Raw genomic sequence first — 144179 nt, 5'->3', positions numbered from 1 at the left:
CCACCCCCCTACAGCAACCTGGAATTCAAGTCACTCGGGGAAGGTAGCATCTTTGCCAAGCATAGCCAGCCTTTCCAGTACATCCTGCCCATCCATTACTTTCTCCCATCTCCACTTCCACCAGTATTTAGTCAGTATCCTCTTCCAGAGTGAACACCGATGAAAGTACTCATTAAATATTCTGGAAGTATGATAGGCCCCACCCCACCCTTCATTCTCCAGGGAATGTAGAGCCATTTTACCCGATCTCTCCTCATTGGCCAATACTCTCATTCCAGAAATCAAACTAGCACACTCCCTCTAAGGTAGGTATATCCTTCTACAAGAGAAAGTCTACTGGGATGCTGGAAAATAAAAACATAAAATGCTCAATGTACTCTGCAGGGCGAGAAACTGTGGTCATGTTTCAGGTTCATGACCTTGGGTGGATTTAACGAGTTAGAGGACTGGCTGGAACCTAGGGTTGCTTCTCTTTAGGGAGCCTGGTGTAATAACCAAGTGATCACTTACTTGAGCAGCACAGATTGGCCATGGATTCCCCAGACAGGTCATGGTGGACAGGATTGGGAGAGTGGGGGGGGGGGGGTAAAGTCAGTGGGGGTCGGGCAGGAGATTGATTTGGGTCCATCAGTTGGGCACAGAGTGTCAGAGAGCTGGTAAACCTAAACAGGTTTGCTGGGCATGCACACAAGGTGGTGATTCCCATGTCCACTGCTAGTTGAATACCAGCGGTGGTGGGTGAGGCCTTTCAGCTGTCACCTAATTAAACTCAGGGGTGGGAAGGCTGCCACCGACCACTCCTGGTACTTGATTGAGGAGTCGGGGAAAGTGGCAGAGTCCCAATCTCACATCCCTTACGCCTGATCAAGAGGCACCCGCACGTTGGCACAGTGGTTAGCACTGTTGCTTCACAGCGCCAGGGTCCCAGGTTCAATTTCCGGCTTGGGTGAATGTCGGAGTCTGCACGTTTTCCCCGTGTCTGCATGCATTTCCTCCGGGTGCTCCGGTTTCCTTCCACAAGTCCCGAAAGACGTGCTGTTAGGTGAATTGGACATTCTGAATTCTCCCTCAGTATACCCGAACAGGCACCGGAGTGTGGCGACTCGGGGCTTTTCACAGTAACTTCATTGCAGTGTTAATGTAAGCCTACTTGTGACAATAAAGATTATTATTAAATGCACCTCGGGTTTGCATTAAATTCTGCTCCTCCTCTCAGGGGTCTGATGGAAGGGCACTGTTGTGGGAAAAATCAACCACTTCAGGAGTCAGACTTGCTGTGTTCAAATCAGTGCAGTTTTATTGTTACATGAAGCTTCGGGAGAAAGCGTACATACCCCGCGGTATGGTAGCCAGCCTTTCTCGTGGTTTGAATGGCAGTCATTCATTTTATACTTTGGGTTCACAATGAGCCCAGATACAAAACAATTATCACCTTGTTATCTTTGAACAGCCACTTCGGGTTCACAATGAGCCCAGATACAAAACAATTATCACCTTGTTATATTTAAACATTTTATAGATTGAACATCGCTATTTGTAAGCATTTTGCCATTTACACATGGTTATAGTTAAATAGGTTTTACAGGTTACAGGTAGCAGCAGGAAAGCAGTTTCGATTGTCCCTTTGTTTTAGGAAATGGCCCAAGACATTCGTATTAGCATATCATTGTGTACACCTTGGCTGAAGTCAGCTTTATTGAAGTGGTGTCCCGTATTTATGTATTTCTTAATCTTCCTGTCTGGTTCCCTTTGTCCTGGATCTGTTCCTATCTGTCCTACTGGTGCTTCGCTGGGTTCCAGGCATCAGTTATGTCTGCTTTATTCTCTGTATCTCCATCTTGTGTGTCAGGCAGCCATCTTCTGTCCCAAGTGCCCTTCTGAACCATTTCCCACTTCAACCCCGCCTTTTGGTCCGGGCTGTTGTCACCCCAACAGCCCCGTAGACCAACACCACAGTATCTCTCATAGGTACAGGTCCGCAACTTCCCGTCTTTCTCCGCATCTCCTAGAGTCTTCGGGGAATATCGTGGTTTCGTTAAGGGTGACACTGGCTCCTGACACAACCTTTGTTACGGTACTACAGCAGATTTTTAGACACCCAAAGTTAAGGCAGCACACCAGTGTGACCGATATGAGCATGACCAGTCCGTGTATTAAATAGGGTCCCCAGATATTTCCCACTAGCCACTCTAGCCAGCTACTTCCTTTTGTGGGTCCCTGTCTGAAGTTATCCAGTTGTTCCCTGATATTGTGAATGGCCTCTGTAATATTATAGGATTTGTCTATGACATGAGTTATACATTTATCTCCTATGATTGTACACACTCCCCCTTGTTGGGCTAACTGGTAGTCTACTGCATACCGTGTCTGTTGTGGATATAATCTGAGTTCAGCCATTTCTTGGTTGACAGCCTCTAGCGTTTTTGAGGTACTGTTTCCCAAGGTTGTTAATCCACAAACAATTAAATTTCTGTTCTTAGCACTAATCACTCCTGCTGCTCCCCCCAGAGATAGAGTCCCGAGGAACCCGTACCCCAGGGATGATCCTAATGTGCCCGGGGTTTCCCAATCAGCGCAGAATTCCTTGCTGATAGCCCGGGTCACTATTCTTCTCCGAACATGTCCCTTCTGAGGGCATGGTACGGTGAGTGGTCCTACGGTTCCCACTGCAAAAAGGCCTGGGAGATCTAGTGCTTCTGTTGCGTTCCATTGAAGAGGAAGACGTATCCCTCCTTTGACCGGTAGCATGTAGTGTCCTGATTATGAGTCTGCCTGTATTCCCAATTTCTCAGTTCCCCTGACTCCCTGTTTGATTCCACCACCTGGTAAGTTTCAAACGGGTATGTCCATGTGGCTGAGCTTACGTGAGTCCCATTGCACTGCCCACACATGAGCTGTCTTCCTGCGGTTATGTTCATGCATTTCAGTTCATTGCAGGTGCAAGTAAACTGTCCTTTATCAACCTGACAATGCTGGCGGATGCACTGCGTCTGAATGCAGGAATTATTTGTGGGGACCAGAGCATAGGCACATCCCCATCCCTGCCCTGTGAAACAAAGCGGATAGCTTGCTGTGTCTTGACCAGCTTTCCCTCCCTCCTTCTGGAGCTCCCAGCCCCCAGAGTCGGTGGGATTTACAAGTTTCACACATCTCCCCTGTATCCCCTTTTTATACTTTCCAATTTCGCCCTTACAGGGTGCACCTGATGTATCAACTATATATAAATTTCTCGGGATCCACCCAGGGGTGGCTACAAATAGGGCTTCTACCTACTGTGCTAATGGGTAGCATACAGTTCGATTCCCGTGTAAGTTTATGTGGGCTTTGTAAATTAGTTTCTCTTCTAGCCCAGTCAAATTTACAGCCACGACAACGCAAAGTATCATAATCACACCCATGTATCAATTCTAACACTATAGTTTATAATCTGTCTGTATGCTTGGTTGCAGAACTGTTCTACACTTTCCGAGTACACTGGTCCTTCGCTCGCGGTCTCCTCCTGTGTTTGGGGGAAAGCAATCGGATTAGGTCATTCATGTTCAGGTTTATACAATTTTATCTGGGTCCAGTGTTTCCAGGTTCCCTTCCCTCTTATGTCAATACAGGCACAGGTGTCTCCACTAATTATGACTTCATATGGTCCATTACATTTTGGGGCAAATCCTGGCTTAACAGGTAGTGTTTTTATTAGGACGCGACTTCCCGCTGCTGGGACATCAGGGAATATTTCAAGCTCCCTTTGTGCGTCTTTTTGTTCCTGAATGTCTTTTACGAATTTGCGCATCCCTTTTAGCTGGGTGCTCAGTTCCGAAACATATCTCCTGATTCTGTCTTTTAGCGGACCTACATCGGTCCCACCTGTTATGATGCTTTGTGGTAACTGCATTGCCCGTCCTGTCATTAGCTCATAAGGGATTAATCCGGTTGTCCGGTTTGTTGTAGCTCTTAGCCTCATTAGTATAGTGGGCAACACCTCTGTCCACATTTTTCCCGATGTTTGCATGGCTTTAGCTAATGTATTCTTAAGTGTTCTATTCATACATTCCACCATCCCAGAACTCTGTGGATGATAGGGGATATGGAATTTTTGTTTTATCCCCATCAGTTTACATTCTGTTTTCATCACTTTCCCAGTGAAGTGTGTCCCCTGGTCCGAATGAATTTGTAGGGACATTCCCCATCCAGGGATTACTTTCTCTGCCGATATTCTGGCTACCGTGGTAGCAGTACAATTTCTGGTAGGGAATGCTTCTACCCACCGGGTGAATTGGTCTATGATGACCAGACAATAGGTTTTTCCATGGGATTGTGGTAGTGGCCCAGTGAAATCCATTTGCAGGTGTTCCCAGGGTCCCTTGGGTTTGGGTTGGTGTCCCATTTTAATTTTTATGGGTTTACCAGGGTTGTGTTGTGCACATATCACACATCGGTGACAGCGTCGGGCTACGTCTCTTCCCATCCCTTTCCACCATTCTCTTCCTAAGCTGGTTATCGTGGCCTCTCTACCCACATGCGAGAGCCCATGGTGTAATTCCAATAGGGTGTTCTGTACGCATTCCGGTGCTATCACCTTATCCTCTCGTCTCCAAACATTATCAGCCCCTTTGGCTGCACCCTGCACTTCCCATCTCTCTCTCTCCTCACTTGGGGTGTTCTCCTGTAATTCCCTAATATCTATATCTTCTTCTACTGGCTCTGTCGCTGCTATTGGTAGCTCGCTAATTGTTTTTTGTTCCAGAGCCAGTTGTGCTGCTGCATCAGCTGCTTGGTTTCCTTTGAAACTCAACCAATCCAGGTTGTCTCTTCCTGGCTCCTTCTGGTGCGCTTTAATTTTGATTACTGCGGCTTCTTGGGGTTTCTCACTGGCTTTTAATAGCGCCTTAATTCTTTGCTGATGTTTGATAGGGGTTCTGCCAGTGGTTATGAACCCTCTCCTTCCCCATGTTGTCATGTAATCATGTATAATTCCAAATGCATATCGGCTACCCGTGTATATGTTCATGGTTTTTCCCTCAGATAACTCTAGTGCCTGTGTGAGCGCCACTAGTTCAGCTACTTGGGCGGATTGACCTCCGTCAATCCTTCCTGACCGTATGGTTTCCAAGTGATTTGTAAGTTTCCCTATTTTAGTTTTCCGACCGTCCTGTCTTGGCCAAATCAATTCTCCCTTTCCACAATCTAGTAAAACTTTATATTCCTTCATTAAATCATTTCCCATAATTGTACGTTCGTTATTTTGGCATACATTGAATCTCATGGGTATATACAAATTATTTATTTCTATTAACGTGGTTTTGCTCAGGTAGGCGGGTGTTTTGTTCCCTCCTATCCGGTTAGGAGAATCATTTTGTTTGTATGGGGTAAGGGTAGGTTGGTAACAGATAGGGACGCTCCTGTGTCCACTAGCAACTCACATTGTCTGCCCCCTACTAGTGCAGACACATAAATTCTTCCCTCCCTTTTACCCTTGTGAGTGGGGGCTGCAGACAGACATGTAATCCTGGGACATAATCACTCCCATTTTTAGGATAGCCTGGTGGGCACTAGAGAGTCCATCTTTAAAAGCTTGGATGAACGCCCGATCCCCACGGCATGGGTTCCCTTGCCCTGAGCACTCTTGGTTATGTGGAACAATCGTTCCCCATATTCAGAAGCTCCTTCCCCTTTCTGCTGTCTTGTGGTAGTGGTCTTGCTCCAGTTAGTGGGAGCGTTCCCTAACACTCTCTCGATTTCCGTTTTAAATTGGGCGAAGGGGTCCTGCTGAGCATCTATCTCTGCTGTTAAAGCGACGACATGTGCCCACCGTCCTCTATTATAATCCTGGGCTGCAGGAGTGGCGGGTCCGCCAGCTACCTGCCTCCACTTATCTGCTGGACAGGCTGCCCTGACCAGCTGATGTACGTCTCTTGGGTGTAACTGGTGTCCTACCCAGATTGTGTCTAATTCTTCCCAGAATTTGGTGTTTGCGCTTCTAGGTTGTAATTTGCCCAGGGAAGCCATGATCTGTTCTCTCACCTGGGGTAAAGGGTTCATAATTTGTTTTTGGCTGCGCATCTGTTGGCGCTAAATTGTATTCTAACGCACCCCACCCTGCCGGAGGGGCGGTTGGCCCCTGCTGCGTGGGCTCGTAAGGGAGTAGGGGATCGGTTTCCCCCCTCCCTTGTTGTTCTCTCAACACGTGGTTGTGTTTCTCCCGTTCCCTTACTCTAGATTCTAATTCCCTGATCTTCTTTTTGTCTTCCTTCCACTTTTCAGTCGAGATGCCTATTTGTTCAATTAGTCCTGCTAACTGATGTACTAACATTATCCCTATCTTTTTAGTCTTGTTTCTCTTCTCTTTGTCTATCCAACCCCTCTGTTGTTCTAAGGTCTGGGAAGTGTCCCAGCCATCCTTCTTTCTCTTTTTTTATCAACGCTTGTCTGTCTGTCATATATGTCTCGATAAGAGAACCTGCAGATCCCCTTTTTATATCATTGCCTGCCATCTCGCAGACTTCAATACCCCCAGTTACTACAAGTAAAGTGTGCTCTCTACTGGAGGGACTTCACTACCCCCCAGCCACTATTACTACCCTAGCACCGTCTGTACGGCCGCAGCTGCCTCCTAGCAAAGTGTGCTCTCTACTGAAGGGACTTCACTACCCCCCAGCCACTATTACTATTCCAGCGCCGCGCTATCGCTACCGTCTCTCAGGGTTTTACTTATACTCACGGTGTCCACTATTACCACCTCGGCAACGCTCTAGGTCAGAATGAAATGAAATGAAAATCGCTTATTGTCACAAGTAGGCTTCAAATGAAGTTACTGTGAAAAGCCCCTAGTCGCCACATTCCGGCGTCTGTTCGGGGAGGCTGTTGCGGGAGAGTTGATCAGCTCCTTTTCCGCACCGCTAATAAGACATTGGACAGCCCAGTACCCAACTTATGCTCTACTTTCATACAAGAACTCTGCGTTTGTTCGCCACTACAGAGTTCGGGGTTAGCCGATTTCTGCCACTTGTGCTTCACAATCCTTAGTGCCTTTGGTGCCTCAATACCCACTTCAAATCCTGACCTTCGCTTGGGTGATTCCTCCTCTTGACAGCCAGTCTAAGGCTGGCCGTTTGCGGCAGCGCTACCTTGTCCGTTTGTTGATCAGCACAAGCCACAAATCCTTAATACTATCAGCAGTTAGTACCAAACCTGATCTATTATCATGTCACTATACAGTCAAGACTTATATCACTTTGCTTATCACTATAGGTGCCTTATTTTAAACTGCACCTTTTGACCTGTCTGACTCCTGCAGATTCAAAATGATCTTTAACCCGGCTTTCCGATCGAGGCCTTTGATCGGAACTCACCAGAAGTAAGACCCTGCCAGACTACGCCAATATGTTGTGGAAAAAATCAACCACTTCAGGAGTCAGACTTGCTGTATTCAAATCAGTGCAGTTTTATTGTTACACAAAGCTTCGGGAGAAAGTGTACGTACCCCGCGGTACGGTAGCCAGCCTTTCTCGTGGTTTGAATGGCAGTCATTCCTTTTATACTTTGGGTTCACAATGAGCCCAGATACAAAACAATTATCACCTTGTTATCTTTGAACAGCCACTTCGGGTTCACAATGAGCCCAGATACAAAACAATTATCACCTTGTTATCTTTAAACATTTTATAGATTGTACATCGCTATTTGTAAGCATTTTGCCATTTACACATGGTTATAGTTAAAGAGGTTTTACAGGTTACAGGTAGCAGCAGGAAAGCAGTATCAATTGTCCCTTTGTTTTAGGAAATGGCCCAAGACATTCGTATCAGCATATCATTGTGTACACCTTGGCTGAAGTCAGCTTTATTCAAGTGGTGTCCCGCATTTATGTATTTCTTAATCTTCCTGTCTGGCTCCCTTTGTCCTGGATCTGTTCCTATCTGTCCTACTGGCATCCCGCTGGGCTCCAGGCATCAGTTATGTCTGCTTTATTCTCTGTGTCTCCATCTTGTGTGTCAGGCAGCCATCTTCTGTGCCAAGTGCCCTTCTGAACCATTTCCCACTTCAGCACCTAATATGACATCAGGTTAAGGGAAGGAGTTGGACATTTTTAATTGTCTAGATTTGGGACAAGTCTTAAATTTATTCCTGTCAGTTTAGATAGTGGGCACTTCAGTCCTGTCGGATGCACATCATATACCCTGTGTGAACTCCTATTATGTGCTGGACAGCATGTGCATAAAGTGCCACCAGCTGGAGCTCAGGTTCCAGATCTTGGGAGTTCAAGCAATTTCTGGCATCACTGCGTGCATGCATGAGGCCAACAGCAGCTAGCAGGATTCGAGATGGTCATTTGGAAACTTAAGCGTACAAGCTGAAAGAGAATGTGTGACACCAGCAGCGCATTCTGCAGGCAGTGCAGGAATCCAGAGTGCATCTTGTTCTCTAATCTGTATGTAGTTCTGAATTGCAGTCAATGTGTATTTGTCATGAGCTAAGAGAGAGCACTCTGTCATGAACTATGTAGTTTCAACAGTTAAGGTGGACTGCAAGTTATGGGTTAGAAAAAGATGCATTAGAGTTGAAGTCTTGATGTTGCAAAGGAATGTTCAAGTTAACTTGGCGAAGCTAAAATCTCAAAGGACATCATAGGTCAAGAAACCAGGTTCAAGGAATGGAGAGAAGACTCCAGAAGTACTGAAATCCATGGGACAGACTGACCGAGATTGAACTTGTGTATCGTGCCGTGCCTCAACTAATGAAATGTTAAGCATTAATCTTTATTGTCCAACGTTTTTCTGGCATTCTAAATTCATGACTGTCCCTTTTACCAATATGGTTATTCCTCAACAAGAATTTTCTTACTTTGGGACTGATAGACTCCAAATTGGGGGACAGACATGCGCTTCTGTGGCAACAGATGAGATTCTGGGATGGCATGTTGCATCCGTGGTGCCAGGATTAAGGATATCACTGAGCAGCTGCAGAACATTCTGAGGGGAAGGGTGGATAGCCAAAGTTGTGAATCGTATAGGTAGATAAGAATCTGCAGGCAGATTTAGGGGGATAGAAAAGAAAATAAGCAGAATCCTAAATCAGCAATTTGCAAATTGCTCCCAGTATCACATTCCGGAGTTTGGAAATAGGAGGATAGTACAAATCAGGTGAGATGGTGTAAAGGGGGGGGGGGGGGGGGGGGGCGGGGGGCTTTAGTTCCCTAGGGCATTGGGACTGGTTCTGGGGGAGATGGGATCTATACCAGCTGGATAGTTTGCACCGTAACAGACCAGGACCAGAATATTGGCGGGTAGGTTTGCCAATGCTGCTAGGGACAGTTGACAGGGGGTTGTAAAACACTGTAGACGTAGTAGTGAGAGGTAAAGATGGAGATAGAAATCAGAATATTCTCAATCAGAGTGGGTGGAAACAAAGGTTAGAAAGTAGACAAAGGAGTTTGGTAGTACTTGGTATATGTCATGTGTTATGGGCGAGGCGCTTTCAGAACCCCAAAATGTATCATGGAGTTCAACCAACCTCTCCCTTTAATGTATTTGTTGCTTTTCCTAGCACACGGCTTGTTCCCTAGGTATGGGATTACAATTATGGACACGTGGGTTTTTAAACACAAATCACTGTTTATGCCATGAACTCAACTTAACATCTTAAATAAACATTGGATCTCTTAACACCCCTTACTTCAAAGATAACTCAGAAAATATTGCAACAGTAAATAATTCCTCAAAATGTTCCTTCAAACTTCCAAGAGACTTAACACCTTTAAACAGTATCACATCAGGTTAAAGGATATATATATTTTCTGTAGAATGGCAGAGATATATTAGCTTGGTTGATTTCAACTCCAGCACCTTGCTTTACTTCATGCAGCTCTCTGAAAACCCACAGACACATCCAAACTGCTTTCTCAAACCTGGCTTTCTACTTTTTAATCAGCTCACAGCAAAACAGCCAGGCACTTTTAAACTGCTCTCAGCAAAACCAGCCAGGTTCTTTTTTTAGCTGCTCTCAGCAAAATCAGCCAGGTTCTTTTCTTAGCTGCTCTCAGCAAAACCAGCCAGGTTCTTTTCAAAACTGAAACTAAAAACGTGCAAAACACCGACTGCAAAATGGCTGAACTGAGCTGAGCTCCACCCACTATATGACATCACTGTTTTCTTAAAGGTACATTGCTTAAACAGCCAGTTCTTAAAGGCACTCTCGCATGACACATGATATGCAGACATGCAGATAATGATATAAGAGAAGCACAGACAGGCAGCTAACGAACACAGAGAACAGGACATAACCAATGAGCAGGCAGGACACTCAGGGGTGGTATCTCACTATAAAAGGCACGAGGCACTCACACTCTGCCTCTTTCCACTGATGAACATCTACAGAGTGAGTCAGGGTGTATGTACAGTATCACACCTCCAGCATGTGGCTAAGTGCTAGTCTGGTTCAGTCAGACAGAGTAACCACACTTAGGTTCGCAGAAAGTCGAACTCATAGAGAACTGTGCTAACTGTGCTACTGGTTCAATAAATCAGACTGAACTAACTTCGAGGTCTGGAGTATCTTTTGGTTAAAGCTGCATCCAGTTGCAGCCTGTGTTATTCCAGAGTACATAACACGACATGCTACCAGGAGACTGCTTAATCTAGGTGGTTTACCTCAGTCCGTTCCGTGACAACCAGCAAATGTATCCCGGCACCATGGAGAAGATTCAGGCTCTTCACCAGCTCAGGACCTCCGGCAATCTCAGTGCTAACTGGCGGACATTCAAGCAAACGTTTCTGCTGTATATCGAAGCTTCAGATCTCGTGGGTGTGTCTGATGCAAGGAAGATCGCGCTTCTCCTCTCAACAGTGGGTGATCAACCATCAAACTCTTCAACTCTTTTCACTTCATCGAAGGCCAGGACAAGACAAAGTTTCAGACCATCCTGGACAAGTTTGACAGTCACTGTGAAGAAACACTGCCCTGCAAGAGGCAGGCAATGTTTAAACTGCAGGAAGCCTGGACACTATGCAGCCTTGTGCAGGTCTGCACCACCCGTCAGGGGCCAGCGCTCCCAATTCCGATGACGACGTGTTCAGAGTGTGCAACAACGATTACAGGATACTGATCAGCACAACGGATCCAGAGGAAGAATGCCTGGGCTCCGCCTACTGTGTGGGCATCATTACCAAATGTGAATATGCCACATCCAACTCATCACAAACTCAATCCACCCTTGCTGTGGATTCTGCGGATGAATGGCATGCGGTGATGCAGGTCAACCATTGCTCCATCCAGTTTAAGCTGGACACAGGTGCTTCTGCCAACCTCCTCTCACAGGCAGATTTCAAACACATCAAGAAGCCCCCCAAGGTCCTTCCAGCAGCCTGCAGGCTCCTGGACTACAACAGAAATGCCACCACGGCACTGGGATCCTGCCGGAGCACCCATGCACGGTTACCTTTTGAAATTGTCAAGCCAGACAGGGCATCCCTACTTGGCGCGCATGCCTGCAGCAGCTGAACCTCGTCCAGCGGGTTTACACAACGATATCCTCCAATGTGGATCTTCAGGCCGGCATTGACGACATCCTCGCTCAGTATCCGAATGTGTTTGACGTGATGGGTACGCTGCCATACCGATACAAGATTCTGCTATGATCTGATGCCAAGCCAGTGGTCCACGCACCACGCCGGGTCCCGGCTCTGCCGAGGGAACGCCTGAAGGCACAGCTCAAGGATCTTCAGCAACAGGACATCATTTCCAAGGTAACCGAACCGACTGACTGGGTCAGCTCGGTGGTATGTGTTAGAAAGCCTTCGGGAGACCTGCGCATCTGCATTGATCCCAAGAATCTCAATACGAATATAATGCGTGAACACTACCCCATCCCGAAGCGGGAGGAACTCACCAGTGAGATGGCACACGCACGTTTTTTCACCAAGTTAGATGCATCACATGGATTTTGGCAAATCCAGCTGGATGAGTCCAGCAGAAGGCTCTGCACCTTCAACACACCGTTTGGCAGATACTGCTACAATCGCATGCCGTTTGGCATTGTCTCGGCATCGGAGATCGTCCATCGCATCATGGAGCAGATGATGGGAGGGCATTGAACGGGTTCGTGTGTACGTGGATGACATCATCATATGGTCCACGACCCCTGAAGAGCATGTTTCCCGCCTCCAGCAGGTATTCCGCCATGTCCATGCCAATGGCCTGAAGCTTAACAGGTCCAAATGTTGCTTTGGCATGTCGACACTCAAGTTCCTCGGTGACCAGATCTCTCAGCAGGGCATGCACCCGGACACTGACGGGGTCAAGGCCATCAAAGCCATGCAGGTCCCTGAAGACAAGAAGGCGGTGTTGCGCTTCCTGGGCATGGTCAATTTTCTGGGCAAGTTCATCCCAAACCTGGCCTCACACACCACGGCCCTACGAAACCTGGTGAAAAAGTCCGCTGCCTTTGAGTGGAAGGCAGCACATTAGGCAGAGTGGTTGGAGCTGAAAGCCAAGCTCACCACTGCACCCGTCTTGGCATTTATCGACCCAGACAGGGAGATGAAGATCTCGACAGATGCGAGCCAGGATGGCATCGGTGCGGTGCTGCTTCAACGCGATGACACTTCATCCTGGGCACCGGTAGCCTTCGCATCGAGGGCCATGACGCCCACCGAAACAAGGTATGCGCAAATAGAGAAGGAATCCCTGGGTCTTTTCACTGGCATTCTCAAGTTTCACGACAAGTCTACGGCCTGCCGACATTCACTGCCGAGATGGATCATAGGTCTCTGGTCCACATTATCCGCAAGGTGCTGAACGACATGACACCTCGGTTGCAGCGCAGCCTCCTCAAACTCAGAAGGTATGACTTTGACTTAGTGTACACGTTTGGCAAGGAGATCATCATCGCTGATGCATTGTTCCGCTCCATCACATTGCCTAGTGAACCGCTGGAAATCATCCGGCAGATTGAATCACAGGTGCAGCTGTGTGCTAGCACCCACCCGGTGTCTGATGAGAAGGTGGTTCGTATCCGCGAGGAGACAGCCAAAGACCTCCTCTTGCAGCGTATCATGCGCCACCTCGCCAATGGCAGTGCCCTCAATTTTACAGTGTAACGAACGACCTGACGGTGATTGATGGTATCCTCCACAAGCTGGACCGGATTGTCATGCCAGTCTCCAGAGCTTGGTGCTCCGCCAAATCCATGAGGGACACCTGGGCGTCGATAAGTGCAGACGCAGTGCCAGGCAGGCTATTAGCCAGGACATCTTGAACATGGTCCTCAACTGTGCGACCTGTCACTGCTTCCAGCCAGCGCAGAGCAAGGAGACGCTCCAGCAGCATGAAATCAAAACCTCCCCGTGATTCAAGGTTGGCATCGACTTCTTTTGTGCGAATGGTCATGACTACGTGTTGATTATTGACTATTTCTACAATTACCCTGAAGTCGTGAAGCTCTCAGACCTCACATCTCGGACCATCATCAAGGCCTGTAAGGCGACGTTCTCCAGGCATGGTATCCCACTCACTGTCATGAGTGACAATAACCCGTGCTTCAACAGCCATGAGTGGTCTATGTTTGCCAAGTCATACCATTTCAAACATGTCACTTCCAGTCCACACTATCCGCAGTCCAATGGGAAGGTTGAAAAAGGGGTGCACATTGCGAAACAGCTCATCTGCAAGGCTGTGGATTCTGCTTCTGACATCTACTTTGCGCTGCTTGCGCACAGGGCGACCCCACTATCCACTGGCATGTCGCCGGCTCAACTCCTGATGAACAGGGAGCTACAGACGACACTTCTAGCCATACACTTGCCCAACCTGGATCACCTCCTGGTGTTGCAGAAGGTGCAGCAGCTCCAAAACCAGCAAAAGCAGGGCTATGATGCTTATGCCACCGATTTGCCCATGTTATCCCCGGCAGACACTGTCAGGATCAAGATACAGGATGGTGGCTGGTCTGCTCCAGCTGTCATTGTTTGACAGACTGCGCCACGCTCGTATGTTGTACGTATGGCTGATGGTTCTGTTGTGCGACGAAACAGACGGGCACTGCACAAAGTTGCCTGCCCGCAACCGCTTTCTTCTCCAATTCCGTCTGTTGTTTTGCCACCTCTTGATACCTCGAACTACGAGGCCACCAGTCAGGATTCCATCCCACCTGTCAAGGTGCCGTCCCCCCCACCACCACCTCTCCTGCGGTCGACAAGGATCAGTGGCATGCCCCAGGGACTGGACTTATGAACATTTGTTTTGTTTGCTATGTTCTGTTTTCTCACATTAGACAGCTGTCTTCACATGAAATATGTGCCACCACATGTAAGTATGTTCCGATGTGCCAACAAAACATTAAAAAAAGTTGAGATGTCATGATATGCAGACAATGATATACAGACAGACAGCTAACGAACACAGAGAACAGGACATGACCAATGAGCAGGCATGACACTCAGGGGTGGTATCTCACTATAACAGGCACGAGGCACTCACACTCTGCCTCTTTCCACTGATGAACATCTACAGAGTGAGTCAGGGTGTATGTACAGTATCACACCTCCAGCACGTGGCTAAGAGCTAGTCTGGTTCAGTCAGAGTAACACTCTTAGGTTAGCAGAGAGTCAAACTCAGAGAGAACTGTGCTAACTGTGCAACTGGTTCAATAAATCAGATTGAACTAACTTCAAGGTCTGGAGTATCTTTTGGTTAAAGCTGCATCCAGTTGTAGCCTGTGTTATCCCAGAGTACATAACACGGCAGTATATACTTAAGTGCAAGGAGTCTAGTGAACCAACAAGGCAGATGAACACAATACACAGGTAGACACTGGCATAACTATTACTGAAACATGGCTTAAAATAATTATAATCTTTCATTAGTGTCACAAGAATGCTTACATTGACATTGCAGTGAAGTTACTGTGAAAATCCCCACACGACGGCACTTGTTCGGATACACTGAGGGAGAATTCAGAATGTCCAATTCATCTAACATGTCTTTTGGGAGGAACCCGGAGGAAACGCATGCAGACAGAAGAGCGTGCAGACTCTGCACAGTTACCCAAGTCGGCAATCAAACCCGTGTCCCTGGTGCTGTGAGCAACAGTTCTAACCACTGTGCTACCAAAGATGGCAGGAACAGCAGTTCCTGCAGGGATTTTAGACAAGATGGAGAGAAAGATTTAAAAAAGGATGAGTGCAGGGTAGCAGTGTTGGTTAAAGAAACAATCATGGCTGTGAGAAGATATGTGTTGAAAAGATCATCAAAATGAGGCCTTATACGGGTTGTACTGAAGAACATAAAATGGCAATCGCATTGCTAGGAGTAAATGATGGAACCCTAAACATAGAAGGGACTAGAAGAGCAAATATGTGAGCACGTGTCATTTGAAATTTAAAAACGAATTGGTGGTTGCAACTAGTTTAAAGTTAATCAGGATAGAAGCAGTGTAAAAGTTACAATGGATAATTCTTAAATTGCAATCAGAAGAATATTTTTCACCAGTATGTAGCATGTCCAACAAAAGAGGCAGTACACTGCTAAGTTCTACTTTGGGCAGGTGGAAGGGTTTCAGGAGACCACTGGTAGAAGTGATCATAATTCAATTCGATTTCGTACAGTTATAGAGAAGGACAGAGAGAAAAAGATCTAATTTGAGGAATAGCCAATTTTACCAAGATTATGATTTAGCAAAAACAAACACTTGAAGGTAAGTCAGAGGCAGAACAGTGACAGGCGGCTTCAGAATATATTCACGCAAAGGAAAAGGGCTGGACTCCCAAATCTAGAGCACAATGGAAGTCAGAGTATACAGAGTAGGATTAGACAAAAAGAAGTTTACATCAAATACGGAACTCAAAATTACAAAAACCGATAGGAGAGTAGAAAGTGTAGTTTGAAATCAGATTAGGAAAGCATGAACAAGTATTGACATGTAAAATAAAGGAAAATCCAAAGATACCTTATAAATATCCTAAAAAAAAGTAAGAACCAAGGAAAGAGCAGGGCTTATTAAAGAGGCAGCAGTGGCAAGAACTGCATCGTCACAGCGCAAGGGACCCAGGTTTGATTCTGGCCTTGGGCGACTGACTGTGTGGAGTTTACATGTCCCCGTGTCTTTTGAGGGTTTCCTTTGGGTGCTCCAGTTTCTTTCTACAGTCTAAAGATGTGGTTAGGTGGATTTGCCATAATCAATGCGTGGTTACAGTGTTAGGACACGGGAGTGGGCCTAGATGGAATGCTCTCGGAGGGTCGGTGCAGATTCGATGGGCTGAATGGCATCCTTCTGCGCTGTAGGGACTCTTATGGGAAAGGCTAAAAGGGAATCTGCACGCGGAAGCAGAAAATTCATTCAAGGCCTCAACTGATGATACTTACAGCATATTATGCTGTCTCACAGCTGAGATTGTTTATTTAACAAATACTACTATCCTGCCTCCATTCTTTTTTTAAAAATTTCCCATTCCATGGTTCTTTGCATCTGTCTAATATTAAAGGGGATGATGCAGACGGTGTAACTAAGGTGGTGTGTGAAATATTAGATGGGATAATCAGTGAGTGGGGCAATAAACATTTAGCACCTTTGAAAGTAGATAAATTACCACGGTAGCACTGTTGCTTCACAGCGCCAGAGACCCGGGCTCGATTCTTGGCTTGGGTCACTGTGCGGAGTCTGCACATTCTCCCCGTGTCTGCGTGGGCTTCCTCCCCATAAGTCCCGAAAGACATGCTGTTAAGTGAATTGGACATTCTGAATTCTCCCCCCGTGTACCCGAATAGGAGCTGGAGTGTGGCGACTAGGGGATTTTCACAGTAATTTCATTGCAGTGTTAATGTAAGCCTACTAGTGACACTAAGATTATTAACATTCTTATAAATTATCAGACTTGGACAAAAGATACCCAAGGGTATCAAGGAAAGCATGGGAGGAAATAGTGGAGCTCCAATCGTCATTTTCCAATTCTCTCTGGTTATATGCATGGAACCAGAGGGCTGCTAATATTGTACCCAAGAAAGAAATTGAATAGTTACAGGTCAGTCAACCTCATCTCAGTGGTGAGTGAACTATTGGAAAAAATTCTGAGCAACAAGATTTTTTTGTCATTTAGAAAATAGTGGATTTACCAAGGACAGTTAGCATGCAATTGTTAAGGGAAGGCAGTGTCTGACCAACAGGATTCATTTTTTTTAGGCAATATCAAGGAAGATTAATAAAGATAGAACCTTTGATGTAGCAAAGCCTTTGAGAAAGTCCCACCCGTCAGGCTGGTCAGAAAATTAAGAGTCCATTGGATCCACAGATGACACAAAGTTGGGTTGGAGGGTGAGCTGTGTGGAGGTTGCAGAGATCTTTGTGTGATTTGGACAATACGAGGTTATTCACTTTGGTAGCAAAGAATTTTTTAAAATTAAATTTAGAGTACCCAATTATCTTTTTTCCAATTAAGGTGCAATTTAGCATGGCCAATCCAACTAACCTGCACATCTTTGGGTTGTGGGGGTGAAACCCACGCAAACACATGGAGAATGTGAAAACTCCACATGGGCAGTGACCCGGGTCCTCAGTGCCGTAGTCCCAGTGCTAACCACTACACCATGTGCTGCCCCTTGGTAGCAAAGAATAGCTTTACATTGAGAGGAAACGTGCAATGAAACGCGTGTCCTCACACACCAGTCAGTGAAAGTAAGCATGTAGCTGCAGTCGGCAGCAAAGGCAAATGGTATCTTGGCCTTCATAGCGAAATTTGAGTACAGGAGCGGGGCTGTCTTGCTGCAATAATAGAGCCATGGTGAAGCCACACCTGGAATATTGTGTGCAGTTTGACCTCCTTATCTGAAGAGGGATGTTCTTGCTGCAGAGGGAGTGCAGCAAAGGAATATCAGGTTGATTCCTGGGATGGCGGTACAGACGTATGAAGAGAGATTGAATCAGGATTGTACGCATTGAAGTTCACAAGAATGAGGGAGGGGATCTCATAGAAACCTATAAAATTCTAACAGGACTAGAAAAGGAAGATGCAAGAAGGTGGATGTGTGCAGAACCATAGGTCACAGTCTGAGGATACGGGGTAGACCATTTAGGATAGAAATGAGAATAGGGGCGGCACGATGGTGGTTAGCACTGCCGCATCATGGCTCGAAGGACCTGGATTCAATTCCGACCCAGGGTCACTGTCCGTGTCGTCTGCAGTGTGGGTGAATTGGCTATGCTAAATTGCCCCTTAATTGGGGGAAAAAATTGGATACTCTAAATTTATAAATAAGAAATGTATTTACCCAGAGTAGTGAGCCTGTCGAATTCATTACCACAAAGTAGTTGAGGCCAAAAATTGTAGGTTTTCAAGAAGCAGTTAGATAAAGCATTGGGGCGATGGATATCAAAGGATATCAGATGGGGGAGGGGGAGGGGAGAAGAAGCTGGATTAGGTAATTGAGTTTGATGATCAACCAGGTCATGAATGGCAGAGCAGGCTCGATGGGCCGAATGGCCTGCTCCTATTTTCTATGATTCCATTAAGGGCAAGTGACACGATTGATTCACAATTGGTTCAGCCAAGGATAACAGTAGACAGGTATTTTTCTTTGGTGGGGTCCCTCAGGACTCGGTATGAAACGAACTGATTTTCATGATTATGTACATCAATAATTTAGACTTAAATATAGAGGGCATGATCATTAAATTTGCAGATAATACCAAAATTGGTTGAGTAGTTGAAAACGAGGAAGAAAGCTGCAGACTGCAGAAAGATATCAATAGATTGGTCAAGTGGGCAGAAAAGAAGCAAATGGAATTAGAGTACCCAATTCATTTTTTTTCCAAGGGGCAATTTAGCGTGGCCAATCCACCTACCCTGCACATCTTTGGGTTGTGGGGGTGAAACCCATACAGACACGAGGAGAATGTGCAAATTCCACACAGTTTCCCAGGGCTGGGATCGAACCTGGGACCTCAGCACCGTAGGCAGCAGTGCTAACCACTGCACTACCATGCCATCCAGCAAATGGAATTCTGTCCAGAGAAGTGTGAGGTAATGTACTTGGGGAGGGCAAGCAAGGCCAGGGCATACATAAAACTTAGGCATGATAGTGAGAACCGTAGAGGAACAGAGAACTTGGAGTGCATGGCCACAGATCCCAGAAAGTAACCAGATAGGTAGACAAGGAGATGAAGGTGTCATACAGGATATTTTCCTTTATTAGCCAAAGCATTTAATAATAAGAGCAGGGAGATTGTTAGAACTGTATAACACACGAGTATAGCTAAAATATTACATAGTTATGATTACATCACAGGAAGATTGCAATTGCACCAGGGGTAGGTACGGATTGACCAGGATGTTACCAGTATTGAGAAAGGTTTGCTATCAGGAATGACTGGATAGGCTGGAAATGTTTTCTTAGGACCAGGGAAGACCAGACAAAATTTAAATGAGTAACATTACGAGGGGCCTAAATGGTGGATAAGGACGTATTTCAATTAGTGGAGGGGTCAATAATCTGGGGGTGTACAATTTAAGGTAATCAGCAGGATTAGAGAGAAGTTGATTTGAAACTCTTTCACCCAGAGTGAAAAGTGCCTGGAACTCATTGTCTATAAAGCTAGTTGAGGCAGAGACAGTTGAAAAACACTTGGCGATGAACCTGCAGTGCTGTAATCTACAAAGCAATGGACCAAGAGCTGGAAAGTGGGATTAGGGTATTGTTGGCCAAACACAATTGGCAAAATGGCCTCTTTTTTTGTAAATTTCTATGGTTCTCGCGTTCTATTTTCTCCTTCTATCAATTTATTGATTATCCATTGTCGATTTATAAATCACTTCCAAATCCTCAGGTTTACGAGACTTTTGAGAATATTTTAGGCTTCTTCCTTTAATCTAATACCATCCTCAATTTCTCTAATAAGCCTTGGTTTACCATTTTTCCAGAGTTCTTATTCTTCAAGAAAACGCATTCATTGAGAATTATTTCTTTAAATGTTTGCCATTATTCATCTATTGTCACATCTTTTAATCTAATTTCCAAATCTAATTCAGCAACTTTGTTCCTTATACCTCTGCAATTGTTTTCATTTGAAAATTTAATATGAAAATCTAACATGTTACGATCATTCTTCAACAGAGAATTTTTCACTCTAGGATTGCTAATTAATTCCATCTCATTACACAATAATCAAGGAATGAGTCTTTCAAAGAACAAAACATTTTACACTGCACATAAGTGTCTGAATGTTGGTGCATGTCAGTTTTGATCATTATTTAATCAAAACACCAGTTTTCAATGTTAGTCAACCAATCAAAGCTAACTCTTCTCGAGCAGACAAGAGTAGGGCGGGGGGGGGGGGGTAGCGGAAGTAAAAGTCATGGCAAAACACACACAAAATATAATTGATTTGCAGGATTTGTGTGGCATAGGAACAGATCATGTCCCATCTCTGTTATTGGTTGAGGAATAACAGGTGGTAATCCTTTTGGAATCTTAGACATAAATTGAACCAATCCCATCCAACAGGACAAGGGTAGCCACACAGTTGAAATTGCATTACTTCAGTTTGATTCTTGCCCTGCCCTCTGCAATGGAGGGCATCACTTACCAGTGCTGCCCCATTTAGTGAAACCTGGTGCATAAGGCAAAGGGCTGTGAGGAGGCAAGCATTAAATTTACTCTTTTGGAATGCCCCTGGAACTCCACAATGAAAGTCTGGGCTATTGTCCAGGTTCTATTCTTTTCCCATCCATGAAATCCTCCTGAAACTCCCCACCTGGAACTTGTGCACCAGCTGACCTGTAGCTACTGGCAGTCGATCAGGTATTTGTTTCAACCTGATAAATACTCAAGGATTAAAATAGCTTGGGCCTCAATTAGGCGAGGAAATTTGACATTTACCCTGACCTCCATCAAATTTACTCTCAGTAAAACCTTTTTATGCAGTTATGGTTGCCCAGATTAAGTTCATATGCTGCTAGTTCTGATGTTAAGGAGAACAAAGTTTACTTGGCAAACAGGAAAACAATTCTACTTTTGTTGGTAGCCAGTTCTCAATTAGCAATTAGATAGATTTACTTTGAGACAATGAGAAAGCGGTAGTGTAACATAATTAAGGAAGGCTCTGAATAATATTTGCTTCGAAATATAAAATTAGATATTTTCGGAATTGTGAGCGCTTTGAATGATATAAAATAAACTCAACACTAGGGCATTAACATTTTTCAGATTATCAGGGTCTTCCATTATACAAGTCTGGTTCGGACAACATCAGGGGCGGCATGCTCTGTAGCCCTACGCCAAAATCAGGCAGAGAATGGCTTCCGACGCCAGATCCGGGGCAGGCGCCAGTTTGCGATTCGCTGCCCCTCCAAATTGGCATGTTTGGGACGTGCGCTGCGCCATTTGCAAAGCTGTTGATGCTCCGCCCCTGATGGGCTGGGATCCCGACGGCGTGGGTCACATGTAATTACAGGAAACCTGATGTGCCGGCTGCGGACAGTGTCCAATGCCGCCACACTCGTCCGGGATCCGTGCTGCTGGCCAGGGGGCTGCTGCTAGGGCTGTGGGGTCGGGATTGGGGTGGGCGGGTTTCCAGCATGGTGCACGGTGCAGCTAGTCAGCCCTGTGCATGCATGATCTGGCGATTCTCCGGCTGTTTTACACATGATCCGCAGGTATTCCATGTGACGCCAGTGTTAGCTCCTCACCGGCACCAAAATCGGAGAGAGGTTCGTGCTGATTCTCCCTCGGCGGCGGCACTTAGCCTCAGGAACGGCTGGTGTTAAAAGCTGATGTATTTCAATTCATTATTAAAATGAAATGGAACTCAAGAAATCATTAGTGCATAACTAAACAGTTGGGCTGAAATGTATTTTTTGAATTTCAGTATTCCAAATCAGGATCAAAAGCCACAGAAGCAAATAAAGAAAATCCTGAAAATTAAGATCAATTGAATAGAAAACAGGAGCCGAAAGGGAGCATCTGTAAGTCAGAGCACCCACGTTCCATACACCATTTCTTCCAAAAAGGTTTTCGGATATTAAAAACAAAACCAAATACATATTTTCTGCAGCAGAGATTCTAATTATTTCCACTCTTAAGCTTGAGGTTTGGACTTTCATTTTCTGCTCGGTTTCCTCTGGTTTCATTGAGATTCAAAATAGCTCCAGGCAGACAACGGCTCTCAGGAGAATCATTTTAGAACTTGGGTGATCTTCAGCTGGTATAGACAATGAAAGTATTCAGCTCCAGCAAGTCTGGTTTTGGCTTACTGAAGTATTAATATAATTTATGTATGTAAAAAATTACACAGAGGAAAGTTAACTTAGATTGAGTCTCAGTATAAACATACTGGTGTTGATTATTCCAATTCCAATGCAATGAAAACAATCCTATAATTGCATAATGTGCATTTGAAATATTAAGTTACTAAGCATGATTTCATACCTTCTTAATCATAAACATCATCTATCTGGTAACTGTTTATATCTTGAAGGATCAAATCTCATGGTCCTAATACAGTTTATTTACATTTCTGTAAATATAAACAGCATACATCTCATGCTTACATTTGTTTATTTCTTTCTATGGAAGGATAAAGTGATGGTTGGAAGCATGAATTTGTGAATGAATCTCCAAAGAATTTTATTAACTTTTTGTTGTTGCTGGACATGGTTCCAACTGTGTCAGCAGCTAGTAGTACCTCATAAATGTTAACAGTACCACAGCTGAACCCAATTCTGATCATGTCTGCAGACATGCACTTTCTAGCAGGGATTACAAGATAGCAAGCAGGTGCCGGACCCTGGCCAATTTTCCTCGTGATTGCCTCAGGAGGTACTGAGGCCTCCTGTCACTCTCTCCCACTGATATCAGCCACCTTAGCATCAGTTCAAATTGAGCTTGTAATCGTCTGATTTGTATGGCATAATGCTATACCAGTTGCTGCATGTATACATTAAGGCTAGGCTGTTGGAGCAGCAGGGACGAGAAAACATCCAATTCAACACTGACAGGCAATTTTTAAAGTCAGGGAGAGAATTGGGGAGAAGGTGGGGATACCGATTTGTTGGTCAGTTAGCTGCCATCTTCATCGTTATATCTAGATGTAATAGCTCTCAGTGCTCATTATTTGCAAATGTGAATCCATAAACTCTTAATCTGCTTTGAGATATGCGCATTAATATTTAAGTGTGGAAAGTTATTTTGAACCAATACAGAAAACGCACCAATCCTTTACTTGTGCAACTAAAAGTCGCAGAAGCTCAATTGTTTACTGTTTTGATTAGGTCTTTGTCAACTTAATGCACACAGTCATACAAAACCATCTTGTGGCAGCAGGAGCCCAACACTGCTTTGTACAAAAGCTGAACATACTCGCCATTGCCACAAACAGCTGGACAAAAACTAAGTAAAAACTATTGTGATTTTTCAACTATTGCTCATTAAATAAAGTTTCATGATCAGTGTTTTTAATTACAATGTGTGGTTTCCGATAAACTGACATTCTAAATTTAATTTTCCAAAGAAAAAGGTAGCAATTACAGTGGTTACAGACCAGTGGCTGTACAACTTTGGTAGAGATCAACATTCTTTGAATATGTAATATGAATGGGGCCAATGAAGTCTCAACAATAACGGATAGAACTTAAAAACCATTTTGAACAGCTCATCCTCAAGTCCTAATATTGTCTAAAGTCTTAACAAAACATCAAAATTAAGATGCAGCCTTTTCTTTTTGAGAATTCTCTGCATCAATAAAGCAGCCATAGATATTTTAATACAATACTCTTATTTGACTAAAGCATGACCACTGACACAACTGTGTTTTGAAACAGGCAATTGTAGAATTTGAAACAATCAGAGGCTTAAAGCCCTCAATCAATTTGTTTTAAGGTTACATGTTTGATCATTTTGTAAATTTTAAGCAGGTCCTAATGCTGTATAATATTAAAGTAAAAAAAAAACTGCCCTATTACATAACCCACAACAAAATACACTGAACTGAGACTCAAATAGAGAAATTCAAATAAGGCAAAACAGTTACTTAAAAAGGATTTGGGGTTTCACTCCCACACTTGCTGCAAAATAAAACCTGTTCCCTGTAATTACAAATATTCTGCCAATTCATTCCTTATTCCCTGAATAAAGACAATTCTATTGCATCAGGTCATCATTCTACTCGGGTTTTAAAGTCTCTAGCATGGTTTCCCTTACATTTTTCAACAGTTTCAACCCTTGCACATTGGCTGGCATTACAAGCATTTTCAAACTTTGACCGTACACAGTGAACACAGACAACTAAAACTTAAACCAGCAAAGAGGTATTACTTATTATTTCGGTAACAAATATGGGTCGTGCATGACCCATCATGTCATAATCTTCAATTTTTTCAATGTGAATTTCCTATCTACTGTCAGATATCAATAGTTTATTGTTTACGCTACAATAACAAAGCTCATCAAGAGTTCTGACTAGACTTATGCAAATAAAAGACTGTTGCATTTAAAACCTGTTATAGGAATGCTTGTTTCATTCCCTTCCCCTTCACCCCAACCCATTCCCCTTTTCAATTCAACGAGAAGCAGCTCATTTCCATCGGAGACAAAAGTCGGTAGGACTGGTAACCATCCAGTTTATGTGGCATATTTCTTGGTCCACTGTCTTGCTATTCTGTCATGTTCAGCCCTGTTAGTCATATACTGCGTGGCTATGCTCCCAACCAAAGGGTCCGCTGCAATGAAACAGAAAATATTGATTATCAGTTTACTGTAAGATAAGATACAAGTTATAACAGCCAATTTATTTTTCCTAGTTCCCATTTGTCTTGCCACAATCCAGCCTTGAAGTAGCAGCTTGTAGCTGTGCAACTCACATAGGTGGCAATGAATGTGATCATACCTCATTTACTGGCCTCGCATTTGATTGTTAATGGCCTATTTAACTGCGTGACAAATCATAAAGTTCAATTATGTCCTCATTAAATGTCCACAGCAACACATCCACAGATACCAATGGATAGTAACCCAGGGCAGAAATCTCAAGTGATGGTATCCTTTGGCAAAGCAGAGCAAGTCCACTACAGTGCTTTCACAGCTATCTCAATAGAGATGGCAAATTTAGAGCAGCTAAATGTTATTGTGCAAATTAAACAAATGGCATAATATTCCACAATAACACTATAAATCTTATCAGCAGATATGACAATGTGATAAAATATTTTTATAACATGCTAATCAGATATTTAGATGAACACAATCCTTAATTTTGTTGCAAGGTGGTTTTTTGACCATTTTCTTTTCCTTTCAAGTCTCCCTCTAGTACAAGTCTCACATCAAGATTCAAAAAATATGTATTTCTTATACATCTGGCAATACCATGCCTTGAATAACCCAGGACTTCTCAATTATCCTTTTTATCCTTCATCCATGCCTGTTTTTTTTTTCAAGCAAAGAATGAGAATTCACTGGACAGGTAATCAGTTATGAACCTGCATAACAGCACCCCACACCACTCCCACAGACACACACAAAGCTGAGTGGGGCACACTGCCCTATTCAGCTGCTCTCAGATAGTTTATTGTTCAATATTCATAAAAGCAGAATTATGCAATACAATATGCTTGCATTTTTCTTAATTAATTTTGGACATGAAGAAGAAATTACAAACTTCCTCTGAAACAATCAAATAAGTGCGATAGATTTGGGTAGAATTGATGTGGGCGGCACGGTAGCACAGTGGTTTACACTTCTACTTCACAGTGCCTGGGTCGCTGGTTCGATTCCCGGCTTGGGTCACTGCCTGCACGTTCTCCCCGTGTCTACGTGGGCTTCCTCCGGGTGATCCGGTTTCCTCCCACACGTCCCGAAAGATGTGCTGTTAGGTAATTTGGACATTCTGAATTCTCCTTGTGTACCCGAACAGGCGTCGGAATGTGGCGACTGGGGGCTTTTCACAGTAATTTCATTTCAGTGTTAATGTAAGCCTACTTGTGACAATAAAGATTGTTAAAAACTATGTATGCTACGTGGAGGCCAAATGGTGAAAGGCCAAACGGCCTTTCCTCCCGGCGCCTGGCATCTATTGTCCTCCCCCTGCCCCACCCCATCCCTATTATTGAACAACCCACAACCACTCATAACCAGGAGGAATTGATCAAATCAGATAAGATTATAGACTATAATTCCTCTTACCAGGATTGCAATCTGTGAGAAGAGAACAAATTGACAGAAGAACCTTCGAGATGGTCAGTGCTGGGCTCCAGTTATCCTTCAGGATATCCAGACAGATCACTCCTTGACTGTTGATATTGCAATGATAGATCCTTGTTCGGAAAGTCACCTGTCAAATTGAGGTAAAAATTAACATGCATAGTCGAGAAATGAGAAAACCTGATCCATTCAACATATTCCAGTAATATAGTCCGGAAGCATTCTCAAACAAAACAGTAAAACAATAATTTTATGTGCCTTACATTATAAATAGCTGAATGACAGACAGGAATTCACAAATGATAATTCTTTCATTCGTGTGAACTACGGTTAGTGGACATATCAATATTTCCTATTGTACAGTTTAATGATCACAGTCACAGGTCAAAAGCAACTCTATTAACACAGCTAATGATCATTTATGATTTGATTATGCATTGAGCTATCCCGACAGCCCGTGAACTGACATAGTAAATCACACTACAAAGTGTATGCATAACAACCCACTAACCAAATAAAGCAGCACTCCTAAACACTGGGAATTGCAATGTCACTGCAGTTTCTGTTTTGGGGAATGTCATCCTACTTTCCTGTCATGATCACGATATCCGCTAAGCCTTTCTTTTTTAATGTTGCAATACATACATTTTTTAAAAAGTCAGTTAATTTATTACTGACAGTTTATAATGCTTTCAAGTGGTGTAATGAGGTTTTGGAATCCCCCTCACTATTTATTCATCATAGAAATCAAACATTAACGGTAGAAAATTGATATGGAACAAGGTAATTGTGGGAGGAAACCAGAGTACCCGGAGGAAACCCACGCGGAGAGAACATGCGGATTCCACACAGACAGTGACCCATGCCGGGAATCGAACCTGGGATCCTGGAGCTGTGAAGCAATAGCGCTGCCCACTGTGCTACCATGCCGGCCAACCTTCGTTTTTTCAGACATTCAGAACACCAAGGGGATTTTCCGGCTGTTTTTGTCAGCAGGATCTTCCCGTCCCGCTGATGTCAAACACCACTGCGGGTTTCCTGGCGGTTGGGGGTGGAATCAATGGGAAATCTATTGACAGCGACGGAATCAGAAGATCTTGCCGCTGGGCTAACGGCGGACTACCTCCCGCTGCCGAGGAACAGCTTTTGGGGGGGGGTTGCTGAATCTCTCCCTTGCCTCCCCGGGCGGTTTGATATACAGCATCTCAAATGAACCTTAATTTTGTAGCTATTAAAATCGGGAAATACCCCAGGCAACTTACAAGGCCACACTCCAAATTCTACCAATGCCGCACAAAGATGCTCCACAGCCTTATTATAACAGCACTTGAGAATCAGGTCAGTTCTAGGTGGCATTATATTGAAGATCTCATTTATTGAGACTGACATTATCATATACTGCTCCCTGAAGAGCAGTGCTTAAATTTAATGCCTTGCTTCAAATTGCAAGTTTGATGCTGGGCGATTTCAATTATTCTGATCTTACTGTACTTTAAAAAACTTGGCTGTATCCATAATCGGCAGAGTATGTTCAAATCATCAGAGTAAGTAACTTCATAAAAAATAAAAATGGGCTTGATAGTAGTGATAAACTTTAAACCAATTTAAGCATCACAACCAGGTTTCAAATTGTTTGATTATTTGATTTTAGTGATGGGGAAGTTGGGGGGGGGTGGGGGGGAGAACATCAATGAAACTTCAGAACACAAGCATCAATACAACAATCGTAATCACATTGCTTTATTTTTATTACTTCCATATTGGACAGTATCTAGTCACTTAAATTCCTATGTTCACTCAATTTTAGGTTGTGATATTAGGTGTGATACTAAAGTCCTTCAATGTTTGACAAAATTTGCAAACTGGAAAATAAAGTTCTCAAGTTTTTGACTTAAAATGTGAATTTTATGAGTTATTTTTTTCTGCAAGGTTGAATATAGTTTCATGGCCCAACAACCTATTCTCATCTGCACCAAGTTTTCACAACTGCCAGAGAAATCAATGAAACTACTAAATGCCTATTGACAAGTGTCCATTTTCAAAACATGTATCTTTACACTCACACTGCTTTCCCTTTTGGGGGGGGGATCATGGTGGAAGTGATGTAATGGAAGGATTCTATGCTGATTATCAGTCCGATGATCCGCACTATCGACGCTCCTTCCATGGCCAGGTCCGAGGGTTGGACTCTAACCCGGAACTTCTGGTCCAGCGATGGGTGCACTCCCACTGAGCCACATGACCTCCCCATAAACCTGCATAACCCAACCACAGCTTCCAGGCCAAATAATGGTGAACAGGGTAGCTCGGTGGCACAGTGCGTAGCACTGCTGCCTCAGTGCCAGGGACCCGAGTTTGATTCCGATCTCGGGTGACTGTCTATGTGGTGTTTGCGCATTCTCCCAGTGTTTGCATGGGTTTCTTCCGGGTGCTGCAGTTTCCTGCCAGTCTAAAGATGTGCAGGTTAGGTAGATTGGCCACTCTAAATTGCCCCTAAGTGTCCAAAAGGTTAGGTGGGGTTATGGGGAAAGGGTAGGGGATTGGGCTTAGGTAGGGTGGTCTTTCGCAGGGTCAGTGCAGACTCGATGGGCTGAATGGCCTCCTTCTGCACTGGAAGGATTTTATTCTATTTACAACCTCCAGCTGCTCAGCAACAGAGTTGCAAGACCAGGTCGATTTGAACGAATGGTAAGTTACTACCTACCAATGATACAGCAGGAGGTGTCAGAAACTAAATAGGCACTTTATATACCAGTATCCCTGCACTTTTATTAGCTGCAGTTTTTCACTTTCAGAGTCAAAACTCTTCCTCGTACAACGTAAATCCAATTTACACCCAAAGGCATTTCAGTCTTTATTGATGCTTTTTCAAAGTGCAAAGTAAATGTGAAACATTTTATTGCTTTTATCCTCATACAGACTTTAGTACAATCCTTCATGGCAACAATTCAGAACCATATCCATACGTCAGTCAGAAAGAGCATAAAAACAAATGCAATCAAAACACAACACTGTCTCTAATCAGTTTCATGTGTCAACATTTATACTGATTACAAAGGCAGTGCAACGTCAACTACCAAAGTAGAGCCTGGGATATTTGTCAATTACATTATATCCTCTCATTATTCAAATACAGTCCCATTAAATGGAGTAGAAATCAATTAGAACACCTGGGGAGACTATGGAGGGTAGAATAATCTCAAACAGTAATTGTGCATATAAACCCAACTTTTGTTAAAAAGTGAAATTTTACCGAATCACTAAATAAGCTCACTCAATGGCCTTGTGGGTGAAGTGACCATCTGATATAGCACCATCTCATAGAAATTGCGAACATTGTAAACTCCACCTACAATCTATGCCATATCAAAATGATGTTAGTTCGCCGAGGACCGGTGTTCGATCCCGGTCCCGGGACACTGACCGTGTGGAGTTTGCACATTCTCCCAATGTCTGTGTGGGCCTCACCCCCACAACCCAAAGATGTGCAGGATAGGTGGATTGGCCATGCTAAATTGCCCCTTAATTGGAAAAATAAAATAAATAATTGGGTACTTTAAATTTATAAAACAAAAATGTTAGTTAGTCTGTACATTAGTACAAATAATAAAATTGATCTTGTGCCTTAGGATGGATGGGCAGGGGGGGGGGGGGACACGACAACGACAAATATGAACGGGTAAAAATATAGTCAGAGTTTCCATTTCTCCAACTTGTTGAAAAGAGTGTGACAGAAAAATGTATCCGGCTTGACTATCATGTCCTCCCAGAATCAAACAGCTTCTGGGCATCCACGACTCGCATGGTCAATGACCACTTGGTCATAGCAGAGAAGAAAGCCCAGTATATGCTGAGTCATACTCTTGTGAGCGAGTATCTTCATGACAGGAGAGGAAGCAACAAAGAAACATCAAAACATCTTACTGAACAGTGGAAATTTCATTCTACGGCCCGTTACTTACTCAGTTAGTTATAGGTACAGGAATTCATTCAAAGGTTTACAGGCATTGGTGTTTACAAATGAAATGGTGAACTAGACCTGGACCTGAAATGTGGCTAAACAAATGTTAACTGGCGAGTCTTAAAGGTTTAAACCCATCCCAACTTAATAATACTTGGATATTGGAATACAGAGGAATATTGAAAAATTTGTCTATGATACCAAATTTTGCAAAGTTTAGGATAGTACCTATTCACTTGCAATAGGACACAAGAAGCTAGCAGAATGAGCAGACGGCAAGTGAAATTTAATGCAGAGAAGTGTGAGGTGATGCATTTTGGCAGAAGGGATAGCGAGGAAATAGGGACTTACAGCACGGTTCTAAAAAGTATGCAGGGACCTGCGTGCTCAGGTGCATATATCTTTGAAGACAGCAGGATATATTGAGAGATTTATTAGAAAGGCATATCGGATCCTGGGCTTCACAAGTAATCGAGTAGAAAAGCAGGGAATTTATTCTGAACCTTTATAAAGCTCTGCTTCAGCCACAACTGCACCCAGTTCTCGTCACCACGTCACCACAATTTAGGAAGCATGCGAGGGGTCCATGAGATTTCCCTGAATCGTTCCAGGGATGACGGACTCTAGCTCGAAGTTAAGTTGAAGAATTTATTTTTGCAGCAACTGGTAATGACCTACAACTCGCTGGTCACGGGGGTGGTGGAAGGGCAGCCTATGATTTCAAAAGGAAACCGGATGGGCACTTGAGGGCTACAGGGATAGTGTGGGGGAATGGAACTCAGTGATGAGTCAGTACATGGCTGGCATGGACTCAATGGGCAAATGGCCCCTGTGCCACAATGGCTCTATGATTTTAAATCTAAATTGACTTTAATCTAAATTTTGATTTGAAGAAGGCAGGATTGGTATTCAGACCTGTAATAAATGCTATAAATGTAGAGTAATTGTGGGTGTGCGGGAGTGGGATAAGTTAGACACAGCCCTCGAATATCAAGGGTGAACACTACATACTTTTCTAATATTACTAAGTACTCTGAAGCAAAGCTCTGAAAAACCCTGGAATGCTGGTGCTGCAACAATAGCACACTAAAATTCAACTTTACCACAAACATTTCATTATTTCTCTACTAGACTCCTTGCAGTGGAGCAGCATCCTCTCATGGTAAGAGAAACCGATGTAATCAGCAACACTGCTACTGCTGCCTTCTATATATACTCTTAAAATCCACCTGTATGACCCAGTGTCAGCAGTGGCATCCACAGCCAAACTGGCACGAGCATAATCTCAACACTTCTTAATCACATCTCAAACACTCAAATGAGAAGTGGTTCTTATAACACAGCTTTCAGAAACGAGCACAGAAAAATTTTAAACTATTATGGCAACAAGTTATAAATAAACTCATCATATTGTCAAATTATAAACACACTCTCACATGTGAAAACATTGTGAAAAAAGTCCTCTTACCTTGGGTGGTTTGAAAGGATATTCTGCTGAAAATACAATGTCAAGGAAGAACACACCACCTTCATAAACTGACCCAGGGGGCCCCAGAATCGTTGACCTCCATTCATAAATATTATCGCCTTTTGGTCCAGCACTGAAAAGCAAAAAGGAAATTGTAATACATTTTTAAAAAGATTGAAGAGAAATCACAAACTGTATTAAGAAATAATTGGTTATTTTGCATAAGCAGGTGTCCCTCAATTTTTTATGACCTAAGCATTCAAGGAACTGGTGGAAAGAAACTTCTGTTTAGAATTGAAGAGAGGGGGGATGCGGACTGGGGAGGGGGGGACCGGGCAGGGGTGGGAGGTGGACCGAGGGGGACAGAGGCAGGTGGCAGTCAGACAAGGTTGCAGACAGGATTTATTTAAGCTACAAGATGTAGGCGAGTTACCTCTTCCAAATATAAAGATCCAAAATTTCTCCCCCTTAAGGCAATTCAGTAAAATTCTAGATAAAATCTACTCATTACATTTTTACATTCCTTTGTGCTTTCAAATACACGGACAGGATGGGAATAGAGGGATACGGACCCTGGAAGTGTAGAAGGTTTTAGGTTAGTCAGGCAGCATGGTCAGCGCAGGCTTGGAGTGCCGAAGGGCCTGTTCCTGTGCTATACCTTTCTTTGTTCTTTAGAATAAAAGGGCAGCGTCACTCACAAAGAAGTTGATCATCTAAAAGTTTATATTTGTCCCATTAATCTTCAATGATGCTCTTAACCAGATGGTCTTGCAAATTTCTCTTTAAAAGTTGTGAATGAGATGCAGTTATCAGCATGGAGGGAATGATCTATTAATTGTATTTTGCATTACATCTTCTAGTTTTGTAATCATATAACTTAAGCAACCTACATTATCTGCACTAATGAGTATTCTAACCCTTAGATTAAAACTGATGAGTCAGGACATGGCTGGGATCTTGGAACCACCAAAGCATCAAGCAGTTATGCTTCCTCTGGTGCAGGAGGGTCAGAGCAAAGTCTTGACGTGATGGTATGCATCATTAGACCACAAAGACCTAGAATTGTTCAAAATCTGCTTTTGGACAGTGGACCCCTACTCCAAAACAGATGGTGGGACTTTAAAGCATAGAAGAAAAACTGGTATGTAAAAACAAAAGCAGATCTAAAGTTGTTAGAATAGTGATAACGAACAAAAAATTGAAACTAGAGAACATGCACTGTAATTTATACGTAATTGCTTGTTGTACAGGTAATTACAATAACGAAGCTATTCTTGACATCGGAGGATCTCCATTGTTAGAATCAAACCGGTTTAGCGCCCCAGCTGAAATTTGACGACTGGCTTCAGGAGACCAAAATTATTTTGTAATCTTTTCTTCAAAGATAGGATGCTGAATTCTTAAAGCTCTTCACAATTTAAAAGAACCAATCTAGCCATTCTTCTCTGAACACTTCTCCAATACACCCTTGCCCTATTCATAAGATCGCTATGGATGAAGATGATCATCCAGCCCATCTTAATTTACGCTTCCAGAAAGATCCTGAACTCTTCTTCCGTAGCATCCAATTACTGAAGTTATTCTGGGTTTCTGCACAGGGGCTTTATTCAGAAAGTCAATGGCTGAACACTTTTGGAAAATGTAGAGGTAGTCTGACTTCTGTTGCTTGGCTGGTGATTCAAGATAATAACATTAAATATCTAGGAGTTTCATATATAAAAAACAAAAAGCTGGACATAAACAGGAGGCTAGTTATCTCCAGGGGAAAAATGGTTTTCCTGTTAGCAGATGCCGATTGGTTATGTAGCTGTAATTCAAATTTCCAGTATTCACGGGTTTTTCTTAATCAATGACCTCCACATTTTCCATTGACGACCAGACACTGACTTGATTTCAGATTCACCATGCTGGACTTTGACCGTATGACTTCATGACAACCATCAATTTCTTTTTTTTAAAAAAAACTCAGCATGGATTTTTCTCTCTCTCCAGAATGCATAAGTTTGTTTTGGAACCCTGCAGTTTACATTTGCCCAAAGTATGCAGGAGAAGCATGAAAATAATTTCCATTTTAACCTGCATTCCTGACATTTCGATTTTCTGCTGTATACATTCCTGAGAAGTATCTATTTAAAACTGCATTAACGATGGCTTGCAGCTGGTTCAGAATTTTAAAATCTGCCCGAGGATCTAAAAAAAAAAATGACAAAAAAAAATGACAGGCTAAGTTCTGATTACATTCTGTACTACGTTCACTTTAAAATGCATTGTGAACTTTCCAAAACAGTCCCAGAGATCTCCTGACCTTTCTTACTATTACCCAAAGAAAAAAAGTGTTATTTTATTGGTTCACTGATCAGTCTCTTATGAGATCAGTCTCTACACACAGGTAGTGGAGTCTTTTTAATTTATTCTGGGCAAGCAGGGTTAAGAGGGTGGAGAATAACGGGGGCAAAATGCGAGGGCAGAGGCAGTGAAAAGGGAAAATGAGCAGACAGCAATGCTGAAAGAAGAATTCAAATCAGCAAGGGTAGAAGAACTGAGGCATGAAACAGCCAACCTGCTTGAATTGGGGGTGGTTGGGGTATAGTGTGGTGGGTGGTGTGGAACTGTAGTTAGGGGAAGGGCTTGAGAAAAGGAAAAAATTAAGCAGGATAGGGGATAACGTGTGAGGGGCAATGAAGATTGGCCAGGGAAGACATTTTGCTCAAGGGATGGGGGCTGGCCTTATGTTGGCTCAGTGGCTACGGTACCTCTCACTTTAAAAAAAAAAACTTTTCTGTTTTCCATCAGTCTCGGTTTCTTGCTCAAGGAGCGTTTCAAGGCCAAACCTTCCTCAGGTCAAGGAGTGGATGTGATGACTGGAAGACTCTAGGAATATTGGATTCTAAGTATTGGGAAATTTAAGGGTTGAAAGCCCGGGATTAGAGTGTGTTTGACTGCAGTGGCCATGCTTTTTAGAAAAATAAAGTTCTGTTTTGCAGGGTCTGGGGCTTTTAACAGGCAGAAGGTGAAATTGATAAAGTAATACGTGTTTCAGTCTGGACTAATGGACTGTGGTTTGAATGGGAAAGTCAATGTGCTTTGCAGGCTGCAGAGATAATTTGTTTTTTTAGCTTGGGGAAATGAAGTAATTGCTGGGTGGAGCCAAGGAATGCAGAGAGATATTTTGAAAAGCAGGTTTTTTGAAGAAAGTTTTGGAGAGGAGTTGAATTTTGATCTGCTTGATACTGAGTCCACAATTCTCCCACAGTAAGATAGATTGAGGGCTGTATGTTTCTTGTTGTTCAATGGGAAATTGAGTTGTAGTGGTTAAGGGATAAGCTGTTCTTTTTGGGTGTGAAATTAAAAAGTTAATATTGTACTCATAATAAAGTTTTGTTTTTAATAATACCAAAACCCTATTTCTTCATGCAATCACTCCTGGGCTGAATCATTCTTTCCGCAGTCTTAAAAATAAACTAAAATATTTGGCCCAGTATCCTAGCCACTGTTGAGGTCTGGTCTCGGATCGTAATAATAGTTAGTACTTCAATCTTGAGTAATTCACGACTTATCTTCCCATTGTTACAATTTTAACAAAATCCAGGAATGATTGACACCCCTTTCTTTAAAAAAATTCATCATGGGATAAGGGCATTGCTGGCTGGGCCAGCATCTAACTGTCCTTGAACTGAGTGCATTTCAGAGGGCATTTAAGAGTCAACCACATGTAGGAGTCATGTGTAGGCCAGGCTAGGTGAGGGCAGCTGATTTCCTTCCTTCAAAAGGACATTAATGAACCAGATGGGCTTTTACAACAACCGACAATGGTTTCATGGTCGTCATCAGACTTTTAATTACAGATTTTTTTTGGATTGAATTCAAATTGCAGCATCTGGTGGGATTCCATACCAGATCCCCAAAGCATTACCCTGGGTGTCTGGATTACTAGTCTAGTGACAATACCACCACCTCCCCATGTGTTCAGTTATGGACTGTCACTTTATTTTGACTTGAGCCTCATAAGCAGTTGGCTATATTTATAATGCCTTTAGACAGTGCTACTTTTAACATTTAATAAATACAACAATGTTACTAAGTAAACAATTACAGAAAAGTTAAAGAGACATGGAGCATAGAATTATTGAGCAAGGGCTTTTGATATGTGACGCTGCCTGTCCCAGATGGACAGAAACCCTGTGACCCCTTCAGTCCTAAACTACTCACAATGGGCTTTTTCTAGGACCCTTAACCCCAATTTGATCAAACAAAACAGTGGGCGACAGCCACTTAATGCACACACATCCATCTTTCACCTTCATAACCTGCTTGTGAGCTTGTCAGTTTTCAAGTTTGGACTGAAACAGTACGACATATTTTCCACAAATATAACTTTTTCCTCTATGCTTAGAATCTCAAAGAGTGAAGAGGGAAATCAAATATTTGGGGTGAATATCATTACACTGTTGACACGGAACAAAAATGATTAATTGCAACAAATCCTAATTAGCTGAAATTCAGATTAGCAATTTGCGCTGGGAATGACATGAGATGCAAGTCCAATCAAAAATGATGTACAAATTCCATTCTGCATGTTCCCTATCCCGTTTCCTTCTCTCACTGAATCACACATCCACCTCTCAATCTTCCATCAATACTAGTGCAAATTAGTCTCCAGGGAGCACACATATGAAGCCCTGTCCAAGACCCTGCCACCTCAAAATAGAATTTAGTCAAATCACCAGCAGTGATCAAACGGAGAGGATAAAATCTAATTAGACAATTACTGTATCATTAGCAAGTGTATTTTCTGATGTCAGGTCAGCAAACCAGCAGTGCAGCAAAAATCGCAGATGCCAAAATAAATCCCACTACTTTGTGGAAATTGAAGTTAATGCTCCACCTTTCCACCAAGATACACATTTGTTTAGAAATAATCATAACTTCTTTTGGTGTGCATTAATCTTCTGACTTGTTGCAATTTGAAAGTTAAGTAAAAAACACTTCTATAATGAGACTCATTACCAAAAAATACAGAAATCAAAACCACAGTAATTCAATGGATATGATTAAAGCTAATTAGACATTGGGGGAGCTTAAACGGGACAAAAACAGAGTGCGTTTACTGGGGTGCTTCTCGGCACTGTAAACACCTCTATTTAACGGCACCGTTTATTTTGGCCTAGGCCCACTGCACCCAACTTAGCTCTTACGGGGTCCTCGAGCCCCTCCTCACCTCACCTCTTAAGGGCAAGGCACCACTGGGCCTGACCCCTGGCACTGCCGGGCAGTGCCAAGGTGTCCAGGTGGCAGTGGGAGTGCCAGGATACCAGCCTGCCCACACCAGAGCACGGTAACCCCGGCATCTCCAATGGCCTGGGAGACGCCGCAGGTGCCATTACGCCTGATCCATGTTTGTGGAAACCAATGCTAAACAGCATCCTGGCAAGGTCTCCCAGGCGTGCCCATTAGTTCCGGTACTCCAGTAGAATATGGCGTAGACGTATTTAAATGAGCCTAACTGTTAGCTTAAATACGCTAATCTGGATCTCGCCCAGCAAGGGAGAGATGCAGCTTGCGATGTCTCGCGAGATTCAATGGCCTCATCCTGTCACCAGGTCTGGTGTGACAAGGCCATTAAATCGCACACAGTTACTCTATCACACTTGGAGACTTCAAATATTTACAGAAGCTGAACCGCTGTATGCAATCTTAATCTTGTGCTCAACTTCGAGATGAGCTTCTGCTCACCGAGTCGCCCCATCAGCAAGACTGTGTACTTCCACCTTGATAACATTGCTCATCCCCGACTCTGCCTCAGCTCATCTGTTCCTGCCTTTGTTACACCTCGGTGAGAATATACCAATGCTTCCTGGCCGGTCCCCCATTTACATCCCACATAAATTTGAACGCATCTAAAATTCTGCTGCCTTTACCTTAACTCACAAAGTCCTGTTCTCTTATCATCCCCCAGTCCTTGGTGGTCTACACTGGCTCATGGTTTGACTCACAGCTACCAGACTCCTCAACGACTCTCCCTTGGACTGATCTGTTCCCCGTAAGAACACTATTGACGACACCCTGTGCTGCTCTTGTTTGGCCCTTGTTTCGCACTGTGACCAATCACGATTTGTTGACGTACCAATGTACGTACTCTGTACGTTCCCTTGGCCGCAGAAAAATACTTTTCACAGTACTTCAGTACCTGTGACAATAAATATCAATCAATCAATCTAGTGAAGAGTCTGCAGCATTTACACAACAAAATGGCATCTGGCATATTCGAACCACCCGGTATCATCCCTCCTCCAAAGGTCTGGCTGGAAGGGGGGGTCCAAACTTTCAATATGGGTATTTAAAAAAACAAACCATGTTCATGGACATGCAGCTGGCATGGTTCCATTTTAACTACCGTACAACACCACAAGTGACAACAGGAATCGCCCCTGCAAAACTGTTGATGGGCCGATGACTTAGAAACCGGTTTGAGTCTCACATTTCTAAACCTCGGCAGGAAAGCAGAGGTGAAGCAGGAGACTAAAGCGGCACCACGACTGGAGGACACCAGGGCAGTAATTGCACTTCGGGGATGAGGTCCATGCCTGCAACTTTGGAGATGTGGCACTTTGGCTCCCAGGTGTAATGTTGGAGAGAGCGGGTTCCGTCTTGTACAATGTTCAGATCCGGGGGGAGTTCAGCAGAAGCATTTGGACCACCTGAAGAAGCGAGAGCACGTGCTTCACGATGTCCAACTGACAGCACCGACGTCTGCTCCATACCAAGACCGGTCCCCGAGTCTAGCGACCTAACCATCTAGATCCCAGAGTCCGGGCCAGCAGGAAGAGGATGACTCCGGTTTGGAGATGGACATGGAAGTGTCAGTGCTTATGGACAACTTGTGTCTGTGACCAAGGTCCCGGCAATAACACTCCGGTGGCCGGCCAGAAAACAATGGTCAATGAACCGACACACCCCGCCCGACCAGAGCCGCAGCATTGATCCTGACCCCCACGAGAACCAAGGGGAAACCTTTGTTGAACTCCCCGTAGGTCTCGTAGAGTGCGAGCCGCCCAGCTGAAGCTTTTTACAAACTTAAATAAAAGCAGGCCTAAAGCAAGGCTTGGTGTGGTTAGTTCCCCAAACAAGGACTGGACTGGGAGCGAGTTACTGCTTGGAGCAGGATTTTGTCTATAGTTAAATAAACCTCTGTTCTATTACTGCTAACTTCCTCAAGTTATTACAGAAAACATTATTCGGAATCAATGCTTTTGTTGCGTATATTCAAGTTGAAAGAAATCTTCTGAACTATTCTTGAGGCATAATTAAAGTTTAAAAATTATATAAACAAATCAGAAACTGCAGAAACAATAAATTTGGAGCAAGTTATGGGATAATTTATTTGCTTATGAAAATTTATTTTTATTAAGGTTGTGCAAGTTGAGAATTTCACTCAATGCCGTTAGGAACGCACGCCCAGCCCGTGTATTGATTTTAACAAGCAGAAAATTTACATTTAATAGTTTAAATTAAGAACCAAAGACAGGAATTGGCCGGCGATGAGGAAAGTGAAGGACAGAAATAAAGCAGGAGTAAACATTTTGAACTGGGGGCATTGCCAAATCAAGATTCCCTGGTTATCTGGAAAATATAGGGGAAGCTCAAACAGAAAAAGAAAGTCTCCGATAGATACAAAGAACTAAGCACTACAGATAGCCTAGACAAGTATAGGAAGTGCAGGGACAAAGTCAAAAAGGAAAAGAGAGGCCACGAAAAAAGATTAACAAGTAAAGTTAAAGCAAACCCAAAGATGTTTTACCAATATATTATTGGTAAAAGCTAGTTAAGGAAAAAGTGAGACCTATCAAAGATGAAGAAGGGAACTTGTGTGCAGATGCAGAGGCGGTGCGAAGAGTTTTAAATTAATATTTTGTCTCCGTGTTTGCAAAGGAAATGGATGATGCAGATATAGTAGTCCAGGAGGAACACTGAGATACTGGATGGGATAATCATAAAGAGAGGAAGTACTCGAAGGGTTGGAATCCTTGAAAATTGATCAGTTGCCAGCGCCAGGTGGATTGTTTCAGAGGGTATTGAAGGAGGTCAGGGAGGAGATAGCAGATGCTCTGAGGATGATTTTACAATCCTCACTCGATACAGGGGAAGTACCGGAGGACTGGAGAAATTCATTGTTTAAAAAGGGATTGAAGGAAATGCCAAACAATTATAAGCCAGTTAGTCTTACGTCTGGTGGGCAAGTTAGTAGAATCAATCCTGAGATATAGGATTAATGGTCACATAGAACGGCATGGACGAGTCAGAGACAGTCAGCATGGATTTGTTAAAGGATTTTGGATTTGTCACGTGTACCGAGGTATATTGAAAAGTATTGTTGGGCGTACAGTCAAGACAAATCATTCCATACATGAAAAACATAGGACATACGATAAGTACACAAAGTAATACACAGACATCAACGTTGGATTAAACATAGGGAGTGTAGTGCTACTCAGTAGAGAAGATCTGTGGAGTGATTAGTTTAATCCATAAGAGGGTCATTCAGGAGTCTGGTAACAGCGGGGTAGAAGCTGTTTTTGAAATTTGTTAGTGCATCTCAGATGATCATGCCTCACAAATTTGATTGAATTCTTTGAGGAGCTGACAAGAACATAGAACATTACAGCGCAGTACAGGCCCTTTGGCCCTTGATGTTGAAGGGTTGATGAAGGTAGTGCCGTGGATGTTGTGTACATGGATTTTAGCAAGGCGTTTGACAAAGTTCAAATAAAAGCCCATGGGATAAAGGGCAATGTTGCAAACTGGGGGGAGGGGGGGGGAAAGAGTCCCCCGACCAGGCTGATTACATGGAACATCAGAGGGTTGAATGGGCCAGTCAAGAGGGCTCGCATGTTTGCGCATTTGAGGGGGCTGAAGGTGGACGTGGCAATGCTACAAGAGACACACATAAAGGTTATAGACCAGACGAAATTGAGAAAGGGGTGGGTTGGCCAAGTATTCCACTCAGGGCTGGACTCAAAGACCAGGGGGTAGCGATCTTGATCAATAAACGAGTGGCATTTGAGGCAGGGAGAATCGTGTCAGACAAGGGGGGTAGGTACATAATGGTGAGTGGGAAGCTGGAGGGGGTGCGGGTGGTACTCGTGAACATATATGCTCCGAATTGGGACGATGTGGAATTTATGAGGCGGGTGTTAAGTAAGATCCCAGACAGAGTCACATAACCTGAATATGGGAGGAGATTTTAACACCGTCATTGATCCGGAATTGGACTGGTCAAAATCCAGGATCGGGAGGAGGCTGGCCATGGCAAAGGAATTGAAGGGGTTTATGGAGTTTTCTTTTTTCTCACATGTCCACAAGGTATACTCTCGCATCGACTTTTTTGTTCTGAGTAGGGCGCTAATACCGAGGGTGGTGGACACTGAGTACTCGGCAATAGCAGTGTCGGATCATGCCCCACATTGGGTGGACCTACGGGTTAGTGTGGAGAGAGGGCAACGCCTGCTGTGGAGAGTGGATGTGGGGTGCTAGCAGACGAAGCAATCTGTGGGCGGGTTAACAAGTCCATCCAGAACTACCAGGAAACAAATGATATGGGGAGGTCTCTGCAGCGACGGTTTGGGAAGCTTTGAAGGCAGTGGTCAGAGGGGAATTAATCTTGATACGGGCCCACAGAGAAAAGGCGGAATAGGCTGAGAGGGATAGGTTAGTGGAGGAGATACTCCAGGTGGACAGGAGATACTCGGAGGCCCTGGACGCGGGCTACTGAGGGAGCGGCGGAGGTTACAGACGGAGTTTGGGCTGTTGACTACAGGGAAAGCAGTGGAACAGTTGAGGAAGGCAAGGGGGTGGCCAGTGAGATAGGGAAAGTGACAAGTAGAGGCGGGAATACCGTCCTGGACCCAGTGGGGGTGAATGATGGGTTTAAGGACTTTTATAGTAAATTATATGAGTTGGAACCCCCGGCTGGGGTGGAGGGGATGAGGCAGTTTTTGGATCAGTTGAGGTTTCCAAGGGTAGATGAGGATCTGGTGGCAGGACTAGGAGCCCCAATTGAGATTGTGGAAATAATCGAGGGGCTGGAGGGCATGCATTCTGGCAAGGCCCCGGGGCCTGATGGCTATCCGGTGGAATTCTGTAAGAAGTTTTCAGAGATATTGAGCCCACTACTGGTGAGGACAATTAATAAAGCACGAGAGAAGGAAGTCCTCCCCCCCCCCCCAACAGTGTGCCAGGCCTCGATTTCATTGATCTAGAAACGGGAAAAGGATCCAGAGCAATGCGGGTCAAACAGGCCAATTTCTGTACCGAACGTGGACGCCAACTGCTGGCTAAGATACTGGCCACAAGAATAGAGGACTGTGTCCCGGGGGTGATAGGGAAAGACCAGACGGGATTTGTAAAGGGCAGACAACTCAAGGCCAATCCCCAGATTTCGGTTTGTCTTTCAGTGCCTCCCCATCTTCATCCCAAAGGCCTTTTTAAGCGGGTGAATAAGGTTATTTCGGGCTTTGTGTGGGCGGGTAAAACCCCGTTGAGTGAAGAAAGTGTTGCTCGAGTACAGTCGGGGGGAGGGTGGGTTGGCGCTGCCGAACTTCTGCAATTACTACTGGGAGACTAATATAGCCATGATTAGGAAGTGGGTAGTGGTGGGGGGGGGGATTGGTGTGGGAGCGGATGGAGGCGGCGTCATACAAAGACATAAGTTTGGGAGCACTAATAACGGCACCTCTTCTGTTCTCACCGGCCCGATACTCCACAAGTCCTGTGGTGGTGGCGGCTCTGAGAACCTAGGGGCAATGGAGGAGATATAAGAGAGTGGAGGGAGCATTGGTTTGGACCCCGATTTATCATAATCATCAGTTTGTACCGGGTAGGCTGGATGGCGGGTTCCGGAGTTGGCAAAGGGCAGGAATTAGAAGGATGGGGGATCTATTTATAGACGGGAGCTTCCCCAGCTTGAAAGCCTTGGAGGATAAATTTGAATTGCCAGCAGGGAATGGGTTCAGGTACTTGCAGGTGCGAGACTTCCTGAGAAAGCAGGTTCCGGCCTTTCCGCTGCTGCCACCATGGGGGATACAGGACAGAGTAGTCTCCAGTACCTGGGTGGGAGAGGGGAAGGTACTGGATATTTACCAGGAGCTTTCGGAGGTGGAGGAAACTCCAGTGGAGGAGCTTAAGGGCAAGTGGGAGGACGAACTCGGAGGAGAGATAGAGGCGGGTATGTTGGCGGATGCCCTAAGCAGGGTTAATACCTCCTCATCGTGCGCCAGGTGTAGCCTGATACAATTTAAGGTAGTCCACCGGGCACACATGACAATGGCTAGGATGAGCCAAGTTTTTCAGGGTAGAAGACAGGTGTGCAAGGTGTAAATCATATCCACTGGCAATGTCCACGGTACTAAAAACACGGGTGGTGCCGAGTCCGGAGGTGGCGATCTTTGGTGTCGGAAGAGCCGGGCGTTCAGGGGGCGAAATAGGCTGACGTCTTGGCCTTTGCCTCCCTGGTAGCCCGGAGACGGATCTTGTTAACGTGGAGGGACTCGAAGCCCCCCCCCCCCCCCCCCGCCCCCACCACACGGCGTAGAGACCTGGATTAGTGACATGGCTGGATTTCTCAGTCTCGAGAAGATAAAGTTTGCCTTAAGAGGGTCAATGGTTGGGTTCCCCCGGAGGTGGAAGCCGTTCGTCAACTTTCTCGGGGAAAATTAAAATGTCAGCAGATGCAGTATTCCGGGGGGGGAGGGGGGGGGGGGGGGGGGGGGGTTGTTGTTTTATGGTTGGGGTGTGTGAAGATTGGGATGTGGGTGAAATGTTTATTATAACATGTTTATGTCATTGTTATAGAATCATAGAATTTACAGTGCAGGAGGCCATTCGGCCCATCAAATCTACACCGGCTTTTGGAACGAGCACCCTACCCAGCCCACATCTCCACCCTATCCCCATAACCCAATAAACCCACCTAACACTAAGGGCAATTTTGGACACTAAGGGCAACTTAGCATGGCCAATCCACCTAACCTGCACGTCTGTTGACTGTGGGAGGAAACCGGAGCACCCAGAGGAAACCCATGGACATGCGGGGAGAACATGCAGACTCCGCACAGGCAGTGACACAAGCCGGGAATTGAACCTGGGACCCTGGAACTGTGAAGCAATTGTGCTAACCAATATGATACCTTGCTGCCCACGGTTATTAGAAAAATTTTCAAATACCTTAATAAAAAAATAATTGAATCAAGGAAAGTTTAGGTTCAACTTTCCTGAATCTCCTCCCCCCCCCCACCGTCCCCAAATAGATCCCAGCAATGCAACTGTTTCAAGACCCATACAGTCCTGCTGGATTTCAGGAACACCATCCTCAAATTCAGTTCCTGTGACAACCCCCAGCCTCCACGACCAACACACCCCAACCCAGCCACCTGCTCAATACCCATGACTCCCTCCAATATTCTAAGAACTCATTCCCAAGGTTCATGTCAGGAAGTACTTCCTCATGTAAAATGTGATCAACAAATACTTGGAATGGTCTTCTAGGTAGTGGATCAGACAAGCCATTGCAGAGGCTAGAGAACTATATTTTCCTGAATGATGAACTAGCCTGGTTCAAGTCCCTCATCTGTATATTAATGATCCAGTACTGCAGGTGACACAAACAGAGGAGCGCTCATTCTAAACGTTGAAGTTGGGGAATTTCTCGGAGTCTCAAATTGCAGCACAATATTTCCATGACAAATCAGTGTGTCGTCAGTCAGTGAAATATCTGCAAATATTACACTGATTTAATAAGCAGCAAACAAAATCCTTTTTGTCTTGTAAAAGATGTCCTTTGCTGTACCCATTTATCCTCTTTATTTCCCTACATTAGCTCAAATCCTGCCTCCCGGGTAAATCCTGCTTCCCGGGGCTCAAATTACACCAATACATAAACTATCAGTTCTAAATGCAGCGGCTCAAGCAAATTTACATGTGCCTTGAATACCAAGAGCCAAATGTTGGCTTGGGAAATATTTATACTCTAAACATGAAAGCATACATGCACAGATCTTTCTTGGAACATTATATAGTGCAAAGTCAAATTCTCTAAACCAACTTCACACAATTATTGTGCAAACAGCTTGAAAGTGAATTTATCAATAAATATAACGTACTATAAAACAGGGATTCTTAACTGGGTCCCACAACAAGATTTTAAGGGACCCACCCAAAAGAAATGTCTGCAGCTATTTAAACTGGTGCTTAATGATCCGACCCAGAATATTGCTGCCGCCAAGTGGCTCCCTCCGGAACCACAGCTATTAAAGATCTAACATTCAGGCTAGTTTATTCACTTTATCAGAAGCCATGAAGAAGTGTGTAAGTGGGTAGGATTTGTGGGGCAGAGGATGAAGAAAGAGTCCTGGTGGAACTCATATTTTTGAATGGTTCACAGTGCCCAAATAATTGCCCAATCCTTACCTGGGAACCTCCGTGGGGTTGGGGTGTTCCCTACAGCATCTTTGGGGGTACCCACCAGATACACTGCCATGGAGCTAAGAAGTCACAGCCCGATATTAAATGTAATGTGATACTCAGGGTAGCTTCATTCAAGAAAGGGGACATGTTGAGGGAGAGCGAAACAAGAATTCAAACTCCTCGGTTCTGTATAGGAATGGACAAAATTAAAGATTTGGAACTTGTGCTGGAGCAGAACGGGGCAGGGGAAAATGAGAGATCAATGAGATCTTTTGGCTGTTAATGCCGGCGGGATATTCCGGTCGCAGGTTTCCCAGCGGCGTGAGGTGGATTCAATGGGAAATCCCATTGATAGTGGCAGGACCAGAAGATCCCGTCGCTGGCCAACGCTGTCTTCTGCTGCTGTGAAACATGTCATAATCTCATCCAATGTTTCCAATGAATCACTTTCAAGAGACAAAGACAGGATACAGATGTATTCCAAACAGTAGCCCTTGTAGCCCGGCTGTCCTGATCTGACTGCAGAGGGTTTAGGGACGTATTTACAGAATTGAGCCAAATGTCTCCAATGGAGAGCATTTACTGGGGACCTGACAATGGAGGGAAACGCATGACAGCAACACGCACGGCCAACCTGCATGACTTTCCCCCTTGATTTTATGGGCAGCAAACCTGAATAAGATGCCGCCGGTGATGTTGTCTCATCAGGACTGCTCGTGCCCCTAGAGTTGCTGGCCCAGTCAGAAGGCCAGAAGCTCAGCAGCGCGACTACATATGCTAGTCTCCTCTTTGAACACAAAAATACTTACCCGTTTCCCACCCAGACTACTGTGCGAAGGTTACCTGCATTCAGCTGGTAATTCGCTGTTGACAAAATGTTGATAGCCTCTAAACGGCCCTTGATTGGGCATTTGAATATTTAACTTTGCTTCCAGCCGCTTTGGGGTAGGTTGGTGGCCCCACAGTCAGTAACATTCCCGACGGGGCATGGTGGGGAGCTGATTTGCTATAGCACTAATCCTGTCCCCTATTTTACACACCCCCCCCCCGTATCTGATCGACGAGTTCACCCAACAAACTGGACCATTTCCCAGCACAGAGTGCTGGGATGGTTCCCGGCTGGTTCAGTCTCCAGCAACCATCTGCCCAAGTCTCTCAATTTCTCCTTTAGCTACAAGGGGAGTGTAGTAACTTCAGCCAAATAGGCCACATCGCTCGTTTGGAAAAAACATTTCTCCCTTTTGAGATGTAGCCCTGCTTTCAAAAATCACCACAAGACCTCATCCTAGTTTGCCCAGTGCTCTGTTCAAATGTCCCTCTGATCAGAATGTCACCCAACTACATCACCGCTTTGCGTAATCCTTGATGTGTGTTCTTCATGACCCATTGTGCACACTGACAAGACCATAAGACATAGGAGCAGAATTAGGCCACTCAGCCCATCGAGTCTGCTCCACCATTCAATCATGGCTATTTTTCTCATCCCATTCTCCTGCCTTCTCCCCATAACCCCTGATCCCCTTATTAATCAAGAACCTATCTATCTCTATCTTAAAGACAGTCAGTGATTTGGCCTCCACAGCTTTCTGGGGCAATGAGTTCCACAGATTCACCGCCGTCTGGCTGAAGAAATTCCTCCTTATCTCGGTTTTAAAGGATCGTCCCTTTAGTCTGAGATGGTGTCCACTGGTTCTAGTTTTTCCTACAAGTGGAAACATCCTCTCCATGTCCACTCTATCCAGGCCTCGTAGTATCCTGTAAGTTTCAATAAGATTCCCCCCTCATCCTTCTAAACTCCAACGAGTACAGATCCAGAGTCCTCAACCATTTCTCATACGACAAGCTGTTCATTCCAGGGATCATTCTTGTGAATCTCCTCTGGACCCTTTCCAAAGCCAGCACATCGTTCCTTAGATACAGGGCCCAAAACTGCTCACAATACTCCAAATGGGATCTGACCAGAGCCTTATACAGCCTCAGAAGTACATCCCTGCTCTTGTATTATAGCCCTCTCGACATGAATGCTAACATTGCATTTGCCTTCTTAACTGCCAACTGAACCTGCACGTTAACCTTAAGAGAATCATGATCAAACTTAGCTATAGTGCTTTCAGTTCCTTCTTTCAGATCATTTATGTATATTGTGAGAAGTTGTGGTTCCAGCACAGACCCGTGAGGCACACCACTAGTCACCGGCTGCCATCCTGAAAAAGACCCCTTTATCCCCACTCTCTGCCTTCTGCCAGTCAGCCAATCCTCTATCCATGCCAGGATCTTACCCTTAACACCATGGGCTCATAACTTATTTAACAATCTCCTATGCGGCACCTTGTCAAAGGCCTTCTGGAAATCTAAATAAATTATGTACACTGGTTCTCCTTTGTCTAACTTCCTTGTTTACTCCTCAAAGAACTCTAACAGATTTGGCAGACATGACCTCTCTTTGACAAAGCCAAATAGGACTTAGTCCTATTTTACCATGCACTTTCAAGTACCCACGATCTCATCTTTAATAACGGACTCTAAAATCTTACCGATGACTGAAGTCAAGCTAACTGGCCTATAATTTCCAGTCTTCTGCCTCCCTCCCTTCTTAAACAGTGGTGTTACATTAGCCACTTTCCAATCCTCTGGGCCCCTTCCTGCCTCCAGTGATTCCTGAAAAATCACAACCAATGCCTCCACAATCTCCTCAGCTTCCCTTTTAGGACCTTGGGATGTAGTCCATCTGGTCCAGGTAATGTATCCACCTTCAGATCTTTCAGTTTCCCCAGAACCTTCTCCTTAGTGATGGGCACTGCACTCACCTCTGCCCCCTGATTCTCCTGGAGCTCTGGCATCCCACTGGTATATTCCACCGTGAAGACTGATGCAAAGTAACTTTTCAGTTTGTCTGCCATTTCTTTGTTTCCTATTATTGCTTCTCCAGCCACGTTTTCCAGTGATCCAATGTCTATTTTTGCCTCGCTCTTACCTTTTATATATTGAAAGAAACTCTTCCTATCTTCTTTTATATTACTAGACCCTGAAAGGCAAGAGAGGATACTCATAAAGGCCTTTATGCGAGTTGACTGTGAGGTTTTTGTGCGAAGACTCACCTAATTAGAACTTACTGAACATCTGCCCACCTGCGTGTTTGGTATATTAGGTCTTCTATTCGCAGCATTCAAAAACCTGATTGACCGTAGGCTTATAACCCCCGCAAAGTCGGAAAAATTTGTCCGGTTTAAGGATGGAGACGACAGGCACTGTGTGAATTGTACAGGTCTTATTATACCGAGACATTCCAGGCATCCAAGTTCGGTCTTTACGTTCACCAACAATACAGAACTGGTCTTGCTCCGGTCACGACTGACATGTTTTGGCTCCAGCTCCTCTTTCCCCCTCAAGGCCCTTGATAACTTTGTACAGTCCTCCAACACCAATGTGTGAAAGTCTCTAGCCAGTTCAGCCTAATCCGCTGGAGCCAATCTCTCTCCATAAGACTTGGTCCCTGTCCTCGCACAACAATGAGTGAAATTGGGGCTGATTGCTGTCTGTAGGCACTGGGATCATTGTCATGCCCTTAATCTGCAACGGTTCTCCCGTGTAGATGGTTAATCTGGCTCTAGCATCTTTCAAACTCAAGGGCTGGATACCAGTTTGGAGTGAATCAAATGTCTGTTCCCCAATGGCGGAGACAGTATTCCCCGTGTCCACCATCTCTAATGGATGACCATTTACTAGTATCAGGGCAACCTTGGTCATGGCGATGCTGATTAATTGCACTGTCTCTTTGGCTGGGAGTGGGTTGACCTGCATGGTATGAGCCTGTGCTGGCCTTGGCTTCTTCCCTGAGTAGCACGTATATTGCCAATTCCTATAGCCTTGCCTTGGTTGTGCTCTATTACAGTGTTTGTAGTAGCCCATCATCTGGCATCTGCATTCTTCTGGAGCGAGTTCCCTAGCATCCTTAGGCAGGTCAGTGCACACTTGATGGGCCAAATGGCCTCCTTCTGCACTGTAGGGATTCCATTGATTTTCATGAAATTTTCTTGACTGCTGGGGGATACTGGCTCTGCTAGTAATTTCTTTTGAGTTGTGACATTGTTTACTCCACACACCAATCTGCCTTACAACATCTCGATCAGGGATGGGCTGAATTCAATGTTCTGCCAGTTTCGCAACCTGGTTAAAAATTCAGTGACGGGTTCCAGCAGAGCTCTCCCCACCGTATTAAAGCGGTATCACTGGAGAATGATAGAGGACTTCGGGTCATAGTGATTTCATACTCGGCCTTCAAGCTCATCAAAAGTTTGAGTCATGGGGCATCTGGGTAAGTCAGTCTTTTTATTACGCCGAATGCGGGATTCCACATGCTGCCAGCAGAATCACTTTCTGCATCTCATCTCCCCTTATGTTATTATCCAAGAAGTAATATATGTGCTCTGCATATTGAGCCCAGTCTTCTCGGTTAACTTTATATGGTTCAAGTATACCGGAAAGAGGTATTTTGTTTCTTACCGGAGAAGCTACTGGTATTCAACTCTGAAGTCTGTTCAGAAAAACTTCTCGTCGCCAGTGTAATAATTTAATCAAGGCCAGTCTTCTGTCAATCACTCCCTACTATGGCTTACAACACTTACGCGCTAGCCCAGGGACCCACAGGTTGGAACTGCGGGTTTTAAACTCCCACTTTGCATCTCCTATTGGGCGAGCCTTCGACCGCTCAATAGGGGAAGTTGTATTCTATGAAGTCCATGGAGGGATCTATTACCGCACCCCTCCCCCGTGCTCTTCGTGGCCACCATAACAGTGGGGCAACAGCTGTCAGTATAATGGGTGGCGTTCCACAGGGCCGGTGGCACCTTGATGTTCCCAATGTTCAAATCTATTAAACTCACTCACCACCAACTACAATTTGGGAAATACGCAGCCTCATGTCAGGGGTTCTGTTAACATGCAGTTCGGTAAATAGAGTCAGTCTGCTTGTCAGGAGCAGAGTTTGGAATCACTATCTGGTTGTTCAATCAATGCTTTCTTTTACCCAGCATCTCCACTCTGTCAAACAAATTCCTTTTTTGCGTGATTTCTACTTGTAATTTGGTTGTGAATTAAATAAGTATAAGCCGAGGGAGTCCTTCTGCTGCATAGCTAGAAGTTGGGGCGGCACAGCCGGACAGTGGTTAGCACTGCTGCCTCACAGCTTCAGGGACCCCGGTTCAATTCTGGCCTCGGTTGACTGTCTGTGTGGAGTTTGCACTTTCTCCCCGTGTCTGCGTGGGTTTCCTCCGGGTGCTCTGGTTTCCTCCCACAGTCCAAAGATGTGCAGGTTAGATGTATTGGCCATGCTAAATTGCCCTTTAGTGTCCAAAGGGTTATGTGGGGTTACTGGGTTACAGGAGTTGGGTGGAGGCATGAGCTTAAGTAGGGTGCTCTTTCCAAGGGCCTGTGCAGATTCTAAGATATCGCTGCCTTGACAAAAAGTTGTTGCTTACCACCAGCAAGTAATCATATATTTAACATGTTTAATTTATAACTAATTACTCAAAAGTAGATGTGATAATAATAATCTTTATTGTCACAAGGCGGCTTACATTGCTTCACAGCTCCAGGGTCCCAGGTTCGATTCCTGGCTTGGGTCACTGTCTGTGTGGAGTCTGCACGTTCTCCCAGTGTCTGCGTGGGTTTCCTCCGGGTGCTCCGGTTTCCTCCCACAAGTCCCAAAAGACGGGTTTGTTAGGTAAATTGGACGTTCTGAATTCTCCCTCTGTGTACCTGAACAGGCACTGGAGTGTGGCGACTAGGGGATTCTCACAGAATCATCATTGCAGTGTTAATGTAAGCCTATTTGTGACACTAATAAAGATTATTTTATCAAGGTGATGTTATTCTGGGGCAAAGGAGGTTGGTCGTAGATCAATAAGAAAAACTTAAATCCAGACATTTATGGGATACCAATAGATTCTAAATTCATCCATTTGACATTCAATCTTCAATCTTAATGAATCATTATGATATCTTTAGCATTGCACAGATATTTTACTTTATAACACCTACTCGCATAATTAAAATGCTTTTGTAAAAGAAAACAAAAAATTACACCACGCCCACAATAACCCAAGATGACTGACACTTCGTGCTCACTATATTTACTGACTGTAACTCTTATCGATTGACCACCTCAAAGGCTGTGAAACTTGTGAAAACGACTCCAATGGAGTGGTTAGAGGCTGCGATGCAAAAACCATATGGCAAGTAAAAAGAAATGGAAGTCTTCTACATTATCTGTCACATTTTGCAACATGTTCTTGGTTCTGCTTCTAACCTAATTTCTGGGATTTTCCCCATTGATTTGGTGGGTAGCAAAATTGGCCTCAATCATCCTGGAGAAAAGGAGGAGAAAATAAAAGCCAAGTCAGAATTTCAACTGCTCCGTCATCTAGTGATGTCTGGTTGTGGAATTGTAAAGAAGTTAGATACGGATTTGATTGAATGCTTACTACAGGAACACACAGATGATGTTTACTAGCTAGGATCACAGAAAGATAGAAGAACATATTTCACGGACTCGAGACACCACAAAGTGCTTCACAGCCAAATGGCATGCGGTAATGTCTCACGAACAACAATGGAATAATTGACCAGAAATAAATTAAATACATGTATTGATTGAATATGTATTGACCAGGACACCAGTTGCTTCTTTTTTCCACTTGAAAGGACAGATACTTCTCATCTGAAGAGTGCACTTGACAGTACTGGGGAGTGTCAGTCTTGGTTTTGTGCTCAACGCATGGGTATGATGGAGCTGGAACCCATGACTTTCTAACCAGAAGTGAGCACATCACTAACTGAGCTGATGCACAAGAGGATTGGTTACTTGGGCAACATGCAAGACCTCAGTACCCATGGAATCACATCATTAGTAGGAGTCTCTCAACAGAGCAAGGTTGATTTAATTTATGTTTCTAATTTTAAAAAATTCCAAGAGAAACTCAAAATTTTGTTTCTTTTTAATTTAAATCTTGTCCAAGGGCACCATCTGAAAGATACAAACACTACCTACGATAAAGTATTCGATAACACACATTTTTTTGCCAGTTTTCAAACAGCTTGCATTTGTATTTTAATGTAAGGCAATTCCTATCGGAAAAGAATGATTTAAGGGTATTGACCAAGATTATATTCTCAAACTGCATAAAGAATTGACTTCCACGGAATTTTAAGGTAGCATTCAGGTGCAAAACCATCCGCGATTCACACCGAACTCTTCCCAATTAGTCTCGGAGTAAATTGTGAAGCAAACAACTAGAAAAACAGTTCTCCAACAAGCCCTCATTTGTTATTTTTATTTAATCATTTCGGGGATGTGGGCATTGATGGCAAGTTATTGCCCATCCCCAACTGCACTCAAAAACTTGGTGAGACATCTTCTCTTAAAAGGAACTTTTCATGGCGTGCAGATGTCGCTGACTGGGCCAGAATTTATTGCCCGTCTCTAATTGCCTTTAAGGGGGCAGTTAAGAGTCAACCATATGGCTGTGGATCTGGAGTCACGTGAAGGCCGGATCAGGTGCGAATGTCAGATTTCCCTCCGCAAAGGGCATTAGTGAACTAGATCAGTTTTTATGACAATTGTTTCATTGTTGTTTGATTGAATTTAAATTCCACCATCTCCATGGTGGGATTCGAACCCGAGCGTTACTCCTGGGTCACTGGATTACTAGTCCAGTGACAATACCACAACCCCACTGCTTCTCAGAGTTTTTGGTAGAGCTTTTGGCACAACTGAGCAGTCTGTTGGGGGAGTGTAGAGGGTAAGTTAAGAAAGAGTTAAGCTCATTGATGTGCATCAGACTAGGAAAGGACAGCAAGTAATAATAATATAATAATCTTTATTAGTGTCACAAGTAGGCTTATATTAACATTGGAATAAAGTTACTGTGAAAATCTCCATGCTGCCACACTACGATGTCTGTTCGGGTACACAGAGGAAGAATTCAGAATGTCCAATTCATCTCACAAACATGTCTTCCAGGACTTGTGGGAGGAAACCAGAGCACCCGGAGAAAACCCACGCAGACACGGGGTGAACGTGCAGACTCCGCACAGACAGTGACCCAAGCAAAGGCCAGAACGCCTGCCTCTTTCTCCTCCTGGATTCCCAGGTCTTCCGACACCCCGAAAATCGCCACCTCTGGACTCAGTGCCACCCTTATTTTTAACACCGTGGACATGACATCTGCAAACCCCTGCCAAAATCCCCTAAGCTTCGGACATGCCCAAAACATGTGGACATGGTTCACTGGTCCTCCCTCACATTTTGCACACCTATCTTCCACCCCAAAGAATCTGCTCATCTAGGCCGCTGTATGAACCCGGTGAACGACCTTGAATTGTACCAGGCTGAGCCTGGCACATGTTGCGGATGCGTTGACTCTACTCAACGCGTCTGCCCATACACCATCCTCCATCTCTCCTCCCACTTGCACTTCAGCTCCTCGGTCTGCATCTCCTCTGACCCCACAAGCTCTTGTAAACGTCAGAGACACTCCCTTCTCCTACCCACCCTCTGGAAACTGCCCTCGTACTCGGAAGGCTCCCCTCTATAAACATATCCTCCATCCTCTCAATCCCTGCTCTCCGCCATATCCGGAACCCCCCATCCATACTTCCCGGGGCAAACAGGTGATTATTACAGATTGGGGACCAGACCACCTCGGTGGGTTTTTAACCACAATCCAAATAGTGCCATGGCCACTTTTATTGATACTATGGTGTGATTCTCCCAAGGATTTCGAAGTATGGTAGCGAGCAGGAATGGCTGCGAACTTCCCGGCGCAGCCAGGAATGCTATTCAACATTAATTGGTCCAATTAACGAGGCCCCACGGGCTTTTCGCTGCAAATGAAGGCTCGCCAGCCGATTCGTCGGGACCGTGCTTGCCAGCCCTCCTGCTAACAAGGTCAAGCAGCACTTAAACAGTACTTGCACAGCCAACCCCACTCAGCTTGCAGCCATGGTGCCGAGATGACCAGCCCCACGATTAGGGGATGCCGAACTGGGGCGGCTCCGCGATGCAGTGGAGGACAGGAGGGATGTCCTGTTCCCCGAGGATCCCAGAGGGTGAGCCGCAGGGTAGCCAGTGTCGCATGGGATGAAGTGGCGGTGTCCGTGAGCTCGGGGAGTGTGACCAGGAGGACTGGCCTCCAGTGTCGCAAAAGGTCAACGGCCTACACCGGGCAGCACGGGTGAGTTGACAACAATGCGCCCCTGCAACCCACCCCCCACATGAGCTCCACAACCCCCCAAACCTCCCTTCACCTCCCCAACCCTTCCTTCACACCTCTCTCTCTCCCCCCACCCCCACCCCCCCACTGTGAACCACGCATGCGGCTAACGATGCCTCTCTGTGTCTTCGCAGGAGAAGCTCGCCCACAATCGCCGGGAGAACACCCAGACTGGCGGAGGGGTGCCGGACTTAGGAATCCTCACCACCTTCGAGGAACGGGCCCTGGAGGTGACGGGGGTAGCCGAGGCCAGAGTGGTCACCAATGCGGAGGTCGACGCACACCGTTGAGGTGAAGATCCACTGGGCTGCAGCCAGAGGGCCCCAGAGAATGCCCGCCAGGGGCATCGAAGGCCACAGGACGTTGTACGCCGCTGGCTGCCTCCACCTCAGATGTGCATCCTGGGGACATGCCTAGACGTAATGGTAGAGCAAGGCAGGTTAAGCACGATGAGGATCGTTGAGGGGGGAGAGGAGGTAGGGGGTGAGGTGTTGGTGAGAAAAGTGGGGCGGCACCATCGGGAGAGTGGAGAATTGTTGGGACACCGGTGACACATTAAAAACACTTGAACAAAGCAGTTATGACCCCTGTCAATTTCTTCCGCAATGCAGCCCGGTCTTCGAACTTTTGGCCTATCTCCCCTTCCCAGGGCACACTGTGTGCAGGTGATGGGAGTGAGCGAGCACTCAGCAGACAGGCAGGGGTCAGACTGGCATAGATTGAGGAGCACTGGCACTCAGATCTCTGCAGGTTATCACCACCCTTCTGCCCTCGGCTGACCCACTGACAACACAGTCCCAGCACCCTGGCGTGCTGGGAGGGTAGAAAATTAGGGGTGTGGGGAGTGTGGGTAAGATATCGATGACGAACCAAGCAACATCCTATTTGATGCGGGCGAGTAGGAGGGAGTCTCTGGCCCTCCGGCCGGATCCTCGCCACTGCGACTGGTCCTTCGGTTCCTCGCCAGGATCATCCTCCAGCCCCTGCTGGTCCGGCACCTCCTCATCATCCTCGTCCTCCTCCTCGGAGGTGGGCACATGTTCCTCATCCCCAAATTCCAGCACAGGTTGTGAAGGACACAGCGGACAACCGCAATGCGGGCAACCCTCCGGGCAGTGTAGTGCAGGGCACCACCGGAGGGGTCGGGGCATCGGAACCGCATTTTGAGCAGTCCGATGCAATGCTCAACGACAGCCCACGTGGCCACATGGACTTGTTGTGCCAGGTCTCCGCTTCGGTCTCCGGCCTCCGGACTGGCGTCATTAACCAAGTCCCCAGCGGGTACCCCTTATCCCCCAAGAGCCAGCTGCCCATCCTCAGATGGTCCTCGAAGAGGCCGGGGATGTCTGACTGCCCCAGGATGTGGTTGTTATGCACACTCCCTCAGAAGCATGCCCATACGTGCATGATCTTCATGTGGTGGTCACACACAAGCTGAAATGTTTAGGGAGTGGAAGCCTTCCTGTTAACATAGGGGTACTCCCAGATGGCCTTGAGCATGCAAGGCGACATGCGTGCAGTCGCGACATGCGTGTAGTCTATCAGTCCCTGGACCTGGGCATCCTGGCGATGGCGGAGAATCCTGCTGCCCAGACATCATGGGGTCTGGACATTCAGCCCATGTCAAAGTTGATATAGTTTTCCGGGCAAACAGGGTATCCGTGACCTGTCAGATGTACCCGTGGGCTGCAGCCTGCAAGATGCCCCACAGGTTCCCCCACGAGCCCTGGAATGATCCCGAGGCGTTAAAGTTCAGGGCTGCAGTGACCTTGACGGCCACCGGGAGCAAGTGTCCTCCTCCTCCACGTAGTGCCCAAGTCCGCGAGGACATGGGTGTCGCACAGTCTCCTTGTTGAGGCGGAGCCTCCTGCAGCATGCGCTGTCCATCATTTGTTCAAACGACCAGCAATGCCTGTGCACCCTGGGCCGTCGTGAGCCTCCCCCCCCCTCTGGGTCCCGCCTGATGGACGGCTGGGTCCTCAGAGTGTGTGGTTGGTCCTTGCACGTGGGCTGCCACCTTGAGCATCTGCAGATGGTGCTTCTGCCGCCAGCTCAGAGATCCGGCTGCCCGGTTTACCAGCAGCATGATTATGGCCTGTTAGGTCCAAAATACCATCAATAAACCTGTTCAATATCTGCAAGGAATTGGGAGAGGGTGTTAGACTGACAAACAAAGGTGGCTCCCACCTCGGGACCCTCAATCTCCCCATTGATCCCGCCTCCCCACACCCAGACCTCCCTGCCCACCCACCCACTCAGACCCTGCACCTTAGACACCTGCACATAACGTCCCCTGGACCGGGCGCTGGTCCCCACCCCGTTGCACTCACCCACCCATCAGCCGTGGACATGTCCCCAGAACTGTGTCCCATCAGATGGGTGTTCAGATATTGGCTGCTGCATGTGTGGTGTTGCCTCCCAGAGTGTCCAGGCATCGCGGTCTAATTGGGCTGCTAGATAATGATTCTCACATGCTACATGGCCCACCCACCCATGGGAATCCACTTGGGTTCCGTGAAGTGCTTATTAAACTACGATTGGCAATTCATATAAGTAATAGCCTTCAGCCGCATGACCAGAGGCCTCGACAGTTGGTGGGGCTTATGGGTAGACGGGCAGAGACAAAAGTTGCCCCCAGAGCGAGTACACATGATCCAATGGTTGGCATGGTGGTGCCATACATTTTCAGCTTCTCCTGCTATTCACCGGCCTAGTTTTGCAACGAGGCTAGAGAATCACACCCTCGACCTTTATTCCACGTTTACGTAATTCACTGAATTTATATTCCCCAGGGGTATCGTAGGATTTGAACTCAAATTAGTCTAGTAATATAACCACTGTACTACTGCATGTGCAAAGTGATAACAGAAATTAAGCTGGTTTCATATACCCACTATTGAGCTTTGCTGAAATTCTAAAGAAGGGGCAACTTACTTGTATAAATATATTTCATTGATCCATGATCCATACAAATCTTGAGCTGAATTATTGCATCTCATGCACACCTGTCAGATTCTAGACACCACACACTTAGTTTGGATGCAAATAGACTTTTAGAAAAAGCAAGTAATTGACCTGGCGCTGAAATTAACAAGCACTTCCCAATATGCAATTAAACACTGTGGTGAAGGACAGAACTGCACTATATCACATGCTTGCTTTTAAAGTAATAGATCATTAACTTACTGTGAACATCACTACAGAAAGCCCTCTCATTCTTCAGGTAACTATTTGCAATAACCCCCAAGGTGGTTAAAATGTCACCATAGACAAAAGGACCCCATTATCAAGACTTTTTAAAAGGCTAAAATTGGTTCCAACCTTTCAAATCTTGCATGTTTGCTTTTTAATTTGAGAATTTAGCATAAGCACAATACTTAGGTTTTTAGTATGGTACACATTTAGGTGTAGCTTAAATAAAACTAAATCAGTCTCCGTTGAGAGAAAGTGACTACTGAGCTTCCTTTTATTCCAATTAGTATTTACAGGCACTTCAATTTACATGGGGAAGAATTGTTCATCTGTCAACAGGAGACAAGAGCCTGATGAAAAGTTACAGGCTTTAACATTGCTCTGGCCCATTGAGTGGTCAGCGCTGGCAAGCTTGTTTTTCAGAAAGACTCAACATTTCTGTTCACTTGTGGATTTTCAAAGTTGTATCTGTGTCAAAAAGCTACAGTGGACATGGGATGTTTATCTCCAAGATGAACTCAGTGAAGTTCTCCCTTAAATTTAGAACCAGCCGGATTATCATTCAGTTGAGAAAATTGGCAGGTTCTACAAAGGGCAGATGACCCACTCTGCCAGGTTACCATCAGTGAAGTCAAAAGCTACTCACTTTGTGTTTAAGGAGTGAGAAATTAATTAAGATTAAAATATAGCAATGTGTTTTTAGATTACCACAGACGACTGCATGAAGATTGGCAGCCTCAAAAGCAAATTTGAGGCTGCCCCACAATTTCAGTAGTGTTCCAGAATATTCTAGTCTGCCAACACCAATAAGATTAATTGCAACATTTTAATAGGTTACATTTTTTCGAATCCAAGATGAGCTACATGTAGATCCCATAAACAATAGATATGCTGCACCATTAGGTTATTCATTTAAAAATCACTGAATAATTATGCTAAGACCTTGCAAACTCAATTTCACCTGAAGCAACCACAGTTACACCTGAAGCATGCAGTCAGGTTATAGTCAGAGTTCAAACTCTCGGAAGGATCCAAAATTCTGCAGGTAACTTTTGCAATATCAGTTACAAGAGGGCGGGAATGAGTTTCTGCATTTGTATCTGTACACACATGGCGGCACAGTAGGTAGCACTGTTGCTTCACAGCGCCAGGGTCCCAGGTTCGATTCCTGGCTTGGGTCACTTTGAGTCTCCACATTTTTCCCGTGTCAGGATGGGTTGCTACGGATGCTCCGGTTTCCTCCCTCAAGTCCCGAAAGATGTGCGGTTAGGTTTCTGAATTCTCCCTCAGTGTACCCAAACAAGCGCGTGTGGCGACTAGGGGATTTTCACAGTAACTTCATTGCGGTATCAATGTAAGCCTACTTGTGACAATAATAAAGATGATTATTATAGTCTGCTTGTTTACTGCTGTTTTGAAAATACACTTGATCTCATAGAATCGTAGAATTTGCAGGGCAGGCGGCCATTCGGCCCATCGAGCCTTCACTGGCCCTTGGAAAGAGCACCTTACTTAAGCCCACGTCTTCAACCTCTCCCTGTAACCCCATCTAATCTTTTGGACACCAAGGGCAATTTAACGTGGCCAATTCACCTAACCTGCACATCTTTGGACTGTGGGAGGAAACTGGAGCACCCGAAACCCAAGCAAACATGGGGAGAACGTGCAAACTCCAGGCAGACAGACACCAGAGGCCGGAATTGAACCCCGGTCCCTGGAGCTGTGAGGCAACAGTGCTAACCACTGTGCCACCCATGATATATAGATGATCAGTTTCACCAGTTTGCAATACAGCTACAAATATTCACATTTTTGTAATTTCAGGATGGAATGTTTTTCAATGCCAGTATGTGTCTGTAAACAATCATGTTCTCCCACTGGAAGTGAACTGCTTCTGGTTTGCACTGGTAAGGCGTGGTACCAGAAGCGATTCCATCACCATTGTCATGCAAATTTCTGCATCAAAGGGTTCCGTTCCGAATCCCACTATTGGGCCGCCATTTTAAGCGGGTGAACCGATACAGAGGTCCAGTGCTGCCCCCCACCCCAAACTGGGAAGCTAGCCACAATGTTTTAAACATCTAGCTATGATTGACAGCTCATGACCACATCAAAAGCAGTTAAATGCTTTCTGCTGAGAAAAAGAGGAAATTAAAGCACGTAACTCCTAGATCTTTAGAAACATTGTGTTAGGTTCATAGCAGGGTACTTGAGAGACATTTAAGTGTGAAGGGAAATTGAAAGAAACAATCCAGACACTTGCTTTCTACAAACTATTAACCTGTCAATTACAGCCTACTGAAAGTTTTTTCTCTTTGAAAGTGATCTGAAAGGGTTTAAAGTCTTGTGATGTGTTTTGGCTTGCTATGAAGTAATAACTGCTACTTTCTACACATTTGTCTGTGGCAGCAGGTGTAAGGGACAGGTAAGTGAAAACGCAGCGATTTTTCACTGTTGCCTGGACTGCTATTTAGCTTCAAGGCAGAGGTGATTCATGGGGAGAGAGGGGGTTCTGACGGGGTCTCAGGTGGAAGGGGTTTGGGTATGATTTAAGTCCTGGGGGTGGAGGGAGGAAAAGAGGAAAGGCCCCCCCCCCCATGGGACTTTAGGGGGCACCCATGTTAAATACCTACCTTCTTGGCCCACCTCTTCAGGGCCACACTGGCAAATGCTTGCACCAATCCATGCTCGTGTGAATCCCGGCTGAGAGGGCGTGGAGAATCCGGTGCTCAGCCCGTTAACAGGAAGCAAATGGGTTCCAGTGATCCATTCGCATCCTCCTGCTGGCGTGGGCTGTGAACCTCAATGCCACCATCAGTGGGGGACAAGAGCATTGCAACAATGCGAAATTCTCCACTGCCTCCGGAACGCTGCTACAGGCGGCAGAGAATCCCGGCCCATACCTCTTTGATGTAACTTAGATTTCAAATAACACTGCTTGATGCTGTAAGCTTTAGACTTCATCTATGTGACTGTTTAAATCGTCAACAATACAACACAGCGGAATTTGGTTACGATGAATGATTTGGGGAATTCTGTGTTTACTGTTATAGCCAAGGCTAGTGACCTAGGGTGACTGCATAAGTTAAATACCATTTTATATATATGGGGTCCTGGCATTTTTACCAGTTTGGGGGATTTCATTCCATGATTCCATCTTTTCAATGTGAAAACTGCAAACAAGCAGTCTTGATTTAACATATAAAAGGTTCAATGATGTTTAAAGTGCTGGCAAATTAAGCTTGTTTTGTTTAATGTGGGATCATAGCATTAGAACTGAAATCAAGCGGAGTTCCCAAAAGAATACAAGTGTTCAAATATGGTCTGTGCATTTGTTCTGGCTGGTGAGACCAGCAATACAACCCACAAAGTTCAAGTAACATAGTTGGAAGATGGTTCCTGGGGCAGGCAGCTCCCTAGGATACTCCTTGCTGTGCATCTCTATTCAAGGTCATCCTTTCTCCGCTAATCGCCCCTCTTCCACTGTTTAAGCTCGAAGAATGGTTGCATTTTAGCCCAAACTAGAAATTAACTGCCAGTTTAAACTGCAACTGTCCACTGCCAACAGTACTTGCTCTTTGTTTTCCCTCAATCAGCGCTGGATCGTTTTATGAATTTGGCTTCCAAATTCCAGGTCTTCTCTGGATCAAGGCCAGGCTTCTACACTGAACAATACTGCATGACGCCACAGTAGCTTAACTTTAAAGTAACTCTGATTAGCTTACAGTGGTGCTGTTACGTGCTGAACCTATGACTGGCCGACTGGTCTTACTGGTTCTTCCGCTTTAGCTACGATCTAGTTCTTAGTGCCAAAGTACAGTTCTTGGTTCTGGAGTTTCTGCGACCTGCAACTTTGCTACCCTTTTGTCAGTCCCACAAACAATTCTGTACATCTCCTCGGTGTTCACTCGGATAGAAATCCTCCAGCAGTGCAGTGCGTCCTCTAATACTCTGCTTCAAAAATCTTACTGACAACTGTTTACCCGCCCTGTCTCCAGAAAAGGTTATCGATGCTCCATGCTGACTCCACCCAAATTACATCAACTTCATTCCACCATGCGACCTCTGATTTTAACTCTGGACACCCTCTGTCTTTTCTCTGTTCCAATAAAAACAGAAAATAGTGCAAATAATCACATCAGGTAGCACCTGTAGAAAGAAACGAGTTCATGTTTCAAGTTGATGGCCAATCACCGATACCGATCTGATGAAAGGTCATCAGCCTGAAATGTCAACTCTTGTTTTTCTCTCCACAGATGCTTTCTGGCCAGCTGAATATTGCTAGCATTTTCCGTTTATATTTTCAACCATTCAGTATTTCTCAGCTATCCTCTCCCCTGTCGTCATCTTAGGCTTGACCTTCTTAGATGAGCCTAAAACTTCTTTTGTGCCTCATTTGGCATTCTCCAAATGGCCTGTTGAGGCACTCATCATTGTCTTCTGCCAGCAACTCCAAGTACCCTATCCTACTCACCTGCTGAGTTTCCCACCTGTACCCCTGCTGGGGTAAAATCTTCCCCTCCTCCTTCCCATCCACCTAATCCCTTCCAATGCTGATCACATAGGCTCTGACGCTAGGTCAGCTCCACTGCCCTTCTCCGCATTTCTCTCCCAGAACGTCTGTTCACTTGTGAACAAAGCCATCTTTAACCATGAGCCAATTGCAGATAATAAGCATCACAGGCTTTGATCGAAGCCTGGTCGACTCTCCCACCCCAAATGAAGCCTACCACATGGCTATAACTTGAACCACTTGCTTCTTCAGGCTGCCATGGTGGTGGGGTGACTCTCATCACCCAATCATCCCCCCCACCCCCCCCCCCCTTCCTTCCCCTTCCCTCCCCCCCGACTTCTCCTTTTGGAGCATCTCACTTTACTCCACCTCTCTCATTTAATATCTTTGCTGTCTATCACTTACCCAGTACCACAAAACATTTCTCGCTCAGGCATTTTCACTATTTTGTTCCCTCAGGCTCGGAGAAGAGTGAATTTTCATCCTCAGTGATTTTTACTGTCATCTCAACTGAAATTGCTCTCTCTGTATCTCTCTTGCTCCAAAGTTCATTACTTCTATCCTTCTTTAATCTCCCTCCATCTACTCCTCCTATCCTTCTTTAATCTCCCGCCATCTACTCCTCCTATCCTTCTTTAATCGCCCTCCATATACATGAGACTGATTATTCTTCACATTGATGAAATATGTTGTCAAGAAGCAGTTGTGGCATGCATAGCAGATCTGAGAACTGGTGAAGACCATTTGTTTAGTGCATTGGAGGGCTAGGTCAGAGGAGAGAGGTTTGCAGGCAAAATAGGGAGAGAAAACAATCTCCATTATTGTCAGCTTTTACAAGAAGCAGGTTATTTGTATCGTGCGTTGCTATGTGTAAGAATCCATGTCTGCAGCCAGTAACACTTCATCAAAGTAAAAGCACTTCACATCCATTTGTCAGCACTGGAACAGATTTTCAGTTTGCTCTGACAAGTGGAGGGTTTGATTAAATACACAATAAAACCAAATCTGCATTCAGAAAGCCAAGCAGCGGAATTCTCTGTCGGCGGGATCCTCCTGTCCATCGGCAGCGCATCTACACCCGCGGGTTTCCGGAACGCATGGGCTGGCCACAATGGGAAACCCCATTGGCCAGCTGGGAGAAACAGAGAATCCCGTAGCTGGCGGGGAGCGTAGCGCCGGAAAATGCGGCGGGCTGACCGGAGAATTTTGCCCAAGATCTTTTAACCTGAGCATCCAGGTGTTTTATCGTCATTGGTCATAAGGTACAAATTATTGTGCTTTGAGGGCCACCTATAAAGTTTAGAAACATTGCCATTAGTTTGCATATATCTTGAGCTTGGATAGCAACAGATCTGTGTAATCATATTATCACTACAGTGCAGAAGGAGGCCATTCTACCCATTGGGTCTGCACCAACCCTCTGAAAGAGCACCTTACCTAGGCTCATTCCCCCACCCTATCCCCGTTATCCAATAACCACACATAACCTTTTGGACACTAAGGAGCAATTTAGCATGGCCAATCCACCTAACCTGCACATCTTTGGACTGTGGGAGGAAACCAGAGTACCCGGAGGAAATCCACGCTGACATGATGAACGTGTAAACTCCACACAGTGACCCAAGGCTGGAATTGAATCTGGGTCCCTCGTGCAGGGCTAACCAGTGTGCCACCATGCCTGAAGACTTAGCCACCAAAGGGTAACAGTGCTGCAAACAGCCTTTTTACAGTTCTGGACCCACAAAATTCAAACTAGACATTTGATCTCGGTTATCGCTGTACAACAACCACTTGTATTTATATTGTACCTTTTAATGTAGTAAAAAGTCCCAAGGTGCTTCAAACAAGGGTCATTGAACAACATTTGACCCTGAACCACAAAAGAAGACACTGGAGATGACGACGAAAAGCTTGGTCAAAGTGATAGTTTTAAAGAGCATTTTAAAGGAGGAAGGTGAGGTAGAGCAATGGAAAGTTTTTGAGAAACAATACAAAGCTTAATGGCATGGCGATTAAAAGTGAGGCCACCAAAAGTGGAATGGCTAAAATTGGGGCCCATCAGAAGACCAGATTTGGAGAAAAGCAGGTATCTTGCACAGTTGTAAATCTGGAGGAGGTTACAGAAATGAGTAGCAAGAACCATGGAGGGATCTGAAAATCCGGGTGAGAATTTTTATCAAGAAACTGCTTAGCTGCGAGTTAATGCAGGTCAGTGGGTATGCGATTATGAATGAACTGAACCTCACAAATTTTGAATGGTCCAAGCATTGAGACAGTGGAAGATGAAAAGCTGATAAGGTTTTCCATGGTAGGCTACTGCAGAAAATACAGAAGCATGGGATTCAGGGAGATTTAGCAGTTTGGATCAGAAATTGGCTAGCTGGAAGAAGACAAAGGGTGGTGGTTGATGGGAAGTGTTCAGATTGGAGTCCAGTTACTAGTGCTGTACCACAAGGATCTGTTTTGGGGCCACTGCTGTTTGCCATTTTTATAAATGACCTGGAGGAGGGCGTAGAAGGATGGGTGAGTAAATTTGCAGATTACACTAAAGTCGGTGGAGTTGTGGACAGCGCGGAAGGATGTTACAAGTTACAGAGGGACATAGATAAGCTGCAGCGCTGGGCTGAGAGGTGGCAAATGGAGTTTAATGCAGAAAAGTGTGAGGTGATTCATTTTGGAAGGAATAACAGGAAGGCAGAGTACTGGGCTAATGGTAAGATTCTTGGCAGTGTGGATGAGCAGAGAGATCTCGGTGTCCATGTACATAGATCCCTGAAAGTTGCCACTCAGGTTGAGAGGGTTGTTAAGAAGGCGTACGGTGTGTTAGCTTTTATTGGTAGAGGGATTGAGTTTCGGAGCCATGAGGTCATGTTGCAGCTGTACAAAACTCTGGTGCGGCCGCATTTTGAGTATTGCGTGCAATTCTGGTCACCGCATTATAGGAAGGATGTGGAAGCATTGGAAAGGGTGCAGAGGAGATTTACCAGAATGTTGCCTGGTGTGGATGGAAGATCTTATGAGGAAAGGCTGAGGGACTTGAGGCTGTTTTCGTTAGAGAGAAGAAGGTTAAGAGGTGACTTAATTGAGGCATACAAGATGATCAGAGGATTGGATAGGGTGGACAGTGAGAGCCTTTTTCCTCGGATGGTGATGTCTAGCACGAGGGGACATAGCTTTAAATTGAGGGGAGATAGCTTTAAATTGAGGGGAGATAGATATAAGACAGACGTCAGAGGTAGGTTCTTTACTCCGAGAGTAGTAAGGGTGTGGAATGCCCTTCTTGCAACAGTAGTGGACTCGCCAACACTAAGGGTATTCAAATGGTCATTGGATAAACATATGGACGATAAAGGAATAGTGTAAATGGGCTTTAGAGTGGTTTCACAGGTTGGCGCAACATCGAGGGCTGAAGGGCCTGTACTGCGTTGTAATGTTCTATGTTCTATGTCTAGGAGTGTATTGGGACAGTCAAATGTAGATTTAACAGAGGCATTGATTAAGGGCTTCAGCAGCATATGTGCTGAGGAAGGTGGAGCCAAGATATTTATGGATGTGGAAAGAGGCAGCCTTAATAATGGCATGGGAAGGTGACAAGTGCTCCTTGAGGCCAAATATGATACCAGTGTTAATAGTCTGGTTCAGCCTTAGACAAATCCCAGGGAGAGGAATGGAGTTGGTGGAGTGATTGCATTGTGGCACGGATGAAGTCAATGGCTTCAATCTTCCCAATATTTAGTTGGAAGAAATCTCTGCACATCCAATACTGGATGCTGTATAAGGAGTTTGACAATTTATAAACAGTGAGGAGTCATCAGGGATAGTGTTGAAGCAATGCTCCTGCTAAGCTCTTGTGGCCACGAGGCAACCTAAAAGTAACTGCACCAAAGTTAGCCCCTTTAAGTTATTGCACGTGTGTTCACACAATAAAACTTCAAGAGCCTTCCCATTTAAATTGTCTGTTCGGTTTAAAAAAAACAATTGGAAGGTGCAGTGTGATGGAAGAGTTTGAGTGTCATCAGCCAACATATGGAAATTCAGTTTTCAAATAATGCTGTCAAGGACCAGCAGGTAGATGAAAAATAAGACTATGCGAGGCGAGAGTGTAGCTAACAATGTCGGAGGAAGAGAAATTATTGCAGACAATTCTCTGGCTGCGTCTGGATAGGTATAGTTAAGACTGGAGTTAACGTTCAGCTCAATGGGTTCGCTCCCATGCTGACCTTTCTGTCCATGGCCAATTACAGTGTTCCAGTGAAGCTCAATACAAACTCGAGGACAGGGCTTTATCTTTGGTCCCGGCATTTAATTCCAATCCATTGAACTGTTGCCATGCACATGCATGAAGACTCCCAAGTTTTTAAAAATGTGAAAACTGCCATAGGATTTGATTTTGTAATGTTGGTGTGTCTTACCTTCTGATGTCCTGTGGTTTCACTAGAACTGTTTTCAAACCTTTTTACTTCACAATTCAACTGTTGTGCATATTGAAATTCATGGGCTGATGTGGCTGAATGAATACTGTTTTTGCCACTGATTACAAATCACTAGAAACTGGTAATATTGGCATTAAGGGCTTTTGATAGTCTCTGAGCAATTTTAGTCTCCTGTTGCAACACTAGACATTTTTATTCCATAAAGCAGCTACACCAACTAACCGTTGGTCCAAAATCTTTGCTGGACTGAGGGTTTAATTTGGCCCTTTAAGTGCCTATAAGGACATTGCATTTCCGGTGACCATGTAACCATTTCAACGATTTTTGATTGTCCATTCCAACAGCAGATGCTTCCCAAGAGTAGGTGGGTGGCTGGTCCCTGCTCTCATGGCACATTTGGTCTTGGGCATAGTCTTCAGGACAAATACCTTCTTCAATTCCCACGCCAGTTTTTCACTCACACCAAAGTTCCTCGCTGCAGCAGTTTTGTGCTGAGTTAGCAAATGTTGTGACTTTTAGTTTAGACGACCCATTTCTGTTCATCACTTGCCATGCCATGCACGGTCTATTCCATGTGGTGTGTCTTAAACTTCTGCATACCTCCTTCGTAACATAGCCTGCAGTGCCTGCTTGATCCCATGCGCCAATTTAAGGCAAGAAAGACATGCGTGTCTGGGGTGAAAATTTTAGGCCAACAACTAGTACATTATAGTATATCATAGCTGAAAGGCAGGGGATTGGGACGAGTAAATCAACATGTATGTTGAGTATATGCAAAAGCATGATTTTTGGTTCCAAAATAGTGGAGTTTTCTTATATGCTGAGTCAATTTATACGCCACGATTTACGGTGGTAAGAAAACTATAGTATCAATTTCTAATTGCTCAGTGAATGAAGAAATGCACATAATTATTTAAAAATCCAGAAGTTGAAATGTGGCACTAAAAATAAATGATCACAGATCAATTAACTTTCTTCTTATGCTTGTCAAATCTCCTCTCTCCAGTCCCTGTACTGCAGTGAAAATTGTTTTTTTTTGGGGGGGGGGGGGGGGGGGGGGGGGGGGAAAGAGAGAAAAAACAAAGGGGGGGGGGGGAAAGAGAGAAAAAACAAACCCTACAGGGCGAGAACAGCACTGGACAATTAGAACTACCTGCTTTTACTTCCCAATACCTGCTGACTTCAGGAAGTAATCATAATAGCAAGCAGACACTGACACTGGATTCATACAATGGAGCTGACATCCAAAATTTCCTCACTTTGTCCTACTGAAACTTAGTCAGGATCCAAGCTAATGTTTTCAAGTATATTTGTACATGCCACTTAAGACCTGTAATCTTAGTACTTCTACACAAGTCAAAAGCTCGCATTAAATACTGTGAAAACATGAGGGACTTTGAAGAGGTAGCCAAGGTGAAAATTTACATAAATTGTTATAACATTAACTCGGTTACAGTTTAATTAATTGCATTTTTGTTAATTGGGTTTCCTTATAGCAGAATAAATTCTTCATGAATACAAGAGTTCAACAGATGAAAGAGAGGAACCTTGTACCTTCAGTAAGTATCTATCCACTGCAATTGTCTTGATCTCCCAACAAACATCAATTTGCAAAGTTCCCAGACCCTCTAAGTTCAATGGCATTGGAGATCCATATTTGTAAGCTGCCACTTGTAACCAAAATCTACAAAAAAAAATTTCATTTTCTTTTAGTGATTGGAACTGCAATTCTCTGCTGTCCAATGACCCATGACTGGAGGAGGGGCACAAACTCAAGTAAATAAAATCTTTCAAACCAATGTCTAGTTGCTTTGACACTTTCACAAAGCTGCAATATACAGATTTTTTTACACATCATTTAAAAAAAAAAAATTTAGAGTACCCAATTCGTTTTTTCCAATTAAGGGGCAATTTAGTGTGGCCAATCCACCTAGCTTGCACATTTTTGGGTTGTGGGGGCGAAACCCACGCAAACATGGGGAGAATGTGCAAACTCCACACGGACAGTGACCCAGAGCCGGGATCGAACCTGGGACCTCGGAGCCATGAGGCCGCAGTGCTAACCCACTGCGCCACCGTGCTGCCCTAGCACATCATTTATTAGGAGTTCACTTTGACGTGATACAACACAGACAAATTTATTCAGAGCTAGAATTGTCTTGATCATACAAGGAATGCAGAATGCACAAGTGTGTTGCTGAAATTCAGGAGAGGCATCGATTGAAGCTTAATGTTTCCCAAAGTTGGACAGTGAAAAACTTGGACAGTGCATTATCCTGGTTGATTCTCATACACTTCCTAATGGATGGATCAAGGACAAGAGTTCAAAATACACACCAATCAAAGAATTATTTCTAGAATGGGATTATACACAAAAAAATGAATAACCTTGGATTTATATAATAATAATAATCTTTATTAGTGTCACATGTAGGCTTACATTAACATGCAATGAAGTTACTGTGAAAATCCCCTTGTTGCCACACTATGGTGCCTGTTCGGGTACACTGAGAATTCAGAATGCCCAATTCACCGAACAAGCATGTCTTTCGGGACTGGTGGGGGGAAACCGGAGCACCCAGAGGAAACCCAAGCAGTCACGGAGAGCACTTGCAGACTCTGCACAGACAGTGACCCAAGCTGGCGCTGTGAAACAGTGCTAACCACTGTGCTACCATGCCGCCCATGTAACACCTTTCATGACCATTGGATAACCTCAAAGTGCTTTACAGGGAATAAAAAATTCTGCAGTTGTGGCGAATTTGCACACAAGGTCTCACAAACAGCAGAGACAAATGACCAGATAATCTGTTTTAATGATGTTGACTGAGGAATAAACATTGGCCTGGACACTGCGGGAATCTCCCTGCTCCTTTCCTAAAAGTTCCATGTGAACTTTTTGTTCACCTGGGGGCAGACGGCACCACAGTTTAAATGTCTCATTCAAAAGGCTGCGCCTATGACTGTGCAGCACTCCCCAATATGCATTGGAGCCTCAGTCTTGGTTTACCCTTAAATCCATTGAGTGGAGCTTGGCCAGTAAGTGCATAACTCGGATGAGTGCGTTACTGAGCGAAGGCTGAGACCTTAAAATAATGTCTGTTCTCTGCATTTATGATACCAACCCAAAGCATGGATTAGTTAATGCATAAAATAGGAAAACTACATGGTCATTAAACCCTTGTCCCCATTACTCTATCACACCCAACATAGTCCTCATCTGCAACACCTTAAGTTCAAGGGAAGCAGACAACTGGCTTATCCGTGATCACCAAGTGTGGTTGGACTACCACTGAATCTTTGGCTGTAAAGAAAAAGTCACTATTACAGGATAATCCTGGAATACAAAGATAATCCCTGGTTTCTCTTCCCTGCTACATACTCTTTTCCTAAACCACCCTGCTCCTCTTCCACCCTCACCTCCAATGAGAGGAGCTCATGAACGTCTTTGTTGCAAAGTTTAAGACCATGTATTCAGCCACCTCCTTTCTCCTCCACCACTAAGCTAACCTTTTCTGTCCTGATTTTATATCTTCCTCTAGTTTCTCTCCAATCTCCCTTCATGCCTTCTTCAAAATAATCTTGGCCACAAGACCCACCTCTTGATCCCTTAACTCTATTCTGTTGACCATCCTGGCCCTCACGTTAGTTGATTTGTCGATGCCTCCAACTGTTCCCTTCCCCTTCATTTCTGCTATCATTCGTCTCAAAATCACATGCATGACCCCTCGGCCATTGCAAAGATCCACCCCATATCCCTCCTCCCTTTTCTCTCTATAGTCCTTGAATGTATTGTTGCCTCCCCAATCTGTGTACATCAGTCATTAAACTCCATTCTTGAAACATTCCAATTACGTTTCCGTCCGTGCCACAGCACTGAAATAGCTCCTAAAGTCACAAATGACAACCTTCTGATTGCAATAAAGGTGGCAAACCTGTCTGCAGCCTTCAGTGCAGTTGACCACATCCTCCTCCTTCGATACCGGTCCACCACTGTCCAGCTGGAAGGGATTGCATTTGCCTGGTTCCATTCTTATCTATCCATCATAGCTACAGAAATTAACAGCAAACTTAAATTACATAGATTTTAGAAGCTATTTAGATAGAGCAAAGGAACACTGCAACATGGAGCTTGTGCAATTTGGCTCAGTTTGTCACACTCTCACCTCAGATAGCTGGTAAACTTGAACCCCATTCTGGAAGTTCAGTATATAATCAAAGCTGTCAATCCAATATCCTACTGAGAGAATGTTACATTGCCAGATGGAGACATTCAACTAAGGCCCTGCTCACCTATTTTAGCACTAACTGAAGACCAGAGAATTCTCTCAGTGCCCTAGTCCATAAATGACTCTCAAAACTATCACCAAATCAGATTAATTTATTATTGCTGCTGGTTGGTGAATCTTATTTACAAACAAAGTGATTGCCTGTTCGACTACATCACACTTTGAATAAATTAATCATAAGTGCATCTCTCACATTGAAGAATATCTTAGGAGTACATGGCAAAAACCAACCTGTAACATTGACAGATACTATGCTGTACTATATTTGTGTCAATATATACAGCGGAAGTAACCACAACACAGGATATGAACAAGCTGTGTGGTGTTTGGTTATGCAGTGGTTTGAATTCACTTAATACACAAGTGTGAAAAAAATTAATTAGCACCTGTCTTTTTTTCCCTATAACCTAATTTGCATCATTACAACCATATCTATTAAAAAAATCAATTTATGCAAACACCAACTTAAATAAGATCACAAGGGAAATGCTGAACATTTCCTCCTGCTTAGTTTTCCTCATCTCACCTACAGATCATGAGATAGCACTGTAAGAAATCTTACAGACTTTTCTATTTGAGCTGCAAAACACATTCTCAAGGGCCATTATTGCTCACTGATGTCTCTGATTGGGGTCATTTTCTTTCACACTTGTATATGTGAGAAATTCAGCAAAACTGGAAATGCCTATTTTCTACTGAAATCAGCATAATGATCTTCTTATAGATACAACAGATTTAGTCAGTAATTATGGGATCGTAATAAGCGGTGTGATGGCAGGGGACAAAAAAAGAAGAAAACAAAGTAATTATCTTAAATACTGTTATAGACCAGAACAGAAGGTCTCAGGTCTAATTTTTGGTCTGTGGTCACGACAGAAGACCCGAGCATCCTTTGGGCAAGACAACAATCAGGTAGAGTTAATCATTGCCAGAATTTACTGGCTAGTACAGAAAAATCTGTCCAGACTGAGACCCATGAAGAAATTCAGTCTATCCACATTTGCGTTTCTAATTCACTCATTTGGCTGTTTAAATTTGTGTTCAAAAGTGTTATTCTGAATACAGTTGTCCTCCCTGTGACGAACGCAGGATTTTAGATATATTGAATTATAAACATTTGGCAATTTAAGGGTTAAAAGCCTGGGTCAGAGAGTGCGTTTGACTGCAGTAATCTAGTCTTTAAATGAATCTTGCTTTGCAAGATTGAAAAGCTTTTAGGAGCCAGAGCTGAAGTTGACATCGTAAAAGCCTGGACTAAAGCATTGTTGTTTGACCAGTGGGAGTCCCTGGTGAGTTAATGGACGGGATTCTCTGTCCAGCGACCCCAGAATCACGAGTCAAGATCATGTGGGGAATCGGGCATCAGCCGAATATAGAGGCCGGCGCTGGGCGCCCTACGGAATGGAATGCCATGGGCTAGTGCCACAACAACAACATGAATGCTTTCTACGCCACAAGTACAGTAAACGTCATTGGCATCTCATTAATGGGCCCATCCAAGTACTCTCCAGGACTCCCACGATGCTCCTCCTCCGCCAGGAGAAATTACAGACGACGCGGTACACTTGTAGTTTAAAAAGAAAACTGGAAATAGGTGCCATGGCTGCTGAGTGAGTGGCAGAAGTCATATTCCCAAAGGTGCAGCTGTGCGTTGGCAGAGGGCGGGGGGGGGAGAAGGCGCACGATCAGAGGATGGGCTGTGGGGTTGGGGTGTCCCTCCAGGTCTAGGGTGTCTAGGCACGGACTGCCATTGTTGCGGCCTGCAACGCAGCCATCTTGCTATGCATCCCACTGACTGCCCACCGTGGCCCGTGGTTATGCAGAGTGACTCCGACAAATGGGTACCTCCATCTCCCCCACCCTCCACAACCGGGCACCACCCTGCCAGCGGGCATCATGCGGCCCACTCAAAGGGGATGCTCATAGTAGCTCCTACAGGACGGCACTGGGCGGGGCCACAGTGTGTACTGTTGTCATAGGGACACCGCAACTTATCAGGAACTCACTTAGTTCTCTGATGCCGACCTCCGCTTTCCGGGCCAACCGACTAGGTCCAATCCCCACCACTCCATGATGGTGAGGGGCCGCAGGACCGGCACCCCCCTCCAGGTCTGCTCGTGTTCTCTGCGGCGGAGGGGGGAGTTGGACAGAAAATGCAAGTGTGAGGCAGTCGGACACAGGCAGCTATTGGCCTGTGTGGGCAGGGCACCCGGCCATAGCGGGTGGCATGTGGTGCAGGATGGGGTCCGCACAGACTGCCGGTGGGCAGGCCGTCCTCTTGGGTGGTGGTGGCGGCGGCGGCAGGGGGGGGGGGGCATGGATGTGTGCGATGGGGGTTGGTGCCAGGAACACTGCCGGTTACTCACCCTGGCTGCCTGGAGGTATTGCAGCTTTTTACACCACCGCTGGCCGGCCCTGGCAGTTGGGACCATGGCGTTGAAGGCCTCTGCCACCTGCGCCCAGGCCCGGTTGTATGGCAGCATCCTTCCCACCTCGGTGAACAGGGTGCCCCGTTTCTCCTCCACGGCATTCAGCAGGGTCTCGAACTCTGCATCTGCAAAATGGGGCCGTTCTTCGGGCTGCCATCGCGTGGCTGGAATGAGTGTGTGTGGGGAGCGGAGTGCTTATATGCAGTTGCAGCTTGTCAGCCTCTCGAGTGCCAATCCCGACCCTGGCGAATTGGATGCCGTTTTGCATTGGAATTGCACTAATTCCACATGGTGGAAGTGATAGCCCATTAACGGTTCCGGAATTGTTCCAGGACCGGCGCCGCTTTGGTGGTCCAGAACACCACAGGTTCAGTTCCGGCGTCAGCACTCTCTAAAATGGAGTTCATTTGTTTTTCAGCTTGAGGAGAAGATGCCATTGCCGAATGGAGTCAAGGCATTCAGACATTTTGTGATAAGAGTTTTGAGAGAGTTCCGATTTGATCAACATTGAGTCCACAGGTAAGGTCGTTTTCTGGCGTAGTCGGAAAGCTAAAACAGATTAATAGTATTTAAAGCAGTGCAGTCTTATCGAATGACAAGGGAAGAAACTGAAACAAACCAGTTGAAATAGTTTTTTTCAAGACATCCAGCCAGTCTCCAGGGGTTCTGGAAAGCAAGTATTACTTTGTGCCATTGGAATGTGAGACGGATTGAGAGTTGTATTTTTTTTTCTTCCTTGTTGTTTAATTGGGAATAGAGATAGTAATTAAGCGTATTGTATTTACCGTATTGAGTAGTATTGTTTAAGGGGTAATTATAAGCTATTTCTGGGTGTAATATTAAGGAGTTTAGTATTGTGATACTAATAAATCAGTTTTTCTTCGTGAAATCACTCCTGGAGCAAAGTGTTCTTTCACAGTCTTACAAAATAAACTAAAATATTAGAGTTTCGGTCCCGTATCCTAGCCACTGTTGGGGTCTGGTCTGGGACCGTAATATTCGTTGCGTAAATCTGAAATTATCGATAGATCTCGATACAACGAGAAATACTAAATTAAAATTTATGGCCTGCACCCAAGCAGCCCATGAAACTGAAAGTCCTAGTTCCTGTGGGAACTATGACTTGAGAAAGGAACACGTTTGAGATCACTGGAAACTGAAAAACACAGATGGTAACTGAAGGGAAGGTACCAGTTGGACACCCAGTAGTGAATACATTTCTTTTTTTAACAGGTTACTTCCATCTCCCTCGCCAAAGGCATTAAATTCCTGTTTGGATATAACTTCATGCCTGCTGAGCACTTTGATACTTTACCCAAGTAGTAATTTTTAATGTGTGAGCATAAACAGTGAATGTTGGCAAACAATTTGATCACGAGGGGCTGACAGCAGAAACACATCCCAGTCTTTGCCTGATATCTGCATATACGCACTCTCTGGCAAGCATCACTGCAGAGACAGGAACTTGAACTCTGGCCAATTCGCCTCGCTGCCAACTTAATTATGATCAGCTTACAGCAATGACTGGAATAGTATCTGGGATTTTAAAGCCTAAGTACTTCAATACATTAATGATTTGAAGAATTTAACATGAGAATGTGTAACATTTTCTTCCCGTTTTGTGTTTTAACTCTTCTACCAGAACTGGTTAAATTCCCATTCTCTAAAGTTCAAGTAACATACATTAGTGCAGTGTTTCCCAACCTTTTCCAGATCTTAATGCCTCAGCAAATGGGGGGGGGGGGGGGCTTTAACAAGGTGATAATTATTGACCGGGGTGGGAGTTTAAAACTGCTGGGTTTGCCCCAAATAAGGTCAACACCCACCTTTTTTACAGGCTGTGGTTATAGCAATAATGAAGACAATTAAGCCACACCCACCGACAGAGAACCCCCCCCCCCCCCCCCCCACCCCCGAACATTTGAAGGGGCCTTGCAGCTGTAAAACTCAGTTCGAGCTCCAAAGCTGCAGTGGCGGCCTTGGAGCTCGTGATCCCCAAATCTTGATCCGAACCCATGATTTGGGAGCCCCTACTTTAGTGCTTATGGTACTCGACGTGCAACGTTATGGGCCCAAACCCCACTCAATTTTCAGTTCCATGAGACATTTGGCAGAGGGCAGGGGTATAACAGGTGGATGATTTCACAATTATCAATTCATCACCCATCCCTGGAAATTAACTAACTTAATTCTCCAAGTTCATTAGCATTACCCTGGCGGAATTCTCCACAAGCAACATCCTTGGAGTTACCATCAGAGCTCAAAATATTAATCCACTGCTTATGTCCGCTGCTCCACGGGCTCTTTTTGAGGAAAACTGTCAGCGTAATAATTTTCTCCTATGCTTTTGCATTTAATTTAATTTCTTAGGTGATGTAGTCACATAGTTACCATCTATATTTGTGTTGAACATTTTTTTAGGGTTGCCTTCTTTAAATAGATGAGAGCACAAATACCAAATGGAAAGACTTTATTGTATTAACTCTTTTATTCATGAAAAATTCAAGAAGTCCACAGTAATTGTGCCGAGTGTTTATAAATTCTAGAATAGAAAGATTTATTTGCACTAGCGTAATTACAAAAGTAAAAGTAAAAATTGTAAAAGTAACAATCAATATTCTTCCAGATCTCTACCATTACTACTTATTACTATTTGCACCTGCCTACCGTCTGCCAATTTTCTTGGGTGTTTCATGGACTATTTTTGGACCTTTTGCTGGTGAACTCACTGCTGCCCCCAGCTACATAAATACAGTAGCTAGAAGGGTGGGTTGGAGGCTGGGAATTTTGTGGCAAGTACTAAAATCTCCTCCTCCTACCAACTCCTAAATTCGAACGGAGGCACAAGTCGGAAGTGTCTCCACTTGCCTGGATAAGCACAGCCCCAACAACACAATCTCTGGCCCATCAGACTTCTGAGTGAAGCCCAGGAGACATTTTGTTGACCATTGCCCATGTGCAGGGTTGTTAGATTCTGCTGGATCCGTCCACAGTTTATTTCTCACCATATGACTAAAATGTCCAGACCCCTTGGTGAGCACATTCCAAACCCCAATACCTCTACCTAGAAGGACAAAGGCAGCTTACGCATAGAACACCACTGTCTGCAGGATCTTACCCAAGCCATACACAATCCTGACATGGAAATATAAAGCTATTCCTTCACAACTGATTCGTCAAATCCTGAAACTCCTTCCCTGACAGCACTGTGGATCACCTACACCAGACAGATTGCAGTGGTTCAAGGACAATTCTCACCAGCATCTTTTCAAAGATAATTAGGGATTGACAACATATGTTGGTCATGCCAGCAACACATGCATTTCATAAACAAGTGCAAAAAGGTCTCTGGGGAAGAAGAGAATGGGAGAAAACGAGCAAGAAATAATGAATAATCTTCCAGTGGATCACTCGGGTACAAAATGCACCAGAACTTCATTTAAACACAAAACACATGCTGTGGGTCCATGTTACAGGTTTATCTGACAATCAATATACAACCATATGTCATTTAATTCAGTTATGTTACAACAAAGCCCTTTGGAGATATCTAAATGGCAAGTGCTTCAATTACAAGTTCTAATTTGAATGTTCAAGCAGCAGAATGTTCATGTAGTAAGAGCCAGACAAGCAAGTAAGTTTGGCCAGCAATGTGTGTATATAAAAGGTTTATAGATGCATCTTTCTGACATGCATACCTGGGCCATCTACATGACAATGGTAGTTCTACCAGGCTGCTTTTTATTGAGGTATGTGGAAGTTTTCAGTATTCAGCACAGAAAACCTCAATGCATTAATAATTTCTTCTACGACTGCTTTCCTCGGCCCTGTGGATAATGTACACAGCTGAGACACAATGTAGCCTGCCATCAGCCAGGCTGCACTGCTATGATGCCTTGAAGTTTCAAGCCCAAGATAACTACCATAGGCAAGAAAATTTCCAGTCCTCCATCCACCAGGAAGGATTTTGATTTTACACTACTCCCTCACAGACTCCACTTCCTGCCTCCATATTTATTGAGTCACTAACTTGTTTTTGTCAGCAACTTACTTTGCCCCAGAAAAACTTTATAAACCTTTTACAACCCTGAGCAACAAATTAAGTAATTGCACTATTTAAAGCTGCAACCCTTTAAAGACTGACAAACTATGAATTATCCTTGCTACTCATCCTTTCATTAAAGAACAGCTTGGGTCAGCTCTTTGCAATTGATGCAAACAAAGCTCAGTGCATTCTGATTCCACAAAACTACAAGTCCAGCACTAACATCTTTACGAATAAAAAATAACCAAACTTTTTGCCGGAACCACATACACGATACAACTATACAAAATCTGTTTACCAATGGCAGTTTCACACACTCAGCTGGGTGCTTGATAGATGCAATGTTAAAATAACCTTTTGAGGAACAGGTTGCAGTTGATCGTCGACAAATAGAATAAAGGAGGTGGTGGCCATTTGGCTTTCGAGCCTGTTCCACCACTCAATATAACCATGGGTGATCCTCTATCTCAACAACATACTCCCCCACTCTCCCCATACACCTCTAGAGTTCATCCTGAATATATTCAGGGACTTGGCCTCCATGGCATTCTGTGGTAGAGAATTCCACAGGTTCACGATTCTCTTGAGTGAAGAGGTTTCTCCTCATATCAGTCCTAAATGGCCTACCCTGCATCCTCAGACTGTGACCCCTTATTCTAGATCCCCCAGCCAGAGGAAACAACATCCCTGCATCCAGCATTTTCTCTTTGATCCCAGAATCCAGCCTGTCCAGCCCCCTCAGAATGTTATCCCCTTCCATTCTTCTAAATTCCAGTGAATTATAGGCCCGGTCAACCCAATCTCTTCTCATACGAAAATCGTGCCTCCCAGGAATCAGTCAAGTGAACCTTCGCTGCATTCCCTCTAGGGCAAGCATATCCTTTCTTAGTTAAGGAGACCAAAACTGCACACAATACTCCAGGTGTCGTCTTACCAAGGCCCTGTGTAGTTGCAAAAATGATGTGGAGATGCCGGCGTTGGACTGGGGTGAGCACAGTAAGAAGTCTGACAACGTCAGGTTAAAGTCCAACAGGTTTGTTTCAAACACTAGCTTTCGGAGCACGGCTCCTTCCTCAGGTGACTCCTGAGGAAGGAGCAGCACTCCGAAAGCTAGTGTTTGAAACAAACCTGTTGGACTTTAACCTGGTGTTGTAAGACTTCTTATAGTTGCAAAAAGAGATCCTTTTTCCTGTATTCGATTCCTGTTGCAATAAAGGCAAACATACCATTTGCCTTCCCAACTGCTTGTTGTACCTTCATGGTAGCTTTCAGTGACTGGTGTACTGGGACACCCAGGTCCCGTTATATGTCAGGATTTCCCAATCTATCATCATTTGAATAATACTGTGCCATTCTGCTTCTCTGTCCGAAGTGAATAACACTGTATCTGCCGTGTACTTGCCCACTCACTCAATTTGCCTAAATCACCTTTATGCTTCTTGACACCGTCCTCACCACTCCACCGCCCCCCCCCCCCCCCCCCCCAGTTTTACATAATCAGCAAACCTGGAAATATTACTTTTTGTTCCCTCATCCAAATCATTGATATATATTGGGAATAGCTGAGACGCAAGCACTGATCCCTGCAGGACCCCACTAGTCACTGCATACCACTTCAAAAAGGGCCCATTTATTCCTACTCTGCTTCCTGTCTGCTAACCAATTCTCATTGGCAAGCCCATGGACTTTAATTTTGCATACGGACCCATTATGTGGGGTTTTAATTTTTTTTATACTGACCGCTTATGTGGGGGTTTATCAAAAGCTTTCTGAAAATTGAAATACACATCCCACTGGTTCACCCTCCTCTATTCCACTAATTACACCCTCAAGAAACTTAAATAGGTTTGTCAAACATGATTTCCCTTTCATAAATTCACATTGACGGACTTTTGGTGGCAGCATGTAGGAGGAAGTCATGCACTAGGTAGTTCGGGTACTTCTTTTTTGACCCGCTTTGCCCAGTTCCCGGCGTTTTGTGGTGGACAAATTCTATCCACATGAAAGTAAAAGGAGCCTACTGTTGAAGAATGTCAAAAAAGGCTGGAAAGTAAGAAGTCTGCAGATGGAAATTCTTCGACAGACTCGGAGGTTTCACGTGGCGCATCAGCAGGAAAGATGGTGGCGGTGGCTCCGGTTGTCCCAATCACGGCAGGAATGCTAACTGGGGTACTGGCTACTGAATTTGATCAGCATTGAGAGACAACGGAGAGTGATGTTTGAAAGCCTCTGTAAACCGATAATGGAGGCGTTGAGTCCTGTCTGCGAAACGTTTGGAGAGAACTTCATAAGCCGTGAAGGAGCATGGTGAGGTGTTGAAGGGGATGGAGATTTCTGTGTCAAGGCACAGTGAGAAAATTGCCTTGCTGGAGGCCGAGATCTCGTTGATGGCGGAGTCAAATATGAGTCCGAGGACAAAGGTGTACCACCTGGAAAATCAGTCAAGGAGACAAACCTCACAGTCATGGGATTGCCGAAGAGGATGCACTGCCCAAATCCTACTAGACGTTTGCTAAGATGGTGGGGGAGGATGGATTGGCGTCCCTTCCAGAATTGGATTGGGCCCATAAAACACTCGGGCGAACAAGTCATCACAAGCGGTTATCCTAAGATTCCATAGCTTCCAGAAGGAGCGGGTCCTGAAGTGGGCCAAGGAGAACCTTGATTCAAGGTGCTAAGGGAGCCTTGTAGAATATATCAAGATGTTGGAGCGGAGCTTGCAAGGAGATGGGCAGCCTTCAATGAGGCTAAAGCAGCATTGTACAAGAGTGGAGTGCGGTTTGGAGAGGTGTACCCGGCGAGGTTGAGGGTTACCTTTGAGTCAAAGGACTATTACTGAATCTTCATAGGAGGCTGAGGCCTAAAAATGGACTGGGATCAAATCAAATGGGCTCTGTGGGGATTTTTATGATTGTGGGGGGGGGGGGGGAGTTTGGGGTATTTTGTACTTTGTATATATATTTGTTATTTCTTTGTTCTCGGGATGTGGTTTTTGCACAGGTTGTATGGTGGGGTTAACTGTTCTGAGGGGTATTATTTCAGGCAGTATTTTTGGAAATATATGGCTCCTGGTGGGATTTGATCTTTGTGGGGTTATTGAATTTTGTTTTACGTTTTGCACACGGGAAGGGTAGGGGTGTTGCTTTCTCTCTTTTCCTGCCCTGGGTAGCGGCTATCTCTCTGGCAGTAAAGTTTTAGCAAGCAAATGGGAGGGAGGTGGGGGGCTGCGGCCTTTTGGATCTGTTTTCGTGATTCGCATTTTTGTTTTGTTGAGGGTTGGGGTGGGTTAAGATGGGGTATTGTTCTTTGGTGTGTAACCAATATGTACATTTGAGTAGGATCAGGGTTAATTTTCTAATCATGACGATGGGTTTTTGTTTCACTTTATGGGGTGGGTTTGGTGGTCATCTTTGGTGAGCCTTGGGCCTACATCTTTTGGCGATTGACAATCTTCCACGGTGGAAATGGCTGACTCGAGGTTGAGGGGTTGGAAGGCCCCCGATTCAGTTGGTCACCTGGGACGCAAGGGGATTGGGGATCCCAGTAAAAAGGTCCAGCGTTTTCTCTCACCTAAAGAATCTGAGGGCTGATGTGGTGTTTTTGCAGGAGTCTCATTTGCAGGTGAGGAACCAGACCAGGTCTTTCACTCGGGCTTCAAGGGCAGGGACAAATATCTTTATGGGTCAGAGCCCTCGGCTGGAGAGGCGTTGGACACGTTGGCATTTTTAGATGGGTTGGAGTTTCCAATGGTGGGGGATGAGAGGCAGGAAGAGTTGGAGGCCAAGGAGATTTTGATAGGTATTGGCCAGATGCAAACTGGTAAAGCTCCTGGACCGGATGGGTTTCCTGTGGAATTCTGGAAGACGTTTGCGGATCAGTTGGTCCCACTGCTGGTAGACATGTTCAATGATCCTTTCTTATGGAAATCCCTGCCTGCTACACTCTCGCAAGCAGTTATTTCCCTTCTGTCGAAGAAGGATAAAGACCCTGTGGAGTGTGGGTCATACCGGCATATCTCACTGTTAAATGTAGGCGTCAAGATACTGGCTACGGTGTTGGTGGGAAGGCTGGAGCCATGTCTCCCTGAGATGATTGCAGAGGATCAGACAGGCTTTGTTAAAGTTTGACAATTGTCTCACATATTCGGAGGCGGTTGAATGTTCTCCTCTCCCCATCCGTGGGACCTGAGCCGGAGGTGATTGTGCCTTTGGATGCCGTGATGGCATTTGAGGGTGGAATGGAGGCACCTTTTTGAAGTACTGGCGAAGTTATTCTGGGGCCAAAATTGATTCTGTGGTTACGGTGATTGCATAGGGCTACCTCAGCTAGTGTTCATACCAACGCCTTGAACTTGGGATACTTCCAATTGAATAGAGGGACAAGACAAGGCAGGGATGTATAAATGATCTGCAAGCAGAGACAGAGTGTACAAAGCAAAATTTGCAGATGGTACTAAAATAGGTGGGAAAGCAAGCAGTGAAGAGGAGATAAAGATTTTACAGATGGATATAGATAGGCTAGGAGATGTGACCAAAATTTGGCAGATGGAGTTTGATTAAGATAAGTGTGAGGTTATCCATTTTGGACAAAAAAATACAACGGCAAATTATCTAAATCAAAAACAGATTCAAAATATGCCTGGGCAGAGGGACCTGGGTGTCTTTGTTCGTGAATCACAGAAAGATGGTATGCAGGTACAGCATGTAAATGGAATGTTAGCGTTTATTGCAAAAGGACTGGAGTATAAAAGTAGAGAAGTGCTGATGCAATTGTATCAGGTGTTGGTGAGACCACATCTAGTGTATTGTGTCCAGTTTTAGTCTCCTTATTTGAGGAAGAATGTAATGGCATTGGAGGCATTTCAGCAGATTGATTCCGGGGATGAAAGGGTTGATGTATGAGGAGAGATTAAACAGTGTGGACTTACACTCACTGGAGTTTAGAAGGATCTGAGGGGATCTTATCGAGATGTACAAAATACTAAAAGGGATTGATAAAGTAAACATAGACCAAGTATTCCCCTGAGTGGCTAGGCCATTCCAGAGGACCCTTAAAAGTCAACCACTTTGAAAGTGAAAATAATGGTTCCATGTGAAATCTTTTATTTTTCATTAATTAATCTATCAAGGTTAAAATGTGCTGCTTGCTTCTTTGCGATTGGAAAGATCAGTGCAAACATGATTTCACTTTTTTCAGAAGGTACAATACCTTAAAATGGGATTCCAAGTTGAACAAATATTCAAAATAAATTGAAAACATACTGCTGTGAAGTTGCCTGGCAGGCAGACAGGATATCAATTTATCCAGTAAGGTCCCTGGGGAAAGATCATTTTTTTCCTTCTGTGATCCAACTTCAAGGTCTTATCCTGCAGGCAAGTCATGGCAACAGAGAATGGATTTGTTCACATCGGCTCTCTGGAACACGCTCCAGAGAAGGATGAGATTTAAATCAGTTGCGTAAGATTGTAGCTGTTGTGATATCTAAATGGGACAACTTGGAAAATGTTTATTCAATTTTATTTTAACAAAAACACCCAAGATAACATTAGGGACTCCTTAACCACATAAGCTTATTTTGGATATTCAAAGGTCAGTTATATACAAATAAGAAATCAATGTGAAGCAGCTCATCATGAATATGAAATATTTACATAAAATTTGCAGAGAAACCTAGCACTTGAATTTCGTATGCACAAAAAGCCAACTTATACTGAGAATGCTATAACTCTGAAATACAAACCAAAATGCTGACAATACTCACTCAGCAGGATCTGTGGAGATAGTTGATGTTTCAAGTTGATGAACAATTTCTGTTTTTAAGTCAACCTCATATAGGCATGTAACACTTCTACAAGATACTCTGAAAACTAAAAATGTTACTTCTTTACTTGTTGTAGTAGTTTTAGAAATTGGTGTAACTTCCCTGCTGAAGCCTGTTGGCTTACTACTAAGCTACTGGTTTGTTTTATAGACAGTTATTTGTAGCGGCATCGTCACTGGACGAGTAAACCAGAGACCCAGAGTAATGGTCTGGGGACCCAGGTTCAAATCCTGCCACTGCAGACGGTGAAATGTGAATCCAATAAAAATCTAGAATTAAAAGTCTAATGATGACCATGAAACCATTGTCGAATGTCGGAGAAACCCATCTGGTTCACTAATGTCCTGTAGGGAAGGAAATCTGCCATCCTTACCTGATCTGGCCTACATGTGACCCCAGACCCACAGCAATGTGGTTGGTTGACTCTTAACTGACCCCTCAAGGGCAATTAGGGATGGGCCAATAAATGCGGGCACAGCCTGAGATGCCCACATCCCATGAACGAATAAAAAAAAATTATCTGCTGGTACACTGAATAGTATCAGATCTGATGCAGAAAAACATCTCAAAGACATCAAAGAGAACCATGCAAGATGGTGAGATTCCATTAATTTCAGAATGATTATTCCCTGGTATTTCTGGTGCACAAATGCTAGTTTGGGGCAGCACGGTAGCATTGTAGATAGCACAATTGCTTCATAGCTCCAGGGTCCCAAGTTTGATTCCCGGCTTGGGTCACTGTCTGTGCAGAGTCTGCACATCCTCCCCGTGTGTGCGTGGGTTTCCTCCGGGTGCTCCGGTTTCCTCCCACAGTCCAAAGATGTGCAGGTTAGGTGTATTGGCCATGATAAATTGCCCTTAGTGTCCAAAATTGCCCTTAGTGTTGGGTGGGGTTACTGGGTTATGGGGATCGGGTGGAGGTGTTAACCTTGGGTAGGGTGCTCTTTCCAAGAGCCGGTGCAGTCTCGATGGGCCGAATGGCTTCCTTCTGCACTGTAAATTCTATGTCTATGTCTAACTGTTGAAAATGCAAGACCAGTATAACTTTAAAGTCGATTTTATGCAAATTTGACTCCATTACTTTTGACCTAAATAAAAGGTATTTTTTCCATATACTTTATGTAAAATTAGGCCTTAAATGTTTTCATGGATCAAATTGCACTGCGATCAATTACTTACCAGTAATTACTTTGTTCATTAGTTTAACGGTATATATGGGAACTACAAGATCCCCTCCCCCCTGCCAATTCCAGCTGCCATGTCTCTGCCAATCAATGTGTGTAATTCAGGATTCGGTCAGCTCAGTCAGTAACAGTGCCACCGAGATACTCCAGGTGATGAACATTTAAGTCCCCTACTCAAGAGTACATATTGTACCCTTACCACTCATCGTGCTTTTTCCAAGTGTGTTCAACATGGATGGGTGCGGATTCATTAGCTGAAGGAGGGTGGTGGGTGATAACCAGTAGGAGGTTTCCTTGTCCATGTTGGACCCAAAGCCACAAGACTTCATAACGTACAGAGTCACCATAGAGGAATCCCAGGGCAATTCCCTCCCGGTTGTATACAACTGTGTCACTGCCTCCGTTAGGTCTGTCCTGTCGGTAGGACAGGGCATACCCAGGGATGGTGATGGCAGCATCTGGGACATGGTCATATTCACAGAATCGCACTTTGTATAAATCATCAGTCTGTTGCTTGACTATTCTGGGGGACGGCTCTCCAAATTTTGGTACAAATCCTCAGATGTTAGTAAGGAGGACTTTGCAGCGTTGGGTACACTGATGTGTGATTCAGGTATCTAGGTTGTAACACACCACATGATCGACCACGAAGCCTTCAAGAAAGAACAAGTATGCAGCTCAATTTAAAATGAAAGCTGTAGTATTTGCCAAGAAGACTAAGAATTGTTCAGCAGCAAGAGGTTGAGAAAATAGTTGGAGACAGGAGAAAGATATCCAACAGAATAGAAGCCGAAGAGTAAATACACCAGTGGAGGAGACTGAGCAAGCAGCCTCACCTGGAGAAAGAGAAAGTGGCAGAATGGGTAACAAGCATCAGCAAGATGGTAATATCATCATCATCCTTGGAGATATCCAATGCCATCGTTGAAGAACGATAGCTTGCCAGAATTAAAGGCCAGGGTCAGGTCATGCACAAGGTGAATGAAAAGGCACAATTTAGTACTCTGTCAGAAAGCAAAGGATTTACAGTACCTGTCACCCAAGCTCAATAAAATGTCATGTGAGAGTACCTTTAAGACATGGATGTTTAAGCAATGTACCTTTAAGAAAACAGTGATGTCAGAGAGTGGATGGGGCGGAGCTCAGGTCAGCCATTTTGGCAGTTTTGTTTTGCAGTTGGAAAAGAGCTGGGTGTGTGTCTGTGTTTGCAGTGAGCTGGATCTCTGCCATGAAAGACTATCTCTGGATCATGTGGGTGATTTAAACTCATAATTGTAACGCCTTTAACCTGATGTGATTCTGTTTAAAGGTGTTAAGTCTCTTGGAAGTTTGAAGGAACATTTTAAGGAATTATTTACTGTTGCAATATTTTCGGAGTTATTTTTAAAGTAAGGGGTGTTAAGAGATCCAATGTTTATTTGAGATGTTAAGTTGAGTTCATGGAATAAACAGTGTTTTGTGTTTAAAAACCCATGTGTCCATAATTGTAATCCCACACCGAGGGAAAAAGCCGTGTGCTAGGAAAAGCCACAAATACATTAAAGGGAGAGGTTGGTTGAACTCCATGATACATTTTGGGGTTCTGAAAACGCCTCGCCCATAACAAAAAGAATCAAGTTTCACGTTTTGTCATCCAACAGCAAGAGAAGAATGTGCGACTGACTTCATGGGCGTCATTCTCCGACCCCCCAGAGGGTCGGAGAATGGCCGTTGGCCGCCGTGAATCCCGCCCCCGCCGGTTGCCGAAGTCTCCGAAGGGAGCAAAGTCGGCGGGGCGTTAATGGCGCCGCTGCCGCGGAGAATGTCACGGGTCTGCGCAAGGCAGCCGATTTTTGGCCTGCCGATATTCTCCCTTCCGGATGGGCCGAAGTCCCGTCGACGTGATGACCGTTCACGTCGACGTGAATCAAACCTCCTTTTCATCGGCGTGACCCGGTGCTCCAGGCTCACGCCGACCAGCGTGGAGGTGAATGACGGCCTGGGGGGTTGGCTCTGGGCAGGCAATGGCGTGGCCGCAGTCTGATTGCGTGAGGAGAGGTGTGTCTCGGGTTGTGTGTGTGTGTGTGCGGCGGGGGGGGTGGTGGTTAGAGTAGGCTGGGCTCCGGGGGAGTGCCGGGAGGGGGTCCGTGCCGGGGTGGAGGTTGGGGGGGGGGGGGGGGGTGGTCCGTGCTGGGGTGGAGTTTGGGGGGGGGTCCGTGCTGGGGTGGAGGTTGGGGGTTGGTCCGTGCTGGGGTGGAGGTTGGGGGGGTCCGTGCTGGGGTGGAGGTTGGGGGGGGGGGGGTCCGTGCCGTGCCGGGGTGGAGGGGTCCGTGCTGGGGTGGAGGTTTGGGGGGGGGGGGGTCCGTGCTGGGGTGGAGGTTGGGGGGGGAGGGTCCGTGCCGTGCCGGGGTGGAGGTTGGGGGGGGGGGTCCGTGCTGGGGTGGAGGTTGGGGGGGGGGGGGGGGTCCGTGCCGGGGTGGAGGTTGGGGGGGGGTCCGTGCTGGGGTGGAGGTTGGGGGGGGGTCCGTGCTGGGGTGGAGGTTGGGGGGGGTCCGTGCCGTGCCGGGGTGGAGGCTGGGGCTTGGGGGTCCGTGCCGAGGAGGGGGATGGGAGGGCAAGTGAGTTGGTCCACCTGGCCAGTTGCCAGCCTCCAACAGTTGGACCCATGCGGTCCATGCCACCTGGCTGGGGGGAGATGGGGATATGGGCAATGATGACATGTCGTCATTCCCCTCCCCCCCCACCAGGCCGTCAGGTTTTCAGATCATCCAGCGATGTTGGCCGCCGTGGTGGCAGCCGCTCATGTCTATGTTGCCCTGGATGAGGAGGAGGAGGAGGAGGAGCGTGCCAGAGAGGCGGCGCAGGCTGCCGCAGAGGGGCAGGTGGCAGCCGCCCAGGCTGGAGGGACACCTGACCGACAGGACGAGGAGGGGGAGGAGGACGTCGCGGCCCCACGGCAACGGAGGCACCCGAGGGCGCCCCGTGTGTACCGGCCCCGGCAGTCATACCAGGACCTCACGGACCGGGAATGCAGGAGGAGACTCCGGATGAGCCGGGAAACCGTGGCACACATCTGCCACCTGCTGGCACACCTGTCACCGCGTGGCACTGGCGGGGGACACCCTCACCCAGTGTCCGTCAAGGTTACGGTGGCCCTGAACTTTTATGCAACGGGGTCATTCCAGGCACCGCGTGGGGACCTGTCCGGCATATCGCGGACATCGGTGCACCGGTGCATCCGGGCAGTGACAGATGCCCTATATGCCATGGCGCACCGCTACATCCGCTTCCCCGTGGACCGTGCCAGCCAAGATGCCCGGGCCGTGGGCTTCTCTGCCGTTGCCGGGTTCCCCATGGTCCAGGGCGCGATCGATGGGATGCACGTCTCCGTGCGGCCACCTGCAGATAACAGGGCCGTGTTCACTAATAGGAAGGGGACCTATTCGATGAACGTACAGGTGGTCTGCGACCACCGCATGATGATCCTGCACGTCTGCGCCCGTCACCCAGGCAGTGTACACGACTCATTCGTGTTGTCGCGGTCATCCATCCCCGGCATGTACGAGGGACGCCATCCCCGGCTGAGGGGCTGGTTGCTGGGCGACAGGGGCTACCCATTGCGATCGTGGCTGATGACGCCTATACGGAGGCCACGCAATGAGGCGGAGAACCGCTACAATGATGCCCATGTAGCGACAAGGGGAGTGATCGAGAGGTGCTTTGGTGTGCTGAAGATGCGTTTCAGGTGCCTGGACCTCTCTGGGGGCGCCCTCCAGTATCGGTCAGATAGGGTCGGCCGCATCATTGTGGTGTGCTGCGTCCTGCACAACATAGCCCAGCAGAGGGGCGATGTGCCGCAGGCAGAGGAGGGCGGAGTGGAGGAGCAGCAGGAAGAGGCCCAGTCCTCCCAGATGAGGGGGATGGGGGCAATGGTCAGGGCAGACGGGGTAGACACAGGCGGGTGGCTGTCCACCGTTACCGGCTGGCCCAGCGGGCACGGGACAGGCTGATCGACGCCCGCTTCACTGACTAGATGGGCGTGGGAATCGGGTAGTATGGCCACAGACCGCACACCATGGCAACAGCCGACCACCCACACCCCCCACCCATCCACCCACCCAGCACCCTCACCCCCCTCCCCAACCCCACCCACCCCACCCACATGCACACCACCCCCCCCCCTCATTGCCGATCCACCTGCGGCACAACGGGCCGGGCTCACACAGTTGCGGGTGGACGCGTGTCTATCGCAGGCCATGGAGGATGATGACAACCCGCCCTGCGATGAGCTCCTGGCTCTACATCGTTGGACTATGTCTGACCCATGGCCACAGTACCACCATCCACCCGGACCATCCCTGCATGCGGCTGTGACACTGCAGCGCACGGTCCCGTCCTCTGCCCGGGGGATGTTGATGGCGGCCCAGGGGGAAGGGGGCAGACTCACCTGGGGCTGAGGTAAGACCACCCCTCACACACACACTTGCGCTCAACGTACATGACACCCCCGCACACTTTGGACAGAGCACAAAGGCAGCTTCGGTAGGTGTAACATTGACTTTAATAACCAAAGGAGTTCATGCACGTGCCCTAGCGCCTAAAGCTCATCTGTGCCCTGCACCCGTGCCAACTTACTCAGTGTCTAATTGTTTGGCCTTACGGGCCCTTTGACTACGTCTACGTGGTTCCCCAGACGGTACAGCAGAACTGGAGGTGGGCTCCTGTGATTCCTGCCCTCTGACACTGGATCCCTTTGGCGGCCGTTTCCTGGGGCGTCCTGGCCTAGATGGGCCAGGCTGCGGCCCGGGCGACTGGGATGGCGAGCTGCCAGCCGGTCCTGCCCGTTGCCCACCCGATGCACCTGGGACGGAAGGGGGGGGAGTCCGAGGTGTCGCGGTGTACCGGGACCTCCCCTACAGAGGGAGCCAGAACGGACCACACCACCTCCTCCTCCCTTGGGGTGCCCGATGGCCCCCAGGCCTCTACATGGGTGGGGGATGCGAACGGACTGGCCATCTGACGCGCCCCCGACATCTGGCGCTGCCAGTCCTGAAGGCCCGTGCTGGTATCGACAGGGGTCTGCAGGTTTGCATACATGGAGCCCAGGGGGTTGGCAAACCTTGTCTGTGACAGTGCGACGCCGGCTCGCACATGGCCACTGGCGCCGATGCCCTCAGCGATGGCCTGCAGAGACTGGGCCATGGGCTGCTGAGACTGGGCCATGGCCTGCAGAGACTGGGCTATGGCGTTGAGCGCCTCTGCCATCTGGTGCTGGCACTGGCTCATGGCCTCCTGTGAGAGGGCAGCCATGTCCTGGGCCACAGACGCCGCCTGCACGGAAGGCCCCAGGCCTCGCAAACCGTTCCCCATGTCTGACACCGTCGCACCCATTGCCTCCACCGCGGACGCCACCCGTGCGGTGTCAGCCTGGGTGGCACGCATGACCGGCACCACTCCCAGCTCTTGGACGTGGGTGGACTCCTCCACCTGCGACCGCAGCCGCCGCAAGCCACCCGTCACCCTCTTCGCTCGTCTCCGGGTCGGTGGTTGCATCGGATCTATGTGTGGGTGTGGTAACTGCAGGAACCCGGGATCCATCTGGGTGGCAGATGTTCGCTTGGGCTGGGCTGCCCTCCGACCGCCCGGTCCCTCTGCTGCTCCTACCTCCACCTGCTGTACCGGGACGGCTGCGTTGTGCGCACCAGTGAGTGTACCAGACGCCTCATCACTAAAGTGCCCAACCGTGGTGAGTGTTTCTGCGATGGTGGAGGGTGTTGGTGACAGCAGTGGCGTTGTGTCGTGCTCTTCGTCCCACTCGGAGTCCATGGCACTTTGGGGTGGGGGTTCGTCTCCACCCATCCACTCTGTGTCACTGTCCGGTATTTCGTCTTCCTGGGTAGTGCTGTCCCGGGTAGTGCTGTCCCGGGTAGTGGTGTCCCGGGTAGTGGTGTCCCGGGTAGTGGTGTCCCGGGTAGTGGTGTCCCGGGTAGTGGTGTCCCGGGTAGTGGTGTCCCGGGTAGTGGTGTCCCGGGTAGTGGTGTCCCGGGTAGTGGTGTCCCGGGTAGTGGTGTCCCGGGTAGTGGTGTCCCGGGTAGTGGTGTCCCGGGTAGTGGTGTCCCGGGTAGTGGTGTCCCGGGTAGTGGTGTCCCGGGTAGTGGTGTCCCGGGTAGTGGTGTCCCGGGTAGTGGTGTCCCGGGTAGTGGTATCCTGGCTCGGATGTGATGGGGGCCTGTGGCTGCCCCACTCGTCGCTGGGTGGTCGCTCCCGCACGTGACGGGGTGTCGTCTCCCTGTTGCTCCAGGTCTCTCCGTCTCCCGTGGTGTGCGAGGGGCATCCTGCGGGCGTCGCATGCTGGAGGGTCCGGGTCTCTCCGTCTCCCGTGGTCTCCGAGGGGCATCCTGCGGGCGTCGCATGCTGGAGGGTCCGGGTCTCTCCGTTTCCCGTGGTCTCCGAGGGGCATCCTGCGGGCGGTCTGCATCTGCGGGGATGGGTGCCTGGACGTTTGGTCCTGCGATACACAATGAAGCATGCATGGTTAGACATCAGGCAGTGATCAGGTGATACAGGGGAGGGGGATATAGGGGAGGGGGGATATGGGGACGGGCTGTCGGTGGCTCACTCGCTAGTACGCCCCCGACCTCTGCATCAGCAACCTCCCGGTCCTCAGGTCCGCCAGCCAGTTCCAGGGCCCTTTCCTCGTGTACGGTCAGTGGCCTCTCATCAGCGGGCCCTCCTCCAGTCCTCACATGCTCCCTATTGTTGTGTGCGCGCTTCTCCTGGGGGGGGGGGGGGGGGGGTGGTGGCAGGGGTAAAAGGCAACAGTGTTAGGCAGGTATATGAATGCACGCCATCGGTTGCGCGTGCATTGCAGAGGTTAAGGTTACGGCTGGATTCACTTGGGGATATGGGGGAGGGGGGGGATATGGGGGAGGGGGTATATGGGGGAGGGGGGATATGGGGAGGGGGGATATGGGGAGGGGGGGATATGGGGGAGGGGGGATATGGGGGAGGGGGGATATGGGGGGTTATGGGGAGGGGGGATATGGGGGGTTATGGGGAGGGGGGATATGGGGGAATATGGGGGAGGGGGGGATATGGGGGAGGGGGGATATGGGGGAGGGGGGATATGGGGGAGGGGGGATATGGGGGAGGGGGGATATGGGGGAGGGGGGATATGGGGGAGGGGGGATATGGGGGAGGGGGGATATGGGGGAGGGGGGATATGGGGGAGGGGGGATATGGGGGAGGGGGGATATGGGGGAGGGGGATATGGGGGAGGGGGATATGGGGGAGGGGGATATGGGGGAGGGGGATATGGGGGAGGGGGATATGGGGGAGGGGGATATGGGGGAGGGGGATATGGGGGAGGGGGATATGGGGGAGGGGGATATGGGGGAGGGGGATATGGGGGAGGGGGATATGGGGGAGGGGGATATGGGGAGGGGGATATGGGGGAGGGGGATATGGGGGAGGGGGGGATATGGGGGGAGGGGGGGGATATGGGGGAGGGGGATATGGGGAGGCTCACCCTGCTTGCTCTGACGAGGTCGTTCACCTTCTTGTGGCACTGGGTGCCTGTCCGTGGTGTCAGGGCCACAGCGGCGACGGCCTCTGCCACTTCCCTCCACAGACGCCGGCTGTGGCGTGGGGCAACTCTGCGGCCGTGCCCGGGATACAGGGCGTCCCTCCTCTGCTCCACCGCGTCCAGGAGCGCCTCCACATCGCGTGACTCGAACCTCGGGGCTGAGCGACGGCCAGCCATCCAGTCGGGTGTTCCAGTCGGATGCGGGGGAGCAGCGCGGCCTTATGAGCCGTCACGCCTTGCAGCGCGTATGACGCTGCACGGCGTGAACCACTGCGCAAGCGCGGATCCCGTTACGTCGCTGCTAGCCCATTTCGGGCCGGAGACTATCGACCCATTTTTTCCGACGTGACGCAAGTCGGATTTGCGCCGTTTTTTGCGCCGATCGGCGGACTTTCCGCCGATAACGGAGAATTTCGCCCCATATGTATGGAATACATATATACTTTGACATCCAGCAAAACAAGACAGTTACCAAGATTGAAGGAAAAAAACATCCTTGTAAAAGGAGAATGGGCACAAAATGCACAGCGATTTTAACTTGTATGGGGCAAAACTAAAACCGGCAGTGATATTTTGTTTTATTTGTTCATGGTATGTGGATGTTGCTGGCTTGGCCAGCATTTATTGCACATCCTTAATTGCCCTTGTTCAGAGGGCATTTAAGAGTCAACCTCATTGCTGTGGGTCAGATGCAAGCCAGACCAGGTAAGGACCGCAGACTTTAGAAAACCAGATAGGTTGTTATGACAATCGGCAATGGTTTCATAGTCATATTAGACTTTTAATTCCAGATAGTTATTGAATACAAATTTCATATCCGTCATGGTGGGGTTGGAACCTGGGTTCCCAGAGCATGCGATGCCTGCGCATTCTCTCCGTATCTGTGTGGGCTTCCTCCCGCAGTCCAAAGATGTGCACGTCAGGTGGATTGGCCATGTTAAATTGCCTGTAGATTAGGTGAGGTTACTGGATTATGGGGAACGGGTGGAGGTGTGGGCTTAACTGGGGTGCTCTATCCAAGAGCCGGTGCAGACTCGATGGGCTGAATGGCCTCCTTCTACACCGTTGATTCTATGATATATGAACTTTAATCCGCATTGCCCTGGGTCTAGGAATACTATAGTGAAATGAAAATCGCTTATTGTCACAAGTAGGCTTCAAATGAAGTTACTGTGAAAAGCCCCTAGTCGCCACGTTCCGGCGCCTGTTCGGGGAGGCTGGTACGGGAATCGAACCGTGCTGCTGGCCTGCCTTGGTCTGCTTTCAAAGCCAGCGATTTAGCCCTGTGCTAAAACCAGCCCGTGACAATATCACATAGTGACAATATCACTACGCCACCACCTTTCCACAAGGGCTCCATGTTCACAGGAAAGGCCTGATGGATAAAGGCAGTTGCAAGACATAGATCAAAGAAATGTGGAATTTCAGACCAGGAGGACAATGCAAAGAAAAATGTTTTGCTCCTCTGGGACATGTTCAAATTTGACCTTCATGACGATGTAGGTTATGATGCAAGATCAATCAACACCAACAAGGCAGTTATTCCCTGCAAGTGTTATTCAGCCTTGGATGGGTGTATAAATAAACCTCTCAATGACAGTATCGAAAAATGTGAAACAATTGGATGTTGGATTGGAAGGCAAAAAATTCACTACGGGCAGAAATCTGCAAGTACCCTCAGTCGCAACATTGTGTCAAGGGTCATTGACGTGTGCAATAAACTTGATCCCAATATTGTCACACAAAAATATTACTTTTAAAAACTGGAATGTCGAATGCGCTCGATGGTACCTTCCCAATTAATTGTGGAATGATATTGCTGAAGTTACCAGTCCCAATTTACCATTGATGAGGAGGAAGCTTATGTTATACAACCAAACTATTAGGATGAATTGTTCTGTGATTCAGAGAGATTTTAACATGGTTAATTCATTTCTTTTTTGTAAAATATTTTTATTCTCCATTTTCACATTTTCTTCAGAATTTACACCCCACCAACAAACGTTAACGAATACAATGTCAATCCCCTTATTAACAACAACAATCCCATCCTCCCACCACCCCCCAAACAACAGCCCACCTGACAATATAAGCATCAAATAAAACAAAACATCCCAAGGAGAAAAAAAAGGAAAAAGAAAAAGCAATCAGGAATCGCCTAGTCACCATTGACATATATAGTCCACCCCCCAAAACCACCCCCCCCCTAATATTCAACGCCATCCGATCCCCGAAAGAGTATGTGAATGATACCCATGAATTGTAGACACCCCACCCGTACTCCTCCCTCCACTTCCTCTTGTAAACTCCTCCCCCCAACCTCTGCTCCTTCCCCCAACTTTTCACCCCAGCTAGACTCACCGAAACCTGTTCTACCAGGCTCCGATGACCACAGCCCCTCCACCCCACCTGTTCACTGGCTGGTTTAAACGGGCCAGCGTGGAGGCCCCCGCCTGGGTCTCCTTCCCCCTTGCCTGGTCCCAGGAAAACCAAGAAATCCCCTTTAACACACAACCCCAGCATACACACTGAAGCCCCAAAGAACCATCATTGCAAATGAAAGTTCCAACTCTTCCCTTGTCCAAATATACAGCATCGACTCATTTAGTGTATACACCAACACGCCACGCAGTGAAAAAATAATGTTACATTGATTCCGGCTTGGGTCACTGACTGTGCGGAGTCTGCACGTCCTCCCCGTGTCTGCGTGGGTTTCCTCCGGGTGCTCCGGTTTCCTCCCACAATCCAAAGATGTGCGGGTTAGGTGAATTGGCCAATGATAAATTGCCCTTAATGTCCAAATTGCCCTTGGTGTTGGGTGAAGGTGTTGAGTTTGGGTAGGGTGCTCTTTCCAAGAGCCGGTGCAGACTCAAAGGGCCGAATGGCCTCCTTCTGCACTGTAAATTCAATGATAATCTATGATTAATCTAGGACAAAGGTTCGGCACAACATCGTGGGCCGAAGGGCCTGTTCTGTGCTGTATTTTCTATGTTCTATGAGGCAACATCGGTACACGACCCGCTCTCAGTCCCATTTCTCAATTCTGCCACAGTCTTTCTGCCTTTGTAAACTCCTCCTTCGCTTCCGCCGTCCCAAAAAGTCCTTGGACTTGTAGGTCACCCTAAACTTAGCTGGATATACTATGCCTCACTGCACCTTGCTGATATACAGTGCCTTCTTCACCCGGCTAAAGGCAGTCCGCCCTCCTCGCCAGCTCCACCGTAAGGTCCTGGTATATGCAATACCAGCTCTAACCCACTGCACCACCCGCTTCTGCTTTGCCCAGCACAGGACCTTCTCCTTCACGCTGTACCTACTGAAACACACAGTTACTACTATTGGCGGCTCACTCGCCTTTGGTATAGGCCTCCACGACTGATGAGCCCGATCCAGTTTGTATCGAGAGGAATTGTGCCCCTTCCCCAAAAGCTCCGCCAACATCGTGGCAAAATACTTTGTCGGCCTCGGGCCTTCCACCCCTTCGGGCAGACCCACGATCCTCAGATTCTGCCGCCTTGATCTGTTTTCCATGTCTTCAATTTTGGCTCACAGACCCTTGTTGGTCTGTCACCTTCTGCAACTCCTTCCCCATCGAGGTGAGTTCATCACTGTGCTGCGATAATGCCTCTTCCATTTCCTTCAATGTCTCACCTTGCTCACGCACCTCCGCCGCTGCGCTTGATAACGCCGCCCTCACCGGGGCTATCGCCCTCTCCACCAGCACTTTCAATACCGCCCCCTTCTCCTTCTTCATGACTTCCATGTGCTTTGTGAACTGTTTTTCAAGTTCCAAAGCCATCACCTTGGTCATTTCTTCTGCTGTGAGCAATGCGGCTTCCCCTGGTGTCCCAGCCTCCGCTTTCCTTACAGATCCTGCGCTGACGTTTCCACTCACCGGCGGACTTTCATTAACCCCCTTTTTCACGGCTGCTTTTTTCCCCAAACTTGGACATTTCTCCTCCCTGTGCCTTTTTACAGCTTTTTCAGCCTCTGTTGCCCCTGGGACCGGGCGTTAAAACTCCAAAATTTCTATTCCCGAGCGGGAACCCTCCAGTGTGCGACTGCCTTCCGCCCGTCGTCACCGGAAGTTCCAACGTGGTTAATTCATTATGGTACATGTTTATAGTCTGTTGGACAAGATGTATCAAGTTTGAAATGCTATGAAATAAATTAATGTTAGTGAAGCAATATGAATTGTTTTGTGTTTTTGGGTATTATATTGTTCCATTATAATGGTCATTTATTGGGGCAAATCAAGCATATAATTCAATCAGCCAAAAACGGTGCCTGTGTAGAAGACGACATCCTGACTTTTGACCTAAAATATTGGTCTTAAATTTATGGTTCTTGGTCAGTATTCTTATGCTAGGGAGTGAATGAAAAAGATCAAGCAGGGTTCCCATTTCTAGGTGCTCACCAATGACCCCTGCTAGAAGGTGTGCTTATTTTAGTAATGGGTGAGAATAGGATTGTTGGTGATGGTTGAGTAGCCCAGCCACATGCACTGGTTAAGCTATGACTACTACAAAGGCGGTTAGTAAGTGTCGAAGCAAATGAAGAATGAATGGGGCCAATTTCCATATACCTACCACTTTTTTAAGATTGGAAAACAGGGTAGTAAGCAAATGAAAATTTGAAAAGTAAGTTCTGCTGGCTACGTGATCAATTTTAAAGCAAGCCTCAAAGTCCCTGTCCCACCTTCCCCATGTCCATAACAGGCTTCCTTTTGTATTTAAATTTGAGGAAATGTGTCGACTTTAGGACAAATGGACTGACTAATTGCTGACACGAGTCACTAACCAGCAGTTCTTAAAAGGAGCAATTTTAATTTTCTTTTTACGTTTGTAGGACCAGGAGTGGTAGGAGCCATCTTTCTGGCACCACAAAAATATTTCAGCCTGCAACCAGTCACTATTTAGCAATTGCACGGCTCACTGCGAAATCAAACATTCAGGAAAAAGAGAAAGAATTGTACTTTTATCTATTCATGGATAGAATAGGGGCACCTGTGGCAAGGCCAGCATTTATGTATTACCTGTACCAGATCCTAAAACTCAGCCTTTATTGACCACTCTTGCTTCTTTTATTATCATTTATTAATTTTATAAAGAAAATGGAGCATGGTCAACCATATCGTTATTGGTACTTCAGGAGGAAAAAAAGAACACGACTGATATTAGCATACAAAATATCAGGTTCAAAAGAAGTTTCTAAATATAACCTCTTTTTTCTGATGGGAACCTGAACTGAACCTTGCTCAAACCAAAGTCCTATTTATATCTTCAGCACAAGACCCATTGCTTTCAAAGGCCTTCAAAGTTGCCAACATGGTTTGAAGCCTTCAGTTGATGTTCTGTACATCATTGTACTGATCTCGGAAGATTTATGGTTTTATCCGTAACTGCCGGAGTTTATAAACACTGGCTGACCCAGAGGCACCGCTCCTCTATACTTTTCCACACTGCTCATACTGTTTAAAAAGTCCTTGCAACCCCAACCCACCAACCACTGTGTGTGTCATGAAACATATTAAAATAGCACTTTGTGTACCATTATTGAATTTACTGTGACCTCTTCTAACCAAGCTCACAGCTGCTTGGACACATTTTCCAGAAGATAAATACAGCAATTAATATTTGCTGAAAACGTCAAGTCATTTTGTGTGTGGAACTGTACTACTAAAGTTGCTTTAATACAACCCCTCAACACCCTGCTCCAGGTCATCCTGTCTGAAAGCCAATCCGTTACAATGGAGTTGGCATTTACAATGATTGGTACAGAAGAGGTTACCCACTGCCATTTGTGAGTAATACTCATACCAAGATATTCATTTGCATTGTTTTCAGAACAAAATATTGAAACACTAACACGTCATCACAAGACTTTCTATATTTAACCACAAAAAACACAATTACCTTGGGGCAGAGATTAGTATGATGACAAACTCAATGCGACTTCAAGCCGAAGCATGGTCTAAAATGTCAAAAACATCTTACTCTTTGAAACTCATTCATGGATTTCTTCTACATGTACAAAAATATAAATTATGACGAGTAGGCCATTCAGCCCCTCAAGCCTGCTCTGCCATTTGATAAGATCATGGCTGTTCTGATTGTGGTCTCCACTTTTCTGTATATCACTTTTGACTTCCCCATCTAGCTGAGCCATAAAAATATTCAACGATCCTGCCTCGACTGCTCACTGGGGGAGAGAATTCCATAGACTTAAAGATTCTCAGAGAAAAAAGAATCCCCATCTCTGTCCTAAATGAGAAACCCCTTATTTTTAAACCGTGTCCCCAATTCTAGTTTCTCCTATCAGGGGAAACGTCTTTTTGACATCTACTCTTGTCAATTCCCCTCAGGATCTAATATGTTTCATCAAGATCACCCCTCATTCTGATAAACTCTAATGGGTATAGGCCCAACCTTTTCGCACAAGACAATCACTTCTTTCATCCCAGGAAGCAGTGAACCTTCTCTGCACTGCTTGTAATGCAATTCTATCCTTTTTGTAAATAATGGGATCAAACTATGTACAGTTCTCTAGTTTTGGTCTCAATAACACCCTGTACAACTGTAGCAAAACTTCCCTACTTTTATATTCCATTCCCCTTGCAAAAAACATCAACATTCCATTTGCCTTCCTAATCATTTGCTGTGCCTGCATACTATTATTTGGGAGTTATGTTCCAGGAGACCCAGATCCCTCTGTCCAAGATATCTGTGATCTCTCTCCATTTAAATAACATGCTGCTTTTCTATTCTTCCTACCAAAGTGGACAAGCTCACATATTGTGCTCCATCTGCCAAGCTTTTGCCCATTTACTTAAAACTATTTATGTCTCTTTGCAGACTCCTTTAATCCATTTCACTACTTACTCTCCGACCTACCTATGCATCATTAGCAAATGTAGCAACCATGGCAGTCCCTTCATCCAAGTCATTGATATGGATTATAAATAGTTGTTGCCTAGCATTATATCAATGACACTCCACTGGTTATATCATGGTTTTCGCCGTACCTTTCTCATAATCCCTCATTATGTCTTCCTGTATATGGAATTACAGCGTAATTACTGTTGGCACTGGTACTCCACAAGTGATTTTTACCTTTTATTTCTTTTCTCTACTCACTGATTCCACATCTTGATCTTTAGAACATCTTTAGGTCATCTTTCTCTACTGTCACCCTGAATTAACAGAGCCTTTTCCGAGCTTCCTCTACTACCAAAATGTCATGTACCCTTGAATATTCAGGTCCCGACCTTAATCACCTTGCAGCCATATCTCTGTAATGGCTATAAGGTCATACGTATTTACTTCTAGTCGAGCTGACAATTCATCCATTTTGTTACAAATGCTGGGTGCATTCCGAGAATTTCATACTGGCTGGGATTTTCTGGACCTGCCCATCACCGGGATCATCCGGCCACGCTAAAGACAATGGACATTTGGCTGGGCTGCTAAATTCCACCACAAGGGTGCCAGAAAATCCTGGCCACTGTTTTTTGTACTATTATTGCAGCTCTGGCCTTCCTGCTGGTGCATTTTTAAGTTTGTACTTTTCATGTTCTGGGGCGAAATTCTCCGGTATCGGCGCGATGTCCGCCGACCGGCGCCAAAAACGGCGCATATCAGTCGGGCATTGCGCCGCCCCAAAGGTGCGGAATCCTCCGCATCTTGGGGGGCCCAGCCCCAACCTTGAGGGGCTAGGCCCGCGCCGGACTAATTTCCGCCCCGTCAGCTGGCGGAAAAGGCCTTTGGTGCCCCGCCAGCTGGCGCGGAAATGACATCTCCGGGCGGCACAAGCGCGGGAGCGTTAGCGGCAGCTCACGGCATTCCCACGCATGCGCAGTGGAGGGAGTCTCTTCCGCCTCCGCCATGATGGAGACCGTGGCGAAAGCGGAAGGAAAAGAGTGCCCCCACGGCACAGGCCTGCCTGCGGATCAGTGGGCCCCAATCGCGGGCCAGGCCACCGCGGGGGCACCCCCCGGTGCCAGATCGCCCCACGCCCCCCCCCCCCCAGGACCCCGGAGCCCACCCGCGCCACCTTGTCCCGCCGGTAAGAGAGGTGGTTTAATCCACGCTGGCGGGACAGGCATCCTAGCAGCGGGACTTCGGCCCGGAGAATCGCACGGGGGGGGGGGGGGGGGGGGGGGGCGCCAACCGGCGTGGCGCGATTCCCGCCCCCGCCGAATCTCCGGTGCCGGAGAATTTGGCAACCGGCGGGGGCGGGATGCACGCCAGCCCCCGGCGATTCTCCGACCCGGCGGGGGGGTCGGAGAATCTCGCCCCAGATTATCATTACCCTTATTGCTACTTTGCTTTCTTGCCTTATCTTCTCCCCCCAATTTATCAGACCTTGCCTCACTTGATCTCTTGCCCCCATTATTTAGTTTAAAGCCCTCTCTATCACCCAAGTTGTACAACTCACCTGGGCACTAGTCCCAGCTCAGTGCAGGTGAAGACCACCCCAATGTTACAGTTACAGCACCTACTTTCCCCAGTACTGGTGCCATTGCCCCATGGATCAAACCCCCTTTTTCCCCACACCAATCTTTCAGTCAAGCATTCAACTCTCTAATCTTATTTACCCTGCACCATATTTGCTCAGCTGATAATTCAGGCTACCACCTTTGAGATTTTGCTTTTTAAATTTAGCCCCTCGCTGCTCATACTCCCTCAGCTGAACCGCTATCCTTGTCCTATCTATGTAATCAGTGCCTACGGGGACCGCCACAGCAGGATCCTCCCCCTCCCATTTCAAATTTCTCTCCAGCCAGAGATGATGTCCTAAATCCTTGCCTTGGTCAGGTAACACCAGCCTTTCCGCTCTCGGCGGCAGTGAACAGCATCTATCCCTCTGCCTAAACGGACCTGGACTACCACTACATTCCTGGGTACTCCCCCAGCTCCAATGGCTTCCTGTACCATGGTTTGATGGTCAGTTCACTCATTCACCCTGCTACGCTGCTTTTGTCCAGATAATCTGCAAGAACCACAAACCTGTTGGACAGTTGCAAAAGACAGCTGCTCCTCCACATCTAGCTTCTCGATCCCCATATGTACCTGACTTGCAGTAACACCTTGCTATCCATGACACTGGACCAAATTGGAAGATAGTAACTTAAGGGGTATGGCTAACTCCTGGAACAAAATGTCCAGGTACCACCGCCCACGTCCCCAATGATGCATTCACAGTATCTGAAGCTCGGACTCCAGCTAATTAGATCAGAGTCAAAGTTCTTCAAGCTTCAGACACATACTGCAGACTTTTTGCCTTAGATCACAGTGGCAACCACGTGCCCCCACGTACTGCCATCTCTATACCAGTTTTAATTAACTAATTACATTTTAATTACTGCCTCCTCTCCCTTGGGCTGTATTCTTATTTCAATAAATGTTATGCATTGAGGGCAGCACGGTGGCGCAGTGGTTAGCATTGCTGCCTCACAGCGCCAAGGTCCCAGGTTCGATCCCGGCTCTGGGTCACTGCCCGTATGGAGTTTGCACATTCTCCCAGTGTTTGTGTGGGTTTCGCCCCCACAACCCAAAGATGTTAGGTTAGGTGGATTTGCCATGATAAATTGCCCTTAGTGTCCAAAATTGCCCTTAGTGTTGGGTGGGGTTACTGGGTTATGAGGATAGGGTGGAGGTGTTGACCTTGGGTAGGGTGCTCTTTCCAAGAGCCGGTGCAGACTTGATGGGCTGAATGGCCTCCTTCTGCACTGTAAATTCTATGAAAAATTCTATGAAATTCTCTGTGCAGGGTAGGTGGATTGGCCACAATAAATTGCCCCCTAATTGGAAAAAATGAATTGGGTACACTAAATTTATTAAATAAACAAATAATATACATCCCCCAATTGAAATTCCCTAGTTTTGATGAGAAGTAAATATACTCAGCAACCAATCACATATCTACCCCCGTGATCTTACCCTTGACTTTCCCCGTCTGAATGAGGTTTCTGACAGGCTCCTGGTCTTCACCGCTTTATATCCCCTGCCCTTCCCCAAAAATCCCGCTGCTTCATGTCCCCCTCCTCGCGAAGTCTCGCTGCTTTATATCACCTTCCCCCTGAAGCTTCGCCGTTTTATGTCCTCCCCCACCCCAGCCCGATGCTTCGCTGCGTTATGGAACTTTAAATGTTCTGATCATAAAGCCAAAGATTGGACAGTCTATCACAATAATCAGTAATAATAATGACAGATTATCACAATAATTAGTAACTGTAAAGGAAAGAAACAACCACAGAAACTAAGGAAAAATATTGTTACCCGTGTTTCCCTATCCCCCCTCTTGACCATGTGTAAAAGGTGCCAAATGTCATGCCCACAAGAGGTCATTCTTCATGAGAATCTGGATTGAGTGTTGGCAGCTAATTCAATGGCTTCTTAACATGCCATTTAGAAGAAGGCATTAAAATGGACTGTGTTCCTGCCTTCACCTGATATTACCATGAACACTTTCCAGAAACAGATTTCCAAGTTTTTTTGCAGTACAAGTGAGATACGTTTTATGACCATTCAAATGGCCCCGTTAGATATTTTGTTTACAAAATAAACTTAACACAGTTCGACTCCTGAAGAATTACCAGTTAATGGGTGGGATTCTCCTGCTGCCCCCGGCACAAATCCCGCTATGTCGGGAGAATTCCAGGCGAGGCCCAAAACAGGATTTGTATCAGGCACCTACAGTTTGATGCTCATGGGTCCTTCCAGGAGACGTAATCTGGATGAGCATATTAAAATTCTAATTCAAATACGCAGAATTGGCTTCAAGCCAAATTCTCCCGGTTCCTGTAATTCTCCCACCCGCCAGCGGAATCTGACCCCAGCAGGAATCACTACTGGCCACAATGGAGACCAGACCGGATGACCACGCTGGGAGGGCTCAAGAAGCCATTGCAGCACCGGGTGGTCAGAAATATGGCCCTAGCATTGCCAGGGTGCCATGGCCTTTACCGACCTTATAGTGGGCTGCCACTCACGATGGGTTGGCCCGGGAGCGGGGGGGTGGGGGGAGGTGGGTGGTACTGGTGATTTGGGGCAAGAAGAGAGTGGCGTCTGTAGCATTAGTCTGAGATCAGCACCCCCCTTAAAAATGCTCCACCCCCAATCTCAGAGGATCTCGCCTCGCTGGCATCTTTGGGACCCGCACATCTCATTCACCCCACAAATCACCCCAAGCTCCGAAAAAATGTCTTAAGTGTGGGTTGATTGCGATCGGAGATAACACTTGGTCATTTTTTCTTTTTTAAAAGGAAAATTCCGTCCAATGTCTCCGAAACGTTATTCTGCTGTGCACTGGGAAAAGGACACTTTTGTTTTTTAAAGGACAGAAGGAAAAAGCCACAATCGAGGATTTTTAAAGTTTAAGTTTACAACTTCTGGAAAGTTATACCATTAGCATTAATGGTGTGCACCGCTATTAATTTTTTTAAAAATCCAATAATTTGAGGAATTAAAAACCGCTGGCTGACTTGCAGCACTTTGCCATTACCTTGCTAATAAAGTTTGTTCTCACCGTGAGACTCCACACTGAACTTAACATTCAGGAAATTGTTGCATGTATTTGTTGCATGTATGACATTATCCTGAATTATTCTTGCTACAGCCATTTAGCATTGGTACTTGGTGTCATAGAGGACCCAGTAGATATGATTTATAATCTAGCCATGTCACTCAAACCTGGAGGCCCATGAGGCGACCAATGAAGCTGCACTCTTACTCCGAACATGTAGTGAAATATTCCTCAAAGTTTGTTTTGCATTCCTTTCATCTATCTTGCAGTCATTTTTTTTTATATCCTTGCCGTTCCCACTCTTGGTAGTGTCAGAAAATGTTCAGCTTTCAGCTGTTTTGACACTCACAAGAGGATCGAATCATTCAAATGCAGGTCAGGTAAAACCGATAAGATAAAATTTGAAAATAACATTGGGATACAGTGTATGAGTAATTTGACATGCCTTGCAACATGTTTGGAAAGAAAAGGGTCCCAAAGTCCCACGCCAATGGAGTATTCCAGTTATCACCTCTGGGTCTATTGTAAACAGATTAAGAGATTTTGAGTGCCATGATTAGTCAATAACTCCATTATCATTGAATCATGCAACCACCAGGATAATAGAAGATAAACTAGATGGACTTTGGTCTTTTCTCCATCCATGCTCCTATGAAGTAGTACAGTAAGTAGGTGTTCCTACTAGGTTTTCCACTGTTCCTGATCATGATGGATGGGGTCATTCACTGGTTCTATGCGTCAGGTGTCATGAATGTTTGATACACATATCCTACCATTCACAGAAACATAGAAGATAGGAGTAGGCCATTTGGCCCTTTGAGCCTGCTCCACCATTCATTATGATATGGCTGATCATCCAACTCAGTAACCTGTGCCTGCTTCCCTTCTCCTTATCCTTTGATCCCTTTAGCCCCAAGAGCTATATCCAATTCACGCTTGAAAACATTAACTGCTTTCTGTGGTAGCGAATTCCACAGACCGACCACACTCTGGGTGAAGAAACTCCGCTTTATCCCATCCGTAGACTGCGACCTGGTTCTGGACTCACCCGCCATCGGGAATACCCGGTCTAGTCGTTAGAATTTCATAGGTTTCGACGAGATCTTCCCTCATTCTTCTAAACTCCAGTGAATATAATCCGAACCGACTCAATCTCTCCTCAATTTGCCAGTTACCGCCATCCCAGGAATCAGTCTGGTAAACATTTGTTGCACTCCTTCTATAGCTAGAACATCCTTTCTCAGACACGACCAGCAAAATTGCACACAGTATTCCAGGTGTGGTCTCACCAAGGTCCTGTATAACTTCAGCAAGACATCCTTGCTCCTGTGCTTGAATCCTCTTGCTCTGAAGGCCAACATACCATTTGCCTTCTTTACTGCTTGCTGCACCTGCCACTTACCTTCAACGAGTGGTGTACAAGGACACCCAGATCTTGTTGTACAGTCCCCTCTCTCAATCTTATAGGCAATCAGATAATAAACTGCCTTCCTGCTTTGTTACCAAAGTGGAAAGTCTCACATTACACTGCATCTGCCAGGCATTTGCCCATTCATTCAAATGTGTCCAAATCACACTGAAGCACCTCTGCGTTCCCCTCACATCTCACCCTGCTACCCAGCTTTGTGTCATCTAAATTTGGAGATATTGCATTCAGTTCCTGCATCTAAATCAGTAATATATATTGTGAATAGCTGGGGTTCCAGCACTGAACCCTGCAGTACCCCACTAGTCACTGCCTGCCATTTGAAAAAGGACCTGCTCATTCCTATAACCAAAAGAGAAAATACTGGAAAATCTCAGCCGGTTTGGCAGTCTGCAAGGAGAGAAAATAAAATAATAATAATAATAATAATAATCGCTTATTGTCACAAGTAGGCTTCAATGAAGTTACTGTGAAAAGCCCCTAGTCGCCACATTCCGGCCCCTGTTCGGGAGGCCGGTATGGGAAAACAGCTTTGACAAAGGATCATCTGGATTTGAAATGTTAGCTCTTTTCTCTCCTTACAGATGCTGCCAGACCTGCTGAGACTTTCCAACATTTTTTCTTTTGGTTTCAAATTCCAGCATCTGCAGTAATTTGCTTTTATCCAGTGTCCATTCCTATGCTTTGTTTCCTGTCTGCCAACCAGTTTTCTATCCATCTCAATACACTACCATTAACTTCTCACGCCCAATACAGCAATTCTGAGACAACACCGTTATAATGTCCTCTTCTGCTGCTTGCCCTTTTCAATTTTTTTCGTACCTTTTAGATTCCTTTCTAATCCTCTCTCAAATCCACTCACTTTTTCCCCCTCTTCATTCCTTTGTCACTATAATACATTTGATCCAAGTTCATCCAATTTTCTTCTCTATCTTTCACAATTTCTTTCCCTCTTCTTTTCCTTCATTCATCAAGGATACTCGAATCAATAGCGACATTAGAATGATCGAATTCAGAATTCTTACAGTGCAGAAGGCGGCCATTTGGCCCATTGAGTCTGAGCCGATGCTCTGGAAGTGTACCCCACCTAGCACATCTTCGGACCCCAAGGGGAAATTCAACATGGCCAATTCACCCAACCTACATATCTTTGGACTGTGGGAGGAAATCCACGTAAACACAGGGAGAAAGTGAAAAATCCACACAGTCACCTCAGGCCAGGATTGAACCCAGGTCCATGGTGCTGTGAGGAGGTAGTGCTAACCACAGTGCCACTGTGTCGCCCAGATATTTTCAGTGCAGGTGAGCATGATGTCAATGGTGAGCATAGAAGTACAATTAGCATTCCTCACTGCCAAATTTAGCATTGCAGCAATTTCTGGCTCAATTTGTGCAAAACCTAACCAGGCTGTACAAGTCCCAAAATTCAGTTTTGAAACCCAAATCCAGCATATTGGCCAGCATAACCTCCAGTGTCATGGCAGAGCCCTGGAGACCACAGTTCAAGCCACAATATAGCTCTTACCAACCATCTGCTTGTTGGACATATGCTCCACCGTACCACAATAATTTGGACGATGGCGGTGGTGAGAGTTGGACAAGTAATCAAGACACTTATACAGTTTATCACAGATTTGAACTCATTGTAGTTACTTCATTGATGACAAATACTGTTCATTGAAGGAAAATGCTCAAATTGGTTGCAGGTTTATTTAATTGTTAACTAAATCCTCGGTGAAAACCACATACTATTTGGCAATAGTACTGTTTTGCCTGCAGATTTCAAAAACAATTCCTGGTGTCTAATAAAAAAATCAACTAAACAACTAGAAATACTTATAACAGTTTAGCAGTATTTCCATCACTACCAACTGGTTATTTTGGCAAGTTTCAGGATATCAATGGAACCATGAGAGGGAATTGCCAGTTTAACCTTCCGAACAACTATTTGTTATTCTTTACAGCAAGTTTCAGGATATCAATGGAACCATAAGAAGGAATTACCAGTTTAACCTCCCGAACAACTATTTGTTATTCCTTACAACACGAATGATAAGTCATCAAAAACTTTGTGGACAAAATGGTTCCACAGCAAATTAAGTTACTTTTTTTTTTAAAAAAGGTTGGTGCCACATCATGGTATTATTAGTCATTGACAGCAATCAGGCATAAAAATATTGCCTTATATTTCCCTCCTTAGCCTCAAGGGTAAGACGGCAATTGCAGCAGGCCTACTTGCCACTCCAGCTTACTGAATACACACCAGGCTTTGAATCTGGGGAGTTGGTATTTTTATGTGTGGTATCACACTGTGGTATGCATCTAACTAGCAACTACCCTATGGGGAAGTTGCATATAATCCTTTCGTGAATTGTTTCACCATAATTGATGGCATTTTTGAATTGCTTACAAGGAATGGTGACAGCAATTCATGCAATTTACATCATAACCCTATCAGATTCGACCATGAGCTGCATCAAAAATTTCTATGCATAGAATCATAGAATATACAGTGCAGGAGGCGGCCATTCGGCCCATTGAGTCTCACCGGCCCTGAAATAGCACCCCACCTAAACCCTATCCCCATAACCCAGCAGCCCCACCTAACTGACGAGCAACATGTTGGTAATAAACTTTTAGAGAAATCAATATAGAAATAGCAAAAAAAAGTTTCTTCCCTCCACATACACACTGTAGATTCCAGTTTTGTCACAAACTGAGTCCATGATTTTATGTATAATAAATGCAGCATACAATGATGACTACTCCAGATACTAACGCGGAAAATTGCACAGCCTTTTGTAACAGATATTATGAAATTTTAATAAATTTAAAAGTATAGCAGTTAAAATCTCACAAATAACTTTCAAACAGAACTTTAGGGGCAGCACGGTGTTGCAGTGGTTAGCAAAGAACAAAGAAATGTACAGCACAGGAACAGGCCCTTCGGCCCTCCAAGCCCGCGCCGACCATGCTGCCCGACTAAACTACAATCTTCTACACTTCCTGGGTCCGTATCCCTCTATTCCCATCCGATTCATGTATTTGTCAAGATGCCCCTTAAATGTCACTATCGTCCCTGCTTCCACCACCTCCTCCGGTAGCGAGTTCCAGGCACCCACTACCATCTGCGTAAAAAACTTGCCTCGTACATCTACTCTAAACTTTGCCCCTCTCACCTTAAACCTGTGTCCCCTAGTAATTGACCCCTCTACCCTGGGGAAAAGCCCCTGACTATCCACTTTGTCTATGCCCCTCATAATTTTGTAGACCTCTATCAGGTCGCCCCTCAACCACCTTCGTTCCAGTGAGAACAAACCGAGTTTATTCAACTGCTCCTCATAGCTAATGCCCTCCATACCAGGCAACATTCTGGTAAATCTCTTCTCCACCCTCTCTAAAGCCTCACAACCTCCTGGTAGTGTGGCGACCAGAATTGAACACTATACTCCAAGTGTGGCCTAACTAAGGTTCTATACAGCTGCAACATGACTTGCCAATTCTTATACTCAATGCCCCGGCCAATGAATGCAAGCATGCCGTATGCCTTCTTGACTACCTTCTCCACCTGTGTTGCCCCTTTCAGTGACCTGTGGACCTGTACTCCTAGATCTCTCTGACTTTCAATACTCTTGAGGGCTCTACCATTCACTGTCTATTCCCTACCTGCATTAGACCTTCCAAAATGCATTACCTCACGGCGCTGAGGTCCCAGGTTCGACCCCGTCTCCGAGTCACTGTCCGCGTGGAGTGGAGTTTGCACATTCTCCCCGTATTTGCGTGGGTTTCGCCCCCACAACCCAAAGATGTGCAGGGTAGGTGGATTGGCCGTGTTAAAATTGCCCCTTAATAGCTGGTTTAGCTCAGTGGGCTAGACAGCTGGTTTGTAATGTAGAACAAGGCCAGCAGCGCGGATTCAATTCCTGCACCAGCTTACCCAAACTGGCGCCGGAATGTGGCGACTAGAGGCTTTTCACAGTAACTCCATACTTGTGACAATAAAAGATTATTATAATTATAATTGGAAAAAAATGAATTGGAAACTCAATTTTAAAAAAAGAAAAAGAGAAACGGAACTTAGGGTATTTACAGAACAGAATCAAATTCTACATTGTGTTTCATCACTTCCAAAGTCCAAGTACCATGAATATTTAAATCTTCAAAACTTAGGCAGGTGAAAATGTGCTCCAACGGACTGCTCCACATAATTCAGATTTTTGGGTTTCTGATGGAAAATGCTATCTTTAAAGGACATCTTTGATTACAAATTCTCCCGAGGGGTGGCACAGTGGTTAGCACTGCTGCCTCACAGGGCCAGGGACCCAGGTTCAATCTTGGGTGACTGTGTGTATGTGCAGTTTGCACACTCTCCCAGTGTCTGTGTGGGTTTCCTCCGGGTGCTCGGGATATGCAGTTAGGTGGATTGGCAATGCTAAATTGCCCCTTAGTGTCCAACGGTTTTTTGGGGCCGCGGGGTTAGGGTAGAGGAGTGGATTTGGGTGGAGTGCTTTTTTGGAGGTTCGGTGCAGACTCGATAGGCCGAATTGTCTATCTCTGAACTGCAGGGATTCTATGATGCACGTATATATTTGAAAAGACACTGTAACTGGCCAAGGCAAAATATAGGACAGGCTACAATAGGCAAATTTAGCATGAGGATCAACCACCCCATTCAGACAATTAACTTCCTCACATCAGCCGAATATTGTTAGTAAGGAAACAATGAGTTAGGATTCATTAATTCAATTGAACGGTTAGAAAAATGTGAAACTGCAGAGATTCAATTACGGTCTTAAACCTACTGCCAGCTATTACCATCATTATTGAATTAGAAAATATTTTTTGTGCAATATAGAAAAATATTTTCAAGGAGAAAGGAGTAGCAGTGAGAAAGGCAGAGAAAAAACAAAGAACTATCATGGCAGAGCAGGTTAGAGGTGCAGTGCTGCACATTACTTTGCCCCTCCAGCAATTAATTACTGAAAGTGACACACGACTTGAAATGAACGCTACAAAACCACAAAGACAAAATGCTGCAGTCGACAAGATTCGGGACTTGTAATGACTACAAATGCTGCATTCACAGAAAAACTGAAAAATGCATTTAACTGTTTATAATTCATTAGACACATTTCCACATCTGGTGGCAAATGCACAGCACTTGTATTAGCAATTGGGATGTGCATTTGTTCTTTTGACTTAGCAACTCATTGTTAATGTTGAGGTCCATTACACCTCCTCAGTACAGAGGCAGCAATAAATACCACGAGGGGGAAAAAAATAAAAGAGTCCTTCATCACTGTTAAAGTAATCCAGGAGCCCATTCTCATCACTTTGAAACAATACACAAAAACAGACTGCTTCTGTAAAAACACAACTCAACTACCCTTTTCAATAATCAGTTGCGCAAAGAACTACTTTTAGGCTTAGAAGAAGACAAAGTTCATGCTATAACATTGTAACAGAATTACGAAGCAAGATGGAAAACCAAAGACTGGGCAGCTGAATGTGGTGAAGGGACTTGTCATAATCATTGGAGGCAGGATAAACGATGATCCTGGGTAAGGAGTACTGCCATACGAGGCAAGATTAAACAGGTTGGGTCTCGAGTTCAGAAGAATGAGTGAAATAAACAAGATTCTTAGGGGGTTAGACAGGGTAAATGTTGGGAGAAAAGCAAATTACTGCGGATGCTGGAATCCGAAACAAAAGAGAAAATGCTGGAAAATCTCAGCAAGTCTGGCAGCATCTGTAGGGAGAGAAAAGAGCTAACGTTTCGAGTCCGATGACTCTTTGTCAAAACTGACAAATAGTCATTGGACTCGAAACATTAGCTCTTTTCTCTCTCTACAGATGCTGCCAGACTTGCTGAGATTTTCCAGCAATTTTTCTTTCGTAAATGTTGGGAGGATGTTTCCACTCATGGGAGAGTGTAGGATCAGAGGGCATAGTCGCAGAATAAAGCGGGTGCTCATTTACGACGGATATGGGGAAGCATTTCTTCTCTCAGAGTAGCGAATCTTTGGAATTCTTTACCCCAGGAAGCTATGGAGGCAGAGTCCTTGAACATTGTATCTTTAAAAAATAAATTTAGAGTCCCCAATTATTTTTTCTCCAATTAAGGGGCAATTTAGAGTGGCCAATTTACCTACCCTGCACGTCGTTTTGGGTTGCAGGGACGAGATCCACGCAGACAGGGGGAGAATGAGCAAACTCCACACGGACAGTCACCCGGGGCCGGGATTGAACCGGGGTCCTCAGCGCCGACATTTGCAAGGCTGAGATCGATAGGTTTTTAAATCAGTAACGTCATTAAGGGCATGGAGATACAGCAAAAGAGTGGACATAGTGAGAGAGAAAAGAGGCGGTGGTAAAGAATTTATTTCCATCGGCAGGCACAGAAAGAAGTGGAGCAGGAAGGGGCATGTGGGTTGTGAGGGATGCAAAGAGGTTGTTTTTGTTTGTGATCGAGACCATGGAAATGGAGAGGTCATAGGAGGTAGCAAGGTTGAGAGATGATTATAGATATAGATGAAAGAGTTTATACGGAAGGAGGTTTAGAGGACTTGAGGGCAATGAACTTCAATGGGGCCAATGACCATGTGGAGCTAAAATGGAGATTAAAATAACTGAGGATGAGGTGCTCGGTATTGAGAAGATGAAGACATTTTAGTGAAGGACAGAACAAGATTAGATTCCTGAAGAAGACACCAATGATTTTGTAATAAGGGCGATACCACCACAGCAGTAAACAGAGGGTAGTTTGTATTGGGCGCGATCAAACGGAAACATTTCTAAAATGCCATTTCAGGCTGGTTTGGTTGGGGGTTTCTCCCCAGCTCAGTTGTCGGGTTCCCCACCGCTATCTAAATATACTTAGTCACTTTTTCAGACCCTGGGGAATTTCTCTCTGGACTAACTCACACTTAATGATTTTTGTCACCACTGGGAGCTGAACTCGCTGGCCAGACCGGCTCCTCAAGAGATTGGGCCACCCTTTTGAAAAGGTGTCCCAATCTGTAAGTGAAATTGATGGTCTCTCATAACGCCCACCCTAGGGCAATGTGTAGTCATCTCAGATGGCCACCTGCAAAGGACCATGGGAATTATGGCCAACCCAGGACTCAGACACACTCCGAGCTGGTGTGTGTATTTGCAACCCAGATAAGCTAGACGCGATCAAAACGCCCGCTCTTTTGCATTCTAATGGCCCATTTCCCCAGAACAAAAGGACTGCACTCAGATAACCGATACAGATGCAGACTAACCGGCGCCACTCACTTTGCTAAGAAAGCCCTAACAGCCACGGTAAATGACCGTTCAGGACACGCCCAACCATCAAGGTACCCGCCCCTGTATTGGCCAAAATCGAAGGCAGTGATCGAAGCCTGTCGAATTATTGGGTCCAAAGCGAAGGACCGCCCCAAAGTGCGAGACATCCCAGAGGGATTAAAAAGAGACACAGCCATGTGTTCGGTCTCTCTTGGATCCGGCCTATGCCAACCAAAGTGCAGCATAACGACCAGACAGACAAGTTCAAGACCAACGACCGCTACCAGACGGATGAGCCCAGCAGAAACAGGGCCACTTCTTCCACCCAGCCATGCAAGATCCGGACAATGGCCTTGTCCATCTGCATAGAGCCGGTTACCCTGAAGTTAAGTATAGGTTATTGTAGTTGTTAGGTGTAGTTTAACTTGTAGTGTTTTGTGTTGCATGTCAAAGTAATCCTCGTGTGTCCTTTGATCGATATCCGGTAAAGCCTTGTGGTGGTATCATTTGATACCTGGCGACTCTAAAGAGCATCATTATTAATTGGCAACATTAATTGGCGACTCTGGTGCCGAAAGAGCAACAAATGTCACCCCCCACACACATGGGCATCACTCTTCCTCCCCCCCCCCTCCCCCAAATGTGGGGACACCCCGCTATGGTGGGTCGCTGAGAGCCCCCCATTTCCAGGACATCCCATGCCCCCTTTCGGGTATTTCCCCCCCCTCCCCTCCCACCCCCACAACCACCACCTTTCCAGCACCCCTACCCTTCAACCTTCCTCCCCACAAAAAAACATCCGGAGGCCGCTTCATATCTGCCCCTCCACGCTCCCTCATCCCTCCTTTCATGGACATGGGCCCCCTTAGGTCCTGACCTGTGGCAGTGCCAAGGTGCCTGGGGGCTACCCTGCTCTGTCCCTGATCACCTTGGGGCCTCCAGTGGCCTGGGAGACCCCCCGGAGGGCTGTTCTACCTGGTCCTCATTTAAGTGGACGGCACAGTAGCACAGTGTTTAGCACTGTTGCTTCACAGCGCCAGGGTCCCAGGTTCGATTCCCGGCTTGGGTCACTGTCTGCGCAGAGCCTGCACGTTCTCCCCATGTCTGCGTGGATTTCCTCCGGTTGCTCCGGTTTCCTCCCACGAGTCCCGAAAGACGCTCGGTTAGGTAATTTGGACATTTTGAATTCTCCCTCTGTGTACCCGAACAGGCGCCGGAATGTGGCGACTAGGGGCTTTTCACAGGAACTTCATTGCAGTGTTAATGTAAGCATACTTGTGACAATAAAGATCAAATGGCACCCAGCTGGTGTCTTCCTGGGGGAGGCAGGAGATTTCGGGAGCCAGTTAGATTGGCGTTAGCATTAGCCGTGCAAGACTGGATCCTACCAATTGTGGGCCGGACCCAGATCGCGATGCCTCAAGAGACGTGGTTAGATCTCACAAGGCATAGCAGCTGTCAGAAAGCCCGGAAAAGGCCTCTCCCATAAGGTCCCGCTCACATATCCGGCAGGACTCAACCAATAGATCACCCCTATTGTTGTTACGGTCAAAGGAAAACAAATATGATGACATGATAGCATGCATTTGATGACTACCTTTAATGCAGATATTATATACCACATGCTATTAAAATCGACTTCCTGATGTAGGTGATGTGATGGATTCTAACAGTTCAAAGATTCCAAGTCTGCCTGTGTCTGATTTAGGAAGGCACAGAGATTTAGATAATATGTCATTCCAAATTAAAGTAATGACAAATGATAGTAAAAGTGTAAATAGAAATGCTTTCTTTAAGTAACGTGAAGTGGGAAGATGCTTTCTTCAAGAATTTGCATCATTCTAATCTGCTACTCATTCACCAGCAAGATTGTGTGCATACGTATGGATGTGGAGGGCGTGTTGGAGAAAATGAAAACATTGTGTTCACACTTTATATTAGGATTGTTTCACCTTTGTGATTTAGGTTTTTTTTTTAAAGTGCACAGTACATAGTATTTTGAGGAATAATCACCCATCAATAAAGTAATGGGTTCGTTCTAAAAATCTTGCCAGCAAGTACAAGTAGAATGGATGAACCTTAAAAGTCTATTTAAAATAACGGGTGGCACGGTGGTGGAGTGGTTAGCACTGCTGCCTCACGGCACCGAAGACCCGGGTTCGATCCCAGCCCTGGGTCACTGTCAGTGCGGTGTCTGCATTCTCTGTGTCTGCGTGGGTTTCACCCCCACAACCCAAAAAGATGTTCAGGGTAGGTGAATTGGCCATGCTAAATCACCCCTTAATTGGAAAGAAGTAATTGGGTACTTTAAATTTATAGAAAAAAAATGAAATAATTCTTGAAAAGGTACTGCGATTTCACTTTGTGAAGCTAGTAGTTGGTCAGCATGACATTGCCAAACTCTTAGCATCATCTGTCTACACGGTGTATGATATTGGACCTGTCTTTGCCAGGATTATAGCCGGTGCCCATTTCTCATTGGCGTGTAGCTTTTCATTAGCACTCACTCTCCTTGAATGAATACTCATTTTTCAAGTTTTGTTCCCTTCTAGCAATCGGTGCTTGTTGTTGTCGTTTGATAATCTAGTATCAGGTGGTATCAAAATATCAAACTGCGTCCCCAAGTTTCCTTTTAAACAGCAGCATTGCTGGTGAACTCCCATGTTGTTGCATGTGCTGTGTTCCGCTAAGACATTAGGAATTTGTTCACTCTTCTTGCCAATGGTACTTTGGTCCTTTGATGCCTTGATGGAATGTTTAAGTGATTGAACAAATCTTTCAGCCAATCTGTTTGTTGCTGATCATGTGGAGCTCATTCCCTTCAAGTAGACTTCAAACTAAGCTGTACTTTTCCTTTTTAACATGGAGATAAGAGTAGCTTCCAAGTTCTTCCAGTGTTCCTGTTCACTTAATCCGGTGATGAGAAAGTCATATAAATAAGATTGCACCCCATTTAACCCACTCAGAATATGATCCATGAACCTCTGAAAAAGAACAGGAGCAGATATTTTTTTGCGATAAATTTAGAGTAGCCAATTATTTTCTTTTCCAATTAAGGTGCAATTTAGCGTGGCCAATCCACCTAACCAGCACATCTTTGGGTTGTGGGGGTGAAACCCTCGCAGACATGGGGAGAATGTGCAAACACCACACGGACAGTGACCCAGGGCCGGGATTCGAACCCGGGTCCTCAGCACCGCAGTCCCAGTGCTAACCACTGCGCCACATGCCACCCCCAACAGGAGCAGATATTATTCTAAAAGGAATTGTTCTGTAACAAAACAGACCTTTGTAAAAATGCCTGTGTTAGATCAATTTTACTGAATTTCTGCCCTCCAGCAGCAGTGGATAGTGATTTGCACACAATACCTGGTTAATAGTCATTTTAAAATTTCTCAGAGCCATTAGGTTTGAATACAGGAACTATTGGTGTTGCCCAATCACTTGTAGAAACCTGTTCAATGATTTTTGGACTGGCCTTCCTAATTCCTCTTCGACCTTTGGCCTGATGGCGTATGATACCGTTCTAGCTGTAAGCTATTTTGGTGTACTGTTGGCTTGATTTTTAGTTGAACCTCAACTCCAGTCATTGCTCCCAGTGAATCTTCAAACACTTTTTCATACTTCTCCGGAAGTTGCTGTAGGCCATTCGGTTGAATCTACTAGTTGATTTACAGCTCCCCAGTGGAGTTTAATTTTTGTCAACCATGCCCTACCAAATAGAGCAGGAGAATTTCCACGGATAACATGGTCGTAAATCTGTTGTTTGTCCATTTACTTCTACTTTTACTATAATGTATCTTTTTCATGGTACAACCTTTTCTGTGTATGTCCTTAGGGTAACATTTGATGGTTTTAAAGGCAGATGCTTTAACTTCCAATTATAAATTGTCTCAGGTAACAATGATACAGCTGAAGCTGTATCCACTTCCATCTCAATTTGATGCCCATCAAGTTTTGGAAATGCCCTGAAACGTTGTTGTTTGTCCCACATCAACAAGACACCTCATTTGAGCTTCTGGTCGTTCGGGTACATCGCCTGAGTGGTACATAGATGCAGAGAAGATAGGAGCAGGAGGAGATCTTTTGGCCCTTAGAGCCTGCTCCACCATTCATCACGATCATGGCTGGTCATCCAACTCAATAGCCTAATCCTGTTTTCTCCTCTTAGCCTTTGATCCCATTCTCCCCAAGTGCTATATCTAGTCGCCTCGTGAATACATTCAAAGTTTTAGCATCAACTACTTCCTGTGGTAATGAATTCCACAGGCTCACCACTCTTTGGGTGAAGAAATGTCTCCTTATATCTGTCCGAAATGGTTTACCCTGAATCCTCAGACCGTGTTCAAGACAGAAGTCTTGAACTTCGTCTACTAACTTTGGTGTTGGTGAATTTCTCTGAGCCCAGCATGCTTTAGCAATATAGTCCTTCATGCCAGAGTTCTTGCACTCATTTTTCTCTTCTCCAGCATACCCCCAGAGTGTCCGACCTGTGTATATTGATGTCATGGTTGTTCCCTTGCATCCTTGTTTTTGACGGTCCCCATTTTGTGGATCTTCACTCCAGTCACTATCTGTGAAGCCTCTTTTGTTGCTAGCTCCATAGACATGGCAACTTCTACAGCAGCTTTGAGGGTTAAATTGTCTACAGTAAGCGCCTTCACTGAACAGAGTCCACATATCAGCCTCTCACAAAGGATGTCGTCTAGCGTTGAACCAAACCCGCAGTATTTTGCTGACCTTAAAAGTCGCTACAAATTGTACAATGTTTCCACCTTGTTCCTGACGACGGCGGTGGAACCAAAACCTTTTTGCAATTAACAACAATCTAGGTGAGAAATACCCTTCTAAAATCTTCAGTAGTTCGCTATAGGTCTTTTTTCCCGGTTTTGCTGGATACAGCAATATAAAGTTTTATGCCCTACCGAACTGAGAAATGTTGCAACAATTTAGGTGTTTGATTCGCTGCAAGATACAATTGGAATCTCTCCTCATATTAGTGCCAAGTCTCACAGCCTTCATCAAATGCATCCATGGTGACCGTTTTCCCTACCATTCCGGATACCGGCTCCATACTTCAACCAACGAGCGATCCCCATATCCACATTGCAGCTTTGAATTTTTTTCTTTTTGCCTGACTGTGGCCTAACTCTCTTTCCACCCCAGTCTCCCTCCTCCGAGTAGCGGCCTGTATGGAGTAGGAAGACTTCCGAATCCCTGTTCCCATGGCAGCAGGATAGCATAGTGGTTAGCACAATTGCTTCACAGCTCCAGGGTCCCGGGTTCGATTCCCGACTGGGTCACTGTCTGTGCGGAGTCTGCATGTTCTCCCCGTGTGCGCGTGGGTTTCCTCCGGGTGCTCCGGTTTCCTCCCATAGTCCAAAGATGTGCGGGTTAGGTTGATTGGCCATACTAAATTGCCCTTAGTGTCCAAAAAGGTTAAGTGGGGGTTGCTGGGATAGGGTAGATAAGTGGGCTTGAGTGGGTTGCTCTTTGTAAGGGCCGGTGCAGACTGGATGGGCCGAATGGCCTCCTTCTGCATTGTAAATTCTATGATTCTCGCAACCTGTTTAACTTCGCCACATGTGCGGTCCCTCAAACGTAGTTCTTCTTAATCACAGTTGTGTTCCCGTTCTATTTATATATATTTTTTAAACCTTCAGCATCGACAGCTTTGCTTCATCTAACATGGGAGTCCAGTCCAGAGAATCTTTCTCTGCTCTTGACACCTTCTCCATTGTTCTTGGCAATGATTTTTTTTCCAGCAATTTCGTTTGCTCGCCTCAATCCCTGTCGCCAGTTTTCTCTTTTGTTATATTTCTGAGTTGCAACAAAGTGAAAAGGTATGGCAGTACCACACACCTTGGATTTCTTACAAACACGATGAGAGGTCTTATTAGATGTTGATCATACAATCTAATATGGAGAACTGAAGCCTGCACTGACATCATTATAGATCATGTGACGTTCCACCAGCAGGGATGTATTCTCTGATACACAATGTGAATTGAAAAAAAATCTGGAATTAAAAGTCTAACGAGGACTATGAAACCAATGTTGATTATCGTGAAAACCCATCTGGTTCACCAATATAGAGGGACAGGTAGTATTGAGAAAGCAAGGGGGCTGCAGAAGGACTTGGACAAGCTAGGAGAGTGGGCAATGAAGTGGCAAATGAAATACAATGTGGAAAAGTGAGAGGTTATGCACTTTGGAAGGAGGAATTTAGGCATAAACTATTTTCTAAATGGGGAAATGCTTAGGAAATCAGAAGCACAAAGGGACTTGGGAGTCCTTGTTCACGATTCTCTTAAGGTTAATGTGCAGGTTCAGTTGGCAGTTAAGAAGGCAAATGCAATGTCAGCATTCATGTCAAGAGGGCTAGAATACAAGACCAGGGTTGTACTTCTGAGGCTGTATAAGGCTCTGGTCAGACCCCATTTGGAGTATTGTGAGCGGTTTTGGGCCCCGTATCTAAGGAAGGATGTGCTGGCCTTGGAAAGGATCCAGAGGAGGTTCACAAGAAAGATCCCTGAAATGAATAACTTGTATGAGGAACGGTTGAGGACTCTGGGTCTGTACTCGTTGGCGCTGTTGACTCTGGTGCTTGAAACTTACAGGATGCTGCGAGGCCTGGATAGAGTGGACATGGAGAAGATGTTTCCACTTGTAGGAAAATCTAGAACCAGAGGACACCATCTCAGACTAAAGGGATGATCTTTTAAAACAGAGATGAGGAGGAATTTCTTCAGCCAGAGGGTGGTGAATCTGTGGAACCCTTTGCCGCGGAAGGCTGTGGAGGCTGAATCACTGAATGTTTTAAAGACAGAGATGGATAGGTTCTTGACTAATAAGGGGATCAGGGGTTATGGGGAGAAGGCAGGAGATTGGGGATGAGAAAATATCAGCCATGATTGAATGGCGGAGCAGACTCGATGGGCCGAATGGCTTAATTCTGCCCCTGTGTGTTATGGTCTAATATCCTTTGGGGAAGAAAATCTGTCGTCCTTATCTGGTCTGGCCTACATGTGACTCCAGATCCACCACAATGCGGTTAACACTTAAATGCCCCCTCAAGGGCAATTAGGAATGGGCAATAAATGCTGGCCCAGCCAGTGATGCCCTCATCCCATGAATGAATTTTTAAAAAGCGTTTATCTACATTGAACAATCTGTAGTTCAACTGACCTTAATATTTCGATTTTAGAGAATAAAATACAAAAGAGACATTGGAAAATATCTACTCCAATGAAATGATTCTGAGCATTCTGGATTGTTAGGAAATTATTATCACTCTGCCATCAGAAAATTATTCACCAAAGACATGTATTGCATCTCACTTTTACAAGAAGCCAATTCCTCATTGGGTTAATGATTTTCTTCCCTCTTCCTCACCTGGATATTGGCAGCTCTCTGGTGCTTTAAACCAAGTAGCATTCTTTATGTGCAAGTCTATACAGCAAATGCTGGCTGTTGCTGTGTATTTGGTGATAGGAGCATTGCAGACAAGCGCATTCTACCCTACGGCAACATTTCCAGGAGGGGTCATCGGACAGTGATCACGAGGGAATTTGCCCAGGGGAACAGTTCTCAATTGTAATGTTCTGCTGCTGCAACCTCAGCTGGTATCAGCTCGTTCATCAGGGGCTGAGGATTAAATATTGTCCTTTGCTAGGCTGTGTGGCTCAGTTTAACATTGCACATATATTTAGATACGTTTCAATAAGTTAGTACAAGATTTATTAGTCTTTTTCAATTTCATGGATAGAATCTTAATTCCAACACTGAGACACTTCCATCAACAAGATGATTGCCAAGTAACTTCACTGGGCTTAGGATTTCTTCGGACCTACTTGATATACACAATTTGAAACATGTTTCAGGATGCTTCCTGGTCTGTGTCAGGTTAGCTGTCAAAACAGGTTTTGGGGCATTACAATTAGTCTCAACTGATCTGTGCTAGGGAGGAGTGAAAAAAAGGCCAGTCCTAGTTCTTGGTTAGATTTCTATCGTGCGATCCATCCTGGAAAATGTACAGATGGAATTTGGGTGAGGATAGGATTGAGCCCAAAAAGGTAGATAACCTTTTATGGTCAGCATCACGGAGAAGCCGATAAGCAGATGAAAAATATTTGATATAATCCATACATGCTATGCATCAATACTCTTGACTGCCCAGCAGCAGTTTCTGCATGCTAACTAATGGAAGCAATCCTAATCTCTGGTTAGGAGTTAATATGTCAGCCTCGGATTCAACTCTAGAACAATCAGGATTTCACTGAAAGGGCAATCAATTTCCACTATTTGCAATTATAATGAACTGCACACGACTCTGTCCTCAAAAATATTATATAGAGTGTGTGTCTGTACGTCAGGTGGTGTGTGTGAATGAGAGATAGATTGAGCAAGAATGTGAAGTTGGCACGGGGGGTGGAGGTTAGATCTGGTCAGACGTCAGATTTTAAAAAGCAGTTTGAATGAACAGCCATGCGAAGGCAATGATGGCACAAACTAGAAAAGAGTTAGATGTAAAAATCAAACACGTTAATGAACTTGGGACAAATACAAACTTGATTTAATAAATACTTAAAAGACAACTTTATTTTGAAGGGCATTTTATCTGATTATACAAATAGAATTACATTAGAGGCAAATAGTAGAACAAACTGTCCCCAATATAGAAAGCATACAGCACACAATATTTTGTAACTGCTCCAAAAAATTCCTCTACCTTTTCAGGCTTCCAATCTGTAAATTAAGACAATTGCAATGCTGCAGAACACTAGCCTGTATACCGGTTTGTCTAGAACAGTCATTTTCAAACTCAGGGTTGCGACCCGTGGACGGGTATCGGGAGGGTCGTGGAACGATCGCTCGCAGCGTTCCCGATCGTGGGAAAAAGAACCCAATGATCGCAACCGGCTTTTAGAAATGCCGACTGTGCCAGCTTTCATGCCAGCCAGCACACGTATGCGTGCCCCCTCAGCCGGATCTAGCAGTGCACAGGCCCGGAGCCCAGTGGGGCAGACGGGTTCATAATGACCTCAGTGCGCTATCCCAGGACCATATTTCTTTTTACAAATCAGAGTCTTTCCACCAGAAGCGGCGGCAGAGAGCAGCCCTGTGCACTAACATCACATGTTCTGGGCATGAATTCATGGAGGGGAGATTCCTCCATTTTGTAGCTGCTAGCAAGCATGCAAGCAACAGGACTGTGAGAAAAACTGAAGATGGATTGTTTTGCAATAAGGAAGCGAGGGCCAGAGACACAACCAGACCAGGACCTCACAACTGAATCTGCTGGAGAGAGCTTTTCAGGAGAGTCCACGGCAGGATGTGGCCGTGCTGGTGTGAGCTGCGATGAACAACCCGTTAAGAAGAAGCTGAAATTGGGGACAAAGTTGTATAAACATGATTTCTTGTGGTATGGGTTTATTAATTGTGCCAATGCAAATCTTGACGCAAAGCCCATGGGCGGGATTCTCCCATCCGTCAGCCATGTTTTCCAGCGTGGCGCGCCCCAACCGGCAGCGGTAATCTCTGTTCCTGCAGCCGGCTAATGGGATTTCCAATTGTGGCCACCTCATGCCGTTAGGAGCCCATGGCCATGAGAGCGCTGCCAGCTGACCGGAGAATCCCGCCGACGGAGAATTCCGCTGTATGTGTGTTATATGCAGGGAAGTACTGGCAAATGAAAGATTAAAACTCTGAAAACTTCAAAGGCATTTGAAGACTAAGCATGGCAAATTCAAGGACAAACCTCTTGACTTTATTCAAAGGATGCAGTGAGAACTTAAATCTTCAGCTGCAGACCTTAGCAGAAATATAACATTGAATGACGAAGCAAACGAGACAGTGAGGACCAAGCAAGCTCACCTGTCGCATTAAAGAAGAGCAAAAGTGGTGGGTCGCAAGGGTCGGCTGGTGTGGGTCACAAAGGCCGGCCATTTGGTAAAAATGGGTCCCGGGAATTTTTCTTTTTGAAAAACACTGGTCTAGTGCCCAATATTCAACTTCCCCACTCAAGAGGATGCAAAACAATTTCAGATTTTCCCTCATTTTTCCAAGCCTTGGTCTTAAATAAAACCCAAATGCATCAGTTATGTCAGAATAGGGTCACCTTTAGTAGCTTGTTACTAGTTTATTCAAACACTACAGCTTATGAACAATTTGCATTATTCCCAAAGATCAACACAGAGTACAGCAAAATAGATGGAACCAAGATAAGATTTCATCTTCAGGGTATGCATTAATGAAATATGATGATGACATTTGAATTGCAAACTAGACAACTAATGCACCACCAGTCGCTTTCATTTATTTTAAACAATATTTTATTACAACCTATGAACTTTGCTCTTAAAATGTACTCTTATGGCATTTTCATTAGATTTTTTGATTGCTTTGAATGAGGGAGGAGTCAACGAAAGGCAGACAGATGTATCTCAGTTGTATTATGATTAATGTACACAATACCATGATAAAAGATTCTCACTTTCTCCATTCCCTTTAAATGGGTATTTTTTTGTTCAGCTACATCAGGCAGGAATGTTCATTTAAGTAGCTTATCCCAGGCACACCATAAACAGTCTTCAAGAGCTAAGAATTGTATGTTACAATGAAGTGCACATTACAAACCTGCCATGTAATTCAAGAAGCCAAAAATTCACACACCCATCTTTAATAGCATTAGTATACAGCAAATAAAACAAAAAACAACCAGCCTCAATTAGCATTATTTATATTAGTATCGCAATGAATCTGCATAATTTTCAAAATCAAATTGCACCTAAATCAAATCGCACAAAATCAAATCAGGGGCTTAAGTGGGTCGGTGCAGACTCGATGGGCCGAATGGCCTCCTTCTGCACTGTATTTTCTATGTTCTAACAAATGCTTAGATTTTTGCTTGTGAAATTGCGCAGCTCCACTATTTTGTATATAAATTGATCTGCCTACAACTAGCCAGGGTGGGGGGTTGATTCTTGTGATTGGATTCACGAGTTTCCAAACCTAAAAGCACTAATTACTCTATCCTCTTGCTCTGGCTATAACAGAATGGCAAGAGAATGCACAGGTTTGGCTAAATACCCAAAGCAACATTTATGCGCTGTTACAAATATCAAAATTTCTTCTCGGGGACTAGGAAATGAATTCAGCAGCATGGTGCTTGTAATTGGCCTTACTGTCTGCACAAATGCTAATTACAGCATATATTGATTCCTGCAAATGTTATAACTGAAGACCTTGTAATTAGGGTTTCCAGCTTCCAATGCAACATCACTATCCCCCCCACCCCCCTCATAATTTTCAGTGTAATTGTTTATGGCCAAATTTGGGCAGTTCCATTTGTAAGGTGAGGTTCAATTTTGCTTTTGATGTTAAGTAAAAAAATTAGTAGTAAAATGTTAATTTGCTCTTTTATTGTCCTACCAGTTTTGGTTCTGACTTAAGGCAATTTGAACCACATTTCAAACTCATACCCAACATTAGCTCTTTTCTCCCTCATCCTTCTCAGTTACCATTTTGGAAGGATACAGTTAACTGTGTGGTGCACAACCATTTCTGTGTGGATCATCAGTTTGTGATGAACTTGTGCAACCAAGTGATCAGAAAATTATCCTCCTAAATAAACTGGATACTCATGTAGCAAAACACCTGTAACCCACAATTTATTTAGTTTGTTGTTCAGCACAATGAAATCATCACGAAACTTATGTATATAGATCTCTGCAGTATCCATTGCCTTTGCTCCCAAAGCCTAGGCTCACCCATCACCCAGGAATACAAGAAATTCCACTTTTAATTCATTGTGCGCACCAAGTTCAATGCATGTCTGCTGGCTAAATTGTGTGGGCCATATGCAAAATTCCTGCAGCCTATCCAATTAGCTGTTTACAACTTCTCAAAGGAAGTCCCGGGAAATTTTCTTTTTGAAAAACACTGGTCTAGTGCCCAATATTCAACTTCCCCACTCAGAGGGTGCACAACAATTTCAGATTTTCCCTAATTTTTCCAAGCCCTTTTCTTCAATAAAACCCAAATGCATCAGTTATGTCAGAATAGGGTCACCTTTAGTAGCTGTTTAAGACAGCAAAAAGTATTCTGATGTGTTTATTAATAACCAGTTTAAGAAATTTTCATTCCAGTGCAATTTTACTCAACATTTTTCTTGTTTGCCTATGCTTATTTTAATCCACTCTGCTTATTGATAAATCTGGGCACAAAAATGTTTAGGAATAGCAGTCGCACAAAGCATCAATTCTATTTATGTTTCCAGGTTTCCGTGCGTCTTACTCTCAAAATGTGTAGCAAAATAAATTTGAGTAATGTAGCGTCAAAAAGAAGAGTCCATCCAGTTTGGTTTTGCTGGGCTTTGTCAGAGAGGAGAAAAAGGCCAATTTTGCAGTTCAGGAAGGTTTCAATATAAAAATGTTTTAAGTTGTGCTCAGGGCATCAGTTTCATTTCTGATTACAGAATGAAGCCGTAGACACCAAAAACATTTCAGCAGATGTACCACAAATACATCATAAAATATTGAAGGTGGATGTTGCCCAAACAAGTTTTTCTTTGAGAACTTACTATTTTAGGGCTTCGTCATGGCAACAACTTTGCCTTATCCCCCATTAGCATTTACGAATGTCTACCCTCATCCAACTGAAAATGCAGCTGGACACAGATTTCATGTCAATCAAAGCAATTGCATAAAGCAACACTGGAATCAAGTAGTGATATGGTGAATTTGTTGCAAATCAGTTAGAGAATAGTGGAAAATAGTGTCAATTGCTGGTAAGTTAGAATTGAAAAAAGGCAAGAATGCACAACAAGTAGAAGTTAGTGATGGCTTAGCCTTTCATATTGGATTGTATATCTAAATGGTCGTCCATCCAGGCTTATGTCTTTCTACAGATTTGCATTTCAAAAAAGTCACTTCTCTGCTATCTGACCTCTCGAAATTAGTCTTCATGCAAGTAAAATTATTAGCAAACTCAATTTGCACACATTAAATAAAGACTTTTAAAAACTCCATCACTGGTAAATTACCTTTTGCCATCCAGCAGCATGTGACAACATGTATAAGACAGCTGTAATATCACTAACCTACAGAACACTGAATGCCCTTTGCAATAGGCTTCAGCTTTATATGGTGTAGTACAGAGCTCCATTTAGCAGAAACAGCCCTAGTGCATTTGAACGCTAGTGTGTTGAATTACCTGCTCTCAGTACTACAGCTTGCTCCAGTATCAACAGACCAGGGCCGGGAGAGTATCTGCTTGAACGATTCTCTCTCAGTTGAATAGTTTGCTGACGCTAACTGTTTAGGCATAACATATGAAGCTTGGCCACTTAAAACTGGGATACTTGACATTGGCTGTAGCATGAACAATACCTCAGCAAGAATGGTCATCTGAAGGGGAGGAGGTGATAAATATGCAAAAAGGATTGCATTTTAGTTAATGTACTCTCCAAATCTATAACTAAGTTTGTAATTTTCAGCATTTTCTGATCTGAAATCTTATTTATTAAGGGAATCAAAATTTCACAGTTCAACGTTTGGAGAATGCAGAAATACATTTTTTAAGGAAGCATTGTTCCTGAGCCATTAATTAAATTTTCCATTGAAAGTTTGCTTTAGCAAAGCCTCAAGCTTAGTCTTATATAACCAAAATGCTCACTGGGCAGAATTAGATCCCACCAAATTTGAATCTTTGATCACTCATCGTTTCCTCCCATACCACTACTTACGAATTTACCTCAGATTAACCCAGAGAAATTTGGGAGGTGATTCTCGACTCCTGATCTGGAAAGCACTGCTCCTGAAATTACCTTCTGTATTCTTACTGAAGTAGAGGGATATCATAAACAACATCACTTTAATGCAAGGAACCCATCACAGCGTCATTATCATGAATACTAGGTGATTCTGGAGGTCAAGTCCAGAGAAAAAGCACTATCCTGATGTTTATTTTCTAACATAAAAGTGCCAATGGCTTAAAAAGATGGCCAGAATGAAAGTATCAATGCATAAACACTTCAAATCCTGGCAACATTTATTTATTAGAAGGTGAACAGGGTGCCAACAAATATATGCTTACTCAGCATAGTGAACAATTTCACAAGTGATGATGCTAGGAACAATTCTTTTTTTTTTTTTAAATTGTGCTGTTATTGTCCAATGTTTGCCCTCCCAAAAGTGCTGAGGTATCAGGTTTTCCTGGTACCAGCAGACCATAGCTACTTGACACAATTCAGCATTATTCAATTGTCAGTGTGGACAATAAGTAGGTTATTTATGGCAACAGACAAAATCCCATTCAGTTCTCACCTGACATCCACATAAACGCACATTCCAGCAAGAATCACGAGACGATAATCAGAAGAGACTTTTTAAATCTTTCCCCTTTCATACTCAAAATATACTATGGTAAATTATAATGTTCCGTTGCAACCCTGTCTGATATCTGGTTCAAGCACTTAATTGAGGGGGGGCTGAAGGGGAATTATGTTTCTTTGCCCTCTTCAGCAGTTCTGCCTGATCCCAGAGTGAAGAAGATAATCCGACAATGCAATCCAGGCCTATGTTAATGCTGCCTTTAAAGGATTATCGATTATGCAAGATTTTTCGTATTCGTTGCAAGATATTACGCAATCCAATTTTCTCATAATTGACCATTTTCATAACCTCTTTTAAACCATGCCTAAATTTGAGTTATATACAGAGACAGCAATGTTTAAAATAGAATTTGGAGCAGTAAAAGCTTAATCTTGAATGACGATCAAGACAAAAGAATGAATTGAAAATCCCTGGGTACACTCAATTTTAAAAATTACACTTCAACTTTAAAGGCGAAAAATTAATTCACAAATCCATTCATCAAAAGCAGCAGCTGTATTTGTCACTTTATTGTAGATTGAGTTTCCTTTCTGATGAACCTATTAATCAATCTTTCTAATCACACTACGCCATAACAAAACAGTCAGGCTGTCCATCAATTTGGATATTTAACAGAGGTCATCAGATACCAACCCAGCACCACCTTTGCCTTAAGGGATGCAAGCATAATTATGTAAATCTCTTTATTTGATATATTTTATCATATTTATTCTACTTGATCGGAGCTCCAAGATTAATAAGCGACGGCTACATGATGGTCTATTGAAGAAAAAATTTCACCTGACTGCAATAGACAAATTTAGCAATATATCATATATGGTTGATTTAAGCCAAGAATATAATACACACACGAGCAGTGGCATTTCCCAAAGAAGCCACTTCCTAATTCACTATCTTTGTGTATATTTTCCCATCCCCTCATACCACCCCATAATCTGGAGACACAACAAGTAAGTAGTATTGTGACATCACAAGCATCCATCACAATCTCAGCACAAACTAAGGTAACAACTACATTTTAAAACAAGGTTAGTTACAGAAAACCAAACCCAAACACAGTTTCCCCCTTTAACCAACAAAGAGAGAGGCTTTTGAATCAAGTTCGTTATTTTTCACAGAACTTCTCCCAAACACACTGATGCATGGACAAGATAACTTAACATACCCATTTGTTTGAGTCTCACTAAATAGTTTCAATTGAAATTGTCATTATACATGTGTAGAACTGACAACATGAAGATTGTTCCTAAAGTATTGACTTTTGTAGCCGGTCATCTGGAAAACTTCAAATGAAATGTCCTAAAACTGTAAAATATGCAAGGCTGAAATGTGATTTGTGGACTTGCACACAATGCATGAACATCGTCAAATACAAATATGGAATTTTGAATCTGACCTATTTCAGATCAACCTGAGCTAGTCCTGGAGTTGGTTGCAAACACATTTTACTCTCATCGTTGATTTTTCGAAAATGACGGTATTTTATGGTAAGCATTGTATGGAATAAGACAACAGCTAAATCACCGCTTTATCAAGAGTTTGACTTAATACTGAAAAAAAACACATTAATCACACAAGCTTGAAGCGTCATCAATACCTCAATTCCCTCCAGTCTCATTTGCAACATTCAGTAGAACAGGAACTGCCCAAAGTCATTATGTCATTACTGTCTATCAAACATGTATTGCTCCACTGATTTATATCCATGGTTATAATGCAACTGTAAACGGAATATGCATGCTGAACAATTCAGCAGTATGTTGTAATTGGCAGTAGTAATGAATATAGCAAAATAAAAACAGAAAAAGTGTACTTTTCATTGCTTGGGTACTTGCTTAGATGTCTCAGATGCAGTGAAATGTCATGAAACAAAACTGCATTGTGCAGTTGATGTTTAGCTGCAAGAGTGGGCCATTCAGCCCATCTACCCTGCTCAGCTGTTGAACAAGATGATGGCTGATCTGAACCTCAACTCCATTTATGTCACACATCATGACCCAATTTAAATTGCCCTGTAGGAAACAAAAACAAGCCTCATCTCAATCATAGCAGTTATAACTGCTTATCTAGTTGACACATTCAATTGAAAACAGACAATCTAAAATGGCTTAACTTCACAATGTTGAATAGCAAACTATGAGCCAAAAAGGACAAATTGTGTACAAAGAAAACAACAACTGGCTTTGAATATAATTTACACATAGAACATAATCTCAGTTCTCTCAATAAATTAAATATTTCTTGCACAGAATCAAATGCTACTAAACAACACAATTATATCACTCCTTTCTAACCCAGCTACTACAGCTCCCTAATTTGGTACTAACTTCAAGCAGTGGTATCAGATTTATTATATAGGTCAATTCCGTACAAGCGAACATTCATACATTTTTGAGGGGGCAGGAGGAAGGAAGATAAAGAGTATGTGTGTCAATAAAAGTTATAAACACTGCATTCGGCACTTTGTGCATTCATAATAGTTCATTGGGGCATCACAAAACAGGCAAGTGAATTGATATTTTCTATCTAGACACAATTAAAAGTTGCTTTTCTACTGGACTTAAGGGTGTTCATGTCCTCAACCCCTGGTCAGAAGATCAGCAACCCCAAAGTAAACCTATGACTGGCTGCCATGAAGACCCACACATTAACAGGCAACGCAATGCAAGAACCTCACTCAGCCCAGTAGTAACAACTTTCAGAAAAGGTTGTTTTAAGAAATCTATTACTGCGGGTTCTCTCCAGTTTTTGATTATCTATGAATTAATAAACTGCATTTTATAACTTGCAAAATAGGTTGACACTGGCTCAAAATTATACTGCACAGTCAACAATTTTATACATCACTTGAAATATCACCACTTTGATGCAGCCTTGTTTGGAGGCCTGCCAATCAATGTTCCCTGTAAGCTTTATGGCCGCACAACAATTAGGAGTGTGCCGCACAGGGAACAGAGACCAAGAACAAGCAACGCTTCCTTTAAAATGCATGCAGATAGCCAGCCAGTCGCGGTAAAAAGAAGTTAGAGAGATTATTGCTGCCATGAGTTTGGGAATAATAGATTTATAAAGAAATCTACACAGGACCACGTCTAGAATGGCACTTATTATTGGGGCGTCAATACAGGTATTTTTTTTTTAAATAGGAGCATTTAATGCATGAACATGGCTCTGAAATCTTTTGCATGAATAAACTTATTTTTTTTTAAAAATGCAGCTAAAACATTTATGAATATTTCAGGATCTCTATTATATGGCATTCTCCTTGTAATGGTACCAGCTGGTATGCTATTGAATGAGCCACTCTGACCAGAAATGTCTCTGATTCAGTCCCAGTCAGATTTGGTCTTTGCTGTATTCGTCGATTTCAAGCAAAGGGAGGCTACAGTCAATCTCAATGACTCAAGCAAAGGAGGGTTCAAAGAAAAGTCAACGGTACCTGCTAAAAAGCCAATGCTTCTGATGTGGACAGGATCAGACATTGCAGTGATACTTTCTACAGAGTATGACCAACATTCATTGTGAAACACAAACAATGGTCTTTTGAATGAAGCATCACTACACCCAATCATCAGTCATCACTTTCGGGGGGGAAAAAATAAGAAAATATAAACATTTATGACATCATTTATTCATCTGCGTTAAGCACAAGCGGCAACTCTCAAAAATCAACCATTTTTCTAAAGTAACAACTGGGGGAATAAAATCTGAACAATTAAACCTCAAGTTTCAATTAAGGAATACTGGAAGCATAGATTCCACAGAAAACCATAATTGTGTACAGTCAGTAAAACCAAGAGATAAAATTAAGTTATTAAAATATAACATTGCAAACTATTGGAATTTATTTTTCCAGAAAAAAGTGCAACTTTTGTTATTTTTTTTTAAAGCAGGAAGATATTCCCAATATTTTCATAACATATATATGCGCTATGTGGTTGCAGTATGAAACAGGCTTAATTTGATGTTGCCCACACTCAAGTTCAGTGAAATAAGTCTCAAAAGAAAAGTGAAAATACAAAATATGGCAAAAAATAATTTATTGGCAGTTACGGACAGCAGCAGCAAACTTCACATTTAATACTGCTAGTCCAAACCATGTAGATTTGCTTCAGACACCATCTCCCAATGGATAGACCATAACAAAATAATATATCATTGTCTCAACCACAATTGTGCCTCACATGTTCTGGCACAGAAGGTACTTACAATGAAGCCAAAATTTAAAAAAAAGAGTGAATCACTGGAAGTACTCTGCTTCCTAACTACTAACCACTGCGAACAATTCTTGCTAGTTTCAAGCACATCAATTTATCCAGCTACACATAACAACTCCCAACAATGTAGAACCTTCCTTCCACACAAAGCTAAAGATTACTGCAAAGAGAGTCCGAATGTAACACCTTTCTCTGTCCCCCTTTAACTTCCACTATCAACATAATCTGAAAAAGACCAGACAATAAGAGGAACTCTAGACAATAAATATTCTGACAGAAAAATAAAATTAGACATCTGGGAACAATTTACAAGGCTGTAATTTATGAAGTGTACAGATTTAAAAAGTCATAAGAATTAATGGTATCCTGACATTCGCCCATGTCCAAGATAACCTCCATCGCCATATTTGCTTTCTTGCCTCTTCTGACTGAATTGACTCAGGCTGGGTATGATTCCACCAGATTGTACATTATCCAAGTAGTTTTCGACCAGAGGTCACTGCAGAGCAATCAGTAACAAAGAGTAGAACGAAAAAGATTCCACCTTAAAATATGTGGGCAACAAACTGAGATTAGGTAATTTGGCTAGATCACTTCCTGAGCCACAAAGCTCCACTATGGCAGATGACGGATTTACCTGTCCATAGAATCCAGACAGTGCAGGAGGCCATTCGGCCCATCAAGTCTGCACCGGCCCTCAGAAAGATCCCTCACCCTATCCCCTTAACCCCACTTAACCTGCACATCTTGAGACTGTGGGAGGAAACTGGAGCACACAGTGGAAACCCACGCAGACAAGAGAACATGCAAACTCCACACAGTCACCCAAGGCCATGATCGATCCTGGGTCCCTGGCACGTAAGGCAGCAGTGCTACCCACTGTGCCACCGACAGAATCTGTGTGAAAGTTTCAATTTGATTCTAGACAGAATGGACTTTAGCATGTTATATTCTGCAGACATGCTCTCTCCATGTATCAGCAGTAGGGCAAACTCTCCAAATTTTCCCCTTCTTCCCTCCTCAATCCCATTTTCATGATTCTCATTGAAACCATTCCCCTTACTGCCACAAAGAGAGAACAATCTCAGATGCAGACTGATTCACATTATAATCAAACCTGTTTGGTTCTCACTTTACAGAACACTAGATTCCACACATTATGAGGAAGATTATGCCAACTGGTTTGATACAGTAGAGAAAATGAACTCACTCACTGTGAAGCAAGTGTTCATCTCAAAGGTCACAACCACTGAAACTGAAATGGCAGCCAAGATTGGCATTTTAAAAATTCACTCAAACAAAAATGTGAATGCTCATCCATGAAAGCAACATCCAGCAAAGCTTGTTACAGTCTTCTGATCTTTACTTTCTAGTTAAGTCAACATGATTACAACAAAATATCCAGTTTGAAGAACAAGTGTGCAAATAGGTTTTGAATATTTAACATGTAGATGCAACAGTCACAAGTTCAATGCTTTAACTCACAATAAATAAGTTGGCACACTGTTTCTAATCTCCTCCAGTGGAAGAAAAATGAAAGAAAAAGGAGGCAGAAAAATCTAAAGATAATGTTCCACTTGAAAATAAATAAATCAGATTTAACTCAGCCACTTAAGGCCGATAACATTTTTCAGAAATGCTTGGATGATTCACAGAAGGCTGCAGGGCAGCTTTATTAGCTTCCAGTATTAAAACGATATTTCTGTCAACTGACCACAAATTAGGTATTTGTATTTCATATGTACAATAACCTGGTTCTTATTTTAACTATTAATCACCATTGCTAAATAATCCCTTGAAACTTTACCACAGCTATATTTTTAATTCTGCATTTAAAATTATAGTCTGAACATTATCATTTCACACAATGAAAATATTTAGGTAGGTTTTGTTCGTGGAAGCACTCTTTCTCAACTCTTATAGCCTTCTATTTCTGACTGCCAATGCCACCTTCTAAAACTGCTGCACGCAAATATTAAACAACATTTATAACTTCAGCTGCTTTTCGGCCTGACCTTTATTGACTAGTAGAAAATACCAATGTGAAAAATAAAATGGGATCTGAAAGATTGCAATGTTTGCCTACACTGCAATTTCTCTTTAATTCCCTCTTGGAAAAAATTTCTGCTATTGCAAATCAATTAGTCTGCACACTTTTAATTGTTCGGTTCAAAAATATCAAGCAGTTCCTTTATTAAGTTAGTCCTCAGCCATCCCCCAGCAAAATGGCAACTCACAATGGGATACTATCACCAATATAGTTCCCCCACCTGGCCATTCATGCGAGCTCAAATAGTACATAGACATTACTGCCAAGTCCAATCCTATCCTCATGCATGCGTTTTCCATTTGGGTTACAGAACGACAATCTTGCAGTTGGAGGCTGGGCTACGTTTTTGCCTACATATTAGCTGGAGGGGCATCGGTCATTTTGTGCATGTTCCCCTGTCTCAGTTCAAACCAGCTAATCTTGCACAAGCCATGGATCAAACTGGGATCTGCCTGGTCTACACAGTTTAAGTAGACCAGTCAATGAATTTGATGGAGATTTCAGCAGCTGCCTGATTTGAATGGACTAACATGATTACGCAAAAAGGGTGGATATTACTATCGTGGTCAGACTAATTAATATACATGCAGGGTAATAAATTCTGACCAGTAAAATAAAAACAAAATACCCCGGATGCTCGGAATTGGGAATCGAAACAGTAAAATGCTGGAAAAAAACACAGCAGCTCTGGCAGCATCTGTGGAAAGAGAAACCAAGTAAATGTTTTTGAGCTCATATGACTCTTCTTCAGAGTGACAGTCATACAGACTCAAAACGATAACTCTCTCTCTCTGTAGATGCTGCCGGACCTGCTGAGTTTTTCCAGCATTTTCTGTTTTTATTTCAAACACTAAGCAGTGTTAGTGTAAGAGGCTGTCGGTGATAACTGTTGTCAGTATTTTGTTGATTAGATAAATAGACGTCAAGCTTTGAATTGGAGCTGATCTTTGTCTGATGAAAAGGGACTGAAGGTAGGAACACTGGTAAACCACTCAGTCCCTTGAGCTTATGCCACCAGCCAATTAGATCACAGCCGATCTGTGTCTTAACTCCATCTACCCATCTTGGTTCCATACCATGAATACCGTTGCCTAACAAAAATGTATTAGTCTCAAATTTGAACTTTTCAACTGACATAAAAAGGAGAAATTTCCACTTTTCTACAGCTTTTGCATGACGAGATGCTTCCTGAACTCACTTCCCAACAGGCTAGCTCAAATTTCAAGGTTCTGGCCATTTTTCTGGACTATATCACCAGAGGAAATAGAGAAGAGTGAGAGAATCATCTTCAATGCCTCAACTACATCAACCCTTAATCTTTTATACTCAATGGATTACAAGCTTGGGTCTATGCAACCTGTGCTCCTAATTTCACTATTTTAGCACTAGTACAATTCTGATTAATCCATACTGCACCCCACTCAAAGGCCAATGTATTATTTTTAAAGTGCAATGGCCTTTTGAGGAACCTTTGCACCTTTGTCAGCTACATTATTATTCATAAACAAAATCTATCAGTCTCAGTAAATTTATGACCAGCTAATCACCCGTAACTGAGAGCTTTTCAAAATCATCAATACACTTCAATTTCCAAAGAATGCTGGGTCTATTCTGTCAAATTAGCTAGCTAAAAACATATATCTTCCTACAACCTTTAAACAAGTGTACATTTTCAAATATTAGCGAAGGCTTTCAAGTTAATAGCCGAAGTCGTCATAAGAAATAGATCAGTGTAGATCCAGATCAGAGAGAAATTCAGAAACCTCTAGTACATTCAAAGCTATTTCCAGGAATTTCAGTTTTGCTACATAGAAACTCCTGCCAGCAAATAAACTGCAAAGACATGAAAGGAACTTTTGGATAATAATATCATTGAAATTCTTCAAAAATATTGGTCACAAAAAATGAACCAAATTCTCACTTATAGCAACTTAAAACTGCAGAGTCCACTTATCACAAAGAAACAGTCTTCATAATCTTTCCATTGTGCAATGCAGAACCAGCATAGTAAAATATTTAAAACTAAAATGCCCAATACAGTAGCATCAATGAGCATCGATGAACTGGGGTTATGCAATGCAGTGCAACCTGCAGTAAATTCCACTATATCACTTCGAACCTGAATAAACCCCGTACTTAGTGTGTTCTACTTCACATTCTCATTTCAAGTAGTCCACCAAGAGCGAATAATGAAAAAAGAAGTCTGGCAAAGTCATCATTTCACTGAAAGATAATCAGTGGCAGCATGCAGGACAGTTCAGATAACATTCAGGAACTGTCCGCATTCTCTATGTGTAAAAGAATTTTTGAAGAATACATTCAAAATATTCTCACAGGGCATCATAAGGTAGATGTAGATAGGATGTTTTCTCTGGATGCTGAGTCTAGAACCAGAGGGGACAGTCTCAGAATAACAGGCAGGCCATTTAAGTCTGTGATGAGGAGGAATTTATTTACTTAAGAGGGTGGTGAATCTTTGGAATTCTCTGCCCCAGAGGACAATGGAAACTCAATATTGAGAATGTTCAAGACAGGAATCGATAGATTTCTAGATGCTAATGACATCAAGGGATAGCCTGGGAGGTAGTGTTCTAATTGAATGGTAGAGCAGGTTTGACGGGCCGGATGGCCTACTCCAGCTTCTACAGCCATATTTCAATAGTGGTGCTCATTTACATGATTGTGCCCATCTTAAGCACCTATGTCAAATTTAACCTGCTCAACTGGTCATTCCTCTCAACCCTAACATAGCCTTGCTAAAGTGTCTTTCCGCTCAATGCCATCCATCCATCACTCTTGGTACCTCACAACTTCCTTTCATCCTAGTCAGGAATAACACTACTTGTAAGCCTGTGTTCAAATTCGCACAATGAAAAACGGTAATCATTGCCAGAAACTCTCTCAAGCATGTCTAATAAACCCCGCCCTTGTCCAAACTAGGTTAAAAAAACTGCAGTCCATACCCCACCTCCCCTCACCACAGAATAGCTCACCCTGATCCTCCCAATTTAAGGCAAAGCACACTTCTCCACAAAACAGGGCATCAATGCCAATACCAGAGAATATGCGTACAAAAGAAAGCCTACTCCTCACAGCTGTGTCTAATGTCACAAAGCTGCAGTTAATATGCCTTTCTAAACTTATGTTTAGTCACCCTGCTGCCTTTCAATCAAACTATATTATTCAAATTCTATTAAAACTTAGTTATAAATAGTCGACTTAGTACAGCAATTCAATTTTGAGACTCCACCGCCAGCTCTTGATTCCCAGCTTATGGTGTCACAGTGGTTGACTAAATTATGGGGTTTGAACTCACTGTCAGTCTTTACATCCCATAATTTAGAGAGAAAACGTACCTAGTGTATATTTTTTTTATTTCTTCTTTCAGAGATGTGGGCACCACTGGCAAGGTCAGCATTTGCTGCCCATCGCTAATCGCCCTTAAACTGAGTGGCTTGCTGGGCCATTTCAGAGGGCAGTTAAGAGCCAACCACATATGATGGAATGGTAAAAGCTAAAGTATGGCGTGCATTCCATGTCAATACCATTCCGAGACTTAATTAATACTCTCAGATTTATTTTTTAGATCCCAACTCCAATTTTTGACAGTCTTACCCATAAAACATAGGAATCTGCATACACAATGTAATTGAATGTTCTAACCTGGACAGAGGTAAAACAATGAATCAATGGCTGATTTCCACAAAGAGCTGCAACTGTTTTAAATAAATGATCAGAGATAAAAGTGAAGTGAAATTATTCCTCAAGCAGCAAGTGACCAAACTCAAGTGGAAGAGATTTTTATAATTTCTTCATAACTTTGTAGGCATAAAATACCATTTTTGTTTTCAGAAAACAGCAATGACCCAAGATAGAAAACACAACAACTATGAATCATCACTCTCCTCCGTCTGACTGAACTTGACCTCCCACTGAACAATTTCTCCTTTAACATGTCTCATTTCCTCCAAATCAAAGGTGTGGCTACGGGTACCTGCATGGGTCCCAGTTTTGCCTGTCTCTTTATGGGGTATGCAGAACATTCCTTGTTCCAACCCTACTCCAGACCCATCCCACAACTCTTACATGGATGACTATTTTGGTGCCGCTTCATGGTCTCGTTTGGACCTGGAAAAATTGATTTAATTTTGCTTCCAATTTCCTCCCCTCTATCACATGGTCCATCTCGGACACTTCCGTTCCTTGACCTTTCTATTTCGAGGGTAGATTGTCCACTAATATTCATTACAAACATTGACTCCGTTACCTCGACTACACCTCTTCACACCCTATAAGATCTCCATTCCATTCTCCCAGCTTCTTTGCCTCCATCGCATCTGTTCCAATGCCACTTTCCAAACCAGTGCTGCTGACATGTCTTCATTCTTCCTTAATTATGGTTTCCCACCCACTATGGTCGACAGGGCTCTCAACCGTATCCGACCCACCTCTTGCACCTCTGCTTTCACCCTCTCCTGCCCAGAACCAGAATAGGGTCCCTCTTGCCCTCACTTTTCACCACATCAGCCTCCGCATTCAAAGAATCATCCCCCACCAGCTCCAGCATGATGCCAGCACCAAACACTCCCCCTGTCAGCATTTCGCAGGGACCATTTCCTCTGGAATACCCTGGTTCACTCCTCCATCACCTCACCCTCTTCCCACAGCATCTTCCCATGCAATTGCAGACGGTTTAACACCTGCCCTTTACCTCCTCACTGCTCACCATCCCAGGGCCTAAACACTATCTTCAAATGAGACAGCACTTCAAGTCCCATCTCCTTCAACCTGGTCTATTGCATTTGCTGCTCCCAATCCGGTCTACTCTGCATTGGAGACTAAATGCAGACTGGATGACCACTTTAATAATAATAATCTTTAATGCCACAAGTAGGCTTACATTAACACTGCAATGAAGTTACCGTAAAAAGCTTCTAGTTGCCACATTCCGGCACCTGTTCAGGTACACGGGGAGAATTCAGAATGTCCAAATTACCTAACATCACATCTTTCAGGACTTGTGGGAGGAAACCGGAACATCCGGAGGAAACCCACGCAGACACAGGGAGAATGTGCAGACTCCACAGTGACCCACGCCTGGAATCGAACCTGGGTCCCTTGCGCTGTGAAGCAACAGTGCTAAGCACTGATCTACCGTGCCGCCCGTGCAGAACACCTCTGATCCACCCAGACCTTCCTGTCGATGGGATTTCAACTCATCAGCCAGCTCTCATGTCCACGTGTCTGTCCTTAGCGCACTGTTCCAGCGAAGCCCAGTGCAAACTGGAGAAACAACATCTCATCTTCCATTGAGGCACATGACAGCCTTCCGGAGTTAACGTTGAGTTCAACAACTTCACTCTGTGAACTCTCTCCTCCACCTTCACCCCATTTTTAATTTCTTCCACTGATCCATTTTTCCCGCACCATTGTACCCCCTCACCCCACTTGGGTCCTGTTCCAAGTTCTCTTTTGACACACTGTTCACCTTTGTTCTGCCATTCACCTCTAATCTCTGCATGTGCCACTCGCAGCACCATTCTTAGCCTTAATGACTCCCATTTACATTCCTTTTGTCTTTCTGTCCACAACATCTTTGTCAATCTCCACTATCGCTGGCCCCCTATCCAGCCTCATCACTCCACACCGCCCACCCCCCCCAACAGTATAAACCTGACCCTATTTCCAGTTCTTTCCAGCTTTGACACAGAGTTATCCAGACTCGAAATGTTGGCTCCCTTTCTCTCTCCACGGATGCTGTCAGACCTGCTGTCATTGTGCAGTATTTTCTGTTTTTGTACGAATCATCCTGTTTATCTGAGAATTTGACAGCATCTCAATAACATAATCACAGTTTACATATTACCTAATTACATTTAGGCCTTGTAAAATATGTATTTAGCTTTTAAGAACTGCTCGAGAATTTATTTTCAAAGTTCAGAATAATTCAAGTTATTTTAAGAGTCTTAAAATCACCCATTGGATAGGAACTTGTCATCATGTTGACAGCATCAATCAAAATCATTTCAGGACAAGTTGTTCCCACTTCACACCTGCGAAGATTAGGACATTTCTTTACCACATAAGTGTAGGAATATCTTTAACAAGCACACACACAACCAGAATGCCTCCACACCCATAAAAACACCGATGTGTGAAACAGCACCAAATGCAGAAGGACAAGAACTCTCCCAGGAAGTTCAGAACTGGTGGGAACCCCCTCAAAGGGGTGGAATGTTTCAAGTTTCCAAAATGAAACTTTAAAAAAAACTCAGTTAAAAGTACTGACATTGAAGTTCTATTTGGTCCTGAAATGCAAAATTGGCCTCCATCCTAATTCCTGTTACAAAGCAATCACCTCTAACAATACTTTTGATTACCTAATCGGAGTTCTCAACAGCAAAATCGCACTTATCCCAAACCATCGCCTTTCAGCGTATGTATTAAATCAGACAATTTATTTTTTTGTTAAACCAACAAACCTGCAGTTCGGTGGTGGATCCAACGTGATATCAGCCAGCTCCTTCTGGATCCTGTGAAACATAAAACGTGGATAATTTTTAAAACTCACAGAGCATAACTGGAAATCAGCACACTGCGCCCCTGTCATGTTGTCCAGAGATTTCACGACTAAAAAAAGTTCCAAAATTAAGTAAAAATAAAGCAAAGGCATTGACCTCTGCTTACGAGAAAAAAAAACATGGCCGCTTCTCGTAGCTCCAAGAAGCTAATACAGTAAAATTTTCCAACTCAATTTCTGGACTACTAATGCCAACTGATCCCACAACAGCCAGACGAGTGGAAACTAGTTGGCCGTAAGAATGCAAACTTGGGGAAAGGGGGTCAGAGTATGGTGCTGTTTATTTGTACAAAACGATTTTAGCTAATATGCAAATGAGTCTCTGGTATTAAAGAAGTCCGGCGTGTCGCGAGGGAGGGAAGATAAAAGGAGACGGCGAGAGGGGAGCAGGCAAGTCCTGTGATTTCCCCCCCACCACTACCAACCCAACCCCCCAGCTCATGCTCGGCCGGCCCTGGAATGGTCCCCGGAGCTCGTGGGCCGCCCCGGAGCTCGTGCCCGGCTGCCCCTGGAATGTTCCCCCGGAGCTCGTGCTCGGCTGCCCCGTGTTGCCCCTGGAATGTTCCCCGGAGCTCGTGGGCCGCACGCCCGCGCCATCCGCACTCACCTCTTGGCGCTGGTGGTGAGCAGTTTGGGGTTCTTGCTCATGGTGTTGTTCTTCGCTTCTCTTTTCCTCTTGCTGCTGCCTCCGCCGCCGCTGCTGCCTCCGCCGCCGCCACCACCACCGCCGCTGCTGCTGTGGTTGTTGTTGCTGCCGCCGGTACTGGTGGCGGTGATGGTGTTGTTGTTGTTGTTGCTGGTCGTCTCTTTCTCGGCTGCTTGTGAAGAACTTGAAGACGAGGTGGAGCTGGTGCTGGCTCTCGAGTCGTCATCCGACATCTCCACCGCTGGCTCGCTGTCACACACTGACTGCACTGAGACACGACAGTGTCTCACCACCACCCACCCCCAAACACACACACACAAACAAACTACACCCCGAAACAACAGAACACGGGGAAAAAAATTAGGATAAAGAACTGAACATTTTTTTAAAAAATGATAAAAGTAAACACCCGGACATCAGACTAAAACCTAAAGAGACAAGAGTATAGAGAGAGTGGGGGATACAATGTCAGTAAGAGTGAGTCACAGTGTAGCTGATGTAGTGTAATACTCACAGCAGCAACGCACTGACTGACACTCACTCACTCACCGAGCAGTCACCCCCGGCTGCTCTGCTCTGTCAGCCTCCTGCACCACCCACCCCCGGTCGAGGGGAATATCTTCACAATAATAACAAACCTGACACAGTCGATATTTTGGGTGGTTTTTTTTTGGGGGGGGGGGCGCAAATTATGGATTTGAAGAAAAAGCCACCTGATGGTGGTTGACTTTTGTACTCCTTATACTTTTAGTTTGTCTCCTCCTTTTACTGTATTTCTATCTTTGTTGCATTGTTTTACTCTTGCTTCTCTGGCAATCTGGGGAGTGATTGTCGCCGACCTGGCGGCTGCCTGCGCTGGTACAGGATCAGACGCGTGTCTCAGTCAGACAGACACAGAAATGGGAACGGAAGTACACCAACCACAGATGCAGGGAGGAGACCGGGCAACTCCGGGACTTTCACAAGGTACAGTAGTTGTCATGATATGCAGGCACACACATAATGATATACAGACAAGCAGCTAATGGACACAGAGAACAGGACATGACCAATAAGCAGGCAGGACACTCAGGGGTGGGAATCTGACTATAAAAGACGTGAGGCACTCACTCCGCCTCTTTCCACTGATGAACATCTAGAGTCTGTCAAGGGTGTTGTTACAATCTCACATCACCACGTGGCTAAGAGCTAGTCTGGTTCAGTCAGACAGAGTTAGCACACTTAAGTTAGCAGAGAGTTGAACTCACAGAGAACTGTGCTAACTGTGCTATTAGTTCAATAAACCTGATTGAACTAACTTCAAGGTCTGGAGTATCTTTCTGATCTAAGCTGCATCCAGTTGCAGCCAGTGTTAGACCAGTGTACCCTAACACGACTTGATACCAGGAGACTACTAATTTAATAAAAGCAAATTACTGCGGATGCTGGAATCTGAAACGAAAGAGAAAATGTTGGAAAATCTCAACAAGTCTGGCAGCATCTAGGGAGGGAACAAAGAGTTTTGACAAAGAGTCATCAGACTCGAAACGTTAGTTCTTTTCTCTCCCTACAGATGCTGCCAGTGTTGTTGAGAATTTCCAGCATTTTCTCTTTCGACTACTAATTTAAGGTGGCTTACCTCAGTCCGTTCCGTGACAACCAGCAAATGTATCCCGGCACCATGGAGAAGATTCAGGCTCCTCACCAGCTCAGGACCTCCGGCAATCTCCGTACCAACTGGCGGATATTCAAGCAAAAGTTTCTGCTGTACATCGAAGCCTCAGACCTCGAGGGTGCGTCTGATGCAAGAACGATCGCGCTTCTCCCCTCGACAGCGGGTGATCAAGCCATCGAGCTCTTCAACTCGTTTAACTTACCGAAGGCCAGGACAAGACAAAGTTTCAGACCATCCTGGACAAGTTCAATAGTCACTGTGAAGTGGACATCAATGAAATCTTCGAGCGCTACATACTCCAACAACATCTTCAAGGTAAAGATGAATCTTTCAGTGCCTTCTTAACTAGCCTCCGCCTGCTAGCGCTGTCCTGCAACTTTGGTGATATTGCTGACTCCATGATCAGAGACCAAATCGTGTTTGGAGTTCACTCAGTTCCTCTGAGAGAGCAGCTTTTAAAAATCAAGCATATGACCCCGCCAGTCGCGATTGAAACATGTGCAGTGCATGAGCACGCAAAAAATCGGTATTCCCAATACAAATCGGCTGAAAATGAGAAACTTGCCTCCCACGAGGCAGAGAGTGTGCAGGCCATCTCCCGGATGCAGCGCCTCAGCTTTGAAGACAGCGGCCATCTCGCGTGCTTTTCCCGGAGCCCCACGCATGCGCGATGCGAACGGGATAACGAATCGGCCGACACCCACATTGCGCAGGTGCAGACGTCTGCCGACCGCACTGCGCATTGCGACGACGTACACCACGTCACGACGCCGACGTCAGGACGTGCCCGAACTGTGACAACGCCCACTCAAAGGGACACTGCCCTGCAAGAGGTAGGCGATGTCTAAACTGCGGGAAGCCTGGACACTATGCAGCCTTGTGCAGGTCTGCACCACCAGTCAGAGGCCAGCGCTCCCAATTCCGATGACTGCGCGTCCAGAAGGTGCAACGACGATTACAGGATTCTGATCCTGGCAGTACAACGGATCCAGAGGACGAGTGCCTGGAGTACACCTACCGAGTGGGCAGCATTACCACATGTGAACATGCCACACCTCACTCATCTCGCATTCAGTCCATCCTCGCTCTGGATTCGGAGGACGAATGGCGTGCGGTGATGCAGGTCAGTCACTGCTCCATCCAGTTCAAGCTGGACACAGGTGCTTCTGCCAACCTCCTCTCACAGGCAGATTTCAAACACATCAAGAAGCTCCCCAAGGACCTTCCAGCAGCCTGCCAGCTCCTGGACTATAACGGTAATGCCATCACGGCACTGAGGTCCTGCCATCTACTTGTCTCTAACCGGAGTACCCATGCACGGCTAAGGATTGAAATTGTCAAGCCGGACAGGACATCCCTACTGGGCACGCATGCCTGCAAAAAGCTAAACCTGGTGCAGCGGGTTTATTCAACGACATCCTCCAACGTGGATCTTCAAGCTGGCATTGACGACATCCTCGCTCAGTATCCAGATGTGTTTGACGGGGTGGGCACTTTGCCATATTGGTACAAGATCCTACTGCGACCTGATGCCAAGCCAGTGGTCCATGCACCACACTGGGTCCCGGCTCTGCTGAAGGAGCGCCTGAAGGAACAGCTCAAGGAGCTGCAGCAGCAGGGGATCATTTCCAGGGTAACCGAACCGACTGACTGGGTCAGCTCGATGGTGGTGGTTAAAAAACCCTCTGGAGACCTGCGCATCTGTATTGAACCCAAGGATCTCAACCAGAATATAATGCGTGCATATTACTCCATCCTGAAGCGGGAGGAACTCACCAGTGAGATGGCACATGCACGGTTTTTCACGAAGTTAGGTGCATCACATGGATTCTGGCAAATCCAGCTGGATGAGTCCAGCAGAAGACTCTGCACCTTCAACACAGTTTGGCAGGTACTGCTATAACCGTATGCCGTTTGGCATTGGAGATATTTCATCGCATCATGGAGCAGATGATGGAGGGCACCGAAGGGGTTTGTGTGTTCGTGGACGACGTCATCATATGGTCCACGACCCCTGAGGAGCATGTTTCCCGTCTCCAGCAGGTATTCCGCCGTGTCCACGCCAATGGCCTGAAGCTGAACAGGGCCAAATGTTGCTTTGACATGTCGACACTCAAGTTCCTAGGAGACCACATCTCTCAGCAGGGCATGTGCCCCGACACAGACAAGGTCAAGGCCATCGCTGCCATGAAGGTCCCGAAAGACAAGAAGGCGGAATTGCACTTCATGGGCATGGTCAGTTTTCTGGGCAAGTTCATCCCAAACCTGGCCTCACACACCACGGCTCTACGAAACCTAGTGAAGATGTCCACTGCCTTCGAGTGGAAGGCGGCCCATCAGGCAGAGTGGTTGGAGCTGAAAGCCAAGCTCACCACTGCACCCATATTGGCATTTTTCGACCCAGACAGGGAAACTAAAATCTCGACAGATGCGAGCCAGGATGGCATCGGTGCGGTCCTGCTGCAACGCGATGACACTTCATCCTGGGCACCGGCTGCCTACGCATCAAGGGCAATGACGCCCACCGAACAAAGGTATGCACAAATCGAGAAGGAATGCCTGGGCCTTCTCACTGGCATTCTCAAGTTTCACGACTATGTCTACGGCCTGCCGA

At 45.1% G+C, this 144179-nt stretch overlaps 1 protein-coding gene across 1 annotated transcript; it reads right to left on the bottom strand.

Moving 5' to 3' along the window:
* Nucleotides 1–23189: 23189 nt before the first annotated feature.
* Nucleotides 23190–140672, bottom strand: LOC140425232 (ubiquitin-conjugating enzyme E2 E1-like). The gene is made up of 5 exons (XM_072509308.1): nucleotides 139873–140672; nucleotides 139168–139218; nucleotides 31599–31731; nucleotides 26152–26299; nucleotides 23190–24692 (listed from the first exon to the last, which is right to left on the bottom strand). Exons 1-5 carry the CDS (start codon nucleotides 140142–140144, stop codon nucleotides 24595–24597), a joined length of 702 nt encoding a protein of 233 aa, XP_072365409.1. The 5' UTR covers nucleotides 140145–140672; the 3' UTR covers nucleotides 23190–24594.
* Between the last annotated feature and the right edge of the window lie 3507 nt (nucleotides 140673–144179).

This window comes from Scyliorhinus torazame, chromosome 6, assembly GCF_047496885.1.
Source record: "Scyliorhinus torazame isolate Kashiwa2021f chromosome 6, sScyTor2.1, whole genome shotgun sequence".
NCBI classification, from domain to species: Eukaryota; Metazoa; Chordata; class Chondrichthyes; order Carcharhiniformes; family Scyliorhinidae; genus Scyliorhinus; species Scyliorhinus torazame.
The sequence above is the reverse complement of the archived record's forward strand: the minus strand, read 5'-3'. Positions and strand labels throughout refer to the sequence as shown.

Coding starts and splice junctions, on each gene's coding strand:
- LOC140425232 (XM_072509308.1), bottom strand. CDS start 140,144: ATGTCGGATGACGACTCGAGAGCCAGCACCAGCTCCACCTCGTCTTCA. Junction 31,732..139,167: donor GATCCACCACCGAACTGCAG/GTTTGTTGGTTT, acceptor TTTGCTTTTCAG/TGCTGGACCAAAAGGCGATA. Junction 24,693..26,151: donor TCTCACAGATTGCAATCCTG/GTAAGAGGAATT, acceptor GTTTCATTGCAG/CGGACCCTTTGGTTGGGAGC.